At 34.8% G+C, this 128,302-nt stretch overlaps 6 protein-coding genes, 1 non-coding gene and 3 pseudogenes across 7 annotated transcripts; 5 read left to right on the forward strand and 5 right to left on the reverse strand.

The window, feature by feature from the left end:
- The first annotated feature begins 10,799 nt into the window (after positions 1-10,799).
- On the forward strand, positions 10,800-10,917 carry LOC120219036. Its single transcript, XR_005525278.1, has one exon. It is a non-coding gene; the product is annotated as a U5 spliceosomal RNA (small nuclear RNA).
- Positions 10,918-20,225: 9,308 nt separating this feature from the next.
- Positions 20,226-24,271, forward strand: LOC120218941 (protein FAM133B-like). Its single transcript, XM_039215821.1, has 3 exons — positions 20,226-20,858; positions 22,369-22,621; positions 23,707-24,271. The coding sequence occupies exons 1-3, from the start codon at positions 20,535-20,537 to the stop codon at positions 24,078-24,080; spliced, it is 951 nt and encodes a 316-aa protein (XP_039071752.1). The 5' UTR covers positions 20,226-20,534; the 3' UTR covers positions 24,081-24,271.
- A 17,057-nt stretch (positions 24,272-41,328) lies between these two features.
- On the forward strand, positions 41,329-74,431 carry LOC120218953 (annotated as a pseudogene).
- A 2,232-nt stretch (positions 74,432-76,663) lies between these two features.
- On the reverse strand, positions 76,664-80,004 carry LOC120218954 (annotated as a pseudogene).
- Positions 80,005-83,052: 3,048 nt separating this feature from the next.
- Positions 83,053-84,663, reverse strand: LOC120219006. The gene is made up of 3 exons (XM_039215869.1): positions 84,576-84,663; positions 83,553-83,917; positions 83,053-83,510 (listed from the first exon to the last, which is right to left on the reverse strand). The coding sequence occupies exons 2-3, from the start codon at positions 83,845-83,847 to the stop codon at positions 83,317-83,319; spliced, it is 489 nt and encodes a 162-aa protein (XP_039071800.1). The 5' UTR covers positions 83,848-83,917; positions 84,576-84,663; the 3' UTR covers positions 83,053-83,316.
- Positions 84,664-86,535: 1,872 nt separating this feature from the next.
- On the reverse strand, positions 86,536-88,826 carry LOC120219005 (E3 ubiquitin-protein ligase At1g63170-like). Its single transcript, XM_039215868.1, has 4 exons — positions 87,947-88,826; positions 87,741-87,866; positions 87,370-87,658; positions 86,536-86,943 (listed from the first exon to the last, which is right to left on the reverse strand). The coding sequence occupies exons 1-4, from the start codon at positions 88,600-88,602 to the stop codon at positions 86,677-86,679; spliced, it is 1,338 nt and encodes a 445-aa protein (XP_039071799.1). The 5' UTR covers positions 88,603-88,826; the 3' UTR covers positions 86,536-86,676.
- A 5,587-nt stretch (positions 88,827-94,413) lies between these two features.
- LOC120218955 (protein TIFY 8-like) lies at positions 94,414-96,928 on the forward strand. The gene is made up of 6 exons (XM_039215826.1): positions 94,414-94,614; positions 94,730-95,166; positions 95,270-95,357; positions 96,240-96,465; positions 96,578-96,660; positions 96,818-96,928. Exons 1-6 carry the CDS (start codon positions 94,414-94,416, stop codon positions 96,878-96,880), a joined length of 1,098 nt encoding a protein of 365 aa, XP_039071757.1. The 3' UTR covers positions 96,881-96,928.
- Positions 96,929-105,811: 8,883 nt separating this feature from the next.
- LOC120218975 (probable indole-3-pyruvate monooxygenase YUCCA4) lies at positions 105,812-107,306 on the reverse strand. Its single transcript, XM_039215836.1, has 3 exons — positions 106,596-107,306; positions 106,133-106,504; positions 105,812-106,015 (listed from the first exon to the last, which is right to left on the reverse strand). The coding sequence occupies exons 1-3, from the start codon at positions 107,247-107,249 to the stop codon at positions 105,845-105,847; spliced, it is 1,197 nt and encodes a 398-aa protein (XP_039071767.1). The 5' UTR covers positions 107,250-107,306; the 3' UTR covers positions 105,812-105,844.
- Positions 107,307-117,647: 10,341 nt separating this feature from the next.
- LOC120219008 lies at positions 117,648-119,693 on the forward strand (annotated as a pseudogene).
- Positions 119,694-122,576: 2,883 nt separating this feature from the next.
- On the reverse strand, positions 122,577-123,450 carry LOC120219010 (EG45-like domain containing protein). The gene is made up of 3 exons (XM_039215871.1): positions 123,168-123,450; positions 122,790-123,090; positions 122,577-122,666 (listed from the first exon to the last, which is right to left on the reverse strand). The coding sequence occupies exons 1-3, from the start codon at positions 123,280-123,282 to the stop codon at positions 122,660-122,662; spliced, it is 423 nt and encodes a 140-aa protein (XP_039071802.1). The 5' UTR covers positions 123,283-123,450; the 3' UTR covers positions 122,577-122,659.
- Between the last annotated feature and the right edge of the window lie 4,852 nt (positions 123,451-128,302).

Consider the following 128,302-nt stretch of genomic DNA (forward strand, 5'->3'; position numbering starts at 1 on the left):
TATCGACTCGTTCATTTATGTTCATAACGAAACTTGTTTACCCAATTATCTTTTCTGTGAACCGCTCGTATAACATTCATTTATGTTCATTCGTTAAGCTAAATAAACGAGTATGAAAAAAAATATGTTCATTTAATAAACGAAAGAGGCTCGTGTATGTTCACGAACAAACTCGTTTATTGAATCGTTCATTTATGTTCATAACACTCGTTTACCCAATTATCTTTTTCCTTTTTTTACATTTTAAATATTGGTGAACGTAGAGATTAATTGAACACATGATAAAAGTTGAAATTTAAATTGTGAATTTTAAGGAGTTTAAGCACTAGTGGTATATTTTTATCATTTTTCTTTAGCTTACAGATAAAATGATAAAACTATAAATTGAATGTATAAACGAACGATAAACAAACAATAAAGAACATGTTCGTGAACTCTAAATGAACAGTTCGCGAACATTAAACGAACATGTTTGCGAACAATAAATAAACAAACATGAACATCTTCAAAAATAAATAAGCGAATACGAACACGATATTAAAAATTTAAACAAACATGAGCACCTTAAAAAATAAACAAACGAACACGAACATAACATTGTTCGTTTAAGGTTAGTTCATTTACACTCTTACTCAAAAGATAACAAAACAAATTTAATCACTATCTGGCTTAGTTTATGCAAGACAATAAGAACTTAAACATGAAGTTAGATAGGATTTTTAGAATAATATTAACAAATATATTATTCAATTTAAATTTGATTAATAAGTGTTTTGAAGGAAATATGAAAAATGAGATTTAAGGGATCAATGTGGGTCCCCAGCTGCATTCGATTGATCTTATTTCATATTTCTTTAAAAATCTTTATTAATCCCAGTTTAAATTAAATAATATATTTATTAATATTATTTCAAAAAATTAAACTTGACTTAGTGGTTAAAATCTTCTTATTTCAAATCACTTAAAGTTCGTTTTATTTCTTTTTTTTTTTTTAATTTTCAATAAGATGCTGACATATATTGTCGTATTATATAGGTGCTAAACTTTTTAAAATTATTTTAAATTAAAATGAAAATTAATTGACATTATTTTTAAATATTTAAAAAATTAATAAGTTATTTTAAATTAGAATCAAATTTATAAAATGTATAAGTTTTAGGCATTAAATTATTATTATACCGTACAACGATATCACGCATGTTAGATAAAAAAATTAAAGTTATTAAAGTTCGTTTATTTCTTTTTTTTTTTTTAATTTTCAATAAGATGCTGACATATATTGTCGTATTATATAGGTGCTAAACTTTTTAAATTATTTTAAATTAAAATGAAAATTAATTGACATTATTTTTAAATATTTAAAAATTAATAAGTTATTTAAATTAGATCAAATTTATAAAATGTATAAGTTTTAGGCATTAAATTATTATTATACCGTACAACGATATCACGCATGTTAGATAAAAAAATTAAAGTTATTAATGATTACCCCTTTCGGCCGCCCGGGGGGGGGGGCTGATAAAAGGAGGTGAAGAGAAAATGGACCTTTGATCGGGCCAATTTAGCACGATGCAAGTAGAAGGATATCTGACTAAGAAACCACCTTTTATATTTGAAATTTACAAAATATTTTTTATTTCTATTTTAAGTGGGGGATGACAATACTTATGTTTAATGGTATACATTCTAATATTTTTATCATCTAATCTAGATTGATTTTGATATAAAATATAAAGATTATATTGATTAAATCTTAATTCAATTGATATTTTTTAAGACTACAAATTTAAATACAATTAAAAAATTTAGGAAGAGAAATTCGTTGTTCAAAGCCCAATTAGTTAACTAATCCATTTACATGAAGTACACCATTAACAGTCGCTGAAGGAGATCTTCTTGTGTCTCAGCTCTGGACCTTGGTGAGCTTCTCATGGGAGATCAGATTGTCTTACAGGTTTAAGATGTACACTAATGAGACTGAGATGTTCCTGTGTCAAATCTGTTTTCGGCCGATGATCTTAAGTTGCTAACGGAGAGGATTGATGGGGTGTACCAAGTTAACCTGATTTTAGAAAATTTGCATGGACTAGGAAACAAATGTGGCACTTATGACGGGGACAGAGGATGCTGAAGTTATTCTTGGTAATGGCCATGGAGGATCAGCCGATCAGGTGTGCCTGGTATATGGTTGTTGATTTTGAGGTGGTTCCTGTTAAAAGTCAAGACAGGTGGCAACAATTGTTGAAATTTGAAGTATTTTTCGGTGGCTTTCGGTGGAGCATTTAATTTTATTGAAAATAAAAATAGGGTTAATTACATTTTAGTCTCTATACACTTTAGAGTATTTACAAGATTAGTCCTTAAGCTTCAACTATAAATACCCTAACTCATTTAGCTTCAAAATCATCCCAAATCATTTCTTTCTCCCAATACTAAAGAGTTTATAGAGTTTTCTTGTGCGTTGTGAGTGTTTTGCAAACACCTGTAAATTTTCTCTCTTTAGTAAAAGATCTGTAGCAGTCCGGAGACGTAGGCATAATTGGTTGAAATCTGTTATCAATTTCGGTTATTATTTTTCCGCTTTTATTTCGTATTTTCACTAATCTGGTTATAGAGAAATTACTCGTTTATTTCCCAATAACTGGCATCAGAGCTTTTGGTGGTTAATTTTGTCGATTTTTCTGCGAGGTTACTATTCATATGAATAGTGAATTTTTTGAATAGTAAAATTTTGTCGGCGATACGAATTTGTCGACAAAGGTGTTCTAAAACAAGGTGGTTCGCAGAAATTATCAGAAACGATCCAAGCGAAGACATATTCGAGTGGGAGCGATGGCTGCAGACGAAGGGAATGTGAAAATTGAGAAGTTCGATGGTGCGGACTTTGGCTTTTGGAAGTACAGATTGAAGATTTTTTGTACTAGAAAAATCTATATCAACCTCTCTCAAGAAAGCAACCAGAGGGCTCTTCTCGACAGACAAGCCCTCGGAGTTATCCGATTGACGTTATCCCGCAATGTTGCTTTCAACATAGCAAAGGAAAAGACCACGACGGGTCTTATGGAGACTCTCTCCAGTATGTATGAGAAGCCATCAGCCTCAAACAAAGTTCACTTGATGAGGCGATTATTCAATTTGCGGATGGCGGAATGGGCAACAGTGGCTCAACACCTAAATGAACTCAACATAATCACAACCCAGTTTATAATGCATTGTTGTTCATTTTATATTTATATGACATCTTTTCATACTACTTATGCACCGTTTATATCTAAATGCATTATAATTCCTTTATTCTTTTACCCAAAGGCATTTAACGTTTCATCTAACTTCCATGATTGACACTTTTCTGCGAAATGCACAGTTAGGCCATTTATCTTTAACTTAACGGTCTTTAATCGTTTATCTAACTGGCATAACCAACACCTTTCTGCCAAATGCACAGCTAGGCCATTTATCTTTTATTCAATGGTCTTTAATCGTTTATCTAACTGGCATAATCAACACCTTTATGCCAAATGCACAGCTAGGCCATTTATCTTTTATTCAATGGTCTTTAACCGTTCATTTAACTGGCATAATTAACATCTTTCTGTCAATACACAGTTAGGCCTCTAAGGCACTTAACTTTCATCTAACTAGCACAATTGACACATTTCTATCAATGCACATTTAGGCCTCAAAGGCACTTTACCTTTCATCTAACTCGCACAATTGACACCTTCCTATCAATGCACAGTTAGGCCTCAAAGGCACTTAGGCTTTTGACACCTTTCTGTCAATGCACAGTTAGGCCTCATAATCTTTTATTTTAGAACAGTTTATACTATAATATTATTCATAATATCAATTAACTCTTTCAAATCATTATACACTCTATGGTTTATACCTATAGTATCAATGCAATAATCCCACAATCTTACTATAATTTACGTAGATTACACAAATATATTTCCCATACAGAAATTCATACACTTAGTATGGATTTTTTAGTTCGCACAAATAGTGCCCATACGAAAATTCATACACTTGGTATGAATTTCTTAGTTTTACACACAAAGTACTCATATAGAAATTCATACACCTAGTATGGATTTCTTAAGTTTTTGCACACTTAGTGCCATTTGGTAATCACCTTATTTACCTTAAAAAATCATACAACTATGACTACCGTAACATATACGTACATCATTAAATGAACCCACCTAGATTGTCTCACTATTATATCCAAAATACAAAGTTGATTACTCCGGTACTTTGCCTTTACCTTTTGTTTTGCTTGACTCAGGAGCTTGATTTCGATCTACACAAACATCTAATAAAGACATATACAATATCAATTGTTAGTATATTTCCTAAAAATTATACTCAAACATTACTCAAGAGTATATATTATTAACTTTCTATAACAATATCAGCCTATATTTAACATTTCTAGCTAAATAGTATCGATACCCCCACCATGGTATCGATACTACTATACTATGGTATCGATACTCTATTATGGTACCGATACCATTTTTGCATTCTGTGCTCAATGGTATCGATACCATCCTCATGGTATCGATGCTCCCCTCTTGGTATATATATCACTTGAATCGGTATCGATATTACTCAATAGATTATACTGATTTTAAGTCTATAATATCGATATTGTTCTATCAGTGCCGATACCCGTGCCTAGAATTTCCAGTTTTCAACCTGATTATCACCCAAATGGGGTCAAATTTCGTTATGATTACACCATACAATACTATTAAACTCTTTTGTACCTATTCATACTAACTTTATTTCATTTAGTTTCTTAAAACATCTAAAATCTTCCAAGAACATTCAATTCTAAAAATCACACTACTTTTTCTAATATGTTCTTAATCCTATCCAATACTTCCAGTCTCTCATTTACCTCTTTGACAAGTCAAATCTACTAATAAAATCCATAAACACTCATATATTAACATATCATTTCAAAATCCATTTTCTTAAATCTATAATATTTCATCCATATATTTGTTTTAATCCTATTTAACCCTCCCTTTAGCTTACATATCACTTAAGGTTGTAAAAACAACCCATAATCGAAAGGAAAAACTGCTTAATTGAAGTTTACCTTTGGCTATGGAAGATGGTCCTTGTACGGGAAGAAGAAGAAGAGAAGAGATAACTCTTTTTTTTTCTACTTTCCTCTTTTCCTCCTAAAATCTCTAATAAGGATAAATTTTAAATAAATTTCTCCTTAAAGGACTGAAATACCCTCTATATTCATCTATTGCTATAATTTAATCCAAAACACTATTTTAAATCATTTTCTTATCTTTTATCGTTTATTCAAATAAGTCTTCAAATTTTAAATCTTTTCAATATAGTCATTGGCATGTTATTTGGGGTATTACAAAGCTAATAGTATGCATTCAATTTTGTCTGAGAATGCTAGTGCACCGGTACATCAGGGTATGTCAGTACCAAAGTTAGAACTTTTATGTAGGCTCTCGATGCAATCTTGACTAGATATTAACCTCCTCCACCTCCCCTACTCCTCCAGTACCACATATGTTAATCCCAAAAGAGCTGAAAAGTTTAAGAGCTCCTGAGTTTTGGGGAGAAGAGGATGCAGGTCCTATGGATTCTGATTTATGGTTAAACGATGTTATGATGATGCTGGAAAGTCTTCAATCCTCTGATTCTGAAAAGTTGGAAGGAGTTGTATCTTTACTTCGAGGATCAACTCGAGTGTGGTGGACAAATACTATGTTGTATGCACCATCTAAGCAAGTGACCTACCAATTCTTTCAGAATGAATTTAAGAACAAGTACATCGATTAGCAGTTTATGAGGGCGATGTTGCTGAAGTTTCTTAATCTGAAACAAAGTGATCGAGTAGTACATGAGTATGAGGCTGATTATAACAAGCTAAGTCGTTTTGCTATTGAGGTAGTTCCTAATAATAAGGATCGATGTGATTGGTTAATCGAGGGTTTGATGCCTAAGTTGAAAGAGATGATGTTGGCTTTAAACTTTCCTATAACTAAGCTAAGGTCATCGAAAGAGCTCAAGATAAGACTTTACCCACGGAGCAATGCATGGAGACGGTAAAAGAGTTGAAATGTCTTCTACTTCCTATCATACTAAGAGAGGTAAGGGTTTGAGTTCTTGATATAATAATAGAGATGGTTCTATTGCAGCTTCATAGAAAAATAATCAATCACAGTCGTACCAGACAGTTGGAATGCTACTGTTATAGCAGTCAACAGCTCGTCGAAAAACATCAAATTGAGATTCGATGATGTTCGGGATCTGGTATTGAGTAAAGAAATTTGACAGAGAGAATCGGGTGAAGCATCAAGCTCCTCAGCCTTGCACATAGAGTCTAGAGGGAGAACTTCAGAAAGACATTCAAATCGTGGTAAATCAAAATCCAAAAGGGAAATATCAAGAACGAGAAAGAAAGATTATAACTGTTATAATTGTGGCAATAAGGGTTACTTTAAAAGAGATTACCGAGCACCGAAGAAAGATACCGACGCACATGAATCTGCCAACATGATATAGAAGACAGGTGATGCCATGATTCTAAGCTTCAACAGTCTGATTGAATCATGGATCTTGGATTCAGGGCCATCTTTCCACTCCACCTCATGCCAAGAAATCATTGAGAACTATGTCAATGGTGATTTTGGGAAGGTTCATGTAGCTGATGATGAAGCCTTGAAGATCGTCGGAAAATGAGACATCCGATTAAACTTGCCAAACCAAACCACGTGGAAGCTGACAGGAGTGAGACATATTCCTGACCTCAAAAGAAATTTGATTTCTATAGGACAACTTAATAGAGAATGATATAGAACAATCTTTTCAGGTTGTGAATGGAAGATTACCAAAGGAGCACTCGGCATTGCTCGTGGTAAGAAGACTGTTACTCTCTATGTAACCTCAAACTTAGAGAATATCATTGCAGTAGCAGATGCTGATGGAAAATCAAACCTATGACACCAAATGCTTGGCCATATGAGCGAGAAAGGGATGAAAATACTTTTATCAAAAGGGAAGTTGTCGGATCTAAAGAATATAGATGTCGAACTATGTGACGATTGCATCTTTGGCAAATAAAAGAAAGTCAGTTTTGCAAAGATTGACAAGACACCCAAAGCAGAAAAGTTAGAGTTGGTTCATACTGATGTATGATGACTATCTCCAATTCAATATCTTGCAGGCTCACTATATTATGTCACCTTCATCAATGTTCTACAAGGTATGGGTTTATTTTCTGAAGAAGAAATCAGAAGCCTTTGATACATTCAGAAAATGGAAGGTCATGGTGGAAAATGAGACTGGTTTGAAAGTCAAGCAATTGAGGTCTGATAATGGAGGAGAGTACAGAAACAGTAGATTCAGAGATTTCTGCGCAAACAATAGGATCAAGATGAAGACAACAGTTCCCATGACACCACAGTAGAATGGCGTAGCAGAGCGCATGAACAGAACTCTGAATGAACGCGCCAGAAGCATGAGAATATATGTCGGATTATCCAAATTTCTATGGGCTGAAGCTATCAACACTGCATCTTACTTGATCAACCGTGGGCCCTCAGTTCCCTTGAATGGTAGAATACCAGAGGAAGTTTGGAGCAAGAAAGAAATAAACCTTTCACACTTAAGAATATTTGGTTGTATTTCTTGTGTACATATAAATTCTGCTGAAAGAAGTAAACTTGATGCCAAGTCCAACAAATGTGTCTTTGTTGGTTATGGTGGTGATGAGTTCGGTTACCGGTTTTGGGATTACGAAAATCGAAAGATCATCAGAAGCAGAGATGTCATTTTCAATGAGAATGTGATGTACAAAGATAGGTCAACCATAGAATCAAGTAGCTCCAATACCAAAGTTGAAACAAAGGAATTTGCTGAGTTCGAGGAGATATCTGGAAATGATGTTCATATCAGTCCTAAAGTAGTTCAAGAAGAACCAGACACACCAGAACTGAGACGCTCCTCCAGAATTCCTAAACCAACCCAGCGTTATTCGCCTTATTTGCATTACTTGTTGTTGACTGACAATGGTAAACCAGAGTGCTATGATGAAGCAATGCAGGTAGAGGATTCAGTCAAGTGGGAGTCTTCCATGAAAGATGAGATGAACTTGCTTATGTCAAATCAGATGTGGGAATTAGCTGAATTACCACTAGGCAAGAAAGTGTTCCATAACAAGTGGATTTACAGGATCAAAGAAGAGCACGATGGGAGCAAACACTACAAAGCAAGATTGGTTGTCAAAGGTTTTCAGCAAAAAGAAGGTATTGACTACAATGAAATTTTCTCTCTAGTCGTGAAACTGTATACAATCATACTGGTGTTGAAAATTGTAGTTGCAAAAAATCTACATCTTGAGCATTAGTTGTGAAGATAACTTTCCTTCACGGTGATTTGGAGGAAGAAATCTATATGAGGCAGTCAGAAGCCTTCATAGAGGCAGACAAGAAAAACATGGTATGCAGGTTGAAGAAGAACTTGTATGGGTTAAAACAAGCTCCTAGACAGTGGTACAAGAAGTTTGATTGCTTCATGGGTAGCAATGGTTTTACCAGATGCAAAGCAGATCATTGTTGCTATATCAAGAAGTTCGACAACAACTTCATTATTTTATTGTTGTATGTTGATGACATGCTTGTTGCAGGTTCAGACATGCAAGAAATTATAAACTTGAAGTAAAAATTATTGAAGCAGTTTGCAATGAAAGATATAGGCGTTGCAAATCAGATTCTTGGGATGAGGATCAAGAGAGACACAAACTCGAGGACTTTGATATTATCACAGGCTGAGTACATCAACAAAGTACTCTCCAGGTTCAATATGCAAGATGCTAAATCGGTAAGTACACCTTTAGGTGTTTATTTTAGACTCTCCAAAGAACATTCACCAAAGATGGAGAAAAAATGTGCACACATGGTGAAGGTGTCGTATGCCCCAGCAATTGGAAGTCTGATGTATGCCATGGTTTGTACTAGACCAGATATTGCTCATGCAGTGAGAGTTGTTAGCAGGTACATGAATAATCCAGGCAAAGTACACTGGGAAGCTATTAAATGGATCATTAGATATTTGCGGGGTACTATAAACAAAGCACTTTGTTTCAAAGGTAGAGATACTATACTGGCACGCTATGTAGATGCTGACTTAGCCAAAAATATTGACATCAGAAGGAGCACTACAGGGTATGTCTATACTCTATGAGGTACTGCAGTGAGTTGGGTTTCTCAACTACAGAAGATAGTTGCTCTCTCCACAACTGAAGCAGAATATGTCGCTGTTAGGAAAGCCAACAAGGAGATGGTTTGGCTCCAAATTTTCTTGGAAGAGTTAGGCAAGAAACAAGAAAACAATGTCTTGTATTGCGACAGTCAAAGTGTTATCCATCTAGCGAAGAATCTGTCTTTTCATTCCAGGACGAAACACATACAATTGCGATATCATTTTATCCAGTCTCTTTTGGAAGATGGGATTTTGAAACTTGAAAATATTAGTGGAGCTCAAAATCCGACAGACATGTTAACAAAGACGGTGACTACGGACAAACTGAAGTTGTGTTCAACTTCAGAAGCCCTGCTATAGTAATAAGACCAGAAATGTTACTGCATTGATCGAGGTGTGAAGACATATTAAAATCAGGCTTCAAGTGGGAGATTGTTAAAGTCAAGACAGGTGGCCAACCATTGTTGAAATTTGGGTGGTCAACAATTGTTGAAATTTGAAGCATTTTTCGGTGGCTTTCGGTAGAGCATTTAATTTTATTGAAAATAAAAATAGGGTTAATTACATTTTAGTCCCTACACACTTTAGGGTATTTACAAGATTAGTCCTTAAGCTTCAACTATAAATACCCTAACCCATTTAGCTTCAAAATCATCCCAAATCATTTCTTTCTCCCAATACTAAAGAGTTTAGAGAGTTTTCTTGTACACTTGTAAATTTTCTCTCTTTAGTAAAAGATCTGTAGCAGTCCGGAGACGTAGGCATAATTGGTTGAACTCCGTTATCAATTTCAGGTATTATTTTTCCGCTTTTATTTCGTATTCTCACTAATCTGGTTATAGGGAAATTACTCGTTTATTTCCCAACAGTTCCTTGCAATGTCATGCATAATGGTAACCTGGTTAAAAACTTGAAAATTTATGAATAGTAACCACCTCCAATTAAATATAACTCAACTAGTGTGTCAATGCCCAGCAAGGAAGGCATGCCAATTGTCTTCACCTATGAGGTTGCTTTTGTGGAGAGTGATGGTCTTTAAGATGATCGCAAGGACAATACCAGCAAGGAATATGTTCATTGATTTTCAATCTTGAGTTCTCTAATGGTGATCACTTTCCTTGCTGGTATTTTCCTTGTGATCTGACCCGTTATAAGGAGCTTGACAAGGAGGCCCAAGCACAAATGAGTGAGGAGTTATCTGGGTGGAAGCTAGTTGTCGGGGATGTTTTTCTTTCCCCATCCAATCCAAAGCTAGTTTTCGGGGATGTTTTTCTTTCCCCATCCAATCCAACTCTTTCTTGTGTTATGGTTGGGAATGGATTTCAGATAATTGGGATGGTTGTTGTGACAAAATTATTTGCTGCTTTTGGATTTATGCCACCAGCATCCCGTGGAACTCTTATTACTGGTATGTTTTTTTTCTACCTGATTCTTGGTATTGCAGATTTGCAGCTGGTTATGTACTATTAAGTCCCATAGTTAAATCCGGGAAAATGAGTAGTTGTTTTCTCTCATGTTTATAAAGCAACTTATAACAATCATTCTCTTTCACAGAGCATTGTGGTGAGCACAGAGCGAACTATTCTTTCGCCTTTTACTAAAGAATACCGTGTGCTCTCCACTCAAAGTGGCATACACCAATTTTTGGAAGGGTATTCCTCGTTGAATACCCCTACCAATTTAAGTTCCAAAATTTTGTACGATAATATAATATTTAGGAATAGTTGGTATTCAAGAAAATATACTTATAACCACATCAGAGTCTGGTGTTGTATGCATTGGGACAATAATCTGCTTCGATTGAGTTTTTTTAGGGCAAACTAATGACAGGGGAAGGGAACAAATGTCATTTGCTAGCAGGGTTATCCAAATACAAAACAATGGCTATTAATAAGAAAAATGAAGCAAAAGGAATTGTGTGCATATGAAGTATAAACTTAACAAACTCTATGAGTCCAGATTATGCCAATTGAATTGAAGATAATTTAATGGGTATAAATTTTGAGACACCAATGCATTCCCCATCAATTGTAAGTCTTGATTCTTCTAAAGTTTTATGTTTTGTCTTGTTAGGGAACTCTAGCTAAAGTAATAACAAAAATTTTGCACAGTTTTGCTTATTTCTTTATTAGATGGAGTATATATGATGCAATACAATGCGATATTAGATGATATTGCATTTTGATGTGTTGGTAACTTTCTTTGTGTAACTTTTTGACTTGATTAATGGGGGTTATGACACCATGAATGTAATTTCCTTGGTTACACCAAAGCTATAAGCATAATTGCCTTGGCAGTTATTGAAGCTGAAAAATAACTCTTAAGGTGCCATTTATCTGTAGTATTCTGATTGTTTGAAGGGAAAGTTGGAGGCTATCCCTTGTATTGCTTAATCATGGCTAATAAATTAAAAGGAAAAGAATCTATAACTTGTTTGAACAATACTGACTTCTGTTTCAAATTTAGATGGTTATAAATTAATTTATGCATGCAACAGGGTATCAAATAGCGTTCCGAAAACGCTATAGCGGCCGCGGTATTACGGTCGCGCTATCATCTAAAACCGTTATTCTTGGTTTTGCGGTGGGTCACGGATTCACACCGATCACGGTGGATTGCGCCCGCAATTTAATGAAAAATAGATGATTGCGCCGATAACGGGACGCAATCACCGATAACAGGACGCAATCACCGTTTTTCAACTGTGATTCTAAGACAAATACAAAAATCAACATTCATTGCAATCATCATATAGAAAACAAAAAAGAAAATTAAGAGAATATATTCCCTGCAACTTGTGAGCCCACAAGTATAGTGAAAAGTGAACTGAAAACTGGAAAGAAAGAAAAATTACTTGCAAGTTACAACTAGGATAGGGAGTGGGACAAAACAAAATAGGTTATTTAATCAACTGTGAACTTAAATACCCACACAATACACATCTTACTAAAAACCAATCGAGAAGGGGAAGAGCTAGAAAAACAAAGCCCAGTCAGTAGGAAGTCTTTTGTCCGTCGAGGTTCGCCGCCGGTGAAGGAGAAGATGAAGGCATCAAGCTTCCCGCTTCCATTTAAGAAGGTAATTTTTTTTGCTGCTTAGTTTAGGAAGATTGAAGATGCAATCTTCACTAGGGGATTTGAGGTTTTGATTTCGAATATGGAAGAGTTAAATAGGTGGGGTGAAAAATGAAAAAAATTTAACTGGGAATGAGAATAGGAAGAAACGAAGAAGATGGCTTTGACTTAAGAGAAGTGGGAACTGTGAGTAGGAAGAGCTGAGAAACTTCTGGGGACATCTCTTGGAAGTTGAGTTATTTGATTTGTTTTTCTTGATAATAGGATAATATGTAATTTTTTACACATTTGATTAGACAAAAATCATCCAAATATCTAATAAAAAATAGACCCTAAAATTACTGAATGATCCAATGCCTAATCACTACCAAACGAGCCTTAAAATTAGAATGTCTTAACTCTTAATGCTTGCAGATTTTATAATTGAATCCAGTGAGTTCTTTTTTTTAACCTTTTAAAATATTTATTTTTTAAGCTTTGAAATGACATATTAAGAATTTTTTTACTTTGTTCAAGCATATTTTGATAAATATATATATAATATAGATATATAATAAATTGTATAAAATCACAAAATTTTAAATTATTTTTTGTTAAATTAAAATTTATATTTAGATTTAGATATCCAATCCAAAAATTTGAATATTCGATTTTTTCAGATTAAATACGGATCACGTTTTTATAATCTGAATTTGAGAACTATATTATAAAAATCCACATATATTAAAAAAATTCATCATAATTTTTACATGTTCACTTGATCATGTGTGCACTCTACCTAGGGATGGGCATGAGTCGGATTGGGTCGGGTTTTTGAACCACCCGACCCGACCCGAGAAGAAAGGGTTCTCCACCCGTAACCCGACCTGACTAAATTATAATTTCACTCGACCCAACCCGACAGATAATTAAAAATATCCCGACTTGACCCGATTTAATTTTTTACTTATTAAAACCCACAATTTTTTAATTTAAAATATAAAAATACCTAAAATAATCGTTGGAAACACACCCTAATATCACGTTTGGTCCCGCATTTTGACTAAAATAAAAAAAGAATAAAAAAGCAGGAGTACGTGATGAAAAAACATTAAAATGAGTTAAAAAATAGATAAAATAATTGTTGGAAGCCACGCATGCTTGCCAATTGTATTCACCTCCCTTGGGAACCATGAAAGTTGCCGTGTGGAATTAGATTTCCTTTACAACATGTCATAAAAATATCAACAACAATAAAGTTGGGCTTGAAAATTCAAAAAGTAAACAGACAACAACTGAGTTGCTCCCCATTACGAAATTAAAGAAACTGAGTTGCAGTGCCAGTGCCATTCAGGTTTGGTAGTGGCATGATGCCCCCTGCCACAGCCACTATGGTTGGAATTTGGGCCATCACTTGCTTTTTATGACTTTGGTTGTAAAAACAAAAATGTTGGTCTTCAGAATTCCATAGTTACTTTTTATTATATAGTTTTGAAATTAAATGAAACAACTAACTCAATTCAATGAGTGTGAGTTATATTAAAAAAAGGAAAATATGTAAACTTATTTCATGCACCACCGAGGGAATTTCTTGTTATCTTACTGCCACTAACTTTATCTTCATTCAATATGTAAAAGCTATCAACATATGATAAGTGTTCAGAACTGTGCACATCGTGATATGAATATACAATTTTCTATATCTAAAATATTATCTACACGTATTCATATTTAAATGCTATTGAATATAAAGAATAAATTTTTATTAGAAAATTGCTTTTTATTTTCAATTAGTTAATAGAAGAGTATTTTAAACTTCTAATATTGTCATATTTAATTTAATTTCAGTTTAACTTATGTTTTTGTTTACAAGCTAGGAAAATTATATTTTTGTTTAACTTTACGTATATATTAATTTCAGATTTTATTGAAATTGAAGCATGCCACCACGTATTGAAAAGTTCTCGATTGAAGGATTAGAATGTGCACCAAGTAGAGATATAGGTTGGCACTTTGGAGATCCAGTTCCAAATACGAAAGGAAATGTTGTATGTAAACTTTGTGGCAAAGTTGTGAAAGAAGGAATAACATGGTTTAAAAAGCACATTGCTCATAAAATCGGTGAAGTCGTACCATGTCCTAATGTCACTGGTATGTGAATATGTGATAGTGATACTTTATAATTTCTTTAGAAAAAATATACTTTATAATTATTTTTAAATATTAATAATAAATATTATACATTATTAATAGTGTGAGTTATATTTATTTTATTACAGGTATCATTAGAGAAAGCATGATGAAATTACTTAAAGAAGCCAAGTAAAATAAAATGGAATAAAAAGGAGAACAGATGAATTCTTATCACAATTAAGGGAAGAAGAGGATGAATTCGTAGATGATGTTTCTGCTATGAGACAAGCCACTCAAGAAAGTATCCAATCCCAACACGAATGGCATAGAAGAGAAGAATTCAGACGAAGTACGGGTGGTTGGGATAACATTTATGAAGAAAGACGATCTTCTTCTCTTTGATCACGTAGAAGATATCATGAAGAAAGATCTGAATTTAGTTTAAGGGAAACTATACTTGAATTGGTTAAGAGCAAAAGCTCAAGACAACCAAAGGTTAGCGAGTCTATTTTAAAGACATTGCGTAAAAAAATGGGTGAAGCAGTCTCGAAATTTATAATATATGATCGCCTTCCTTTTCAATTAGCAAGCTTACCTTGGTTGTATAACTTAATTCAAGTATCAATGGAAGTTGGGAAAGCTCCTAACACCTTATGAGATTTCAGATGTGTATTTGACATTGGAGTATGCACAAGTTCGTGAATGGGTAAATGAACTGAAGACACATTGGAAACAACTGGATGCAACTCTGATGTGTGATGGTTGGACCTCAAATGCATATCATCAATTTTCTTGTTTATTGTAGTAAAGGAACTGTATTTTGGAAATCTGTGGATGTCTCGAGCATTCGTAGTAGAGATGTTGGATTCTACTATAATTTGTTAGAAAAAGTTGTTGAAGAAATTGGGGAATAATACAATATCCAAATAGTGACCGACAATGAGTCAGCAATGAAAGTCGCTGGGAAAAGATTAATGTTGAAAAGAAACCATCTTTATTGGACCTCATGTGCAGCTCACTGCTTAGATTTATGTCTTAAGGATATTGGGAAAAAGTCTAGTGTAGCAAAAGTGTTAGGGGAAGCGAAGAAAGTGACATGCTTCATATATAATCACATTTGGACTGTTGATTTGATGAAGAAGTGTACTCACGGTAAGCAAATTCTTCGCCCTGCTCTTACTCAATTCGCTACTCATTTCATACAGCTTGATGAGATAACAAGGCAAAAACAAGGTTTGAGAGAGATGTTTAAGTCAAAGGTCAGTATTTTATAATTATTTAATACAATTACTGATTACTCAAATATAACAATATTTAATGATTTTATTAGTTCCAATTTTTAAATAAGTTAAATTATGTTATTGATTTTTTTTCTTATTAAATATAGGAATTCAGAGAATCAAAATGGGGACAACAGAAATCAGGGCCTGCTTATTAAGCAAAAAAAATTGTTTTAGGAAAAGATTTTTGGAAAAAGCCGTTGATATCATAAAAGTTTACGAACCCCTAGTCAAAGTGCTAAGGCTTGTTGACGGTGATGAAAAACCAACAATTGGTTTTATTTATGAGGTCGTTGATAGAGCTAAATGAGCAATTAAGGAAAATTGTTGATATTCCATTGAGTATGAAAGAATTATTGACAATAGATGGAATTTTTATGCATTCCGACTTGCATTCAGCTGGTAAGATAAAATATATCATATCATTAAGAGTTATTTTTTTATTTTTTATTTTAAGTTTTATAATTTATATTATTATCATTTCAACATAAATTATGATTAGGTTATTTCCTCAATCCTCAATTTTAATTTGGGGTGGAGCATTCTGAGAATGTATTAGCAGAAACATTAGAAGGAACAAGATCAATGATTGAAAGATTAGAACCTTCTATTGATAATCAAATCAGAATGGTTAATCAGGTTAGATTCATTCAAGTAAAATATTATTTGTAACTTAGTTAAATAATTTGAAATTGAAATATTTTTCTCATTTTAACTTAAACTTTTATTTATGCAGTTGTTACTATTTCGAAGTAAACACGAGACATTTGGTACTCCACAGGCACAAAGAGCTTGGAATCAAATGAATCTAGGTAAATAGTTAATTATATTATTTACTTTATATTATTTAATTATATTTGTACATTTTGATGTTAGTTTGAAATTTAAATAATATTATGCAGGTGAGTGGTGGATGATATATGCACATGTACTCCTGAATTAGAACGATTAGCAATTAAAGTGCTTAGTCAAACAACTTCTGCATCAAATTGTGAACGAAATTGGAGCACATTCAACTATATTCACACCAAAGCAAGAAACAGGCTGAAGTACAAAAAACTTGAGAAACTAGTGTTTACCTATTATAATATGAGACTTAAAATGAGACATAAAAAAAGAATGAGCATTGATGATATAAACGCTAGTTACAATCCTATCAGCCTTGATAATATCTTTGAAGATGTTGATTCACTATCAGAATGGCTTCAAGAGAAAGAGAATCCATTATTAGATGGTGAAAATGTTGGTGGGTTGCCTGTGGATACCTTAGACGATGAAAATGAATGTTGATGATCAATCTCAATAACAAAATTTATCTCATTCAAGTTCTACTGCAACACCAAGTCAAAGTGGTGATGGGCCCGATGGTGGTGGTTTAAGTCCAATTGATGATGATGATAGACAGAGTGGTGATGGAGTTGAATTTAGATCTTCTTATCGGTATGGAGAACAATATGTTTATACAGGTAGTGGATATTTTCGTGCTTCATCTAGTAGAGAAAGAAGTGAACCAAGAGCTCGATCAAAAGGAAAAGGGAAAGACACCAGAAAACATACTTCTGAAGGTTCTTCTTCCGGCAGAAGATCGACTTCTAGTAACCCTGGGTATAACAATTCATCTACTAGCACTCATGATTTTTATCCACAGGGACAATATTCATATTTTCAACCTTCACATGGTTTTTATCCACAATTTCCTAATTATGGTGTGCCTTATCAGCCTCAAATGTATCCTCCGCTACCAATGTATCCTCCGCTACCAATATATCACCCACCTCCACCTCACATGTATCCTCATCCTCAAGTATATCCTCCATCTCAATTATTTGAAAATCAAGGTGAAAACGTTACACTTTTTGGATATATTTTTTGACAAAGACCACAGAGATCAAGTGGAGATCACTCTCAAAGTGAAGGTGAAGGATATGATTTTCCTCGTTATTCCACTAATTGGTGAAACTGCTACCACCCCATTTCCAAGGTATGTTTAACCTACCAAAAGAATCTATGTTTCTATGACATTTAATTAGTTATCATTTTTTTGGATTTTAATTTACATTGTTTGATTGGTTTTAGATTAAAAGAGAGACACCCATAATGAAGATTGTTGAACATCTTGACATAGTTAGGTTGCTTGCACGAGGTATGTGTTGTTTTAAGTATTGTACATCTTAACATAGTTATGTTACATGAGATATGTGTTATTTTAATTATTGTACATATTACTTTTATGCTCTTGCTTTAATAAAGATTGTTTTCTTACTTTAATTATCGCATGAGATATGTGTTGTTCTTTTTGCTTACATTTGAGATATATATATATATATATTATTCTTGAGTTTTTCAGTGAAAGATAACTCTTTGATAAAATAGTAAATAATTTCTTATAATTTATTAGATTTTTCCTATGTTGATAGTATTATTTCTTTTAAATAATAATGTATGCACAATGTCATCGTTAATTAATTATCTTATATTATCATCGGATTTTTAAAGTCTTCTATTTGGTTAACTATATTATATATATGTTAATTTCGCTTAGAAAACATTTTAAAAATCTTTATAAATGATTCTTTATAATTATAATTATTTTTATTATGTTTTAAGATAAGTTGTGCAAAATTTAAAAAAATTCACGACCGCGACACCCGCAGTGCACGCGATGATATCCGTTATGTCCGCAACAGCGATAAAAGCGACGCTACATAAAACGTGACCGCGAACGCTATTTAAAACCCTGGCATGCAATGCAATAGCTTAAGAGATCTTAACAAGAAATGTTCGGCATATTTGGATTCTAGAGGATGTTGATGTAGCAATAATCTTACAGGATTACAGTTATTATAAAATGGTGATTACTGCATATATACAAAGAAAAACCTAAAGAAAAAGGACAAGGGGATAAAACCAGGCAGGAGGAAAAGAATAGAAGTAATATATGCGGTAGTTTAGAGGGAGGAGTGGAGGACTCCATTGCCTTGAGCATATATGTACAGAATGGTGACTGTTCATGATTTTCTTTCAGATCATCTTTGATACTGTAGTTCTCTCTGTCAAAGATGAAAAATCAGGAGACATTATGTCCGTTGGTCAGTCATGCATCTTTCCCTTGACCAGAAACTTCGAATTCCCAAAAGGAAAAATGGGAGTATGACTGGGTATCTTTCTATTTTTTCTCCAAAAGGATTCGCCCCCATTGTAGGGAAAGAGTTTGGAGGATTAGATGCTGAATGTCAATCTGCAAGCATATGCATACATAGAGTTTAGCAAATTCCAAATGTCAAGCAATAATTAACATAAAAGGATCCTGAAGGGATGGCAAGCATGCACTAAACTTCTGACCCAACTGAATATAATCATCTCCTGTGGAAGGTCAGTTTTTCCACCAGACATTGTTTCTGCTGAAAGAGGCAGCACTCTTCCTTTAGAACTAGTTTCTTGACTTTCTTCAGCTGATTTTGAGATGGCTTCTGACAATTATTCAGTAGAAAAATTGGAAGATTGTTGTGCATTCTCCATCGGCAATGACATATCAGGTTTATCTAAGCATGAAGCAAAGTTCATATTTTCTCCATCAAATTAGGGTTCTTTCTATTAATCATTTCCTGTCAATATCTGCTATTCAAATCACTCCTGATTTTGAGAGGGATGAATATGAATATGCTTCACATTCACAATATTTACAATGTTCTTAGCCATGGAGCCAAACCAGACGGCAATTTTGACTCAACGCAAGCCTTGGTTCTGCACGGACTTTGGCCTGTGGCTCCATCAATCCGGGAGGTTTTGGTTGTGCTTCCGTGGACAGTGCAAGAACAATGCTATTGTATTTCATGTAGATGGCATACTTGTTGCTCCGTCGGACTATAAGCTTATTGAAAGTACTGGAAACTGGATTCTCTGCATGCAAACGGTGTTTAAATTAAAGAGTAAACCCAACTAAAATATTTTTCAAATACTAAAATGTTAACGCTGTAACTTCACAAACTAAAATATCATTTAACCTTTTTAATTCGATAATCTTCCCTTGTTGCATGAGTATTGTGTGTCAATCATAAGATTTTATATAAGATAATCTAAAACTTATTAAATAATAATTTTTACATCATTAATAATTATATAAATAATTAATCTTAAATTTTTTATTAATTTATAAGAAATACGACATTTTTCATTATCATCGTCTTAAAATTATTTATATTTTATTGACAATATACTGAATAATAATAATTTATTTTATCCAAACAAAATTTCCCCAATAGTTTTTTTATTTTCTATTTTTCATATTCTTTTTACGTTTTATATTTGTTTCAGTAATATTATATCTAAAGATGGTTTTGTTTTTTATACTTATAAAAAGAAATCTTATTTTTCATTTGTTACAACTTACAACCAAACAAGGTAAAATTAGATTCGTTTGTGCCATTTGTAATTTCCAGAAAAATACTTGTGATTTTGGGCACTCGGGGGGTTTAAAAAGACCACATTGTTTAGATTTCGCCCCCCTCATCCACGTTCCCAATTTCGTTACATATAAACACACTTTGCGTTTTCTCCTCCACTCCCGGCATAACCTAACCCTACACTCTGAAACAACCGCGCTTCATTTTTAACCCTAAACTTGTTTCCCGACAAACAAACGCTCCTCTCTTATATCAACTCATTTCCTACTTCGAAAACCCCTAAAGCATCACCCCGTCCTCTCACAGTATTTGTTTAAAAAAAAAAGAAAATCAAATCTCGCTTTTAGCATCTCGATCTCCTTTTTTTAGTACTTTTAAGAAGAAACAACCGAATATTTGTCGAATCGACTGTTTTTGTTATGGTGGGAGGGGGAAGCAGGAGAGACGAAGGATCTATGGTGATTAACAACACCAACGTGTTTGCTGCTCTCGAAACTCTAAGGAAGAAGAAAAAGTCTGACAAGGACCGAATTTCTAAAACATCTTCTTCCAAGTCTCAGCAACCGCAAAAAGAACCCGAGCAGCAGGTCTTTTGGGCACCGGCGCCGCTCACTGTCAAATCGTGGGCGGATGTCGATGATGAGGACGATGATGATTACTATGCTACTACTGCTCCTCCTCAGTCCATTTGGGGACCCTCCGAGTCGTCTCAGAGTCATGAAGATAAGACCGTCAACGTCGAGGTGAAATAACTTATTGTTTAAACGATCACTTTTCCCTTGTTTTCTTTTCTATTTGATTCCTATAGAATCAGTCGGTGTAAAATTTTAAAGTTATAGTTGGATTTTATCTTGTCGTTATTTGAGTGATTGTGGATGTTTATGTTATGGGAAATTGTGGAATGGATGCAGTGTGGTTGACGATTGGAAATAAACTTTTAAGCACCCAATTTGACCAATGGTTTTATAGCTGAACCTGATAGCATAATTTTCTATGGAATTTGGCCCGAGGTCCAGATGTTGGAGATCTTATATCTTGGATTGAATTATTGTATTCTTCAAGTTTGTTTCTATTTTTTGTGTTAAATTGTTAGTTATTTTTGGTAATAGCAGTTCATATGAGAATGCTTCTATGTATTTCTTCAGTGTTGCTGAAGTTCTTCATAGAAATTCCTTTAGAGGTTCTACTGAAGTTCACATGACGATGAATCGTGCTGAATGGTATTTATGGGAACTCCGAACATTTCCAAGAGGCTGGTAGAGAAATTTATTGATCTTTTTACCGGAAGTGAAATAAAATTATACAAGTGCATGATGAAGATTGCACATTCGTTTATCCTTAGAATGCTCTTTTTTTATTTTTTTTATCGGAGGATGCTAATTATTCTGATTTATGTATGAAGGAAGAATCGTGTTAGCATTACCCATTAAGGAACCTTACTCTGGAAAAGAAATAAAGGAACTTACATTTGATACATGGAACTAATGTCTGATGGAACCGAGGTGAAAAATGATTTTTTCGTATCTCTCCATTGATGGGTTGTTTCTCTTCCTTTTATTTTCTATGTTCTGTTATCCTATTATAGAAATTGTGGGCGGTGTATCCTAGCTTCATTTGTTTGTCTTTATATGTTGCTTCCAGCACTTGAGGATTACTTGGTTGTAAGCTTCCACAAATCTTGACATATATTTTATGTTGTTGACTTTCTCTCAAGGAAACACCACTCCTGCCGTATCATTTGATGTGGATTTTGCTAAATCTCTGTTTTTCTTTGTCGACAGATTATATTGTAATATTGGTATATTTTGCCATTATTGTAGTTTAATTTTGGAACTTTAAAGATTTCCCCGATCTCTTTTAACATAAATAGCTTAAATCTTTAAGGTGCCAGATTTTATATTTTTTTCTCTCTTGTGTAACTGGAAGTTTATCAAACGCTTCTTGCAATTTAAGGTTGAAGAAGGGAAGAAAAGGGGCATAGTTGTGTGAATAAGTGAACGGCATAAAAGATATAACATTGTGAGTGCTGTTATTAGCAGGGATCCAGCTCGGTTGTCTTGTGGCCCTCCCAAGTCTCAGGTCCATTAATGTGTTTGTTATTCTGCCAGTAGGACGAGTCCTTTGAGCACAAATTGTTTATCCTGTTAATTTGGATGCCTATAGTTGACATGGGATGAATGATGGAGATTTGTCTGCTTTTTTACAAGCCATCTCTTATTAGTCAATAACTTTTTATTTGATCTGCGATGACAGGATAGTGAGAGCGAAGAAGATATTTTAGATGAAGGTGATGATGAAATAGAGGAAGATCATGACCATGATCCAGAGGTTCAAGTACACCCAGAGCATTTACCGAAAACGGTTCCTGAAGTACCTGCACCATCTAAGGAGTCGGAAAGACAACTTTCAAAGAAAGAGAGGAAGAAAAAGGAACTTGCTGAGCTGGAGGCTCTTCTTGCTGATTTTGGAGTTACACAGGAGAGCAACAGCCAGGATGAATCACGAGGTAATTTAACCAACTTAGTGCTTCATTTACTTCCTTTTTACTCTCTAATTATTTGTTTCAAACATTGTTTCCGTAGTTTTGGTGGAAAGTTGATGTTTTTGTTTTTATTACTTTTGTTGAGCTTCGAAAACGGTAGAATCATAGCTCCTCCCTTGGGTTACGTTAAATTAAATGTTGATGGTGCGATGTCTAAGGAGTGGGATAAATGTTGGTGGATTATTAAGGGATGCTCAAGGGTTGCAGCAGGGTTCGTTTTCCGAAAGGATTGGGGGGGGGGGTCCTCCTATTCTTTCAGAGCTATTAGCTATAAAAAGAGGGCTGATGTATATTGAGGAGAAATCTTTGGTTTCATTTCCAAGGGTCATATTGGAATCAGATTCCCTTAATGCACTGAAATGGATTAAAAATCCGGGTGTATGTACTCCTATGTTCCAGCCGTTGGTGAAAGACATTGCTGCATTAGTGGAGAGTAGAGGGGTAATTGTTAGGCATGTTTTGAGAGCTGCTAATTGTGAAGCGGATAAACTAGCTAAAGAAGGAATAGGATGAATATTAGATTATTGGCTAGGTTGCACAATTATTGAGCTGGTTTTTATGTTCTGTGTTTGGTTTTTAAGTTTTATGTTGTAACAGAACTTCTTAGGATGGATATGTATTATTCTGGTATTAATGAATTTTTAGGCACTCTTTTCCTCCTTCCCATGCCCTTCATGTTATTGTTGTAACATGGAGGTCAAGAAGGGGGTTTTTAACGAGGCCTATCCAATTTCTATAAAAAAAAAAAGGTGTTGTTTTGACAAACAATATTTGATTATTCAAGTATTGTCTCTTGGGATATAGTGCATGACAACCTTAAAGTTGTTTGAGTCTAAGCTTGAAATTCTGAGAATTTCTCTCATGCGGATGCATGCAACCCTTTTTTATATCTACATGTTATCCTTTTTAAGGTTAATATGTTGTTTGCTTAGCTGTAAAGAAGTATTGTATCCGAAGATGGCTTTTCTAGTCCAGAACAATTCCTTTGCTAAAATATCTGTAAATTGGAAGCCTCTTCTGAGCTAGGTTGTTATCTCTTATGTCTGCAGTTGTTGCACAAGAAAAGAAAAATGGAGAGGGGGAAAAAAAGGAAAATCCTCCAGGAGAGTCTAAAAGTTCCAAGAAGAAGAAAAAGAAGGATAAATCAAAGGATGGTAAAGAATCACAGGATCAGTCAACAAGTACAGATGCCACTAACGGGCCAGATGAAGCTGCTGGAAATGAACAGACTGAGGAGGATGCATCAGCTGTTGATGTGAAAGAGCGGCTAAAGAAGATGGCATCTACGAAGAAGAAAAAATCTAGTAAAGAGATGGATGCTGCTGCAAAAGCTGCTGCACAAGAGGCTGCTGCGAGGAGTGCAAAGCTTGCTGCTGCAAAGAAGAAAGAGAAGAACCACTACAACCAGCAGCCTGTGCGGTAAAGTCCCCCTTTTTGGTCTACATTACATATACATATGAACATGTATTTCTCGTTCGTACGACAATGTGAAATAAACGGTGGGCTAAAGGATGACTGTGTCACTTTTATTTGGATGGACCAGACGAAAGTTTCATCTGTTTTTGCTTTTTGGATCTTATTGTTGCTCAGTTATCATGGATTTGGGACAAATTATTATGGCTAAAAATTCTTCATTGGACTAAATTTGAAAATGTTTGTGTATTGCATTTTCTTGCTGATAAGTTTTGGTGCATGGGACAATTATATGTGTGATATGGCGAAACAAATCCTGCTATTAGTTATTATTAAGTGAGAACCAGTACTTCTCTCTTGTCACTACTCAGTCAACTGGATACTCTCATTTCCACGTGCGGTGCCATGTGGCTCATAAGCTGATGTTCTCTTAGGTTGATCAACCGGGTACTCTCATTTCCGCATGCAGCGTCATGTGGCTCAAAAGCTGATATTGTTCCCTTTAGGTGTGGGTATTGTTGTCTTTGGGTGTCTTCCGGCCCCTCAAGTCTTTGCCAAAAATGCACCTAACCTGTTCCGAACATCATCAGACTTCTTACGTATTGGAAGTCCTTGTCGAGGACCATGCTGCGGGATGTAGTGTGCAAAAACGACAGCACCTGATGGGTCAGTTATTCGCGGCAACTTCTAGGAGGTCAATTGGCGCCTAGCCCCAATGAGAGGTCTAGGCATTTGCTGTTGAGTTGGATTCACCGGGTAAGGTAAAGAAGATGGGTGCAGTCGATACTTGGGTAGTTGGGTTTGATACAGGTAGAGGTGCACAAAAAATCCGAATATCCGATTTTACGTAAAAAAATATCCGAAACCGGATTTGGGAAAAACCGTTTTTTTTTAAACCGGATCGGATATTTTAAAATCGGATAGTATAACCGGTTTGGGAAAAAATTGGACAACCGGATTTTTTACCGGATTAAAAACCGGTGTGAAAAAAATCGGATAAAAAATTGGTTTTTTATTCGGAAAAAAATCCGGTCTGGGGTTTAAAAAATTGGATGACCGGATTTTTTACCGGATTAAAAATCGGGTTTTTTAAAAAACTGGATTTTTTCAAACCGAAATCGGTTACATCATCCGGCCCTTCAAACCGGTTATGATTCGAACCGATTTTTTTATAAACCAATTTTTTGACTTGGTGAAAAAATCGGATCGGTTTTTATCTGATCTAGATCAGATTTAAATCCGGCTATGTGCATTCCTAGATACAGGACGTGATTTGAGGTCTCGGGATGCTAAGAAAAATTGTATCGTAATAGAGCTTGACTATCGGTCGGTGAGGAGGTGGCACATTCATGTGTCATGACGATGCCAAGGTTTCTCTTACTCACAGGCCACATTAAAAACTAGGTTTAACTGAAAAATGTTTGTCTAAACGGTAGTTTTTTTTGTTTCAAGTATCTAACCTTATTTTAATAGATAGGCGCTTAAATTTTCATTTTCTTATTATTTTAATGTCAATTTGCTAATGTTTGTAAAAAGATTCATTGTCAAATGAATGTATGACACTTGCCACAAATTCTAGTTAATTTTTATTTTTTAAGTGTTTAATTTCCCAAAAATCTAACTCTTGAAATTCTCGATCTTTCAAAAAAAAAATCTCCTCGCAATCTCTAACTTTTTGACTCCTACTCCATCTGGCATTGCTGCTTGTAGTAATGAAGTATAATTCTTAGTCAACGTTGGAATGAAGGTGAACAATTTGACCGTTCGGAAGAGAATGGAATAATAGATAGTGGAAGAAAAAGATGGAAGGGGTGAGTACTGATGATTTCAACGATGATGGTGGCCTTGCTTAGAAGAAGGATTTTATGGATTTAGTTTCTGTTTTGAGAAATTAAAGATTTTAAGATTCCTTTTGAAAAATAAAATCAATTAAGAATCAAATCATCTGTTATGTTTTTATTGACTAATGTTATTTTGAATGATATTAACATCTTAATCTTAAAGTGATAATAAAATAATATACATATACATATATATATATATATATATATATATATATATATATATATATTAAAATAAACATTTAAAATAAAAAATATATAATCTTAAATATTTATTATTCAATTAAATCTAAGAATATATACTAAAATAATCTATCCACCACATTATTTACTAAATATTCTAAATGTTATAATCTGATTTTCTCAAAAACTAGATTTATGCCTTTTTTAAAACTGTATTTTCGGAATCTTATGGTAGTGATAGAAAATGTTGCGTAGGATGTGAAGGATTGAATAAAAAATAGTAATTATATTGCATATTTAGGACCTGACTTTTATTTTTTTAATAGTCTAATTAATTATAAGTTAATATTTATTTAGAATTTTTCTTGACCAACACATACAAATGTAATTATTTAAATCTAGAACTTCTAAAGAGAATAATACTCTATTTAATTACTAATACCGCTCGATATTTAGAATATAACCTCTATATGCTCTAATTGTTTGGCTTTTTATTCTCTTCGATCTTTCCCTCGGATAGTATATAAATCCTACAATTTTAGGTTGTTTAACTAGGGTCATACTCATCAAGGAATCTTAAACGTGATTAGTACAGATGAATAAATTACTTCACTAAGTTATTCTCTCTTTATTTATACAAATAAATAACTAGCACTAGATATGACCATTTTTTTTTCAAATAATATTTTCTAAAAATGTAATTACTTTTAATAAATACAATTATTTTTTTTACCAATTGTTCTAAGAGAAAATCGCCTCAGTGACAAAAAATGTCTTATAATATACGATTTTAACAAACTTTTTTTGGATTTGCCAAAATGACCAACAAAATCGCAATGCGAAATAAAAATCGCAACGCGATCTCCGGAATCGCAAATTAGTTCCCAGAATCGCAATGCGATAGTACAAATTCGCATTGCGATTTTCCATAATCGCAACGGGAACATATAAATCGCAACGCGATTCTGACTATCGCAACTAGGGGTGTGCATTATCGGATATCGGATATTATCCGATCCGAAATTTCAGATATCCGAAAATTTCGGATACTTAAAGTAATGATCCGTATCCGATCCGAAAAATTCGGATATCCGAAATTTCGGATATCCTAAATTTTGGATCGGATATCCGAATATCCGGATCCGAATCCGATTTTTTTTTTGCAAAAAATTCAAAAAAAAAATCAACATAATAAAAGCATTAATTAACATAAAATTAAAAGTTTAAGTACTAAAACTAATAATTTAGATACTAAACGCGTAAATTATCCCATTGTTATTCACAATCTTCCGACAGAACTGGGGAGATACTTTACAACACAGCAGATTTGCAAATGATATCACACTAATAATTTAATCATAACAATTTCTCAATTGAGAACTGAAAATAATGGCATTTCTTTGTTCCAACATGCTAAAGGATACGGAAGCCATAAACTTTAGATATTCACAAGGCTGAAAACTCAATTTCCTGGTTGCAAGGCCTATATGCAACAAATGTGTTATCGTCTTAGAAGGAAGCTGGATTAAAGCAAGCAATTCCAGTATATTTGAATGCCTTCTGCTCAGTTCTATCGCCTAGCCCATTTAACAATGAGGACTCGATGCATATTAAAATAATAATATTTGTGAACCATGAAATTAAAAGGAGTTGGAACATTCTGTGTAAACTATGAAATTAAATAGCTCCACTTCAAACGTATTTGTGAACCATGTAAAATATAAGCTAGAATCCAAAAATCTATACATGTTGCATATTAAAATAATAATATTTGATTAATGCCATAAAAAATCAACATAAATTAAAATACATATAACGGGTTTTTCTAAAAAATATAGTAAAAGCAGAAAAATAATAGGACCGATCTTCACAAGATGTTCATATTAAAAATATCACACAAGAGTATCAAATCTCAACAACACAATCAAATCAACACAAGATGTTCAAAATAAAATACCACACAAGAGTATCAAGTCTTAATAACATAAAGAAAGAGATAGTAGGATCACTAAGTACTTCAAAGTTTCAAAGTACAAATTTTACAAATCATCCAAAGTATCAATTGTCTCGTCAATTATGATCTCCGGTTGCTCTAAAGTTAGATCCTTCATGGCTACATCACACGAAATAAAATAAAAAAGATTAAAATATAAATTTATGTTTAAACTTTAAATATTGAATAAACAAAAAAAAAGAAGCAATCAAACATAAAAATAAACTTACCTTCCTCCAACTCTTCCAATGCAACTAAACTTTCTTCTATTATAATAGGTGATCGAGAGGTGCGTAACCAATCTTGAGTGCAAACAAGTGCTTCAACCATTTTTGGAGTCAATGAAGTGCGAAAAGAATCAAGGACACGACCCCCCGTACTAAAAGCCGACTCAGAAGCTACAGTCGAGATAGGTATGGCAAGTACATCTTTAGCCATCCTATGAAGAATCGGGTATCTTTTTGGTTGATCTTTCCACCATTGTAGGATATCAAAATTTGAAACATGAGACTCACAAGCATCTTCTAAATACTTCTCCAACTTATTTTTATTGGCACTAGTTAACAAACAACCCGTATCCCTTTGAAATTTTGAAGCCATAAGTTGTTGAAGATCAATCTTACCCCCACGTTGAGTCCCACCTTGAGTGAAATTAGATAAAGAAGTAGAAGTGGAGGAAGACATATCACTTGTCTTTGGAGGAGGCATTGAAGAAGCATACGAGTCAAATAAAGATTGCAAAACCATCTTAATTTTGAGGAACAAAAGAGTGGTTTGCGTTTCATCATAAGAATCATGCACAATCCAATTAACATAATTCAATTTGTGCCTAGGGTCAAGGATCATACCCACAAACATCATAATATTGATATTATCAATGTTCCCATAATACTTATCATACTTAGACATCATTTGGGCTGCCATTTTCTTAATACCCTCATCATCATCACTTATGTTGGAAATCATTAATCTAGTCCCGTAAATCTTGTGTGCATAATGGTTACAAGTAACATAACGAGAACCAGATAACCTCAATGTTGCGTCATAAAAAATGCTCAAGAAATGTAAAAAGCTACTCACCCTCTTCCAATCATCTTCAATGGGACCACCACCAACCTTTCTAAGCTCCTTGAAACAAGAGGAGTCTTTCATGTATAAACTAGCAAATGCCTTTTTAAACTTGATAGCAGATTCGAGCATTAGGAAAGTTGAATTCCATCTAGTTTCAACATCTAAAGTAACAAGACTTTTGTTATCCTCTTTATCCTCTTCTATGCAAGTTTTAAATTTTTGAAGTCTAGCGGGAGAAGATCTAACATATCTCACAAGAGTTCGAACTTTCATAATGGAAAAATCAAGTTCTTTCAAACCCTTTTTCACAATCAAATTCAAAATATGGGACGCACATTTCATATGTAAATATCGACCCTCCAATAAACTAGACTCCCAAATGGTAAGTCTTATTCTCAAGTATTCAATTGCTAAATCATTTGAGCTAGCATTGTCTACAGTTATAGTCATAATATTTTTCAAACCCCATTCAATCAAGCATTTTTCAACAGCTCTGCAAATAAGTTGTCCGGAATGACCAGCAATTGGACAAAAATTAATTATCCTCTTATGCAAATTCCATTCATCATCAATAAAATGGGCTGTCAAACACATGTAGCTTAAATTTTGACCCGATGTCCAAGTGTCTGTGGTTAGACAAACCCTAGAATGTAAGTTCTTAAAAGTATTTTTCAACTCATTTCTTTGTTCAATAAAAAGAGCATAACATTCTCTAGTGGCAGTTGTACGAGAAGGAAGCTTAAAGAGAGGATTTAAAGCCTTGCAGAATTCAATGAAACCTTCACGTTCAACAAAAGCAAAAGGCAATTCATCCACAATAAGCATTTTAGCAAGCTTCTTTCTACACAAATCATGATCAAATTTCCAGCATTTTGGAACGCTAACTATTTCAGTACTTCCATCTTCATTTACCAACGTTTCGCTTTCAAAATCAATCAATTTTTGTTTCTTATCCAAATTTGGAGGATATTTTTTGCACCTAGTAATGTGATTTGCTAAAGGTGTAGTGCCATTTTTGGTTTTACAACCAATAAGTTTCTGACAATACTTACAGGAAGCAAAAGTGGGATTCTCCTCGTCAACTGAAAAATGACTCCCCCACTTGGACTTTCTCTTCCTATTTCCGGTATTTTTATCGAGAGAAGCTTTTTTTGCTGCTGAATTTTGTCTTCCCTCCTCATCAGATTCCATCATCGAGTCAACAAATACGGAATTAAAATCTCCATTCTCATCAAAAGATGACATATTCTGTAAACAAGCAATAAAATATATTACAAAAATGTAATATAAAATATTTCTAACACAATTAGTTAAACTGAAACCAAATTAAGATTTGTTGCAAGTTGCAACCTCCACCGACAGTATATTAGCACATGTTGCTACTAATCGAAAGTCAAAACACTTCGCTAAACCTGAATAAAATCCTGCTCGTAATTACTAAAAAAGTGAAGCACGTTTCATGTTAAATTAAACGATGCGCATAAACATATTAGGAAAAGCTTGATTTCATTCAAACAACAATAGAAAGAAGAAGAAAAGTGAAGAAAGAAGGTGACACACAGTTTTTCACAACAGTGTGAGCAAATAGAAATACATGATGGGATACCTTTGATAGCTAATAACAAGTCGCCTTTAACTATTTAGGGAACAAAAATAACATTTGAGAGCCTATAAAATTAACCGATAATTCAATGGTTCCAAGCAATAAAAAAACTGAAATTGAAAAATAAGCTAAATTCAAAGGGTAAATTCGAAGGGTACTAGATAAGTTGCTTCATTAATTGACCGTATTTGAGGAATCTGAGAGAGGAGACTCGCAACTCTTTTGAGAAATAATCATTTTGGAAACAAGTATTTTAAGGAAATAGTTTGGATCGGGAAACGAACCTTTATGAATTGGTAGCAGGCAGCAACAAAAATGAGAAATAAACAGGGGTAGGGCGGTATGGGACGACGAGAAACACAGAAATGAAACTAGGGTTTGAATTCCTTTAAAACAATAAGCGAAATTCTGGACGATAAGTAAAAGGAAATGGCAGAACAAGCCCAAACAGCTCTGGGCTAATAATATAGCCCAATTTTTTTCGGGTTTTCGGATAATCCGAAATTTGATTTTGACTGATCCGTATCCGATCCGAAAATCTGAAAAAAAATTCGGATACCCGATCCGAACTATCCGAAAATTGAAAAACGGATCGGATATCCGAATTTTCGGATCGGATCAACGGATCAACGGATCGGATCGGTCGGATCGGGTTTTTTTGCACACCCCTAATCGCAACGAGTATCCGTAAAATTGCAACGCGTATCCGTAAATCGTAACGACAATACGTAAAATCATAACGCGTATCCGTAAATCGTAACGAGAATACGTAAATCGCAACTCGTATATGTAAATCGCAACGAGAATACGTAAATCTCAATGCGTATCCGTAAATCGCAATGCGAATACGTAAATCGCAATGCGAATACGTAAATCGCAATGCGAATCTGTAAATCGCAACGAGATTCTGACTATCGCAATACTGAATTTCAAATTCGCAACTCGATTTCTGAATTCGCAACAAGTTTTAATTTTTCAACACATGTTTTGCGTATATAACTACGCAGCAGCAACAACAACTCATAACCTAAATCCCTAAATCGCAACTCATTCCATCTCTATCTATCACTCTCTCCGGCGACATCCGTTCCTATATCCAACGACATCCTTCCCCATCCGGCAACAGGTTTTAGTTTCGCAGCTCGTTTGTTTAGTAAATTAATTTACAATAATGAAATCATCTAATGTTGATCATGTTTGGATAGATTTGTGTTTTGGAGGGTCATGGGAGAATGTTCATAGTGTTTTACAATATCTGCCTTTACCCATGAATCTTCAACTAAAACTGTCATTAAAAAAGTTAACTTATGAAACTATAATGTTACGTGTTGCAAATAAATTGAATTTAGAGCCCTAAGTGGATTTAGGCTATCTTATCAGAGAAATGGTAAAGTTTATTTGTTAACCGACAATGAAGATGTTGAACGATTCATTGCTTACATTAGTGTTTCAAGTGATGATGTTACATTGTATGTTGTTAAACCTAGAAGTAGTGAAGTTGGGTCAGTAGCGGGTAGTAATCAACTAAGTTCTTCAACCCAAAATTTAATGGTTCCACCACAATTTCATCACCAAGCAAATTTTTTTCACCACATTTCCAATACCAAACACAATATCAAACACAAACTCAAAACCCACAACATTTTCCTAATCCAAATCCCAATCAACTTTTAGCACCAAATTCCGGTTTTCGTATTGACCAGTTAGACGATTATGAGCCAACAGAAAAAATTGTGAGTACTAGTCAGTATTCGAAATTTGATCTTGGTCAATACCCGGACTTTGATCTTGGTCAATACTCGAATTTTGATGATTTTTCAGAAGAAGAAACAGACCCTGCGTGTAATGATTTTGATATTGGTCAATACCCGAATTTTGATGATGAAACAGCTGTTGCTGAGGAAGATGTTGTTGATGATAATGAGGAGGAAGTTACGACTGTAAATGAACATGTTGAACATCCATTCTGTAATTCATATAACACTGAAGAAGAAAAAGAAGAAGAAGAAATCCCCAAAGAAAAGTCCCCGAGGAAAATGCCACGGGAGTATAACTGGAATATGCCAGAATTACTTCAGATACCGGAAGAAGAGTTGGTAAATATATCAGTTGATTGTTACACAAAATTTATTTGTATCAAGAAAGATGAATGTTTTGATACAAAGGAAGACTTGAAGATAGCTTTGTATACGAAATGTGTGGAAGATGGCTATCAACTAAAAGTTAACAAATCAAGCAAAGATCGTTTCGAAACAAGGTGTATGATTGACAAAAACTGTATGTGGCGTATGATTGCAAAGAGGATAAAAGATTGTGAAATGTTTCAAGTTAGGACTTTTATTAATAAACATATATGTTCAAGAACCCAAGTTTTTCCTCACCATAGACAGGCAAACAAAAAGGTGTTGGGTGGTTTTCTAGCTGAGTTAATGTTTTTGAATTGTAGGGTATATCGGGGACATGAAATTATGACTGACATGAATGCTCGGTTCAAGATTAGTATCTCATATTCTCAAGCTTGGAGAGCCAAATGTTATGCCTTGGAATTGTTGAGGGGGTCGCCAGAAGCATCGTTTGCCCAACTGCCGGCTTATTGTCACAATTTAAAGCTGAAAAATCCTGGGTCAGTAACTCATATCAAAACAGATAGAGATGGACGCTTTGAGTTGCTGTTTATCGCCATTGGTGCTGCGGTTAGTAAATCAATATAATTTTGTTGACTCATTTTTGTTAGTTACATGCATTTCACATTTAAATGATTATATTTCTTGTGTATATGATTTTATAGATTCGTTAGTTTATTAATTGCATGCACCCAATTATTATAGTTGACGGAGCACATTTAAAAGGTCGATACCTTGGAGTAAACTTATTAGCAGTAGCCATGGATGCTAACAATGGGATACTGCCAATAGCTTACGGGGTTGGCAAATCTGAAACCTCTGATTCATGGACATGGTTTATGGGGCATCTTAGGGATTGCATAGGTCCTATTAACAATCTGACAATCATATCCGATAGGGCAAACTCAATTGACAATGCTGTTAGAAGGTGTTTCCCAGATGCTTTTCATGGACTTTGTGGTGTTCATTTGTATAGAAATCTAAAATCAAGGTCTGCTGGTATAAAAAATCACAAATGGACATACTGGAAGGCTGTAAAAGCTTATCGGGAAGTGGATTTTAATAAGCATGTAAACTGTTTAAGACGTGTTTTGCCTCAGTGTGCTCAAACACTAGAAGATGTCGGGTTTGAAAGATGGTCAAGAGTACATCAACTTGGAGCAAGATATGGTTTCATGACGTCTAATAGTGCATAATCAATCAACGCTCTAAGTCGTCATTCCCGAAAATTACCCATTACTATGTTAATGGAGTTTTTTCGAGCCTCTATTCAACAGTGGTACTACAAGAAAAGAAACCATGCAGGTATTATTTCTTTAAATTCGTAACTTATCATATATTTTACTAAGTATTATTTTTTTAAATTTACAGGAACATTGGAACATCGTGTTACACCATGGACAGAAAAAAAGATAACGAAACGTGTTGTGAAGTCAACGTCATGGAGAGTTGAACCATGTTCAAACACTTTGTTTGAAGTACTGGATAATAACTTAAATGGGCTTGTCGATCTAAATGCAAAGACGTGTAGTTGTATGAAATGGCAAACATCTGGTTATCCGTGTGGCCATGTTATAAAAGTTTCTCTTCATCTAAACCAAGATGATTCAAGCGCATACGCTATGGATTGCTACACTACAGAAGTATATCGACAGACTTATGGCGAGATTATCTACCCTATTCCACATCCTTCTGAGTGTGACATACCAGATGACTTACAAACAGTTTTGCCACCAGCCATGGACAGAAGGCTACCTGGCCGACCAAAAAGTCACGATCGTATACCGTCTAAGGGTGAAGAGAAGAAGAGATCGACATGTAGTCAGTACAAGGAAAGTGGTCATAAAAGGTTGACATGTGGATCACCAGTGCCATCACAATCATCTTTTCCTCTATCAACATATGGATCCTCATCAAAATCCCAATCACAACCGGCTTCACCTTTTGGGACTGTTAACTTAGGTGATTTTTAAATGCAAACGTTGTATTATGTGTATATTATGTGTGAACTTTTAACATTTTCAGTTAGGCATGTATTAGTAACTTGAGTTTGAACATTGCTATGATAAGTTCAGTTGTTATCACTTATTAGACATTCATTTGACTATCGCAATGCGGAATTGACTATCGCAACGCGGAAATGACTATCGCAACGAGAGAATCGCAATGCGAAATGAAAATCGCAATGCGAAATGAAAATCGCAATGCGAAATGAAAATCGCAATGCGAAATGAAAATCGTAATGTGAAATGAAAATCGCAATGCGAAATGAATATCGCAATACGAAATTAGTTTCGCGTTGCGATTTTCATTTTCGCATTGCGATTCACTCGTTGCGATTTTCATTTCGCATTGCGATTTTCATTTCCGCGTTGCGATAGTCTGTTTTTCATTCAACATAATGCAGATTGAAATCAACAAATCAACTATTACATTTCAATCAATTAAACAAGCACAAATATTATGTACACATCAATTAAACAAATCAACATTTACAAATCATCTTTTACAAATCAATTAAACAATTAAAAAATAATAATGAAATCAACTTTTGCACCCATACATCCATTTCACGCAGCTCACTTCAGGATTAACCTGCAGAAACCAAAAATTGAATCAACAACACTTTCTACACATCTAAAACCTACAAACAACAAATTATTGAATTCTAGCTACTTAACCAAACATTTTCAAACCAAAAAGAGTAAATATGTTAAACAACACTTGCATTTGACTTACAAATTATTTATGGACACTTTCATAACGCGGATGTAGGTAGGCAGCGTCTCGCATATATCGCTCTAGCCATAAAATACTGAAACCACAAGCCTACTGCACCTTTATCTCTATCAGTGGGAGGTAGAAAATGTGTACTTCATGTCGTCAAACGCTCCAAGAACATGCATACGAGAGGACCACAATCCCCTCTGGCTTCCTTCGTTTGTTGTGGTGCGGTCTCGTCTCTGCTAACTGTAATATTGAGCTTCTTTGGCTTCTTGTTTCCAGAACGAGTCCAATAATTTATCGCATCCAAGAATTTAGCCAAATGAGAGCTCCATCCCTTAATAATATCTCTTAAATTAGCCAATGATATGTAATTTATCATGTTGTCATATACTATTGCCTTAAGGGATGGGAGCTGAAGCTCGACGAGAAGCCAATGTTTACTTTCCAAAACAGGGATAAACACCTGCAATCATAAGTAATAATTCATTCATTTGCGCACTTAGGTATGAATACCTTTAAACTCAATCTAAAATAAATACTAACCTTATCGACCTCCCACCATGCAGGATAAAGTTTAGCTTGTCCATTGCCCAACGCAAATAATTCATCTCATTGATTATTCAAGTGAACGGCGTTAAAAGACGTCGGCATAATTGTATATCGTGTATTTCTTTTATTTTTCTTAAGTTTCCTAATTATTAGAAGACGTGACACCCACGCATCGATATGATGTTTTACAAAAAAAGACATATATTAGTGACTTACATAAATTTAAAAAAAATAATCAAATTGAAATATAAGAAAATATAAGACTTACCCTCCATCGAAATAGCCATTGTCTTCGACCCCTAATACGCCCCACCAAGACCGATCAAGCAACAAATAGATATCATCGTTGAGCTTGCATATGTCAGTGAAACACCCCTGGCTCCGCTCATGTAGATAAAAATCAACTGCGGTCTTAGCCCAAAGGGTGTTATCCAGAATTGTGTCTGGTAGTTGTCTCCTCTCCACTTCAGATACCATAATGGTACTGGCTGGTAACTCATACGAGAGCCAACTCTCATCCATCATGTCCGGCACGTCAGAGGGTTTCTCAAGAATCTTACATATGACGCCATGTGAATCGGGCTCTTGAATGGTGGAAGGGACCTCTTCAACGATGACAGTGGCCTCTTGAACGGTGGGAGGGGACTCTCGAGGAATGATAGGGGCCTCTTCAACGTTAGGAGTGGACTCTTGAAGGATGACAAGCGAGTCGGGCTTCTTCTTGCGGTGTCTTCGCACTATTGGGGTGTACGGAGACTTAATAGCACGTGCACGCCGTCTGATGCGTGAACTCCGTCGTGCAAGAAAAACCCGACGTAAAGCATCCACCTTATCGGGCCGCTAAATAATTAAATACAAAAATCAGGAAATAAACATACATTATATTTAAACAGTGAAAACAAAGACAAATACTAACTTCACAGTGTTAAAGAATAAACAGTTTAGCAGTATTGGCAGCAACCGAATAAATTTACTAAGCAATCTAAGTGAAATGGTTAATCTAAGTGAAATTACGAGTAAATTTATCATCAAGTTAAATATGGAAAATCTTAAACTTACCTCGTTGCGTAGAGTATGAACCTCATTCTGCAACGATACTACCATCTCACGTAGAGCGGCAACCTCACCACGTAAAGTAGACACCTCCACACGCCATGCACTATCGTTATCGCGTAGAGTACCGATCTCCTCACGCAAGGCATTGACCTCATCACGTAACTCCCTTGACTCATCCTGTGGAGGTGGAGAACAGAGAGATAGAAGTCGTGGCATCTTTGCCGGTCGCCTATCATGAGGTGATGGTGGAGAAGAGGCTCGATGATGTGACGGGATAGGTGATGGCTCTCGTTGTAGAGGTGTATAGTCGGGTCGATCAGGTGATGGATCTGGGTGAGGTGATGGCTCTCGAAGTGGAGGAAGTGGAGGCTGCTCATCATTCGTGCCATCAAAAAACGCTGACTAGCTTACCACCAATCAGTGGCAAGCTCAGCCTCCGTGGGTGTCAGTCTCTGTAATGGAGTGTTGGCCTCCTAAAAATATAAAAACTCAAACAAAGTTAAACGTCTACTATTAATAACTGTTTTATATGATAGTTTTGTGTTAACTTACATTATTTATTGTCGCATATGGTATTAAGTCTTCCCAATCCAACAGACGTTTCTCTTCCAGGAAATAGCCCTAGAATATCATTTGAAGTTTTTAATGCATATGTCCGCATGCTGGGAAAGCCTCGAATATCCAAATCTACAAATATATAATAACAAACATTAGTAATTGTTAAATAATTAATTATAATTTTGAAAACATTATATAGAAATTCTTACCTTAAAGGCCCAAACAAAGCCTGACAAAGTGTATTTCGACCCATCGCCACGCAAACTTTTGCGGTCATCAAAGGCAGACGACAACTTAGTCCAGGTAGCTTTCCATATATACGAACCCCACGGAAACAGATTCCATGCATTTAGGTCCTCTACCAATAATATTAGCTCCTGAGGAATAGGTTGTCTGGCCTCTCTGCCTAAAAAGCCGACAACCAAAAGTACTAGAAGGCATACTCGTACAACATCGACATCATTCATCCGAGTAAAACCATCTTTCTTATTAAACAATTTCTTCAGGTCTTCGACGTGTAAGTTCGGCTTCTCTATTGACTCATCAGGAAAAACCCGGGATAACCATAATGGGCGGGTGATATGACGAGTGTACCAACCTACATCATCGTGTCCGAATCGTAGACCAGTGATTAAGCAGAACTCCTTCCGCCCAAAACAAGTATACGCCGGTGGAAAATGAAACCATATCTCTTTCTCACCACGTTGTATACTGTCGGGTAGATCGCTAGTCATGGTCTGAAGCCACAAATGGGTCAAATTAGCATCTCCACCCGGATGATGTACTCTCAGCCATGGCCCGAAGCAGGTTTCCTCAAACAATTTTCTTTGTGCAGGTGAAAGCTTCGAAGCAATTGTAGTGGCTAGGCTAACTTTATTCCTTAATGTCAATGAAGTCGAAAAAAATTTCTACAAAAACAATAAACATACCAAGTTAGATATACCAAAAACTATACTGTGAAGATATACCAAAAACAATAAACATAAAGAGTAGTAGTTTATTCTTGAAACTAAAATTTGCAACACTGTTTTGTCTTTTGGTTGAAATGAAAATCGCAACGCGAAATGAAAATCACAATGCGATTTTGGTTTCGCGTTGCGATTATCTCGTTGCGATTTTCATTTCGCGTTGCGATTCTCTCGTTACGATTTTCATTTCTCTCGTTGCGATAGTCAATTTCGTGTTGCGATTTCATTTTCATGTTGCGATTTTAAGTTTAGAAACTATTCTTCTTCTGCAAATTAAAACTTTAATGGATTGCATTACTTCAACCAAAAGATAAACCAAAGACAAATACTAACTTCACAGGGTTAAAGACTAAACAGTTTAGCAGTATTGGCAGCAATTAAATGAATTTAATAAGAAGTCTAAGTGAAATGGTTAATCTATTATTGAAATTACCAGTAAACTTATCATCAATTTCAATATGAAAAACCTAAAATAATGCAAAAATTTCAAAATAAAAATAATTAAAAAAACTAACCCTCAGAGGTTGATTTTACATTTCTGAATGATTGTGAGGGATTTTTGACCGTGAATGGTTGTGAGGGATTTCGTCGGAGATGGGGACGAAAATCTTCGGAGATGGGGACGGATTTCGCCGTAGAGAGTGAGAGATGGAGATGTGACTGAGTTGTGATTTTTTTTAGGTTTTAGGTTATGAGTTGAGATTACGGGATATACTATGGACGGTTCAGTGTTCCGATAATTAATATTCGTATTTAGAATTTGAAAATAAAATACGCGTAGCGATTATAATGGCGCTTTAAAAATCGTGTTGCGATTTACGGATACGCGTTGCGATTTTACGTATTCGCATTGAGATTTACGGATACACATTGCGATTTACGTATTCTCGTTGCGATTTACAGATACGCGTTGCGATTTACGTATTCTCATTGTGATTTACGGATACGCGTTGCGATTTTACGTATTGTCGTTGCGATTTACGGATACGCGTTGCGATTTTACGGATACTCGTTGCGATAGTCAGAATCGCGTTGCGATTTATATGTTCGCGTTGCGATACGCGATTATGGAAAATCGCAATGCGAATTTGTACTATCGCATTGCGATTCTTCATAATCGCGTTGCGATTATGGGAACTGATTTGCGATTCTGGAGATCGTGTTGCGATTTTTATTTCGCATTACGATTTTGTTGGTCATTTTGGCAAATCCAAAAAAAGTTGGTTAAAATCGTATATTATAAGGCATTTTTAATCACTGAGGCGATTTTCTCTTGTTCTAATATAGTTATCTACATATATTCTATAACTATCGATAAACAATTTAATTGAATTACTGCTACTAGCTAATCAAATCAAATTCTATTAATAAATGATTTTTAGTTTTAATATAATGCTATCTTTTATCCTTTTCATATTTTTAAATATAATTAAAATTATTAATTATATATAAAAGGAATACTTAATCTAGATACAATTCTCTTGTAATTTTCACCTAAGAGATGGATGGAAGGGTGTTGGAGATGTCACCTAATAATTTCAAATTATCTTATAATTTAAATATTTTATTTATATTTTCTATTGATGATCTAATTTCACACCCTATAAAATTTTATAATTCACATCTCTTAACTTTTTAATATAAATTCTTAAATCTATTCTCTATAGAATCCTATGTTAGTGTCTATACATATTTATTAAATAATATTTTATTTTATACATACACACATATATATTCATGTAAAAGATTTACGTGCAGTACTAATAAATGTGATAACATTTAGGGTAAACTATATAAGTACCTAACTATTACTTTTATTTCATTTTGGTAGTCAAATTTATTTTATTCATAATCATATCTAACCTTTAATTTATGTTTCGTAGTTTATCCTAAAATTTATAAATTTAATATAAATATACGTGCATAGATAAATTTATAAAAACTCAAAATTTCATAAGTTAATAATTAAAAATGAACATTTATAAAACGAAATAGACAGTTTCGATAATTATCCAAAAAAATTATTCTGTAAATTTTTTATGTATTATATATTTAAAATATTTTATAATGTATAGATAAAAAAATTAATATATTTTATTATTTAAGAATAGATGAACAACCCAAATTATTATTAACCTATTTTAGGTGAATATCGCTATCTGTTAACCTCGTTACGTTTTCGTCAACAAACCTTCCACAAATTCGGAATTCAAAAGCAAAGCCAAATGAGCAACCCATTAGCCATTGCCGATTCTTTCTGTTAAAATGAGAAAGAAAGGGAGGAAAACTTCAAAGAAGAATCAAGAACAACGGAGTCGCTAGCATTCTCAAATTTCATGCATTACTTTTTCCAGGTTGCATTCATTTTTTTCTCTACCTAAAAACCTGATTTTTTTTTTTTGTAAAAACATATTTGAAGAATATTTGGATGCTTTAGGGTTGTTTTGGAATGTTTGGAAACTTAAGATACTTTAAATTGAAAGGGACTAAGAACAAAGAGGTCTTGGTCCCCAACAGAAATGAGTGTATGAGTTGAAGACGAGAATGAGCTTCAAACTCACTTCCCCGTTTCTTGGATTGCATCTTTTTGATAGAGGGAAGCTCTTTAGAAGAACAACACGCAAACGTGTATCATCTGAGAAGCAGAATGATTGGATCGCGCGAGCAACCAGATTTCCCTTTTTTGTGGGAAAAACATTGAGTTGTTTAGGAAAACTATTGGATTGAGAAATTGGTTTGTCTTCAAAGGTCTTAAGAAGCCTTTTGCTGGGATTAAGGTTCTAGTGAGTTCATTGTCCCATGGTGGAAAGAGGGTTTACTGTTGGTTAGATGCTCGTTCTCACTGCCGTTTTTCTGGTGTGTGTTTATTGGTTTGGTATGGAAAGAAGAAAGCTAAGGTTTGCGGAAGCAAAACTTTTGCCTTCAGTTTGTTCTGTCTTAGCGAATACATACAGCGTGAGATTGATTTTGGTAAGGTTAGGGGAGTTTCTCCATTAAGTATCACATTGGAAGCATGCACTATTGGACCTCACAGTGAAGAGTTTTCTTGTGGTGAGATTCCCAGCATAAAAATTCGTGTTCGGCCTTTTGCAAGTTTGAGGAGAGGCAAGATTGTAATAGATGCAGTTTGTCTCATCCAAGTGTTTATTGCTCAAAAGAAGGATTATAGTTGGCTTGGGATACCCATTTCTGAAAATGGTCTACGGAAGCATTTATCTACAGAGGAAGGGATTGATTATCGTACTAAAAGCAGGAGATTGCCAGAGAGGAATCAGCCATTCTCTGGGTTAGAGAGAGGGATTATGATGCTAGGAAAGCAGCAGAGATGGGATACATTGTTTCGGAGGTAAGTTCAGATAGATCTGAAGATGACACAGTTAAAGAGATAGGCCCCTCAGCTGAAATGACAAGCTCGAAGTCACTTTCATGCATGGATGAGAAGATGCATTGGAGGGATCATCATTGTGTAGACGCCAGTGTGATTATGACACAAAGCATGCAGAATGGAGAAATCATTTGGTGTAAAAATTACAGGTTCAGGGCTTACATTGTGGTCAAAAGTTATACAAGAACTAAAAAGGAGTCGACTTAAGAAAAAGTTAATAGGAGTGACACTTCTGCTGGTGTTGCTGCCAAGAGACATATCCTTGAGCGTAGTGCATCAGCAGCGGTGGCATTTCCAGGGTCTGTCCCTAAAGGACTCTGTTGATTATTCAGGGGCATCTGGAACTTATGATTTATCAGTTCTTAATACCTCTTGGTAAAAAATGGGGATGATTCTAGTGCTGGAACTTCTGTAGACATTAGTACTGCTGAAGGAAGTTTACTCAATTATAACCAGTATGGAGAACAATGTGAAAATACAGAAAACCAATGTATTAACGATGATGGAACTTTGGAAATTTCAATTTCTTACATGATCCATTTGTCATGACTGTTGAAAGACTTATTGGATTCACAAAGTTTGCAAAAATTTTCCATATGATGGAAATACTACCGGAGATGCTAAAACCATGGGTTCTAAAGTAGGCGGGGGGGACTTGTTTTATGATGTTGTAAATATGAATATGAGAAAGCATCCGAGGGTGAAAGGAGTCATGCATCTCCTTCTACTTTCATTAAGTCTGACCACACTCCTTTAGCATACCATTCAGTCACATTTTGGCCATTAGGCTTGAAATTTAGATTGCCTTCTTTTCCTGAATACATAAGGAAAAAGGTCTCCCATTTTTATCCGGATCCTTTCAAAAGCTTAAATTTGTTGTGGCCCCAAAGGTTGAAAATATTATTGCAGAGCTTGCTGGTGGGGTAGATGTAATGCAAACCGAGGGCATCTTGAGGACTTCCAGTTACTGTGGATTCCGTCCATTTTAATGGTGGAACGCTGATGCTGCTAGCATTTGGTGACAGAGAGCCCAGGTGCGAATTCCTGCTACCCTTTTGCTTCATGCATATGTACATTATATTTTATGATTTCTTACTTATGTACCTTGGACCAGCGATACAATTTTTCGTAATTATTAATAGTAATCCATTAAACTTTTGGACTCTTAATCCTACGTGGAATGCTAATATATGTATGTATATATATATATAAGCTCGAATGATTTTCACTGGGTAATTGATACAGGAGAAGAAACAAACCCAAAATGATTGGCCTTTAGGCGAGGGAGCTTTGCTCTCTTGTGGCATTTGGTCTCTTTCACAAGTACTTAATTAGTTTAGCTACATTTGGAAACTTCTTGTGGTTCAGTTTAATGCATGTTGTTGGTTCCCTCCAAATACAGGCCTAGAGTCAGTCAGATTTGCTTAATTCATTCTTGTGGTTATCCAAACGAAGTATTGAAACGTTTTGAAATTGGAGATTCACTCTTATAAAATCCTTCCTTGAAATAATCCGTTATTTCTATCTTTTAAAATGGTTGATATTGTTTGTAGAAAGATGGAGCATGTCAGTGGATATGTGAAGTTCCAAAATCATTATGGTCATGTGCATGTACAACTCAGTGGCAACTGCAAAACTTGGAGATCAGGATTGGTGTCTGAAGACGGTGGTTGGTTGTCTACAGATGTTTTTGTTAATATTTTAGATCAGAAATGGCATGCAAAATTAAATATTTCCAACCTCTTTGTTCCGGTAAGATATAAAAACGATGCGATGATTAACTTCTCTGTCTGCATTTGGTTAAGCACGAGCTTGATATATATGGTTTCATGATTGTCTTTTCCAACAGCTTTTTGAAAGAATTTTAGAAATTCCAATCACATGGCTTAAAGGAAGAGTCACTGGTGAGGTGCTTTTGATTTCACCTTTTTTTTATATAATAATAATAATAATAACAATTGTGTCTTTTATGGTATTAGATAAAACTACATTTAACATTGTGTTCTACTGGCTTGAATATGGTTAATCAAGTCATTTTATACGCATTCTGATACCACGTTCAAAGTTGCCTATCCGAGTGGCGAGTAGTATACCTATTTGTTGTTTATGATCTCTTTTGTCTGTTTGCTATTGACTTTTGTGTACTTAAAATTCATTGTTGACTTCATATAAGTTCTGAACAACTTCCATGTTTTACTTTTAATATCATGACTCGTGACAGATGAAGGATGGAGTAGATGTATTAGCATCGCAACTCTGATGTTAGCTTAAATAATAGTTGATTTCATTTTAATATTTGAGCTTGCCAGGGTTTGAACCTGACAACTAAGAGTCCAGCACTCTATGAATAGATCAGATGACTGTTGGCTCATAGAATGGTTGATATTTATGAGTTTAGCAGCATGATTTGAGTCCACCCTTCCCTGCCTTTAAAGGGGCAAGTTTTATGAATTGACACCATGGTATCGGATGATATCGTTTTAAGCTTTAAAGCTTATGTTTCCTGCCTTAATAAGTTGCAAACTTTCTTCCAAGTTTTGTGACTGTTTTTTCAATAGAAGGAAAACAAACCTTATATAAGTGAACTAAACAAATAAAGTTTAAAGATATTTTTAGAATTTAATTCTGATTGGTTTAGTTTCAAGGGAACTTGGTTCGATTTCTAAAAACTCAGTATATTGTCTATCAACGGATAGTTCTCGTTTCCGCAAACTGAAGTGAACCAAATTGTCATCGCAAACTCAGTTATTGATCATCAACCAATGGTTATCTTCTCCCAAAATTGAACTGAATGATACTGTTATCACTTCTATCTAATTTTCATACTATAAGGACTTACTGCTTGATATCTATATACTGGTCAACTTTGTTGAGGACTTTATTCTGCTATGGATGGAAAAGAATTGAATACTGTAGTTTCTGTGAAGAATAATGATTGACTGATATGTATCCTGGTCAACTTTGTAATTGCAGGTTCACTTGTGCATGTCAAGAGGGGAGACATTTCCTAATCTTCATGGACAGCTTGATGCGACAGGGTTGGCCTTTCAAGTATATGATTCTCCATCATGCTTTTCTGTATGTCCTCTTTCATCTTCCCTATACCATTACCTGCTTCCATATCAAATATTTCTTTAGCACACCAATGAACTTAGCAGTATCTAGTTGTAGTTAATACTTCAAGACAATATTTATATATGAATATGCAACTCATTTTTGTATATTGTTGCATTGTTTTTAATTTACCATGTTCTGTATACTTGATGCCCATATGATGCATGATTAATTTTTGATAATGTGGTACCAGCACTGGAAAAACATTATTTTTTCCAGGTTGCTAGTTCGATATCTGAAAATTTTATGGATTTTTTTCATGGTTCAGACTTGTCTATGTTTTCTACAGTTACCGTGAACATGATGCAAAAGTAATTTGTTTCTGTTCTGATGTTTTGTGGAGATACTCTTGAATGTTTTAGTTTTTTTAGGTGCTTACAGGTATGCTCCAGCCTTTATGATTAGGGCATTAAATGATGCATACCTTCATGGAGGTGTTATAATTCAATCAACTTACCATAACTGAAGTAGGTAGGTGTTCCATGTTTGTAGTTTTTATGGATTAAAGAGTGGGATAAAGAAAAGAATTTGGTTCCTGTATTCGTCTTACTAGGATGTTGAAGAGCAGAAGTGGGTGCAGTTGATAATTTTCTCAATAGTGAATTCTTATTTTTTTTCCCTTTTCTTTCTCAATTGCTGACAAAAGTTGCCTAACTTTGTAGTTTAGAGGGCTCACCTCTTGTTCAGGTGCCCTATTATTCTCAAACTTTAGCAATCCAATTCTAGTGTAGGAAAAAAAACTATCTGGCTTGGGTCTTGACTTTTTGTAATATGCAAATTGCAAGAATGTCCTTACATATGTCTACATCTTTGTTACTGGGGCAAAATGAGCTTACTTTTTTAGTCTGGGTGGTATTATGGAGATATGGTTTTGTTTAACTTTAATGTTTCGCTTCTCCTGCCATCTTACAACCGGAATTGGTTGAAGTACAGTTAGTTGAAAGGTTTTTCTTGCAGCAATTATGTTCAAAGCATCTGATAAATATGGTCTTATACCACAAAATGAACTTAGATGAGTTTTGCACCTAAGAATTTTATCCAGCAAAGGAATGGCTGGTTTTCACGAGGACATGGTTTTTTTCTTTTACAGGACCTTTCGGCAAGTTTATGTTTCCGAGGTCAGCGAATATTCCTGCATAATACAAGTGGCTGGTTTGGCAGTGTTCCTTTAGAAGCTTCTGGATATTTTGGCATCCATCCTGAGGAAGGAGAGTTCCATCTGATGTGTCAGGTATGCCTTCACTTATATTCTGGCCAGATTTTATTCAATGTTTTGAGAACATGATTTCTGAATTGAACTGTGTTATTACACTGAAAGAACTCATATTTTTTATTGTACTTTTTTTTTGATAAAAAGGAAGACCTCATTAAAAACCCTCTTCATATCCGTCAAGCAACAAAGACTCAATAGACATTGGAAGGAGGAAAAGAGTGCCTTAGAAGTTTTATTGCATAAGTACCAAGTACAATAAGAACACACTACCACCAAAAAACCTTTGGCAGCCCACTCAACACTGCAAAACTGCACTACAAACACGCATATGTTATTACCCTACACAACAACTACTTCCTAGATTACTCAACCAGAGGCAAACATATACAATGTCCAAAGCTTCCACCTAAACCTAATAAAACAAAATCAGCAACACAAACTAATATACATTGCTAAAATGAATATGGATTTGAACGGTTATGCAGTTGAACTATTGGATATTTTTCATGTAATTGAAAAGGGGGAAATCCCTTAGTTTGATGCATGGTCAAGTTATTCTGTGTCTTGAGCATACTATTTATTAAGTAATGTTATCCATATCAGTCAAGTCTGGGATAAGGAACATTTTTTAGGTTGGGCTTCCTCTCACTTCTGATTTTGTTTCGAGTAGGATACTCAACTTAGCATGAGAGCCCAAGCTGTTTGTTGCCAAATTCTTTTGTTATTTATTTCATATTTACTTCTTTTTTTTGTAAAAGAGGTAGGCTCGTTCTATTTATTTCAGTAGTTAATATTGTGCCTGTATGCTAGTGGGACTGTTGTGGTGTTTTATTCAGATTGATCGATCACCTACTGCTAATTGATTTATTTATGATGTTTGGCATGATCCTCACGTTCAAAAAAAAATTATCTTCCCATGAGTTTTCTCTCCTTGTAGTTGAAATCATATATTTTTTTATAAAAAGGGAGGCATCGTTAAACCCCCTTCATAACCGTCAAATTACAAGAGTGGCTCAATGGACATTGGAAGGAGGAAAAGAGTGCCTCAAAATTTTATTGCATAGATACCAAGTACAAGAAGAGTACAATACCACCAAACACAACCTGACTACCACCTCAACAATGAACAATATTAAACTACAGAAACAGCAATAACCAAACCCAACTCAATAAACTATATCCTAAAAACAATCAACCAAACGCAAGCATAACACAATTGACAAATATAACCAAAACTTCCCCAAATACAACAAACTCAATGCAACAATATATCCCAACCAATTAGCCTATCCCTAGCTTAGCAAATTCATCCGCTTCCCAGTTAGCTGCTCTCAACACATGCCTAACAATAACACCTTTATCAACCACAATCGAGACTATATCTTTAACTATGGACAAGAACAACGGGGTGGTGGCAGCAACACTATCTGATTCTAAAATCATATTGAAGATATCTTGAATCAAAGTTCCTTCCACTCCACAAGAAGATGAAGTTATACTATAAACTGTTAGCCCTGATTTATTACCCTTTAAACTTTTCATTTTTGCTGAGTTTGTGGTAAGGGTGTTACCATCTCTTATAAAAACTTAGTATTCTTTAAAATTATAAAGTTCCTTTATCTTTTCTGACAACTTAGTATTCTTCCCCAGTTTTCTGATTGTGTCACCATCACTTTATTTCCAGGTTCCGAGTGTGGAAGTAAATGCTCTGATGAGAACTTTCAAAATGAAGCCTTTGTCGTTTCCGGTATGCATGTTATCATCATTGTAACTTTTCTATGACTGCTACCATCACCATTCTTAGTTATTTGGATGACATGTTTTGTAGGAGTTTTTCATTCTTATCAAGTAATGCCTCAATTGTTATTATGATCATTGTCTTTATCATCATCTTCCTCTTTAATTAGATCTAATTAGTGTAGTATATTTTATTTCCTCCTACACTTCTATTTCTATTCTGTTTGACTTCTTGAGGACTTTAGTAATATGGTTCTCTTATTTTTCAATTTACTGTATCTGTTTTCTATCCTAATTGCAGTTAGCTGGTTCTGTGACGGCTGTGTTCAACTGTCAAGGGCCACTGACTGCTCCTACTTTTGTGGGGAGTGGAATGGTGTCTAGAAAGATATCTTACTCCGATTTTGACGTCCCTTCATCCTCTGCATCTGAAGCAATATTGAAAAACAAGGAGGCTGGTGCAGTGGCAGCATTTGACTGTATTCCATTATCATATCTGTCTGCTAATTTTACCTTTAACAGTGATAACTGTGTACGTTGTTTTAAATAGAAGATATTGTGTGTTAATATGAACTTCTCTTTGAATGTCAATGCAATAGACAACTTTTTTCTAAATTTCGTGTCACATGTGATAGGTTGTTGACTTGTATGGCATCAGAGCTAGTCTGGCAGATGGTGGGGAAATTCGAGGGGCAGGAAACATATGGATTTGTCCAGAGGTATTTTTGTAATTTTCTTTTCTTGCCCAATTGGCTAGGCTAAGAAAACACTTGATTGTCATTGGATTAGTCCATGTTGAATGTATCTCAATCCGCTTCATTCCTTTTGTCTTGATCTCTTTATTGGCTATGATATCTGAAATTTGAGCTTGTCTGACAATTTTATATATTGAAGCTCTTATTGTTAGGACTTCCATGGTTGCTTCTTCGATTCTTCTAATTGTTGGTCTTACTATAATGACTTTTATTTACTTTTATGTATTCTAATCCAATTGTTTGTAATTTGTTTCGTACGGATGGATCGACATTTTTAAATATCTTAAATAGGAAAGTGGAAATACAAATATACTAATAATATATTTAAAAGTTATTTCTGATGTACAATTACTTAAATCCCACAGGGTGAGGAAGATAATACAGCAATGGATGTAAATTTCTCAGGAAATTTGTCCATTGACAAGATTATGCAACGATATATACCAGGTTACGTTCATCTTATGCCACTCAAATTAGGGGATTTAAGTGGAGAGACAAAACTTTCTGGATCACTTTTGAAACCGTAAGCCAATTGACTTGCCTCCTTTATTTGGGTTGATTGACGAGGACAAATAGTTTTATTTCCTTTATATTCTTTTTTGTCTCCTCATTGGAGTTGCTTATGATTTAATTTGGTTAATTCACACTCCTTTTGAAACTAGGAGGTTTGATATCAAGTGGACTGCACCAAAAGCTGAAGGGTCATTAAGTGATGCTCGGGGAGATGTAATGATTTCACCTGATTGTATTACTGTTAATTCTTCATCTGCTGCTTTTGACTTATCTACAAAAGTTCAAACTTCATATCCTGAGGAATACTGGCGGAACATAAAAGAGATCAATGAGAAGATTTCTGTGCCATTTATTATTGAAGGAGTGGAGTTAGACTTGCGAATGCGTGGTTTTGAGTTTTTCAATCTGGTCTCTTCTTATACTTTTGATCCTCCAAGGTCTACTCATTTGAAAGCAACTGGAAAAATAAAATTTCATGGCAAGGTTCTGAAGCCTTCTATTATCTGTGAGAAAGAGCTTTGTCCTGATAGGCAACCTGAGAAAGTGATGGATAACAGAAGCAAACATAGTCTTGTTGGTGAATTGTCAGTCTCAGGTCTCAGACTAAATCAGTTAATGCTGGCACCTCAGTTGGTTGGACAATTGAGCATATCTCGAGACTCTATCAAGGTATTGTCGATAAACTTTCTACGTAAGATACTACAGAACTTTTTTGTATTTGTGTCATGGTCTTGTTAAACTGATTATAGTTTTCCGTCATGAGGAACTTAAAACTTCAGTATGCTCTATTAACATGGTTGTTCTAGTTCCTGCAATATGGGCAATTAGCATAGAGTTTTTTTTGTTCCTTAACAGTCTCAAGGGGAGGGAAAGGCCAAAGAAGACATGAGTTCAAACTATGGATGGATGTTACTTTTATTGAGAATACTTGCGATAAGGATCAAATAGGTGATTGCCTAGTGTGGACCTTATAGCTGGGTTAGTAAGGAAGGCCTTAGTTGTTTTTGTAGCTTCCAGGTGTCTATTGTCGTCTGTTGGTGAGCTTTTTTGGACACTAATTGTAATCTTATCTCTGTTTTTTTTGTCAGCCGAATTGTAACCCTTATCAGATAGTGATGCAATTTGCTAGCCTTTTCAACCTTCTGTAATTCTATAATCAGTTTTGAAGCAGGAAAAGTTTTAGACTTAAACTGAAATAACACAATCTTGAATGTTGCCTCCTTCAATTAATCCGTAATTCCTTATAGCATGTTGCATTCAAAAGTTGTCAGTATTGAAAATATTTCTGGAGAAAAAAGATGTGTGAGAAAGGTAGAGAGAGGAAAAGAGTGAGCGTGTCAGGTCCTTCTTCCTCTGATGAGGAATAGATTGTCTTTGTTGATAATCTTAGTAAGAGAGTTACTAGAGGTGAATTAAGAGAGATTTTTAACCATTATGGATGAGTAGTGAGGGTCTTTATTACAAATCTTCTGAATAAACCAAATTATAAGTCCTCCACGTTTGCATTTGTTCAATATGCGAAAGATAAATGTAGAAGAAGAGCTATTCAAAATATCAATTGAATGTTGATTGATGGGAAGAGAGTATCGGTGGGGGTTGCAAAATATAAGAATTCAATGAAACGAGAAGCAGATGATAGACGATTATGGATGGAAGTTAACAAGCCACTTAGAGGGGATAAAGGAGGTTATGAGGAGGAGATTGAGCTATCGAGAAGTCTGAGGGATGGAAGAACATATAAGGATGTTTTAAATGAGGGTAACAGCTTCAGATTGGAACAAGAAATAGGGGAAAATAGGGGAGGTATAAAATATACTTCAAAGGGATTAAAGAATGTATGGGAAATGCATATCCCTAAAGAAGATTATGGCTGGGCGAAATGTTCTTTAACAGGGGTTATTAAATACTCTTTTGAGCCAGAAGAGGTTAAGAAAGCTCTGGGAAAGGAAGGATTCGATGTAAAAGTAGTAAGATGGGGATATGTAAGGAATTCATGTATTATCATGTTCAAATCTAAAGAAGAGTATTCAAACGCGCGGATGAAGTTCTAAGAGGAGCTTTTCTTCTGGTTTGGCTGGTTGACTCCTTTGTTGAATGAAGAATGTGTGCCTTTGGCGTATTGCTTGGTTGAGTTAGATGGATTACCACTTCTATGCTGGAGTGAACCTTTTTTGGAGAAACTTGCAACCAGGTGGGGGAGTTTATATGTATCCCGGATGAGACAAGAAATAGGGAGGATCTCACTTCGGCGAGAATATTCATAAGGGTGGTGAGTCCTTTTGATGTACCGGATTTTATTAATATAGGATCATATGGAAGGTCTTTTAAAGTTAAAATAAAATTAGGATCGAAATGCAAAAACGTCCCTGTTGTAATCGGAGATGAGCTACAGACGAATTCTGATGAGTTCTACAGTGATGACTTTTCGAAGGAGGAAGATGGAGGAAATTCAAAAACTAATAATGATCATTGTGGGACGTCAACAGAGGTAGTAAGGTCAAAGGTGATCACGTGGTTAGAGCAAGGAAAAGAAAGTGGGTTACATGAAGTAGGTGGGAGACAGTTTCTGAAAAATAAGTCCTACAAGGAACTTTTCATTAATGGGGGGAAGATAAATTTGACTTAGAGACAAATCACGAGAGGGATTATGCGGGTCTTGGACTGAGACAGGATGTGGACTCGAACAAGTCAGCCCAATCGGATTCTAAATGGGATTTTTCTTCTTCGGAGCAAAAAACAATCCCTGCTGGCCCAACTTTTAATCTCAAGTGGGATGGGTCAAAGAATAAGAATAAGTTTCGGTTGGTTTCTAATAGAAATGAAGATGAAAGAGGTATTACAACAGAGGAAAAAACTGAGGGATACAATCAATTAGAAGCCTACTCTTTTGATATGAAACCAAATTCAAAACTGCAGAAGGAGGAAAACATTGAAGTTAATTTGACGATCCCTCAACAGTGGAACTCAGTATATCCAATATCTAGTTGTCTGTCTATTAAAAGTGCCCGTGACGGAAGGAGGAAAAGAGGACGTTTTGCTAGAGTTTACAGAAGGTCAAGTGATAGACGAGTATGGCTTTGTTCGGGCATTGAACAAATTAATATGCACTTAGAGGTAAATCCGATCCAGGACAAGAAGAAAACAGATGCTGGAAACTTTCAGCAGTTATCTATAACTAATGGGGGTAGAGAACATGAATTGATCAACAAAGTCATAGGAAAAGATCACAGGAAGAGAAGAACTTTAATAAATGAAGCTCTAGATTTAGTAACTAATTCAACTGTTTCGTCGACCATTTTTTCGATGTTGTTGGAGGAAGCTATGGCTACTTTGGATGTCTGTCAGATGTTAGGAATTTCCTTCAAGGACGGGAAATAGGCTTTTATCGACAAAATTCTAAATCTGGAAAAAGATTCGGAGGCAGTAAGGAATTGTTGAGATTGGGGAGACTATTTGTTAGCAGCAGTAAATGGTGTTTTGGGTTTTTGGTAGTAATATTTTCATATGTTTAAATTAAGCATTCTTTCGTGGAACATAAGAGGTTTAGGGAGGAAAGAAAAACCTGTAGCAGTGGCAAGAAATATTAAGAAGATCAAACCGGTCTTTTTTTATTCAAGAATCAAAGCTCGAGCAATGTCATATGAGGATTACAAGGAGGATTGGGGGAAATTTGTTAAGGGGTTTGTTGTTGTCTCCATCGGAGGGGTCTGCGGGTGGGCTGATTACTATATGGAATGAAAATGTGTTTGAAGTCACAAGACATCATGTTCACAGCAGGTTTCTTGTATTAGTTAGGAATTTTAAAGAAGGCAAAAGGGAGTGTGCGCTTATAAATATTTATGGCCCTTCTGTCGAATCTGAAAAGAAAGAGTTTTATAGGGAATTGTTGGATTTTGTAATTACTTTGAATCTGCCATTGTGCATTGGGGGTGATTTTAATGCGTATCTTGATCCGAAAGAAAAGATAGGGTGTTCACAAAACTGGCATGCTATAGACATTATTCGATCCTTTGTACAACAAACTAATCTCATAGATTTGCCAATTTCAAGAGGATCTTTCACTTGGAGTAATAACAGAGAAACACCTACGTGGGTTAGATTAGACTGGTTCTTAGTTTGTAGCAGATTCCTAAGTAGTTTTCCTAATATTTCATAAAGTCTCCTGACGAAATCCATTTTCGATCATAATCTGATTCTGTTGGAGGATGCTAGTCTAAATTGGGGTCCCAAACAATTTAGATTTTTTAACTACCTATTAGAGGAGAAAGGTTTTGATGAAGTGGTTGAAGAATCTCTAGCAGTGGAGAAAAAGAAGAGTATTAGAGGCGGAATTTTCAGAATTTTACAGGCTACCAAAAAGAATATCAGAAAGTGGCATGGCAGTTGTCATCTAGGGCTAGCAGACTCTATTTCCTTGCTGGAAACAAAAATAAATGAAATAGAGTTAAAGTCACAAAGAAGAATTCTAAATACAGGAGATTAGGATGAGTTGATAGATTCCAAAAAGGAATTATGGAGATTGCTTAGAATCGAGGAGAGTATTTGGTTTCAAAAAACAAGATCGAGATGGATCAAAGATGGAGATAAAAATACGAAGTTCTTTCACATTACTACTATGAAAAGGAATGGAGTAAATTCTATTCAATTCCTTGAAATTCGAAGGGAAAGTATTTTTGAATCCAGCAAAGATTTAAGCCATTGTGTTTAAGTACTTCAAGGACGCTTATACTAAAAAATCAACGATGGAAGTAGAGGGTATCAATCTTATTTTTACACAATTGACAGTATCTCAAAGTGCTTTCCTTGAGGAGGAATTTTCTGAGCAAGAAGTGTGGCAAGCAATTTCAATTTTTGAAAGTTCAAAAGCTCTGAGTCCGGATGGTTTTACTATGGGCTTCTACAAAAAATACTGGAAGAGCTTGAAGGAGCAGACTATGAATTTTTTTTTCAGAATTTTATAATGGAAAGGAGTGGGATCATGGGGTTAATCACGCCTTTATTACCCTTATTCCAAAGAAAGGTAATTCAGAGAGACTTGAAGATTATAGACCCATTAGTCTTGTTGGCAGCCTTTATAAAATTTTGTCTAAAGTTCTTTCAAAGAGATTGGTTTCTTGTGTCAAAGATATTATTAGTCCAAATTAGTTTGCTTTTATCCCGGGAAGACAATTGTTGAATTGTGCATGCTTAGCTAACGAAGGCATTGATTTTTGGAGGAGAAGTAGAAAAGTTGAAAAATCTTCTAGAATATTTAGAGAAACCATCCTCTAAAGGTACATGCAATCTGGTCTTCTCAGGTATATCCTCTTCCTCTTCTCAGAATTCTGATGCCTTCACCCACATATCTACCCTAAACTCCTGGGTAATAGACTCAGGAGTCACTGATTATATGACCAATTCTTCTCTAAATTTCATCACCTATACACCCTGTACTAGTAACAAGAAAATTACAGTTGCATATGGTACTATGGTAACAGTTGCTGGCCAAGGAGATATTGTCATTAGTAAAACTCTTCTACTTAAAAATGTTCTACATGTGCCAAAGTTGTTTACTATCCTTATCTCTATACCAAAACTTGTTAAAAAATATACTAATTGCATTGTTTTGTTATATCCAACACAATGTATTTTTCAGGAGCAAGAAACGAAGAGGATAATTGGGCGTGCTAGGGAAATAAAAGGCCTATACTACCTTGAGGTCCTTGGTGGACCAACTAGTGTTTTGAATACTCAACCTTTGTCTTTTTTGTCTAATTCTACAGCCAATAAAGACCATTTATGGCTACATTATTTTTGCCTTGGTCACCCACCTTTTAGACTTTTAAAAACTATGTTTCCTTCTTTATGTAAAACCATAAATATTGATGAATTTCATTGTGAAGTTTGTGAACTTGCAAAACATAAACGTTTCTTTTTTCCAGCAAATAATAAAAGAACCAATCATCCCTTCAATCTTATTCATAGTGATGTTTGGGGGCCCTCTACCATTCCAAACATAACTGGGGCTAGGTGGTTTGTATCTTATAGATGATTGCAGCAAAGTTACTTGGATTTATCTTCTGAAACAAAAGTCAGATGTTACCTCTACCTTTTAAAACTTTTTACACCATGATTAAGACTCAGTTTGGGGCTGAAATTAAGAAAGTAAGATCTGACAATGCCAAGGATTACTTTAATCAATTCCTATCTCTTATTTCTTAGACAAAGGTATTATACATGAGTTATCTTGTGTTAATACTCCCCAACAGAATAGGGTAGCAGAAAGAAAAAATGAACACCTCATTGCTATAACTAGAGCCCTTTTGTTTCAAAATAATGTCCTTAAAAAATATTGCCGGAAGCTGCATTGACTGCTACTTCTCTGATAAACAGAGTACCCTCTAAAATCCTTTCATCCCAAAGTCCTCTTCAAACCCTTGTCAAATTCTTTCCCAACTCCAGTCCATCTCTTCGTCTACAACCAAGAGTATTCAGGTGTGCTGCTTTTGTTCACATCCACTCTCAAAACCGAGGTAAACTTGACCTAAGGGCTTTGAAATGCATATTCATTGGTTATTCCCCCTCTCAAAAAAGCTATAAGTTTTATCACCCACCTACTAGAAAATTCTATACTTTTTCTGATGTTACTTTTGTTGAAAAGTAGAGTTATTTTATTATTCCTTATCTTCAGAGGGAGATATCTTTTAGGAAAGATAAGGTAGCATAAACAAACCTTTTTTACAGCCCCTTATTGATCAACCTCCTATTACTCCTACTGCAAAAATACATTCTGGTCAGTTGTCCTCTCCTATTCCTACTCCATCTTCTCCTCAAACTCCTCAACCAGTCATTAACATATCACATCCTAATATTCAAGATACTACTTGTCCCCTAAGGTCATATTCGAAGAGGAAGACACCTATGCAGATTCAATCATTCCCTTTTCCTGCTCCTACTCCTACTCCTGCTCCTATTCCTACTCCTGCTCCTATTCCTATACAGCTTGAGGTACATCCTGAAACTTTTTCTGAACATAATGATAATGACAATTTTATATCTGCTTCTGAACATAATGACACTGCTTCTGATTTTGAATTTTCCACTGCCATTAGAAAGGAAAAAGAACATGCACCACTAAACATCCCTCCTATTTATTTATGACTTATAAAAACCTTTCACTCAGCCACAGAGCATTTCTTACTAGCTTGAATGATATCACTATTCCTAAAACAAGTAAACAACATTAGAGGCATTAGAAAATGAGAACTGGAAAAAGGCTATGAAAGAATAAATGGAGGCACTAGAAAAAAAAGACTTGGGACTTAGTAAAGCTGCCAAAAATAAAGAATACAGTGGATGCAAGTGGGTATTTATTGTAAAATACAAGTCAGATGGCTCTTTGGAAAGGTACAAAGCAAGATTGGTGGCAAAAGGGTACTCTCAAACTTATGAGATTGACTATCTTGAAACATTTGCACCTGTTGTAAATATGAACACAGTGAGAGTCCTACTTTCTTTATCGGCTATTCAGAGATGAAATCTGCAGCAATTTGACATCAAAAATACCTTTTTACATGGAGACCTTGAGGAAGAAGTGTACATGGATATTCCACCTGGATTTGCTTCGACTACTGGACAAAATGTTTGCAGATTAAGGAAAGCTCTATATGGACTAAAACAATCCCCAAGAGCTTGGTTTGAGAGATTTACCAAATTAATGCTGGGACAAGGCTTCAAACAGATCCAAGGTGATCATACTCTTTTTGTGAAACACTCTTCATCAGGGGGAGCAACTATATTGTTGGTGTATGTAGATGATATTATTGTTACAGGTAATGATTCAAAAGGAATTGATAACTTAAATAAGTGCATTGTAAAAAAGTTTGAAGTGAAAGAACTTGGAAGATTAAAGAACTTTCTTGGTATTGAGGTGGCATACTCAGCAAAGGATTTTTATATCTCAACAGAAGTATACTTCGGATTTGTTGAAAGAAACCGGAAAACTGGGATGTAAACCAGCAACAACACCCATAGAAATCAATCACAAGCTTGGAGACTCAAAGGAGGGTGATATGGAAGTTAACAGAAATTCATTTCAGAGACTGGTGGGAAGACTCATCTATTTCTCACACACCAGACCAAACATAGCATATGTTGTTGGGGTTGTGAGTCAATTAATGCACAACCCTAAGGAATCACACCTAAGGGTTGTAGTTCAAATCTTACAGTACTTGAAGGGCACACCAGGCAAAGGAATTATGTTTAAAAGAGAGTAGAAATTGATTCTGGAACCATACACAGATGCAGACTATGCAGGATCAATAGTTGATAGAAGATCAACCTCAGGCTATTGCACCTTTCTTAGGGGAAACTTAGTTACTTGGAGAAGTAAAAAACAAAATGTGGTGGCTAGATCCAGTGCATAAGCTGAGTTTCGAGACGCGACACTAGGAATTTGTGAGTTATTATGGCTAAAAATTATTTTAGAAGACTTAAAAGTGAAATGGGATGGACCAATGAAGCTATATTGTGATAACAAGTCTGCAATCAACATAGCTCATAATCCAGTTCAACATGACAGAACAAAACATGTTGAAGTGGATAGACATTTCATAAAAGAGAAACTTGACAGTGGTTTAATCTGTACTCCCTATGTAACCATTGGAAATCAAGTTGCAGACATATTTACCAAGGACTACCTGGTAAAGACTTTCAGAAGTTAACAGGCAAGCTGAGAATGGAAGACATCCATGCCCCAACTTGAGGGGGAGTGTCAAAGATTAGTTTCCTTAATTGAAGGATTTGTAAATATTTTATTTGATTAGGATCCCTTAATCTAAGGGTCTGTATTCTATTACTAGAAGTAGTTTATTACCTAGTTTAGAAGTTACCTAAGATAGGCCCTAGATTTGTGTGTTTATTTGTAAGTTTTTTCACTGGTGAAATATAAGAAAGTCTTTTCTAAAAGAATGTCTGATTTGTAACTGGTCTATTGTTTTTTTTTTAAAGTTGCTTTTTGTAGCTCCTTGATGCCTACTTTCAATTTGGAAGTGACTTCTTATGCACCATTGGATGTCAGCTGAAGGTGATGATGAAGTTTACTAACCTTTTTTCTTGTAATCTTTCACTCAGTTCTGAATCAGGAAAACTTTTAGACTTAACATGATATATAATTTGCTGACCCTATTCCCATATGTAATAAGGTAAGGGGGAGGTAGGGTAGTAGACTGCCCCCAACGCCAGGTTGAGAGCAGCTTCCATGGAAGACCTCCGGCAGTCAGAATTATGAATTGCTCACCGTGGGACTCGATCCCACGACCACAAGGTTAAGAGCCTTGTGCTCTACCAACTGAGATATAAATCATTTTCAAATGGTTTGCCTACTTGGTTTGCATAGCAATATATGAGAAACTAGGCCTCGTTAAAAAACTCCTTCATACCCGCCGCTGTACAAAAGTACCTCAGCGAACATTGGAATGAGGAAAAGAGTGCCTCAAATATTTTTTTCAAAAAGAAATTACACCACATACAACAGTAGGCTATTACAAACATCACCCGCCAACTTAACCTCAACCCACCCTACAAACACATCATCCAAACAAAAATTACTAAACAATTACCCTATACCCGACTTAGCCAAACTGTCAGCCTCCCAATTCACAACCCTAAACTGTCACTGTTAAAAAGTATTTCTGACAACTCCTTTAGTATAGCAATTTCTTATGTATTTTTTTTATAGGAATAGTCGGCATCATTAAAAACCTCCCTCTTAGATTACTCCGAAAAGGAGTATCTAGCGGAAGGAGGAAAAGAGTGCCTAATTTTATTGAATAGAATAACTATTACAATAACATATACCAAAACATTAAGAACATCTGAATAAAAAACTATAATCCTTAACACTCCCTATTAAAAAAGTTTGATAGTCAGCAGATCCCCTCCTTAGCTAATTTATCTGCCTCACAATTACAACCCCTTGGGATAAATCTAATAATAACCGCCCTGTCGAAAACTAAGGACTCAATATCCAAAACAAGAGATCTGAAGAAATAAGGAGCCGAGTTAGGTGACAAAATCCAGTCCACAGCAGATTTGCAGTCACTTTCCAAGATCAACCTTCCCTTCCCAGCCCACTCTGAAGATAGAAAGAAGTCAATTCCTTTCTTTATAGCTTTTAACTCAGCCAAAGGAGGAGGTCTTGGACCAATACTATCGAAAAGGTTGATAAAATACTACTGTTACAGTCTCTCAAAATACCTCCAATTCCACCTGCCAACCCATCATACCTGACAGCCCCATCCACATTGAATTTATAGAAATCTGCTGGGGGAGGAAGCCAACGTTGTATCAAACTAGTTTTAACAGTCTTAGTGAAAACAGTGTCTGCAAGAAAGGGATCCCCTACCAACAAATCAGCTTGAATATGGACATATGGAAACTTAGCCAAAAACCATTTAGCTAACCTAAATCTCATTAGGAAAAAGAGAGAGGTTATATCTAGGCTCATATTATCAAACACAATTGAATTCCTTATTTTCCAAAATAGACCAAAGGACTACCCCAGGGATGAATTTCCAAATGTGCGAATTAACCTTTAAGTCAGGCCAAGAGATTAACAAACCCATTAGATCATGAGGCAAAGCTGTATAAATATCCCACATCTTCAAAAATCTGTTCCAAAGGTCCCCTGCAACTGTACAAGAGAAAAATAGTCGTTGGATTGTTTCCTCTTCCTTTCGACAAAGTAGACATAGGACATCCTCTAAAAGAACCCCATTTTTATCAACTCCGATTTAACTGCCAATTTTTGGTGTGAAATTTGCCATAGAAATGTTTCTACTCTCGGAGGAGCCAAACCTAACCAAACCCACTTTTTCCATGAAAATCAAACTCCCGGACTACTTGATAATGCCAACCTGCAGGATTTCATCGAGAACAAACCATTCCCCTCCCCTGACCAAGAGAGAAAATCCTCCATTGTTTCAGACAACTGAAAACGATTAATTGTTAACATTAATTCGACCCATTGGTTCAATTCCCAATCACATAAGTTTCTTTTACTTTGAACATTCCACACCCAGCCATGAACATCAAAGCTTCCAAAATCTGCCACTTTCCCCCTTTTATTACTTGATAAAGCAAAGATCCTGGGGAATTGAGTCTTCAAGGGTGAGTCATTGACCCAAACATCATTCCAGAACGAAATAGACTTTCCATTTCCCAATTGAGTTTTAGTATGAGACCTCAAGCAACCTCCAATGTCATCATTTCTCAAATAGTTGTTCACAATCCCTTTCCAAATCCAAGAATCTTGAGGTGTAACTACATTGCTAATAGACAGTGATAATGTACTAGCATTGTGTTTACTGCATATCATTTTTTTCCATAAGGATTCTTTTTCATTTGCAAATTTCCACACCCATTTACCCAACAAGGCTCTGTTTGTGATATTCAAATCTAAAATTCCCAAACCACCATCTTCCAATGGTTTGCAAACTGACTGCCAATTTACCCAGTGAATACGGTTTTTATTTGATCCTTGGCCCCAAAGAAAATTTGCCATCAAAGAGTTACCTTTCTGTTAGATCCTCGTAATTGGACATATTATGGATAAGATGGCTGCTACTTGGTGCATAAGCGGCAAATAACATGTATATAAATAAAAATTTAGAGAGTGCTTTAAGTTGCTTAAATTTCAGTGTGGGTCTAAACAGTCTTAGTCATTCTCAACACTTGTGGCTAACTTATTTTTTCTGTTATTTTACTGCTTCACTCATTCTTCCTCTTTTCTTTTTAATTGGAATATGCATTGCTATCTGTATATGCTAACTAGTTAAGTGCCTCTTTTCAGAGATCTAGTGTCTCAATTTGACACAGAAACATCAGTGTCATACTTATCTACCATGTTGTAGTTCTTTTAGGTCTTTCATAGTGTATGATATAATTTCTGAAAAGATACTAAGCCATCATACAGTTGTTTCATATAAATAGTAATATATGTCACACCATCGAGAGCCCTTATTTTCTCACGAGGTCTGTTTATAATGGGCTAAATAGAATACAAGTAAATGTTTCCTTCAGAATGTCAAGTATTTCATTGTCAAATATAATATCTGTGGTAGAGGTCCATAGCATATTCTTACTGTATACAAGTATATCTTTTTCTCATTATTTTTTGTGCAGTTATTTATTATAAAATTTTTGTTCTCCCTGGTTGTGCAGTTAGATGCCACAGGTAGGCCAGATGAAAGTTTTGCGGTTGAGGTTGTGCAGCCTCTACAATCTGGCTCTGAGGAAAACTTGCAAAATGGAAAACTATTCTTTTTCTCTCTTCAAAGGGGGCAACTAAAAGCTAATATTTGTTTACGCCCTCTGCATTCTGCTACCTTGGAGGTATTTTCAGATCTTTCCAGTTTAATTTGTTAGCATTAGTCTTGTCCACTGTTCTTAATAAGAAAGCAGAAGGACTAATGAAGTTGAAACTTTCATGCCCATGTGTATGTTGTTTGCAGATACGCCACTTGCCACTTGATGAGTTGGAGCTTGCTTCACTTCGTGGAACGATACAACGTGTAAGTTTTGATGTGGGCCTTCTTGTCAAGACTTAACTAAATCTAATAGCTTATTAATTTGAAAAGAAAGGATCTAAAAGCTAGTCTGTCCTATATCTAAAATATTGTTGATGGTCATAAGCTGTATCTGGTCTCCATCCGAAACATTGCGTTCCAAGTCAAGCTAGATGGGATCTTTTTGGAGTTTGATGATGACGATCACTGATATTTCAGTTTTTATTGGCGATTTTGACCTAAAATTGGTTGTTGATTCTGCTTTGCTTTCAATTTCAGGCAGAAATACAGCTTAATTTCCTGAAAAGAAGAGGGCATGGCATTTTATCTGTGCTTCGGCCTAAATTCAGCGGTGTGCTTGGTGAAGCCCTAGATGTAACTGCTAGATGGAGTGGTGATGTTGTAAGTATATGTAGATTCATGTGTTCCTTTTTTTTTAATTATGGTTTATTGGGATATTTTATGTGAAATTTTTGTGTGATTATATATGCATTTTTATGGTTACTTGATTGGGAATTTCTTTGACCAAGTCTATTTTAAGTTCGGCTTTTTACTAGTCGTGGTTGCTACGCAATTATGTAGATTGTAGATAAGATTTGTGATACTGATTGTAAATAATTAGTTAGTTGGTTAGGATAAGTCTCTAGTTTATTTTTAATTTAAATTTTAAATAAACTTTTACTTTGGTTAGACTTCTTGTACAAGAGGTCCTTTAAAGGGATAGGACTCTCCTTTTGTAACCGAGTTAAGAAATAGAAAACAGAAAATTCTATTTCTCTTAAACTTACAAATTATATATCTTCTTGCCAATTCCATGTGCAAACTTTGATGCTTTGTTGTTATAAGTTACTGGTGATATCAGGATTGAAGTTCTCTCTCTCTTCTATTTAAAGTTTAAACTCCACCTGTCTTCTAAAACTTTTCCTTTAAAGAACTTGTAATTTTTTTCTTAAACTTACCTCTAACCTTGTTCTGATTTGTACTATAGTTACCATTTTAGATTGTGTAACTAAATTATATTTGACTGGTCTGAACCGTAACATATAAAAATAATGTTGGTTATTTATCTTGCTGGTCTTGTGATTGGAATCTGTGAGTTTTAGATAATCTGGAAATTCTCTCTAAGACTTTTGATTTCCTTCTCACTTGACTTACAAATTAGAGAAATTCCCTAACTTATAAAACCTTAGAAAACAAGCTCTGCAACAGACTAGAGATAAGTCTAACAAACTAATTTAAAATTCAATTTGAAACTTGAACTAATTGCCTAATGTTTAGGGATCTATAACCAACAGAATTTATCGTTCATATTAGCAATTCCTTTATTACTTTAATTCCCAAGAAGGTGAATCCACAGGGAATTGAGGATTTCAGACCTATTAGTCTTGTTGGCAGTCTTTACAAGATTATTTCTAAAGTACACTCGAAAAGGCTTGTCTCTGTTATTAATGGTTTAGTAAGCCCTTCACAGTTCACATTTATTCCGGGTAGACAATTGCTAGATTGTGCTCTTTTGGCAAATGAAGGTATTGAATATTGGAGAAAACTAGGGAGAAAAGAAGTTGTCTTTAAAGCTGATTTTCGTAGGGCCTATGATTCGGTTGAGTGACCTATCTTATTTAGAATTTTGAAGGTTATGGGTTTTGGGGAAAAATGGATCTCATGGATTAAATGTTGTGTTTCTTCTGCCTCTATTTCGGTGTTAGTTAATGGTTCCCCTACTGAGGAATTCAATATTAGTAAAAGGTTGAGACAAGGATGCAATTTATCCCCTCTCCTGTTCAATTTAGTGGGGGAATTATTAAATCTTATGTTGATTAAGGCTGCTGATATAGGTCTGTTTCAAGGGTTCAGCATTGGTAGGGTTGGTAATTCCTTTTAGTTGACACACCTACAGTTTGCAGATGATTTAATCTTTTTTTGCAGAGATTCTCCAATGCAAATTCTAAATATTAGGAGAGTATTGAGGGTTTTCGGTGTTATGTCTGGGTTACACTTAAACTTGTCTAGGTGTTCATTATTTGGGGTTAATATAGAAGCTGACAAGGTTAAAGATTGGGCTATGAAAGCGAGTTGTGGAGTGGGGTCTTTTCCAATGTCTTATCTTGGTTTACCGATTGGAACTAGGAAAAATTCAGAGGGTATGTAGGAACCAGTTGTCCAAAATTTTAATAAGAGATTAGCTGGGTGGAAAGCTAAATTGTTTTCGCTGGCAGGCAGACTTGTTTTGGTTAAATCCGTATTATCATCCTTGTCGATCTTTTTCCTATCTATTTTCAAGCTCCCTCTCAAAGTGACTCAGAAGTTGAACTCGTTGATGGCTAACTTCCTTTAGGGTGAAGATTTTGATAAAAAAATGAATTCACTGGGTGAATTGGAAATCGGTTAGTCAACCAATCGAAGAGGGTGGTCTGGGAATACTTGACTTAAGGTTGATTAATAGGGTCCTACTTGGGAAATGGGTTTGGAAATTTGCTAATGAAAAATATAGTCTGTGGAAGAATCTGATTTGTTGCAAAAACAACGTTAGCATTATGTCTCTTTCAATTTCAAATGCGGCTTCACCTTTAGATTCCTGGATATGGAGAGGTATCCTCAGTAACTATACTAAGAATGATCAGATTGGTGATTGTTTGAGACAAAATTCAAAGATGAATGTGGGAAATGGTCGGTCGATTGCTTTCTGGATTGATGTTTGGATTACTAATCTGCCTTTAAAAAACCATTTCCCCATAATATTTGCTTTGTCGACGAACAAATAGGGGATGATTTCTGAGTTTGGTGAGTATGAAGATGATGTCTGGGTTTGGAACATTCAACTTAGAAGAAATTTGTATGATTGGGAATTGGACCAGTGGATCGCTTTAATGTCATTGATTGACAATATTTCGCTGTCACGATCTGTGGATGACTTCATGGGATGGTCAGGAAAGGGGGATGGCATGTTCTCGGTCAAATCTTGTAGATTGTCGTTACATGGTAGGTCTGAAGAGAGTTTTGAGTGGAAGAAGTGGGTTTGGGATGGATTGGCTCCTCCTAGAGTACAATCTTTTTTATGGCAGATCTGTCATCAGAAATTAACAGTTAGAGTGGAATTGAAGAGAAGAGGGATTCAGATTTCGGATGTTCTGTGTCCATTATGTCTTTCTCAGGATGAATCTATTGCACACCTGTTCCTATCGTGCACTATTACCTCGGATTTGTGGAGCAAATTTCTAAGGTTATGGAATATCTCTTCGGTGTTGCCTCATGACCCTTCTTCTATTTTGTGCTCGTGGTCGAACCTAAGGCATAATTATCTTATTTGGAGGTTTATTCCGACTGTCATCTTCTGGTCTATTTGGAAGGCAAGAAATCTGGTTGTTTTTGAAAACGGCAAGTGTGACTCTACTGTTCTGTTCTTTATCACTAGATTTAGATTGGCAAAATGGTTCTTAGCTAAATACCCTGGGGTTCGGATTCAGACTGACCTTCTAGTAGGGGATCCTACGCGGGCTGATAAACTTCTCTCTAGTACGAGTACTAAGAAGGTTATTGGCTGGACTCCTCCACCATCGGATATGTTCAAACTCAATGTTGATGGGGCAGTGACTGGAGATGGGATGCAGGGTGGTATTGGTGGTGTTTTGAGAGACTCCTTCAGTTGCTCTTTAGCTAATTTTTCTTCTGCAGTAGGGCCTGGTCTCCCTATATTGACTGAACTGAAAGCTATTAAGAATGGATTGGTCTTTTTCTTTTCGTCCGATTGGGCTAACAAGGGTAGACTTATTTTGGAAAGTGATAGCAATTGTGCAGTGGATTGGATTTTAAAGCTGCAACCTGCTCCTACTTTTTTTCAGTGATTTGGTGGAGGAAATTGGAGTTCTTGTTACTGCTAAGGGCGTCGTTCTTAGATGGGTTCCTAGGAGTTGCAATATGGAGGCCTACAAGTTAGCTAAGTAGGGGATCGGTTGAGTGTTGCAGGCTTTCTGTTGAGTCAGATGAACTAGCTGAGGATGGGTTAGGCTGATGGGTCATTGTTTCCCAACGCTATTTGTATTAATGTTCTGTTTTATTATCGAGGGTTAGAGTGTTATGTCTATCTTATGTTATTCAAGGTTAGAATGTAATGTGTATCTTATGTAATTCTGGTCTATTAATAAATTGAGGTACTCTTTTCCTCCCTCAATTAGTTGCCACTTATCAAGAGTCAACTATGAGGGAGGTTTTTAATGAGACCTCCTATTCCTATAAATAAAAGGGGTAAATTGCCGAGACACCTTACCTATTCTTCTCTAGTATTGCAAGATATAGACACTGCAAACAATGTGACTGATGATACTGGTTGACATGAATTTTGTAGATCACCCTTGAAAAAACTGTTTTAGAACAAATTAGTAGCCGTTATGAGCTTCAAGGTGAATATGTGTTGCCTGGCAGCCGGGATAGAAACCTTTCTGAAAAGGGAAGGGGTGGCTTGTTTAAAAGAGCAATGTCCGGCCATCTTGGAAGTGTCATATCATCTATGGGTAGGTGGAGAATTAGACTGGAAGTTCCTCGAGCTGAGGTTGCTGAGATGCTTCCACTTGCAAGACTCTTGTCTCGAAGTACAGATCCTGCTGTTCGTATTAGATCAAAGGTTGTTTTTGGATTTATTTACTGAAATGGATTATATTCAGTTTTGTCATTGCATCATAGCCACTCATGATAACTCACCACAACTATCTTGCACAAAGTATTTTGCTAGTTGCATGATAGAAATTTTATAAATACTTCTTCCTTGCCAAGTTTTTCCAAACTGAGAATATCAAATGGTCTCAAACATTATTGAAATGCTTACTGAAAAATCAGTGTTCAATTGGGCTATATTATATGCTATAACTTAGTATTCAATTTATGTCTAAGATGAAAAAGAGTAGATTTGGTATTGATGTCTGTACATGAAAGTATAATGTTATTCACATTTTACTATTTCTGAGTTGTAGAATAATATCCTTGCAAAAAAAAAATAATGGAACTTAACATCTAAGGAGGTTTATGAAGTTTTTGATGGTTTCTTAAGTAACTGCATTGCATATTAGTAGAAATTTTCAACTGCCCATGCAAAATGATGGAACTTAACAAGTAAGGAGGATTATAAAGTATCTGATGGTTTCTTAAGTAGATAGATACACTGCATACGAGTAGAAATTTTCAACTGTTTCCCCCACCCAATGATGACCTATTGCAATCAGGCTTCTTGCATATAAAATGGCAATTTTCTTTTCCTTTTATTCGTTATGGACATTCCATACGATTAGAGTGAGGGAGTGCTCTATGTTGAAAGTTCTGTGTTTCTAGAACTATAGTTATTTTCTTTGTATTACGTTTCAATTAAAATCTTTATGACCGTGCATGTTTCTCCATGCCACCTGCAGGATTTTTTCATTCAAAGTTTGCAATCGGTGGGAGTATATACTGAGAGTCTTCAAGACTTACTCGAGGTACTTGGTCAATTCCTGATCTCTGGTGACTTCTTTGTCATGAACTGCATTTGAAACACACCACAATTCAGTTCTTATACTTCTCTCCTCTCTGAACTTTTAGGTAATTCATGGTCATTATACTGCATCAGATGATGTCATTCTTGAAGACTTAAGTCTCCCAGGTTTAGCAGAACTTAAGGGTCGTTGGCATGGTTCTCTTGGTGCAAGTGGTGGAGGCGATGGAGACACAAAGGTATGGTTTTCCTTATGTGCATAAGATGAATAAGCTTTAAAAAAAATATTGTTCATCAATCATTTGCGTGATTGATAGGGGTACAAAAATCAGTGTGTAACAGGTCAAGAATTCTTGTTGTGGTGCATAAACTGGATCAGTCATACGTAAAGTATTTATTATATATTTATTTCGTAGTTCTTCAAATGGGAAAAGCAAGTTTATATTTGTTCATTATCATTTACTAAAAGTCTAAAATCTGGAGTTAAAGCCTGTTTTTATCTCCATCTTAGTAACTATAAGATGTGAACATTTTCAGTGTATTTGTTAATGTTTTGCCATCACTCCTAAGGTAACTATAAGATGTGAACATTTCCAGTGTACTTGTTCATTGGCTCTGTTTTGAAAACCGGACCGGCCGGTTCAACCGGGAACCGTTGCTTAGTCCGGTTCAATCTAAACCGGTTGAACCGCTATTAGTGAACCGGTCAGAACCGCTGAACCGTTCGAACCGGACCGGCTGAAAACCGGAAAAAACCGAAAAAAACCGGGAAAACCCGGGATTTTTGTTTTTAAAAAAAAAATAAACTAAACAACGTCGCTTGTTAAACGAGCCAAGTCGAACTCGAGTATTGCTGAGCTCGACTCGAACTTGAAAACTTTAAAAGTAAGCTCAACTCAACTCAAACTCACAAGCTAAAAATTATCAAGTTCAACTCAAACTCGAAATATAATATTGAAACTTGAACTCAAAAAGGCTTGAACTAAAAAAAAATTAGAAGCTCGATTGAAGCCTAAAATTCGAGCTTGATTGAAGTGAAAGAATAGTTCACTCAATGCTCACCAAAAGACTCTATGATTTTGAATGTCAAATTACCTCTATTATTTATAGAAGTTAGTTGTGATGCGCTTCTATGTTTCTTAGCAATGTGAGATTGTTTTGTTCTTATATTTTTACTCTTTAGACTTTTGGGATGCTCTTCTATGTTTCTTAGTCATGTGAGATTGTTTTTAAAAAAAATTAAACCAAACAATATCATTTTGTTATGATTTTTTAACCCCAAATTTATTTTTTAATTATAGTTATATAATTATATTTATTATTTAATATGTTTTACCTTAAATATTATGTTGTAGTTAATTTGAATCATTTTGTTTCACTTGATTTTATGGTTTTTAACTTATATATGTTATGACTTGCTTTGAATATGACTTGTGATATAAAAAATTATTTTTTATTAAATATTTTTGGTATTTTTATTTAATTTTTTAAATAATTATGACGTCGTCCGGTTCTTCCGATCGGTCGGACCGGTTCGACCGGTTGAACCAGTGAACCGGTAGCATGACCGGTTCGCTAACCGGTCCGGTTCTGAAAACCATGAATCATTGGTGATTAAATTTTTTAAGTTATGCTGCTGGTTTTGGAGATCTAGGCTCCAACAAGGTCCTTCTCATTTTGTCCCCTGAACTTCATAGTTCATACAGGGGCTTGTAAATTTTAATTCCATTTGCATTTATTTGGAAGAAAAAGATTGTCAATTTATCATTTCAAGTAACATTTGGCCTTGCAGTATACTTCCTTTTATATATTGGTTCTTGTAAATAATTTTCAGGCGGACTTTGACTTTCATGGAAAGGATTGGGAGTGGGGAAGCTATAAAATTCAACATGTTGTGCCTAGGGGTGTATACAGTAACGATGATGGTTTACGACTTAATAAAAGTTTTATCCGAACGGATGCTGCAACAATCCATGCTGATGGGACTTTGTTGGGGCCAAAAACCAATCTCGAATTTGCTGTTCTAAATTTCCCAGTTAGTCTTGTTCCTACTCTAAAGCAGATTATTGAGCCATCTGCCACTGAAGCTGTTCATTCTTTGCAACAATTGCTGGCTCCTATTAAGGGCGTATTACATATGGAAGGAGACCTCAGAGGAAGTCTTGCAAGACCAGAATGTGATGTGAAAATCAGGCTCCTGGATGGTACTGTTGGAGGCACTGATCTTGGGCGAGCTGAAGTTGTTGCTTCGCTAACCTCAAGTAGCCGTTTTCTGTTCAATGCTAAATTTGAACCAATCATCCAGAATGGTCATGTACACATACAGGGAAGTATTCCTGTTACTTTTGTCCAAAATAGCATGTCTGTGGAAGAGAAAACAGAAACAGAACAAAGCAGGAGATCGTTGGTCCCTGGATGGGTGAAAGAAAGGGACAAGGAGTCAACTGATAAAGCCAATGAGAAAAAAACCTTTCGAGAGAGAACAGAAGGAGGTTGGGATGCTCAGTTAGCAGAAAGCCTTAAAGGTTTAAACTGGAACATCTTAGATGTAGGAGAAGTTAGAATTGACGCTGATATAAAGGATGAGGGCATGATGTTGTTGACAGGATTATCTCCTTACACAGACTGGATTAGTGGCAATGCTGATATCACGCTGCAGGTGAGCTAGCTGAAGAAATACCTAATCATTTATGAAAAATTTGCATAAATAAGCTAGATTTGTTTAGTATTAACTATCAACTTTTTATGTCTTTTAATGCCCAGGTTAGAGGCACAGTTGAACAACCTATGCTTGATGGATCTGCATCATTCCACAGGGCATCTATATATTCGCCAGCACTCAGAGAACCACTTACAAACATTGGTGGCACTGTAAATGTGGTAGCAAATAAGTTATGCATTGCATCCTTGGAGAGTAGGGTTGGCAGAAAGGGAAAGCTGCTTGTAAAAGGGAATTTGCCACTTAGAACAAGTGAGGTATCCCTGGGTGATAAAATTGACCTGAAATGTGAATTTCTCGAAGTACAATCAAAGAACATCCTGAGGTAAATCTTTCTTTGGAACATTTTTACGCTCTATCATTTTCTCTCAAAATAAATAATGAAGACCTATATCTGTCTCATTTTGTGTAGTGGTTCAATTTCATATCCGTTTTCCTTTTTCTTGGTTCTTTGCAATCTAACCAATGAGCAAGATTGCATTGACAAAGATGAGGTTCTTTATCCCCGGGTGTTGTTTTATGGTCTACTTGGATAGCTAGGAATTCGGTGGTGTTCGAAAACGGTAAACTTGACTTGGCTTTACTGTTTTTCATCTCCAAATTCAGGCTGGCGAACTGGTTTTTAGCAAAATATCCTAAGGCAAATATCCAGGTCGACTTATTGGTAGGGGATCCAAGGCTTGCTGACACTATTGGAGTGTGCCCTCCTAAGCTGAGGAAGGATACGTGTTGGCACCCCCCTCCACCAGATTTCTTTAAGTTCAATGTGGATGGGGCGGTAAGGTCTGATGGTTTACAAGGAGGAATAGGGGGAATTCTGAGAGACTCGAACGGCTCTAAGCTTATCTCCTTCTCTACTGCTGTGGGTCCTGGTCCGCCCTTGTTTGCTGAGTTGAAAGCAATCAAAGAGGGAATTGTTGTTTTTCTTTCATCTCATTGGGCGGGGAAAGGTAGATTAGTGATAGAGAGTGATTGTTCTAAGGTAGTGGATTGGATCTTGAGGCCTATTTTGACCCCCTCTTTTTTCAGAACTTTGGTCGGGGACATTGCTGCCCTAGTTTCTGCTAAGGACATTTTGGTTAGATGGGTCCCTAGGAGCTGTAATTGTGAGGCGGACAAGCTAGCTAAGGAGGGGATAGGTTGAACGTTTTGAGTGTCATCGTTGGTATGTTGTGTTTCTGTTAGGATTTGTCAGTGTAAAGTGTATCTTATGTAATTCGGTTTATTAATAAAATTGAGGTACTCTTTTCCTCCTTCAGGTTGTTGCCTTTTTTTTAAGAGGCAACGATGACGGAGGTTTTTAACGAGACCTCCTATTCCTATCAGAAAAAAGGTTCTTTATCCACAGTACACCCTCTGAACCTTAGAATGATTTTTCGCCTTCATGGTTTAACTTAGTTTGAAGGTTAAACTAAATTATTTTGGGTTGGGTTGGTTTGGTTCCTAATGTAATTTGTGCTTGGACTCCAATCCAAACCAGTCCATACTCATGATTTGGCATTTGCCTACTCTTACCATTAGATCTCTCTCCCCCCACCCCCCCAAAAAAAAAACCCACCCACCCAACACACACACACCAGACAGAGGGAAAATTAGGGTTTTTATTATCTATCATTGGTTTAACTTTTGTTGCATGTTCATTGCCGAAAACTGACATCTTGCTGAAATCAGTGGTCAGGTTGACACCCAGTTGCAGATAACTGGTTCCATATTGCAGCCAAACATCTCGGGGAATATTAAATTGAGCCATGGAGAGTCATATTTGTCTCATGATAAGGGTAGTGGACCTGCACCTTTTAATAGGTTGGCATCAAACCAGTCCGGGCTTCCAGGTGCTGGATTCAATCAAGCAGTTGCTTCTCGACATGCCTCACGGTTTTCCTGTTCTGAACCTGCTTTTTCAAGGACCAAACTCCCACAACTCTCTGGTAGTATACGATATTCCATATTTTCATTCTGATGCCATCTTGTTTCCTCTTGCACTCACTGGAAACTTAAATAAAAACCGTCTACTTTTAATATGATTTTAAAATTCTGGACTTTTTCTGTAGATATTGTTGAAATGTTTCTTTTTCAAGAACTGGATAAGACCTCAAGGGTAATATAGAAAAAGAATCTTATTTAATGCAGTGCCTTATAACAGATCCTTTTAAATATTCCAATCCTAAGCAAATAAATAAATCTTTAAAATTAGAATAAAAAGTCGGTGATTTAAGAATTTGTCTATTGGTGAAATTTTGTATTACAAAATAAGTTATTGTTTTGTGCAGATAAATCGGCTGAAGTGGAGAAGGAGATAGACCAAGTGAACATTAAACCAAGTCTTGATGTCTGCCTTAGTGATTTAAGGCTTGTTTTAGGACCAGAATTGAGGATTGTTTATCCTTTATTTCTTAACTTTTCTGTTAGTGGGGAACTCGAGTTGAATGGCCAGGCTCATCCAAAATGGATTAAACCCAAGGGCATTTTAACATTTGAGAATGGTGATGTGAATCTTGTTGCAACTCAAGTGAGATCTTATCTCTTATGCATGCTACGTTATTCTAGTTTAAATCTCTTTCGTCTCCAAATTTGTTTCTCATGGGTTGGTTTTATTAGTGAATTTGAAATGTTGATGTTGAATTCTGCAATTGCAGGTGAGGCTTAAGAGGGAACATCTAAACCTCGCTAAATTTGAACCTGAGCATGGTCTAGATCCAATGCTGGACTTAGCTTTGGTTGGGTCGGAATGGCAATTCAGGATTCAAAGTCGAGCCAGCAATTGGCAGGACAAGTTGGTGGTGACCTCAACTCATTCTGTGGAGCAGGATGTTCTCTCATCCACCGAGGTAACATATAACAGATACTCTTTGACAGTGTGTCATTTTTGTGTTTCTACTGGGTCCCCTGAAATGATCTATTTCTTCTATAACATGATCCGTAAGCCTTTGTCCCTCTTTTAACCTTAAAGAGGTTATAACCTGTTGTACCAGGGTTGCATCCTATCGTATCATTTAATGAATTATCATTCGTAAACTATGATCAACAAGGTGAATTAGCTTTTTTGTAAGGGAAGGATTATGTCAAACCATTCTGGAACTGGAGTATCTTTCTTTGCCATGCTGTGCAAATTTTCTCAGGAGATAATGAATTGAATATCATATGGTTTGTTTTGCATAATTTCATTCTTGTTGAATGCATGTGTCTGATCTCTGTCTGTGTCAATGGGGTTCTGTTGGTCTAACAAGATAGTTGTGCTATGCAGCAGGGATTATATAAGGTTAGCTTGGATATGTCTAGAGCTTTTGCCCTAGATTTCAGTGTAGTTAATCATCCTGTTTGCAGTTGCCAAATTCATTTTTTTTAAATCTCATGCAATATAGTTGTTTGTTGTAAATTTCCCTTGAGCACAGGCTGCTAGAGTATTTGAGAGTCAATTGGCTGAGTCCATATTGGAAGGTGATGGGCAACTAGCGTTTAAAAAGCTTGCAACTGCAACACTTGAGACGCTGATGCCAAGAATTGAAGGGAAGGGAGAGTTTGGTCAGGCCAGGTGGAGGCTAGTGTATGCGCCACAAATCCCTAATTTGCTCTCGGTTGATCCTACGGCTGATCCTCTTAAATCTTTGGCCAGTAATATATCCTTTGGTACAGAAGTTGAAGTCCAGCTGGGGAAACGTCTACAGGTGAATACAGTAGGAGCTTTGTTTGATTGTTGAATTTTCTTACATCTCTTTCTAATGGTGAATCTAAAATTCTTATAAAAAAATGGTGAATCTAAAATTCAGGCATTCATAAAACCATTGTTGAATTTTGTTTTATCACTTCCGAATGGTTTCATCTCTTTCTCTTAGGCCTATCACTTCCTAATGGTTTCATCTCTTTCTCTTAGGCCTCCATAGTTAGGCAGCTAAAAGATTCCGAGATGGCAATGCAGTGGACCTTGATCTACAAGCTTACAAGCCGCCTACGATTGCTCCTACAATCTGCACCTTCCAAACGCCTTCTTTTCGAGTATTCTGCTACCTCGCAAGACTAGCCCGTTCTCGATTTTCCCTCCATATTTTGCCAAAGCTGCTGCCTGCTAAAATTGGGCTTGCATGGGTAAAAGTTGGAAGTGAAAGGAGAGCAATAAGAGAGAGGTGTAAGGAAGGGGCAGTAGTTTTTGTTATGAAAATGTAAAGGAAGGTTTTTTGGTTGCATATTCTTTGCTCGAAGAAGCGATGAAGTTGCTTATTTCATCTTTCTTCTTTGTACAAATCCAAAATAATGGTTTTCACAACAACAACAAAACTCTATTTTTATATATAATGGAATAAGAGGAGGTAAGATAATAAGTTATCTCTAATGTCAGATTAAGAGTAATTTTTGTGGAAGATCTCCGATAGTTAGAAAATAAAAATTAAAAATAAAATACAATACATGTATAAATAAATAAATACATAATTAAACAATCTTCATATATAGAAAAAAATATACAAAAATCAACGATAACGAGAATAAATAAAATCAAATGAATTAAAACTTAAACTAAATCAAAACAATGGTTTTCCTTCTTCTTTTTTTATATCAAATCAATCCCATCATATTTAACTTTTATATATTTAATATAAAATATGCCTTGTCAGTTTTTGTTGTTTTTTACTTCGATTCTCGTTAATACAGTAAATGCATACTACATAAATATTAAAACTTAAATTAAAATAACAATAATTTAATAAATTAAAGCTATTTATATCTTTCTATTTAAAAAAAAACAATTCCCTTGTCTAAAAACTTACGCTAATTTATTTAACCGACTTGTTTTTCTTCTCACTTTAATAATCTTCTTAATGTTATTAATAGTAAAACTAAAAAAATATAAGTTCATCTTTTTATATAAATCAAAACTCTCTATTATTTAATATTGAATGGTTGTACCTTTGCATACATGATAAAGGATAATAATAAATTAATTTTAAATAAGATAAATTATAATTTCAAAAAAATTGTTAAATTTTAATTACTGAGCTGTTAATTCTAGTTGTCCTGGTTGATGTATGAGATTAAAAAATAATTAATTTTTAATTATTGATTGAACTTTCATATTAATAAGTTTGTATTCGAACTGGTGAAATTCTTTCTACATATCTAGTTCCCGTAAGTTGACAGTCAAAATATGCATTTTCGTTAACGACGGAATTAGTTTATTTCTTGAATGCTTTTGACATTTTCTTTTCTATCTGCATTTCGTTTTCTTGCCGAAAAACTACTGATTAAACCTTCAAAAGAAAGAACTAGTACTTGAATTTGAATACCTCAGCGTCGATTAACTAGTTGTCTTTGCATTCTAGTAGTCATGGCATCGTTACTTTATTACTAATGCTTGAAATTCAATCTTTAATTTAAGATTATACAGGCGGCAAGTTCAGGAATCAGAAATATTAAGCATTGATGTGAAGAAAGGGTGGAAGAAAGGAACCAAAGATTACATTCCCGGATAAAGGAAACGAGCAGGAAATCCAGCTTGCAGCAGACCTTGTATTTGTAATCGATGAGAAGCCTCATGCATGACTTTTACAAAAGAGATAGCAACCACCTCATTGTTAACCGTAAGAGTATCACTAGCACAGGCACTTGGAGGTACAACAATAAACCTGGTTACTCCTGATGGCGTAGTTGCCTGTAACCGATATTATCAACCCGGGTTACGAGCTTGTCGTCGCTAGTTAAGGGATGCCAATCGCAAAGGAGCTTGGTAATAGGGGTGATCTTAACATCAAATTTGAGGTGAAGTTCCCTACAAAGTTGACACCAGAGCAAAGAGGGGACTGAAACGAGCTCTCATATGCACCACCCAACCCATTGTTCAGGCTGAACTGAAACACCAAAGCTGTAACTTTGGCCTAATATCGGGTTTTATTTATTTATTTTCTTTCTCTTTTGTATTGTGTAATTCATATATTCTTGAGGGACACGAGTTCAAACTGTATACGCAATGTATAATCGTATTTCTATATTTGTAATTGTAAACTATTAGACTCGGGGACGAAGCTATATGGCGGCTTGCTGCTCCTGCTCCTCCAAAAAAAAATTATATATAGCATTCTAGGTCTTTTTTAATTTGAATATTATTCTTTGTCCTTGTAATTTTTAAATTTAAATAGTATGTAAATTCTTATTCTTTTGATATAAAATAACTTCGTCTCCCTCGACATTTAAAACTAGCTCCCACCCTGATTTGAGCCGGTAAAATATGGATTTATACATGGATCATTATGAATCCCGTGTTTGAACATTAGTTGCATTAAGCTTTTATGGGAGTTGAACATCCTCGAACGACCAATATCAATAACGAGAAATCACAGGTTTATCTGCATGAATAACTGATATCGAGAATTTTATTATCATTCTTATTTAAATAAAGAAGCTATGTTATGAAAAAAGAAATTCATAAAAGATTAGATGAGAACTCAGCTAAATAAAACGGCTACATAAACGCTGGATTTACAAGAAGATGTAAACTAAAAGCCTCTACTGTGGGGAGCATCTTTTCGCCAGGCAGGTTGCCCAGTTCCTACAGTAGTTTCGTAAAATTGCGGTCCACTAACAAATGGTTGGCCTGGGGAAGGTGAACTAGGCTGAGGAACCCACCAATGGCGGTGTTGACCTTGAACATGCATGGCTTGTAATGTCTGGTGGGGTAACTGACGAGGCATCAGCTGTTGAAATCTACGAACCTTGCTTTGTGGGGGTTGCCATTCAGGTATATCATCCTCCTCGTCATTCCACCATTGCATCGAAGCCCCTATAGGTCCATTATTGCCATTTGGTTGTCCATACTTCACTATCAGTTCCCTCATTTGATCAACAGGGCGAGATGATGTTTGACTATGTAAATAAGAGGCCATCCCTACTCGCTGAGATTGGTAACCAGTGGAGTATTTTGGGCCCGATGGGTTTGAATCACCCAAGAAATTGAACTCGGGCAGGTCATCTTCACAACGGGATGCAGCGGGGCCGAATCCTGGGGGTGCATCATCATCGTTGTCGTCATCAGGAGGAGGTATGGAATGTAATGGAGGTCCAACATGGGTAACAGTAACAGAAGTAGGTTTTGATGTGGAATTAGTATTTATGTTAGTAATAGCATCATCCTTTTCATGAGGTCTCCTAGGAGTAGAAGTGAAGTGTTGCTTCTTGGAGGTGTATTTATGGTGTGAAGTTGAGTTGGGTGAAATTAATTGAGCTCTTCTCCATACAACACCACCAATTAGACAATTATCAATAACGTTAAGAGCCTGAAGTTGGTCCTTGGGGAGAATGTTGGTCAGCCTTTCAGGAGTTTTAGCGTATGGAGGACAGAAATAAATTTCAACTCTAGAGCTAGCCTCAGCGAAACCCACTCTCCCGTCCAAAATATATGAATCAGCCGCCTGCATGATGCCATCATTTTAAGTTCACTAATTAAATCACATGACAACAGTACAAATAATAAGAAGATCTTCATTTCCATGATCTTATGTTCTTTACCTCAAGAAGGCTCCCAGCCTCGCTCTCGGTCGATCCCTCCTTGCAAACAACATGAACCACCTGCAAAACATAAGAGTTGCATTACTTTAACGAGTTTACTTACCAGTTATAAAAGCACGTTTTTACCCAAAAAAATACAAATCTAAGCAAAGCAAATTTAATTACTCCTTACTAGATTGGGTTATTATTTTGCTTCCGGGGTCTCAAATATTTAGACTGATTATTTTTATTTATGTTTCGAGTTTAAACGACATTTGAGCTGCCAAGGGAGATTAATTTGATCAATATTGGCAACATTTTGAGCCTTGAATCAATTTCCTGTGTTCGTTTGTACTAAAGCGATGTTCATAGTTTTCCAGATATTCATCGTTCAACTAAGATTTTTGTACGAAATGCCAATCAGATGAATCCCTTCCTTTCAAATGACGTGATCGATCTTTTCACTAATATATCTGGTTCCTCATGTTTCTTGCTCAAACCAAACAGGAATATTGTTCAAGTTCCATCTCTTTCGTCTTTTCAATTTTTACCTTAAGGCTTAATAAGTTCCCAGTGATTCATAGATTATCAATGTTCCATAAATGAGATTTAACCCTATACTGAGCAAAAATAAACAAACGGAAGACAAAAACTGGGTAAAAGAAGATTTTATTATCCCAATTTTCTTTTGGTAAACAATTCGGCAGTATAGGAATTCACTACAATTCAAATGAACTTGATATACCATAACAGCACGACTCCGGGACATAGGAAGCTCTTGGAGGAACTTCTCAAACGCATCAAGTCTAACTCGGCCCTTAATATCAAGAAGGCTAGGCCAGTCCTTTGTAGTAGTTTTTTCACCACTGCACCATGAAAAATTAAATAGTTAATATGCGCAACCAAACTTAATATGATATTTGTAATTTCCTCCTAAATGACGTTAAAATTCAAGGACAATTACTGAGCAAGTAAAAAAAAAAGAGTGCATGTATATGATCACATAAGCCAAAAAGATATTGGGTGTCTTCCATCAATTTATTTCAAATTCCCACCTAGAAGTGATCGTGCCTCTTTACGCAACACATTATAATCTAATTTCATCTAGTTCATTTGTGACATAGCTAAGATGTTTTCACAAAAAAAAAACCTAGATTTGTGTCGTAACTACATAAAAACAGGAGTCACGTTATAAGTAAACACTCGTCTGCGCACCCATACGACTATACAGATGAGATGAACTCAGTATTGTGATATGTAGCTTAACAGAAGCATATACAAACAGATACAGGAAGGAAAGAATCATAACAAATTATGATCAGGAAAAAAGGGAGCTACAAACAACCTAGCCTTGCCTAACATGCTGCTTGCACAACTTACCTCTTAAAAATACAAATGAAGGATGTCATGGATGAGAATATATTCAGCTGAAGCATCCCTTCCCTGACATGTTAACCCTTCAACGGGGCCACTGAAACTGCAGTTTCTTTTTTTGTAGGATTGTCATTCAGCTTAAAATCTGAATCAGATTTCAGATTACTTGAATCAGTGTTGCCATGTTTATTAGTCATTGTATCCAAAATATCTTGTGAAGCTCGACCAGAAGACTTTGAGTCAGGCCCAGCTTATGAGTCATCCTTATCAGAAGTGGATGCTGCTTTTCCAGCATCTCCAGGTATGTTCTCAAATGGAGGTTCCGAATCAAGAGATTTCATGAACTCGTCAAGGGAAACAATTGGAGGAAGAATATCTGCATCCTTCAATTCATCCTCTCCCATCAATCCTTGCATTGGATCAGGTCCTTCACTAGAAGGAATGGTAATGGTAAGATTTGGGACTTCTGGATTATTCTTTTTACCTGCATCATCTGATTCATCTTTCTTCCCAACAGTATTATCATTCTTAGAAGCTTGTTTTGAATCAGGTTTAGGTCGCTGGGTGACTGAAATTCCAGCAGAAATCTCCACCGCAGAACTGTCAGTTTGTTCCACCTCTACTTGAACTTCACCCTTATGTGTTTTCCTCACTAGGCGTCTAATATCAACTTGTACATCAGGCAAAACTACCATTTGAGCAAGCTCTTCAGCTTTAGCTTGTCGCCACTGAGAAAGCTCTTTAGAAGCCAGCTCCTCAGCACTCATAGAACATAATCGTTCTGGGGGAATATCGCCAGACACAACACTTTCTCTGAGTTCAGGGTTTTACGATCCTTTAAGTTAAACAACATAGATCTACCCTTCTCCTTGTACTTTTTATTCCCACCTCCAAATAATTTAAAGAGTTCTGCTTCAATTTGATATGCCAACTCTTGTGGAGATGGTAATGATTGCTCTAAATCATCCTTCCCTTTATCTCATCAGCTGGGATCTGATTTCCATCAATTTCAAATTCCTTTTTCTTTTCCATATCTATTTCAGGGTCTAATACCCAAGGCCATTTCCCTGCAAAATTTCAACTCTAGTTTATGAATCAATTGAGGTGGGGATGAGTATAATTTTAGTGGGTAGTGGGCGGGCGTAAATTTAGAAAGTGGTACCCGTTACGGGTAGCGGGCGGGTGATGGGTTTAAGACCTTACCCGCCTCACATCTGTCTGCCCACTAAATATCCATTAAATTTTGGATCATTATGAATTTAGGTATAATTTTAGAGACTAATTTATAAATCTTAATATTGTATAAGATATAACTTATAATTTAACAAAATATTAGGGATAAGTTTATGAATCAATTTTTTTCTTTTAAACCTCTCGTGCTTTGCTTGTTGGTTGTTGTGTTGATATTCTGATAGTTCTTCTTCTCCGAGTTTCAAACTCTAGTCTCTAGCTCATTCAAGTACGCTTTCTTCCTCTTCTTTACTCTGGTCTCCTCTGCGAGTAGTAGAGTTGTATGTCACCTTATTCACAGATCCAAAACCACCTTCCCCAATCTTGTTTGTTGCATCGAAGTTGTTTGTGGCCGTTTTAATTTGTCGTAAGGTGAGTACTCCGGTTTTCAAATCTAATCCTCTTACTTCTTAGTTTTGTTCAAGATACAAGGCCAATAGTTAATACTCCGTTATTTGATTTTGATATTCTGTTGAATCTAAGAACATTCATATATTGATTTTGATTTTTAAGAAACACATTATATGTACGTATATTGAATTATCGATTTTGGTATTCTTCTGAATTTAAGTGTATTTACACATTCTGCTGATTTTGAAAATTATGAATAATTCATGTATTATAATTTGTATATTCATGCATTGAAAAACAAAAATATCTTGAAAAAAATCCCAAAATCAATACAACTTTATTATAATTAGAAACAAGTGCAACAACAAACAAAGAGTCACTAATTAAATAACTCAGAGAAAGTTGTGTCTATAATATTTTTACAACTCAAATAATCGATTTGTTTAAGTGTCTATCCAGCATTTGTAATTCTTATCGCCTTAAACTCTCTTTTTAAGATAAGAATGAGTCAATAGAGTCTTTCAACTGTCATTAAACTCCTTTTTCCGTGTAAATTTGTAACCCTAATTTAGAGTTGTACGAATTGGTAAGGCGTACTTAAGTGCGGACTTCTTCTACGATAGCTCAGGATGAATAAGCCATGCCCACGCGTTATGCGAAAACCTCTTCTGGTGTTCGAATATAGCCCAAATTTTTTTTGGGTTTTCGGATAATCCGAACATAGTTTTTTATCGATCCGTATCTGATCCAATAATCCGGAAAAAAAATTGGATACCCAATTTGAACTATCCGAAAATTGAAAAACGAATCAGATATCTGAATTTTTGGATCGAATCAATGGATCAACGGATCGGATCAGATTTTTTTGCACACCCCTAGCTGTCAGGCGGGTCTAGCCGAGTACGTCTCCAGTTGGATAGTGGGTGTGGGGATGGATTTGAGAATGTATCCGCGTGGGCGGGTGTGGATTTGAAATTTTTTACCCATCGTAGGTGGTGGGCGGGTGGTTGATTGGAAAATATTAGGTGGGTATAGGTATGGGGATGGGGGAGAGGGTGTCCGCACCCGACCCGCCCATTTACCATCCTAGCCTTGAGTAGTTTGTTTGCTTTGTTGCGAAGAAATTTGTGAACCCTAAACAAAAAAGATAAATAAAACTAAGGGTAAATTATATTTCATCCTTCAACTTTTTATCACTCCTATTCTGATCACAAAAAATTAAGAGTTTCAAATTTATTCAACAAATTTTAATTTACTCTTATTTTTAAACATTTTATCATTAAATTTTTAATAACATTAAGATTAAATTTTTTTCTTTAAAAATCATAAAATTATCTTAAATTTTTAATTTTTATAAAAGAAAATTAGTTTTAAATTATTTTTAATTCTTCAATAATGATGCACGTATCTTATTTTAAATCTCAACGGTAAAAAATAGAGAAAAACAAAGTAAATTATATATCTTGATTCAATATTAATTGAATAGTACATACCATAAATCATAGTGATTTAGGATTCTACTAGTTTTAGATTTATAATGGAAGTTTTAAGTGATTAGGTCAAATATAAACTAACAAAGTGATAGCAAACAATGAGAGAATTTGTCGTTATCTTTAGTAATTGAAAAAAAATCGAAAAATGATGATTACATCTTTGACGTGAGATAACGATAAAACTATAAGAAAAAAAATTATCTTTCAAAGAATAAAATAAAAAAATAACGTAGATACGTAAATTTCATATCAATTAAAATAATACATAATAATAAATGTGATTATTAAATTATAATTTTATTTATGATTTGACACTTGAATAATCGTTCTGGGGGAATTTCGCCAGACAACACTTTCTCTGAGTTCAGGGTTTTACGATCCTTGAGGGTTATCTCAGAAAATACAGGTTAATATACGACGTTACCATATACATTAAAAGATATTTAATAAATTCTTTTTTCTTTTCCATATCTATTTCAGGTTCTAATACCCAAGGCCATTTCCCTGCAAAAATGTTGTCACTAAATGGAACACCCTCATCAGGTAAACTAATGCTTTTATGAAGTTGCTGCCCATCATATTGCAAAGTTTGAGTAGCATTGTTATTATTTCCATCAGCAGAACCACCACGATTGGAAAGCAATGTCCCCTGCGGTTCTGCAGGTATAGAGCAACATCTGAATTTCCATAACTCAAATTAGCAGTGTGAGAAACATCTTCTCTAATCCCAGGGGAACCTACAGCTTCACCATTTGATTTCTTCTCCACCGTTGCATTTTCACCTTGCTTCTGAGAAACCAGGGCTGGTGCACCAGCTAAATTCTCCCTCATCTTGGACTTCACAGATTCAAATGACTCCTTTTGAACCTTTGGTGGCGGGCACTTTGTGCAGACTGATTTCTTGAAGCTGATGACCCAGACTTATTTGGAACTGCCTTCTTATTTGATGCTGAGGAAGGCTGTGATCCGGGTGAATTGGAAACTGTCTGCATCTAAACAGGTCTTTTACTAGGTGCAGACATTGGTTGCAACCAAGGCCTGTGTTCCATTTGTGCCACTCTTTTGTTTGGCAAAGATAACATTTGAGGAATAGAAATAGGAGAAATTGGTTCTGATGGTGCTTTGCGCTTGTTCAATGGTGGCAACAGGTGTTGTCTCCGGCTATTCAACATGGTGGGAACTATTTCTCCTACATGCTTATTAGACATTAAGAGATGTTATGGTAGCTGAGTATATGTTTGGGAACCAATGTTTCTACCTTGCTGTTGTTGTGGTAGTTGAGTAAATGTTTGGGAATCAATGTTTCCACCTTGTTGCTGTTGTGGTAGTTGAGTAAATGTTTGGGATCCAATGTTTCCACCTAGCTGCTGTTGTGGTAGCTGAGTATATGTTTGGGATCCAATGTTTCCACCTTGCTGATGTTGATTATATGTTTGGGATCCAATGTTTCCACCTTGCTGCTGTTGTGGCAGCTGATTATATGTTTGGGACTCTGTGTTTCCACCTTGTTGCTGTTGTGGGAGCCGAGAAAATATCAGGGACTTTGTGTTTCCACCTTGCTGAGTTGGTACCAAGGAAAACTGTGACCCAAGATCATTTGACACAAATCCCATCTGTTCAATAGGCATATCGATAGGTATCTGGTGCTGTAAAGATTCATACGTACCAAATCCCATCAATCCGATGGACATCAGGGCATCCAATTTGCTAGCAATTGGTTCCAGCCGAGCCATTTGGCTACTAGACATTGACAACTGCTGAGATACAAGATCGTTGGGCAAGATGGACCATCAACACAGAAAACGTATACAGATACAACTGCATGGTAAATTAGTAAACATATCATCAATCAAGCATTACACTATTAAATCGTGTTCACAAGCTCAGATGTTCAATTCATCAATGAAACAAAAGAACAAACATGCAGATCAAGCTCCAAAATTAAGGAACATGTCAAACAGTGATTAAAACTTTTCCACACTACTAAAATCATTCAAAGTTAAAATAATCTTCTTCTTTTTTAAAAAAAAACAGAGAAAAGATGGCTGCATATGCATATAAATTTAAAAATAAAAGATGGCTGGATATACATATAATTTTAACTGACGAAAATTCTCAGATCGATTTTTATCCACGTCCAAAAATGAAAAAGAGGGATATACGAGACAGAAAGTTAATAGAATCAAAATCAAATCAAAGTAGTTTAAATCATGAAATTAAAGTAACCGACCAACATTTGTTTCAAATAAAAACGAGATTCAACGAAATAATGACAACAATTCGAGTGATAACTAATAGATGGGGGAAATCATGCAAAGTCCAGAAACATTAAATAAAAGAAAGAAAAACGCAAAAATTCCAAGCACAGGAACGAATTCAAGTCACAAACCCTAAATAAACAAGTAACTAAAATTTTTAGGGGGTACACTAAACTAATCAAAGAGATGATCTAGAATTTTGAAGTTAGGTAGCTAACCTGAATCGAGAGAGCAGAACTGAAATTAGAGAGAGAAAAAGAGGGTAAAAGTTGATGAAATCTCGTTGGATGCCTTGAGTAGTTTGTTTGTTTTGTTGCGAAGAAATTATGAACCCTAAACAAAAAAGATAAATAAAACTAAGGGTAAATTATATTTCATCCTTCAACTTTTTGTCACTCCTACTCTGATCACAAAAAATTAAGAGTTTCCAATTTATTCAATAAATTTTTAATTTACTCTTATTTTTAATCATTTTATCGTTAAATATTTAATAACATTAAGATTAAATTTTTATTTAAAAATCATAAAATCATCTTAAAATTTTAATTTTTATAAAAGAAAATTAGTTTTGAATTATTTTTAATTCTTTAATAATGATGCATGTATCTTATTTTAAATCTCAACGGTAAAAAAATAGAGAAAAAGAAAGTAAATTACATATCTTGATTCAATATTAATTGAATAGTACATATCATAAATCATATTGATTTAGGGTTCTACAAGTTTTAGATTTATAATGGAAGTTTTAAGTGATTAGGTCAAATATAAACTAACAAAGTGATAGAAAACAACGAAGAGAATTTGTTTATATCTTTAGTGATTGGAAAAAACATCGAAAAATGATGATTACATCGTTGACGTGAGATAACGATAAAACTGCAAGACAAAAATTATCTTTCAAAGAATAAAATTAAAAATATAACGTAGATGATACGTAAATTTCATATCAATAAAATTAATACATAATAATAAATGTGATTATTAAATTATAATTTTATTTATGCTTTGACTCTTGAATAATTGATAAATGGGCAAATTAAAATTCGATTGAGTTAATTAAAAAATTAATAATTAAAATAAAAATGAAAAAAAGATTAAGTAATGAAATTAATGTTTTAATAAAAATTAAAATAATAGAGAAAGTATTATCTCAAAAGAAAAATAGAGAAAGTAATACATATATTTCTTCGTATACTGACAGAAGTTTAGGCCTTTTATTTATTTATTTAAAGATGAAATTGTAGTAGAGATGACAGTATGACCCGAACTCGACGGGGAAACCCGAAATCCGGTCAAGTTCGGGTCGGGTTGGGTTGGGTTGAATGATATCGGGTCGGATATCGAGGATTTTTTTCGAGGATTTTTTCGGGTCAGGTTCGGGTTCAAGGCAAGGTATCCCCGCCCCGATTATATATATATATATATATATATATATATATATATATATATAATATTTTATATTAATTATATATAATATTTTATATATTTTATATTAATTATATATAAAATATTTTCGGGTTCGGGTATAATATTTCAGGTCGGGGACGAGGACGGGGTAAAAAAAATCTCCGACGAGGCGTCTCGATAAAAAATCCGTCAGGGATCGAGTCGAGGACGGGAATTCATTTCGGGTTCCGGGACGGGCGAGCAAAACCCGCCCCGAACCCGAACCTTTGCCATTCCTAAACTGAAGTGCTACTACATTATGGAGACGTATTAATAGATTGACACGTGTACCATTTGCTATTTTGGGCCGAATGAGCTTTTCAGTCCAACTGTAATGGTTGCTGGTCTTACCTAACAATTACTTAACCCAGTTCGTGAATGGATCTCATTTTAAAACACAAATCCACCCTCAAATTGGTAAAAACTTGCATTTTAATGCACCCGGTAGTTTTCCTTAACGTATTTTTATTTGGATTATATATTTAACTATTGTCACTTTTCTGTAATTTAAAATCAAATGATATTTTTATATATAACAGGACTACTTTTTTCTACAAAAAATCTTATTAACAGAAGCCTTTATTTCTTAATTTGTTTTTTAATCCATTAGTTCATTAAATTGAATTGAATCGAAACCCGTAAATCAATTGAATATCTCATCAAATTTATAAAATTTTCATTGCTTTGAAATCAAACATCAAATATCTGAAAATTCTTGCAAACTCTGCAAAATATTATATATCTATATCATTTAAGCCACTAATCAAATTTCATTTCGATTCATGCAATCACCCTTAACAGATGACAGATATCCTGCACTTCAGAGGATCAATATATTATACTACCCTATTTTCATTACACTACATTATTGAACTAAAACCCGGAATTGGTAGAACTGTTACTGCTCCTTCTCTCACCTTGTCGCTGGTTATCGTTTGCTCCAGAGAGCGAACTCAAGATGGTGGCACTTGTACCCGAGATTGTGTCCTGTAAGTTCTCGCCAACCTCGCTCTTGCAAAGAGGGCAGGAAGCGTTGATCTTAAGCCACTTGTCGACACATTCCTTGTGCATAAAATGAGAACATGGCAACTCCCTCAGCTCATCATTGTTTGCATATTTCGCCAAACAAATGCAGCAGATCTACACAAAATCTCAGCGGTGCCATTGTATCAGTATGTATCGGATTACAAAAGCACTCACAAAAAACAAACCAGCAGACTACAATGTTTCATGAATAATTCCCAAGTAAATTTACCGGTGCCAAATATTCATCACAACTTATGGTAATCACAGAAACCGAGTGCATGATCTTATTGGTCATCCGGGAGCTCATATAGTTAAGTGACAACGGCAACTTACAAAGCTGAGCAGTTTCACAACCCAAATAATATGATGGGCAGAAAATAGTTGAAGAATGTACGAAGAAAACATGCTCGATAAAACTTAATATGTTAAAATATCGTTTATGAGATCCTCAATCATGAATTCCAACTGAAAATATGTAACGGAGAGATCTGTGAGACATACAACTGAATTCTGTAAACAATAATCAAAAGAAAGACTCACTGCATCTTCTCCGGAGATGATGCGCTCCTTTTCAGTTCCAGCAGCCACAACTCCACCCTCACCGGCACCCGAGTTTATTTCCCTACCATCACTTTTACTTTTCTTTGCCTTGAACTTGTAAGTGGGTAAAGCATTTATGGATTCGGATGTGGCACCTCTGGTCTGCGATAGATCCTCTCTAAATCCAAGGACTGAGATTATACAAGGCAGGCAACAGCAGATTGTGGCACATATAATGAAGGGCATTGCGTATCCAATACAGCTAAACGTAAGAAAAACTATACATAACCTGCAAAGCAGAAAAAGGTAAACTCTTGGAAAAAGTACAAATTATAAGATGAATGCAAAAAAAATGCCACTAGGCCCACTACCTGTACATATTAGGAGCCTCATTGGCAGAAGAATGCCCACCAAAGATCCAGACATTGCCAACCACAAACCATACAGCAAAGAAGCAATCTAAAGCCATTTTGAAGTATTCCACTAGCGCTTTAATTCTACAGGATAAAAACAGTTGGTCGGCAACTAAACTGAACTTTGCATGTCTCATTTCAAATTAACAATAAGAAAAGTGTACCTTGCACTTGTTACTACTGCATTTTGACCACCCCTAGGAGATGTAGTTCCAGTATGCTGATCACCCCCATCAGAAGTCCTGGTAACGGAGAGAGAAAAGGGTCCGGCAGGGACATTAATACGTGAAGTGTTGCGATGTTGAGCTGAGTCTTGCTCAGAAACCTGGTTACGGTGCCAGTAACGCCAATACAGAAGTGGAAGGGTTGTTACACATCCAGATGCATAACCCACAATCCACACAAACAACGGCGTACGGGGATGCTCATTCCTTGACAAAGCCAGGACAATAATAGATGCCACAATTTGGCTCACTGTAAGAACTAGTTCAATAGAAATCCACAGACCAGAATTCAAAGGACTCCGACGACGACGGGCATCCCCTCTCCTTACGACAGATGAGGTTCTTGAGTTTGTAACATTGGAAGAAGATGTTGGAGGTTGAGAAACTAGCGCTCTTGTACTACTAGACGGTCTGTCTTCACGCTGCAAGACATCCAAACCATTCGAAGTTGTTTCATGAGACAAGTTTGATGAGGAAGCATCGCCATTCCTTGGTATGTCAATAACATGTTCACTTAAGTTGTCTGATCGCTCCATTAACAATTGACAGGTATCAGCTATATTTTCAGAATGCAGTTCCAATGAGGAAACACCCATCTAAGTTCACCAACACGGCTGGAAATGACGTAAGCATGGAAACCTAAAACAAGGTTACCAGCTTTATGTACCACTTCTTAACAGCACTGAAACAATGGGCACTTTTGTGCCTTGTATTTGTCAAGTTTCGATTATCAACTTAAATTATTTGCCACCATAAATGCATATATTACCAATTCCTGTTCCCTTGAGAATGAAAAAGCAACTAAATCAGAAAATATATTGTGATCTCTTACTCCTTCTGGACCTGAATATAAATGAAAAGAGAAAGATATATGATAAAAGTATAATTCTATTTATGAAATACAAAGGGACTATAACAACCAACATCCACAAAAATTACAGACTTCCATTCACACAACCAATTTAAAAGAAAGAATCGAAAAATAATTGCTAGCACAATATAACTGATAACCAAGACTGTTTAGATGCATTATGGCCAATATCTGGAATAAATTGCACTCTCTTATTATAACCCTCAAACTGCACATCAGTGCAACAAGGTTAAATGCGGAATTTTCCTAGCTCATTGCATCTATTTTCTTTCTGATTTGCTAACGAATTGAACACTCAGGCCTCAACCAAACAAAGGCCATGAACACTAAATCATATTCAGTTTAAACAATATATAGTCATTGCACATTTGAAATTTTAGCTCAGGAAAAGAGGATATGGGGAAATCCAAATCGAAATTCCTCAATAATCTTGACTAATGTGACATTAGTATCGGCTTCAGTATTGCAAGAAAAGGAAATTAACTTTGTTTCAACAACTAATTTTTTTCACTGCAGTGAACACCCCACCTCCGCCTACCTCAAATCCCCACCCCAGCGGCACCCACCCACCCCTACAAAAAAGGACGGTGAACATTTCAATGAAAACCCCCTATAAAATGAAAGAACAGTGACAAATCGGAGGGTGACTATTACAGTGCCTTTAGCTGCACAATTTTTTCTAGACCGTATTAGCTGTCTATCTTGATTTCTTCTTCAATGAAATTTGAAGAGGGGGAAACCCCATTTGTAAAACACTCAAATATATATAATCTTTAAAAAATCTATCGAAATCGCCGCACTTGAGATCAAATCAGTACCCTGACCCTTAGGCAAATACACTCAGTTCCTAGACCAACACGAAATTCTATACCCCTGAGCCGCACAAGTGGAATCGTTGACTAATATTCAAAAATTATCAAAGTGAAACCTGGGAAACACAAAGCCACCCATCCTCACTCAACGAACCCCCCAAAAATACAAAATTCAATCTAAAAACAACAAATAAAAAAACGATAAGGATATACACGAATGAATAGGCAAACACAGAAGAGAGAAAGAAGATCGTACCAGAAAGGACTGAACCGGGGAGAACCGAATTGAGATTGTCAGAAGCTAAGGAGTGGAACAGAGAAGACCAAAAGGGGAGTCGACGTTGAGTTCGTAAATGAACTGCGCTGTTTCTGCTTCCTTTTTCAGCTTTGGAAAGGGTGCGCGAAGTGAAAGCGCGTGAGGAGGGTTTCGTTTGTACAGCGAGATAATAACAACAATAATAAAGTGCTGTAAGGATTGGACCTCCTTCGTTTGCTTGGATAGATTTCTTAGGAATAATAATAATATGCCCTTTTTGTTTTTTGTTTTTTTCGATTTTGATCTTTCTCATTTTTTTAATTAATTTTTAACGCAATAAAATCATGGATCATAAATATAATAAAACAAATTAAACATTATATATCAAATTATATATTAAGATCAATTTTAATTAATTTTTTAGATAAATCGAATTTATATATCTAAAGAAAAACAGTAATATGCTACAGTATATTGATTAAGAAGTGAAAGTTTACATAACCTTAAACAACATGAGAGCAGACCATGGTTTGATCATTTATTAATGTATAAACTTCAAGTTGATGGTTTAATGGTTGATGCCAAGTCACAGGTTATAAAGGTCTAACATGACAACCGGTAAACGTAGCTATGAGTCAGCAGTGTCTATCTACATTATGCAAGCAACCGAACAATAAATGACGATAAGTTTATCCATCAACTAACCATCTAAATGAAAGGAACCATTAAATCAATAGTTAAAAAAATAAATGCTAGTCTTTCTAAAAGATCTGAGTTTCTTTAATAAGTTATACTTTAGAAGAGTCAGCTCTGCTAAATACTTAGCTAAGAAGTCTAGTTCTTGTACACAAAATATGTAGACAGTGATTTCCCAGGTTTTTTCTATTGTACTAGGAGAAACATGCTTTCACATCTTTGATTCAAGCAGAGGAGATGCAAGTAAACAGTTGCCGTAGCAGGTGATCCTCTCCCCATCAATCCACCATCTTTCTTCTTCAAACTCTTTGATAGAAATCAAAGCTGCTTTAGCTTTATGCGCTGCACACATGGGACGCAAAGGATACAATGATTGAAAGTAATTAAGGTGCGATCTGGAGGGTGATAAGTGGATGCACAGAGAGCTCTTTCCTTTGTCAGTTTCACTGTTTCATTGTCAAAGATGGAGTCCCACGTCTATAATCTTGGATTTCACTCAACAGTGGCTTGGCAAAAAGGTTAAAAAATGGTGTTGAATAATCACACTAATGTTTCTTATTCGGCCGGTTTGATTCACAACATCAGACACTCTCTTTCGGTTTGTAAAACTTTGGGCCCATTCCATGCTCAAAGCAGTCCATTTTCTTTTCAACATTTTTGCCATATAAGGCCTGCACACTTAGACTTGTAAGTATTTGTATATTTTCACGTATTATAATAAATAATAATGTTTAAGATATGTTATATTTATATAAGTTTCGTGTTGATGTTATATACAGCATGAGTGCATGACCAGGTGTCCTTGACATCCTCAAATTGATGAGTCCTATTATACCGTGTGTACCAACCCTTTGAGCAGGAAAGGTTATTTGATAAGCGGATTTGTTCCTTTCTTTATCGAACTTTGGGCCAACAAAAGGACAACCTGTCCTGACTATACAGTTCTTTGATAGGGATTTTTACCCTTGCATTCTCAAGTGATTTTAGCCACATATATTAAGTAAAGCTGCCAGAATATTGAGCATATGAAGCTTGTTTTTGCTTTGACGTATTACATGTTTTTGTATTGCTTCAAATGTCTCTAGGGTGTAAATGAGTTGAGTTGAGTATTATTGAGTTCGATTCGATTTGAAAATTTTGAAATAGAGTTCGACTCGACTTGAAAATTCTGAAATAGAGTTTGACTCGACTTGAAAACTCGCGAGTTTAAAATTTTCAAGCTCGAACTCGAAATCCTAAACTGAAGCTCGTGAACAGCTCGAAAAGGTTTGAAATGAAAAAAAATCTTAAACTTAACCAGATTGAAGCTTCAAACTCGAACATGAACCATAAACACATAAAAATCTTACTGTATTTAAAAAAAATCAATGCAGAAATATTAATATTATTAATAATTTATTTTCTAAAAAAATAAAATCTTAATATATTATATTTTTGAGTTGCTCACGAGCTTTTCGAGTCGAATATCGAGTAGCTCGTTTCGGCTCGTTAAGAACTCGAGTCGAGCTCGAGTCGAATCCATTCGATCTGAGTATTTATCGAGCCTTAATCGAATTGATCTCGAGTAACTCGCGATCTGTCTCGTCTCACTTACAACCCTAAATATCGATGTCTTTCTTTTTAAAAGAAAATAAAGTATTCGAGTTAGTAGCTTAAATAGATTGTATTAGCTAGTAATAATTATTGAAAGATACGAACATTTCCTTGATATTAGTGGTAGTCGTTTTCCTAGATGAGTTGCCCTAGTCAGTTAATACTGATGGGTTCCCTTCGTAGTAAAACCATCGTATTTAGAATTGATTTCAAATCATTGATATATTTTTAATAACAATGTTTATGAAAAATGAAATAGGTATGGTAGTTTGAACTATTAGGCCACAACATGACTTCAAAGTTCCAAGACATTAATGAAACGGACATTCCTCAAATTATTTAAAGCTCTAGCTATGACGTTTTCAAGAGATGAAATTCCCCATTAATATTTGAAGTAACTAAGCAGATTTATTTCAAACATTTACACACGCTGACAACTGACATTTATTATCTAACTTTGTACAATTTTTTTATTAATTATAGCTTAATTAATTATATAATCTTATTAACAGTTTAGTATTTAATATTTAAAATAATAATTTAATTATTTAAAATACTTTTAAATCATTCAATTAAAAAAATGCATATATATATGACTTTTAAAAGATTTATTTTTATTTTAAAGCTGAATTATTTTAATTCGTACAATTCTTGTTACAAAAAATCTTATAGTGGTATTTATTTATTTTATTAATATAAAATTATTAAAAAATAATATTTTTTTAAAAAAATTCAATCTTTTGACAATAGATTCTCAAACACTTCTATGAATGACGTACTCAAACTCAGATTCGAGAAATTGTTTAATTCATAATATTATTAATTTAATAATTAAATATTAATCTTATTTTTATTACCATTTATATTAAGAAAAAATTACATCATCCCAATTCTAACGATGCATTTTAAAAACTTTCTTTTTAATATAAATATCCCAACATTCAGACACAGATCAAACAGAGGACATAAAGAATCCCCCAACAAATTTGAGAGGGAAAAAAAGAACAAAAAACTTTTGCTTTTTTAATGCTCCCTTTCTCTGTCTTCATTCCTCAAAAAAGGACTTTGACTCTGAGTGTCTGACACTTCATTTCCCTTTTTAATTATTTTTTTCTTTCAAAAGCCGAGCTTCTTTTGACGAAAAAGAGAGAGATGATTGAGAAGCTAGGCTATGGATTGGTGGAGGAGCAGCAACTGCAGATGAATGATGATGATGATGTGGAGTCTATATTGGTTATGATGATGAAATGGCCGTTCTGAAAATGGCACAACAAAGCAAAACTACCAACACCAACAATGCCAACACTCCAATTCGTTTGCAACACCAGCAACAAGTAAAGCCAACGATGTTTCATGACTTACTGGGAACCAAAGCTGCAAATTCCTCTGTCGTTTTAACCCCTAAGGCTAGTGATTCAAGGTTTCCAGATGCTTCCCCGTCTCCTTCAGTCTCCGTCGGTGCTTCTTCTGGTCGTGGTGGCGGTGCTGGCCGTGCACCCATCTCTTCGACCTCTGATCTGTGTTCTGCTTAGTTTCTCTATCTTTCCCTTAAAAGATTCTTCTTTTATTATTTTTGCTTCATTTTCTTCTATGCTAAAGTTTTAATGGGGTTGTTTTGCTTTAAGCTTTGAGTAATCTTGGGTTTTTAGACTAGTTTCTCTTCATTCTTTTTTGCTGTTTTTCTTCTTCTTTTTTAATGTGAAAACTTGGACTATATTAGCTCATTAGTGAATGATGGAATGGGGAAAGTATGATTCTTGCCGTATAGTTTGATGAGTAGTTTTGATTTTGGGTTCCGGACTCTGCTTGAGGCTTGATGGATTAGTTTTGGTGAGCTCAGCAGCCAATGGGGGTGGTTGCTCCTCCCATAGGTCATCCCTACTATCCCATGATATATTTTCTCTAATTATTTTACTTTCAGTGGTGAATTTTAGTTCTGCTTTTTGAAGGTAGGTTAAGCCATTATGGTGTTTGATTTTAATGCTGCTGCGTGATGCGTCTATGTAATGAATTTTTTTTTTGCCCCCATAAAGTTTCTCTTTGCAAAATAGCAGTCTTTAGCTAAGCATTATGTGTATATTATCTCAGTATGCCGACATTCCTAATCTTCTAGCTTGTCAAATTTGCTCATAATAATACGGAATTGTACTGCTGAGGTGGCTAGATTTTTGAAATACCTATGTTTTCCGAATTGGGATTCTACCTATCACGATTAAAGTTTGATACATTTACTCATCATTTAGTAGAAAGACATATCGGAAATCATCTCGAGGGGATTCCATACTATGGTAAAAGCAACAGTTTGGCAGGAAATAAGAGAAATAATTCGGATTCAGCCTTTATGGCTCATGAATCTCTTGAGATCTTGCATTTGATGAAGGTATTAGTTGATATTGTATCTTATCATGTTTTATGTTTTACTTCGAAAGAGAAACATTCCTTCTTTTGTTAGTCATTCATATGTACTAAATATTTTTCTTTATGTTTGTGTTCAGATGCTTCACAATGGTTCCGGAGGAGATCGACCTAGAAGGTCCAATGAGGACGATGTATTCCTTGGTATGAAGTCAATGAGGCATTCTTCTACGTCTCTTATATTGCATCCTCCCACTGTTAGCAGTCTCGAAGGTGATGCTACCAAATGGGAGCGGTCTGTACCCTCTGCAGTTCAGTATGCTTCACGTGGTGGTCACTTTGCGCCTTTTGTGCATCAAGCTTCAAACAGGTTCAAGGATTCAAATGTTGGTCCATCTGTTATATCTCAGGCTGCTGCCGATGAAGGATCTAGAACCGGAATTAAATGCCCTGGAATTTTGAGTTTTATTACTGCTAGCAGTGTGCCCACTGAAAAGGGTTCATCTGGGATAGTGCCAAGTGGAGAAAGGACCAAGTCTGCTCATATTTCAGAAACAGAGTCTTTAGTTCCTCCAAGGTGAATATAATATGGCCTTTGTTTCTTGTTTTTTATTGTTGAGATCTGCAAAGAAAAGAAATTTAGAGATAATAAATGCAATGTTTTTTTTATTTTGCTACAGTGAACAGAGGTTAACAACTTCCAGCCAACAAATGACTATATTTTATGCTGGTCGGGCTCATGTCTTTGATGATGTGCATCCGAAGAAGGTCAGTTTCTTATCACCTGCTAATGGAACTCAAAGTGATTTAATTTCAATCGTCTTCTATTAGATTTGCATATAAACTTCTATCGATTCGAGTATTTCATCTAATTGAACATTCCGGTGTGCATCAGCTACGCTAAGTTGATATCATAGTTACTTTATATAGTCCATGAATTGCTTGCTGATGCAATTAGGTTTCAAATTTCTATGTTGCTGGTTGAATCAATGTCATTCACAAGAGGACAGCTGCGCTTAACACCATATTTTACGTATATCCCGGGATTGGATCAACATCCTTATCTATGTTTATTGGACTTGGAAGTTCTCATAAGATTTGCTATGTCAACATGTTTTCTGAAACATCAGATGAGATAACTCTGATGATTATTCTGATCTCCATGATGGCTGGGAGAATAGGAGGATTGAACCTGTGATATGTTCCATAGAGTATGTTGTCGATTCATGTAGTTGGGTTAGTGGGACAGGCAGCTTGTGGTCGACTTGTTCAAATAATAACATAATGCTGTTTTTTCACCAACATAAGAGGACTAATGGAACACGGGTTCCAAATAAAGGCATTTAATCGCACAGTTCGCACTGTGCCACAGGGACCATTGGCTTCCAGACGAAGCCTTTGAAAGTAGGGATTTGTGATAATTCTATACATGCGAATTTAAAGATTGAACAAAAGATTAACGGATTTTTTATAACTCAAAGAGGGTTGGTTGGTTTGCTGTTACACTTCTGTTAACTTATACAAACATGATATAGAATGGCTGCATAATCTTAAAAGATGTCCTTCGAGGGTTTCTTTTTAATGTCAGGTATTTTGTTTCTTAATATATAGTTCCGATAATGACCACTGTATGCTGCATGGTCATTTCAGGCAGACGTAATATTGGCATTGGCTGGATCAAACGGAGGATCTTGGTCGACAACTTACTCTCCTAAATCTGCTGCGAGGACAGTTGGTGAAAATTATGTACCCGATGGGGAACCTGAAGCAGTTGGTAACATGGCATTCTCACGGGAACTTCGGGGAAAGACAACCCTTTCTGGTAATGTAAATCAAGCAACTGGTTCCTGCAATCGAATTCCAATACAAACAGGTGAACCATCTAAATCAGTATCCATTTTTGTTGCTATAGTTACTTGTTTCCGGATCGAGCTAGAATGGTTATGCAACTGATATGAAGTATGCTCATGGCGTTCATTACTTTATAAATCCTCAAGGAACAGTTGTTATGGCGAGAGAGGGAAGAAATCTGGTTCAAGCAGAAGAAGCTGGTACTGAAGATAAAAGAGAGGTATAAGGTTTAATCGAATTTCAAATCCGGATATTACAGAAATTGCAGATATGGACCTGTAGCGATCCCTACTTACTAGGAAGAGCCGTCCATTTCATGTCTGTCATTGATGCTTAAAACTTTTTCGAATTTTTAACTTAATTTCCTGGTAAGGCAGCATATAAGAACAGCTTCTTATCCGAGTCGATTAGCAATGAACCCTCTGCGTTTGCTTAATTGACCAAGTCCATGAAATCGAAATCCTTGTAAACTCGAGGGTGTTCCTCATTGACCATCTCTTTCGCTGCTTTAACGATCGTACCCTGAACCACAAATGTTCCCAAACAACACTGATCTTTGTCTCCACTCAACATCATCCTATGATTCACCGCAAGCATTCTTCCGTTACTCCATGCGTGCAATTTTAATTTGGAAATTTAGTGCTTGTTTAATTCAACATCCATCGGTCGTATAATTTTATGTCATGAATCAATATAACTGGCTCTATTAAATTTAGGATTTTTCAAACTAAATATGATAAATTTTAGAAAGAAAAGAAAAGATGACGAGATTTATAAAAAAAAAGTTGAAACATAAAGTAGCGTTTGATGTTATTGCCGTAAAATCTCCAACGATGAAGACGAGGGAGGCAGAGCCACGGTCGTGTACTCTCCCGCCGGAGGGGCTTAATATTTCATCACTCTCAGCAGCCGGTAATCTTCCATCAACGTCGCATATTTCTCTCCCAAACCGTAACCATCAACGATCATCAAACCAATCATTACGGCTCAGCCCCTCCATTTCCTTCATCAAATTGTTAATTGTTTCGCTAATGAATAAAAAAATCAGATTTGATCATGCTTGGTTTTCTTATCATATTGAAGAAGAGGGAAGTTTTTGATTTAATTACCAGAAGCGATGATGATTATGAATCTGCACAAGTTGGCCGAAGCTTTCAACGGAGTGCAATCCGAGGCATCTTCCAGTCGGAAACTCTAGTATAAAAGATGATGGTCATTAATTTTTTATTAATGTAAAATAATAGTTTAATCTGATTTTTTATTTAAATTAATAATTATTTTTCTTTGACTAATTTGAATGATACGTCAACTTCGAGTATCAAAATATATATATTTATGTGGATAATATTATTATTTGTTTCGAGTTCTTACTGGTTGTGTTGAGAGGCATTTCTTCTTTCATCTGCTGTCAGCTAAGGCAATGCCGAAGCAGCTGTATAAGCAAGCAACACGGCACTGAGACGAAGTGGGCCCAATATCAAATATTATCACCAAAAACAAAATCTTTCAGTACTGAGCCATGGAGAAGCAGAATATTATTTCATCATCATCTCATCAAGATCCAAAGAAAGATCATAAAACTGTTATATCCAGTAAATGAATATTGTGCTCTGCAAAATCTGCACATATTTTCATTTTATATAAAAAATGAAAATAAGTGTTCAAGAGAATGCCAGTTTGGCATGCATGCACAACCATCAGTCTTGAATCGGTACATATGCATGCCATGTCATGCCAATAAATACTTGCATCGGCTAGATACGCCTCTGTTTGTTTTATCATAAAACAATGCAATCTGCCTCCTCTCAGTGGAAAAAAAAAGGAGTGACGTGAGAGACTGATCACCGTAACGCACGCTTTTTGAAATCGTGCGATAGTGATATTGGAATTCAATGCTCCTCTTCCCAGAATCCAAATGCCCACCTTCCATTTTAACTCACCTTTTCGACCTTTTCACATCTCACCACTTCCTATACACCTCGGTTCCTTCACTTCTCTCTCACTGTACAATTGTGTTATGACGGCAGAGAGAAAAAAAGGGATTTGTTTGCATCAGCAATTACGTGCAGAGCAATGAGAGGAAGGAACCAGAGCTGTCAATCCGTTTTACGAAGAAAAACAAAGTCGTACAAGTCGTCAGTGGAAGGGAAGGAAAGGCGTCAGATCGGGCCATCATCGTCTCAATTATCAGCGTGAAGGAGAGAGAGAAAAAAAAGGGCTTTGTATATATCATTCATTATATGTATTAGTAAATGCAAATTTCAGAAAAGACTGTAGAGCGAAGAGAGATTTTAGATGCAAACAAAGTTGTGTGTTATGATATAGTTTACTTGGCGTCATGCTCAGGAATGCCACACACAGTATTCAAGTGTTCAGTAATACCAATTGCCTTCTCACTGCTGCTCTGTCCTCATTTCTCTATTTCTATAAAATCCCTTAATTGTTTCGTATTCCTATTTGAATTCAGACACTGTATTGTCCATTTCTATAAAAACCTATATTGATATATATATATAATATCTAAAGTATATATAATTCTATCTTGTTTGTAGTGTATAAATATATATATTATATCAAAGATAAAAATTTACATACAATTATATGCGAACAAGAATTTTTCTTTTAATAAGTATTAAACTCATAATTTAAGGTAGAGAAGAAATGTTAACTGAAAATTTTTAATCACTTACTATAAAGATTATTGATAATTTATGTTGAAGACTTTAATTTGATATATCTGAATAACCAATATAAAATACTAATTTATTAAACTCATAATTTAAGGTAGAGAAGAAATGTCAACTGAAAATTTTTAATCACTTACTATAAAGATTATTGATAATTTATGTTGAAGACTTTAATTTGATATATCTGAATAACCAATATAAAATACTAATAATGATGGGAACGTCTAAGAAATAGACAATTAATGCGTGATAAAAGTTAATTGCAAAAACGTCGGGCTGTCCGTTTTTATAAGGATTTGGGTTCTATAATGATAATAAGGATAAATTACACGTTTATTATCTAAACAATTAGTTTTATTTTTTTTAGTATTTGAACTTTCATTTGTTTCAAAATCATACTTAACTTTTATTTTTGCTTCATTTTGGCTTTGGTACATCGCTATTAAAAACTTAGCGCAACAGGTAAAACATTTATTTTTGTACGGATAAATTACATCATTAATTACTCAACTATCTTCTTATTCATATTTTGGTCATTAAAGTTTATTTTTTAATTTAATTACTTAAATTTCAAATTACTTCTAATTTAATCACTCTAACTTTTAAACTTTTTTAATTTAATTATATATTAATAAAATAATAATAAAATTTTTCATGTCATACAAATTATTAATAAAATAAATTAGAGTGATTAAAACATGAGCAATTAGAAAGTTGAGTAATTAAATTGAACATTTTTAAACTTTAGTGACCAAAATAGGAGTGAAAAGATAGTTAAGTGATAAATGATATAATTTATCTATAAAAACGCCACAAGCTGTTGTTGAATTTTTTACGTCGATGTACTAAAATAAAACAACAAATTAATGTTTTTTATGATTTTAAAACAAATGAAAGTTTAGGTACTAAAACAAAACAAAACTGATAGCTTAGGTACCAAATGTTTAGTTTTCCCTAAAAATAGTATTAACAATATGTTTGGAGATAGCTTTGCGTGCCTCGTACTTTCTTGGCATGCTTATTTGAACTTTTATTCTTAGGTTTAAAGAGACCTCATATTTGTTTTAATTCATCCTTAGGTTCAATTTTAAAATGCTAATATTGTTAGTTTTCTCATATAATATCTTAACCATTCATATTGATGTATTTCTGGAAGACAATAATCAAACCCAATACCCTCTATCTTAACCATTCATATTGATGTATTTAGCATGGGTCAACTGTTAGTTTGGAGCTAGATGAGCTAAATAATCATTGCAAATTGTTTCGTTGAGAAGTATGGTCTAGCCTCTGGAGATGGAGATATAGAGTGTGAAGAAAGAGCATTCGGAACTCCAGGAGAAGGAAAGAGAAGAGTCCATTGCTGGGGAATCTAAACCTTCAGCTGAACCAACATAAACTCACATTCGTCAAAGCCAATAAGCAGCTGAGAAGCGCTCTTGAAAGAGTAGAATTTGTAAAAGAAGTTGAGCCAACAAAAATCACACTCGAAAATTGGTGACTCGTAATGAGAGCCACTATCATCAACAACGAGAAGAAAGCCAAAGAACCCAACTACGACACAAGCAATTAAAAGACTAAGGGGGAATAATACCTACTCAGTTAAGTAAGAATTTTTGCCGCGTCGCTCGAATTCTGGGTTCACGTTAGCAGGGCTAATAGAACCTGGGTTCTCCGCCGTGTTCTCCGGTGCCTTCTGTCTTCTTTCGGTGCTCTTCCTTTGTCCTGAAAGCTCAAATATTATCCTTTGCACAACACACAAAAAACCCATGGAATGGAGAAAGCTATTTTGGTGTTCTGAAGGCCAATATTTGGAATTTCACCCACCTAGGGTTAGCGATGGAACAAAAATGGTTCATCCCCCTCAAGAAGTGCTAGAAGCTGGAATCAAGGAGTGGAATCTTTCACTGGTCGGCCAATTCATTGGTCCTGCTCTGAGTTTTGCTTCAATGCACAGAATTGTAAACAACCTGTGGAAGAAAGCTATGGAGAGTGCACAAATCTAGGTAAGTATTACTAGAAATAACTTATATGTTTTCTCGTTCCCCTCTTCTATTGCTCGTGACTGGGTCCTTGAAAATGGCCCTTGGCATATCTTGAACAAGCCGATTATCTTAAGGACATAGGAGTCCAACCTTCAAAAACTGAACTTTGATCTTTCAAGCTTGCCTATTTAGGTCCATTTACATAATATTCCCCTAGAGTTGTACTCTCGTTCAGGCCTTAGTTACATAGGTAGTGCAATAGGAATTCCACTCACTATGGATTCAGTAACTGCAACGAAAAATCATCTTCAATATGCTAAGCTCTGCATTGAAATAAGAGCAATAGACCCTATTCCTAAATACATTAAAGTGGAACTAAAAGATGGGGCAAAGGTCTCAATCATGGTTGAAGTCCCTTGGATGCCAGTTCGATGTAATCACTGTAAACTCTTAGGCCACAACGAAAAATGCTGCATACAGTCTAAAAATCATGTTACTGCAAAAACTCAAGTTTAGAGGAAAAAAGAGAATTTCTCTAAAGCATGTGAGCCAACTCCCTCAGTCGGAGGTATCGAGTTTTTGCAAGAGAAAGAGGGCTCCTCCTTGGAGGAAATAAAAGAAACCAGTACTGCAGGTGATGAACATGCCAATGGTATTAATGAACAAAATGAAGAATAGCAAGATAAGCTTGGTACTGGTGAAAAAGAAATTCTAGTAAACGTTGATGTTCAAGTACAGGAAAATAAAGAATAAAAAGAAGTTCATCAAGACCTTTATATTTTGGAGAATAATTGTACATACCCAAGCTCAAACAACGGTGATCTTTCCTCAAATGTCCCTAAAAGAGGACGACGGAGGCCTGCCATAGAAAAACCAAAAGTGGACATAATTGGATCCACAAACAGGTTCTAAGTTCTCAATGATTCGGAGGAAATTCCTCCTGCTCCAATGGATGTCCAACGTAAACCACGTGCATCTTCGCAAGGAGTGGCTGCCATAGTAAAGGAACTTAAGTCGAAAAAGAGAGAAATACTTGAAAAACCAAAGCGGGTTGAAGTTGATGGTGGAGGGGAAAATGTACTTACTCCCTCACAATGATCCTAGCTTTTTGGAATGTAAGAGGACTAAACAGTCCTCAAAAGTAAGAGAAAATAATTATAAGAGCTTGCCAAAATAAAGTGGATGTGTTTTGTTTGTTGGAGACAAGAGTAAAAGAAGAAAAGTCTGTAGCTATCCTTGGAAGCAAATTTTCTAGCTGGAATGCATTTACCAACTACGACTATGCCTTAAATGGTAGGATATGGATCCTCTAGAGAAAAGACTTGGACTTCTCAGTTATTCAATCTTCAAACCAGTGAATGAAAATTAAGGGATTATACCAGAATGATCAACTCGTCATCACTGCAGTTTATGGAAGCAATGATGGTATCGCAAGAAGACTCCTCTGCAGCAACTACGAGACCTCGAAGCTTCTGTAGGCCGTTCACCATGGATAATTGGAGGAGATTTCAACATAATTCTTCACTCAAAAGAAAGTTCTGACTATGACCTTATTGAACCTCTATCTTCTTCTGACATGAGAGACTTCCAAGAAGCTCTCTCTGACCTTGATCTTTTTTATCACCATTTCTTTGGCCCTCTATTCACATGGAGCAACAAACAATAGAGTTCTTACCTTGCAAGAAAACTCAACAAAGTTTTAGTTAATCCTAAATGGGTGACCACTCACAAGAACTCGCATGTCGAATTCCAAGCCCCTGGCATATCTGATCACTGTTTTGCTCAAGTATGGCTCAATAAAGAAGCTCAAGTTGATCGACCAAAACATATTAAATTCTTCAATTATTGGACTCAACACCCTAGCTTTATGGAAATGGTTAAACAGTCCTGGTTTAGACCAGTTCATGGGCACTCAATGCATATACTTTTCACAAAGTTAAAGAGACTAAAAAACAACCTTAAAAATTTAAATCAGACTTGGTACAGTAACCTTCCTGCAAGGGTTAAACGGAAGAAATCTGATTTAGAGCAGCAGCAACTTTAAAATTTAAAAGGAGAGGGTGGCATAGAACAGGAACTACTCTTTCGAAATGAGTTAAAAACTCTAGAGGAAGCCGAAGCTTTATTCTACAGAAAAAAAGCACGAGTTCAGTGGATGCAAGAGGGAGATAAATGCACCAGATTTTTTCATTCTTCAGTTGCTCTTAAAAACAAAAAAGATACTATTCGCATCCTCATAGATGAATATGGAAATAGACTGGAAACCTATGATCAAATGTCTGCAGAGGTGATAAAATTCTTCACAAACTTGATTGGCACTGCTGATCCTGTAGTAAAGGACACAAATCCTAACCTGTTAAAGGATTTAATCCAGTTTTCCTTGCCTGCTGAAAAGGCTGATGCTCTTGTGCAAGATGTTACCAAGGAGGAAATCAAAGAGGCTTTTTTCAGTCAAGGGAATGAAAAAGCTCCGGGACCTGATGGGTATTCACCATTCTTTTTCAAAAAATCATGGTCTATTATTGAGAAAGATGTTGTTGCAGCCATATCACAATTTTTTCAAGATTCTTATCTCTTCCCTGCTTTCAATGCTACTATAATTGCATTGGTTCCAAAGATTCCTAACCCTAACAAGGTAAAGGACTTTAGGCCAATTTCTTGTTGTTCAGTGATCTATAAAGCCATTACAAAGATTATTGTTAGAAGACAAACTACTTTGTTGCCTGATTTGGTTACACTTAACCAAATTGCTTTTGTTAAAGGAAGAAGCATCATTGACAACACACTACTTGCTCAAGAACTAGTCAGAGGCTATAATAGAAAGAACTTATCTCCTAGATGCTCTCTGAAAGTTGACCTCCACAAAGCCTTTGATTCTCTTAATTGGAACTTCATCTCTGCTATTTTAAAGGCCATTGGACTTCCAAGGATTTTTGTCTGGTTTCTTTAAGGGTGCCAAGGGCCTAAGGCAAGGAGACCCCCTGTCTCCATTACTCTTTGTCCTATCCATGAATATCCTTTCCAGACTTCTTAACTTGGCAGCCTCAAGAGGTATGTTCGACTATCACCCTAAATGCAAAAGGATAGGTCTAACTCACCTATCCTTTACTGATGATCTTCTTATCTTTTGCAAAGGAACTGTGGAATCTGTTATTGGAGTCACTAGTGTCCTAGATTTATTCTATGACATGTCAGGCCTCAAACTTAATGCCTTCAAAAGTGAGTTTTTTTGTTGTTGGTGTGCCTACTGGTGCAATTGAAAATATTAAAAAAATCATAGGCTTCAATCTTGGCTCTCTGCCTGTAAGATATTTAGGCATCCCACTTCTCACAAGGAAATTTTCAGAAAAAGATTGTGTGACCCTCATAGATAACATCAAATCCAGATTACTCCACTGGTCCACTAAAAATCTTAGCTACGTAGGAAGATTGGAACTAATTAAATCTGTGCTGTCCAGTGTAACCAACTTCTGGTGTAGACAACTTTTCCTGCCAAATTCTGTTTTGAAGAAGATTGAGCAACTTTGCTCTCGGTTTTTCTGGAAAGGAACTGACAAAGCTGCTACGGGAGCTCGAGTGAGCTGGAAAAATATATGTTTCTTGAAATCCGAAGGAGGGCTCGGGGGTTAAGGATATGAAATCCTGGAACAAAGCATGCATGATCTCGTTAATTAAAAACATCCTCGCAGGAGACGGGTCTCTATGGGTAGCTTGGCTCAAAAACTATGTTCTTAAGGAGAAAGATTTCTGGTATGTACGAATTAGCTCCACTACTAGCTGGAGTTTCAAGAAACTTTTGAAACTCAGACCTGAGGCTCACTAGATTCTGACTTCAGGTAATACAAAAGTTACTAAAATCTTGTATTCAATTAGGGAGAAGAAGGCTAAGGTCCCTTGGCAGAAACTGTTATGGTTTCCCCTGCACATCCCTAAGCACAGTGTGATAGCTTGGATGTCTTTCCTTGATAAACTTCCAGCAAAGGATAGACTACAACGAATGGGGCTCATCAACAAAAGCATATGTGCTCTCTGCAATTCAGATTCGGAAACGAGTGAACATTTATATCTAAAATGCCATACTGTTGTTACCACTTGGAAAGTTGTCTTCTCACTTTCTGGTTTACATTTTCCAGCTTGTTCATGGGAAGCATTTATAGCATGGGCAAGTTCTACATGGAAAGGCAAATCATTGCTTACAATGATTATGAAGATAGCTCTCAATGCTCTCATTTACACAATATGGGAAGAGAGAAACAGAAGGGTGTTTCAAAGCCGAACAAGGTCTGCAGAAGAAATTCTAAAGATTATTAAAGATATTGTAGGATTAAAACTAAGGGATATGAATATTAACAGAGTAGATAGAGTTAATATTAATTTATGCAACCATTGGAGCTTAGCTGTTCACTGATTCATTTAGTATGAAGTTTGTTTTTTGATTCGAACATTGATGTATATGTGCAGTTTCTGCTTTGGATAATAAAATCATATTTATCCAAAAAATAAAATAGAAGTACATTCTATTCTATTAATAATTTATTCTGTACAAACATACGTAGTCATGTTAACCTCGAAACAGGTAAAAAAAAGATGGATTCAAACCCCCACCCCACCACCAACAAAATTGGTGCATTTACAATGTTAAACAAAAGGGATTACATTCGCAAAAAGACCAAACAAAAAAAAAATCACCGTCTTTATTTTTTTACATTTAACTTTATTGTTTGTTACAGTCTTAGATTGTCCTCCATTGTTCACCAATGTCTGTAGCAATCTTAACGGCGTCAGAAGCCGTTCCTAAAAGCCCTCTTCTTGTAAACCCGACTGTGTACAATCCTTTCTCCGCTTTCCATCCGTTAGGAAACGGCGTTTTTGGCATGCCATCTTTGGTGAAAAAATCACATCCCTATATTTCCATTCAAGGCAAAAAGTTACTGCCATGGAAAATCTAAGTTAACAAGTATTTCGTGTTTTGAATTAATACGTTATCTTTTATATTGTAGAAAGGGTCATTAATATTTACCTTGAGCCAACTAGGCACATTGCTTTTGTATCCAGTTGCCAATATTATCGAATCGATCTCCTTTTCTTGCCCATTCATGAACTTTGCTCCATTTCTTGTTATCTCTTTCACACCTTCCATTACCTTAATTTTTCCTGATTTTATTTGTGCAAGTGCACCGACATCGAGCACTGGAGTCTTTCCGGTGACATTCTTGAGCTCGATTGGACCCGTTTTCGGCCGCCGGAGACCTATTTCGTCCGTGTTACCCAAGGTGAAGTTTGATATCAGCAAAAGCAATTTATCTACTAGCTTTAAAGGGAGCCATTTGAGAAGCGCCATCGCTATACCAAATGTTGAGAAACCCAACATTTCCCTCGGTAATACATGCACCTATGCAAGAAAAAAAATCAAACGGAAAACAACATGAGCAGCAATGAAAACATATCTAAAGTGTTCAAGTTTATATGCTAAATGAACTTACTGTGTTTTTAACAACCATATGAGGAATTGCATTGTATCGACAAAGGTCCAAGCAGACTTCCATGCCGGAGTTACCACATCCTATAACCAAAACCCTTTGGTTTTTAAACTCAGAACCAGACTTGTATAAACTTGTATGAACGACCGGACCACCAAATGTATGAATCCCAGGAATGTATGGTACTACAGGCTCAGCATTTTCACCAGTGGCAACAATGAGCCACCTTGATATGTATTCAGAATCTTGAGCTTTAACCCTCCATAACCCCATAACATGATCAAACTCGGCGCTTGTCACCGCTTGGTTGAACCTAGGTTGGATTGAGAAGTGTGAAGCGTAGGACTCCATGTAAGAGATGAACTGGTGTTTAGTCGGGTACTTTGGGAAATTTTGCGGGAACCCAAGGAGTGGGAGTTGGCAAAACTGTTTGGGAAGATGGAGTTTGAGACGATCATAGGTCCGATGTTGCCATAAAGAGGCAATGCAAACACTTTTCTCAAGGATAAGAGAAGGTACACCTTGTTGTTTAAGGCAAGCCGAGGTTGCTAGACCAGAAGGTCCTGCACCTACGATGATAGGCCCCTGAACCAAAACACAGTTAGCTTCGCTGTGACGATGTTGTTGTTGCTGTTCTTCGCCTTTACAAGAACCCATGTCGTGAAACAATCCCAAGAAAAAAGGAATGATGTTGGAAGAACAAGATAGTGAAAGAAACCTCTGTAGTTATCCTTTTTTTTTCTTTTGCTTCCTCTGTTCTTTTCACTCTGTAAAGCTCTGTTTTCTCAATTCATAAAAGTTCCATGCAGATGAGGTGGGGTTTTAAAAGGGAGTTGAAAGGCACTCAGGAGAGAGAGAGAAACCAAAGAGTCAATGGAGGGAGAAAAGTGGGGGATCATAAATGCATGAAAAAAGAGAGCAAATAATAGGGAGAATTCACTTTATGATTGTAAATGGTAATTAATTTTAGCACTGAGGAAGGAGAAAGGGAGGTAATAGGTATTAATGGAGGCGTGAAGGTTAAGGAAAAGGATATGTTCTGTTTCTCAAGGTTGTTTTCTTCTCAGTTTTTGAGTTCTCTCTGCAGATTTTACTTTTACTTCTTTTGCTGCAATTCAAAGTAAGGCAAACTGAGCAGTAATCCACTTGTTACATTGCTTGTTCATGTGAATGACAAATTCAATGCTTTTCGGACTATACTGTCTTTCTTATCTTTCATGTGTATACCACCTTTCTAATATTAAACCCAAATTTATTTTCTACACGTGTATAATATAGTTTTTCTCCCTCGTTAACTTAATGTGTATATATATATTTTATTAAAATCTGTGATATAATAATAAAATAACTTTATTAAAACATGTTTTATTAATAATATGGTTTTGAACAACTCTATTTCTTAAAATTATAACTTGTAAACATAAGGTTAAAAATCGGGCAGAAGTTAATTACAATCGAAAATTTTATTAAAAATATAATTTTTTAAGTTAGATATGTTATAATTGAAAATGTTATTTTCTTTATAATATTTTCAATTGCAACCGAAAATATTAATTTTTTCAAAAAAAATTCAATTATAAGCGCTAAACATTCCCATAATATAATTTTTCGATTATAACAAAAAATGTTAGTCTTCTATAACTTTTTAAATGGAATATAATAAACTTTAAATTAAAATTATTTTAAATTAATTTAAATTAAATTATCGCACCGCATAGATATCCTATTTCTTATTCTCTTACAAATGAATACTTCGATATCAGTATATAGACTTGAATTCAAACAAACACTTGATACTGAATAGGTAATTAGGTATATATATATATATATTCGAACGAGAGTGTATTTCACTAGCGCATTGCAACGTCGGGCTAGAAAGAGCTAAAAATGTACACAGCAGCCGTTGGCTTAAGGCATGCCGCCACGTGGAAAGTTTCTGTACACTGTGTGAGGTGTTGCATGTTTAGAAATCGAGTGGATTAACCGTGCGAAGGTGAGAGGTTGTCAATGAAGGGAGTATTTTACTTGTAACTAGATTTTTAAATATTATATTAATTTATTTATTAAGTTTATCTTTAAAATATAATATTACAATAAAAATAAAATAAATTTTAATCTATAAATTTCATATTATTTTTTAATTTTATTCTTAAAATTTTTATATTGATTAATTACGCGCACAAACACGATGACATAAATCAAATCATAATTGAATAAAGATCAACATTAATAGAATAATTGGAAGATATAATAGTGATTTAATGTGGTAGGAGGCATTCTTCAGAATTATCAAGGCAATTGGATCTTTGAGTTTACCAGAAGTTTGGAGAGTTGCTCAGTTCTTCTTGCTCAATTGTAGGTATTATATAATATATTAATACAATACACAAATGCTAAAATTTAAAAGAACAGAGCTTAAATTAGATAATTTATAAGTAATTCCCACTCTTAATAAGACATGTAAATGCAAAATAATAAGATTAAATAAAAGATAAAAAGAGGTTATTTGGAGACGTGAAGATACGTTCCATTAAATTAGTCACCGAATAAACTATTGAAGTGAGTTCCATACCTATTATCAACAAACTTGACGAACGTGCAAAGTGGCTGGTGAGTGATGATGTGCGGCTACCTATCTACTTCCATTTCCTTCTTCTTTTTTGGCTATAATGGCAGTTCATGACTGAATTATAAATATTGTATCTGGTTTCTTTTTCTAGTGCAATTAATCTCGAGTTAGAGCTGATATCATTTCAGTTCTGATCTTATCCTCATTATATTTAAAGCTTTAAGTATTACACTTCTAAAAGCTTCCATTTTTTTTACTATATTGAGTGGATACAAATCACTGTATTTAATTATCAATTACAATTACACTAAGTAATAATTTCATCGTGAGTAAATGGAATTTAATGCAAGTTTTATTTGAATACAAACGTCTAATTCAGTTCCACCCTTCCAAGAAAATACATCGCGCGGAGTTGTCGAAAGTTGAAGAAACAAGTAGAGAGAAGAGTTTACTATCAATGATTCAGGTATATGCATATTGTATTTAGGTTTCTAAAAATACATCAAATTTAAAATAAAAAATATTATATCATATATTTAAAGTGCAAAAATATGTTATTCCTGAGATTTACATATTAAAAAAAGATTTATAATTTATGACCATTTAATTATGTTATATGATTTTCAAATCAATATGCGCATTGAGTATTTTTTTACTGTTAATTATGGAATAATAATCCTTTAAGATATTATATATTAATAATTGAGTTATACTTAATACACGACTTGTGAATAAAAAGTAATTTTACAAGCAGTTTTTCACATAATATCAAATGTTTTATTATTTATTTTTAAAATTCTTAAATATATTTATAAATACATTTGATATTATCTGAATATTGTTTATAAAATATTTTTTATTAATGATGTATCGAATAATATTATTTTAATAATTTATGATATATAAAACTAAAATATTTTTATCTATGATACGTCTATGTTAATTTTTTAAATTACATTATATTTTTCTTATTACATTACGTAGTTACGTACGAGCGATTTGTTGGGTGCAGAAATAAATATGATTGCAACAGCGATGAATAATGTTTGGATACGAAGGGATCTAAAGGGGCTTACAAAGATCTTTCAGATACATATATATATCATAGCTGGAGCCCACATTACTGCTGTGCTATATACGACTATGATCCTACATGTACTTTTATTTCCATAGCAAATATTAAAAAGGTTTAAAGTAATGCCTAAATTAATCATGTTAGTATTATTATTATATTGATAATTCTGGAATGAATATAAAATATTATTTGTTTAAAGACTTTTAATTATTAGATAATAAATGTTTATACTTTTACATATGTCTTGTTCGAACTTAAAATTTTAAGGGATAATAACAAATTTCCTTAACCTTTGATGTCGCTTGATTCGTACAAATTAATTATGTTATTAAAAGTAACATGGTTTGATTATGGGCCTAACTTTTAAGGCTATGACTTATAAGTTAAAATATTTTTTTAAAAGATTTTATTGATAAAAGAAAATATTATTTTTTAGAAAATTTAATTTGAGTAGTTGTATTTGTAGTCATGTAGGTATATACATTATCAATAGTTTAAGAAAATTTCAAACAGACACTATTTCAATAGGTCGTCTGGGTTGAATTTATATAGTTTTTTTTTTCTTTTGATATAAAAAAAAAATTTAGGTTAGGAGTGACTCCTTCAATCTAGGGTAAGGGCATACCTAAGACCCAATTGAGATTTACATAGGACTTTACAGATTATCCACCAAGAGTGATGGTGATGAGATTCGAATTTGACCTTACAAACTCAAATTCCTCCACTTATACCAACATTCGTCGACTGAATTTATATAGGTTTCATCAAACCTTATCAACACCTTTTAAGGTATATAATATAAATTCTTATTTAATAATCGTTACTTTCGTTTCATCTCTTTTGGTAATAAATATTGATGATTTTTTGTTTACTTTGTCTATTGTACTTCAGAATTGAGTTCTTTTTTTTTTTCTCTTATATTTTTTCCCTTTAAACCGACTCGTTCCGCTGCATGCTTGAAGTAGTTAAAATCAAATATTGGACCGACCAAAACCTAGCCCCATCCAGTCCACTCAATTGCCCCTACTTTTCCCTCTCTTGATTCCTCTTTATGGATTTATTTAAATTGGTTTCCAACCATAGAATCCATCAGTATATTATATTAGGAAGGTGTGTACTTTTGTTACCACTTTTCTCAGTGACTACAAATTTTATTACATGGGCTGCAATGATGTTCTCAAGAATGTTGGTAGTTAGTCGGGATTAATTAAGATTTAAGCATATGATTTCCCTTAGTTGGACCTAATTAATTAATAGAATTGATTTAGGTTCATGTGATAGTACTTGAAACACCAAAGCTTATTAATAATTTATGTTTAATCTAGGTGATTATGATCTAGTAATAAAAGCCTACAAGACCTAAAACCAATTGTTTTTTGGATTAATACCGATGGATTTACCGACAACACAAGAATTGTTGAATATACGTGCAGCACAGGAGAATTGTGCAGCAGACGATGGGATTTGCAAATTCTCATATATTTCAAGAGGGAATTGCCCGTCTAGCTTAGTTGGTAGAGTGCAAGGCTCTTAACCTTGTGGTTGTGGGATCGAGCCCCAACGTGGACAATTCATAATTCTAACTGTCGGAGGTCTTTCACGGAAATTGCTCTCAATCTGGCGTTGGGGACAGCCTACTACCTACATCCCCATTACATATGGGAATATAGGTTTGACATTTTTTCATATATTATATCAAGAGGCCAATAAAGCAGCTGATTTCATGGGTAGAAAGGTGTTCAATATTACATCAGTTCATCAATCCTCAACCCCCGGGTGGAGTCTGGAAACATCTTGCATGGGTTTTAACACAAGGAAAATTTAATTAATGATCAAAATAAAATTAACCACTCACCGATAATCAATTGGTATAATTAGATAAGATATTAATTTTTTAAAATAAAATTAGGAGATCTTATTTTAAAGTTTGTGAATGAGGTAAATTGAATTTAAATGATTATCTCTAATATGAACCTATATAAAATTAATTGATGAATAGATCAAACTTAATTAAAACGAATAATATTTCCCAAATATTTATTGGATCAACTGTTTATCCGGCTAAAGCTATCATGCAATCAGGGCGAAGGCATGTACGGATTACTCAATGTGCATAAAACACAGAATACAATTACGCCATGAGGCAGAGGCAGGCTCTTCCCCGGAGTCCGGACGATGATATTGATATAGCGTGACATAACACGACGTCACCACTGCCTATCACGTGGTACAACAGACTTTCTGTTTCCGCGTCACATGAAATGTCGAGGTGCGTTGCACGCGCGTGAATTTTTTGAAATGACTGTACAACCCTGAGACGTTTTGACTGTGATTGGCATTGCCGAAATGTAAAACCCGTTAGCAGGGTTGACGCCGTTGAAATGACGGCCACAAGGATTAGTGCATTTTGATTTGACGGTGAGGGGATTTTTCGGTATTTAAACACGTGTCGCTCACATGATTTTCCCATTCATTGATAAAGCGTCATCAACCAGATTTTCCCGTTAGGAAAAGATTGACTGCAAGTTTTTAACAGCATCGAATTTGGTGCGTTCGATTTGAAGATAGTGGTTGGCTTTAATCTTGGTGGTACATCAAACGTACAGCGAAATTAATCTGACGGCTGGGGATTGGCGCAAGATGTTGGATAAGTACAATTTTTGAGCTGTTTTACTAGTTAGTAAAAGCTTCCCATATTTCGAAAACAAATAAATAAAAGCTTCCCCTTATTGGGCCCACGCAACTCTGCATTAAGGCCCGTTTCAGAATGGTAAAATTCACATCCAACCTCCCAACAAATAAGATCTTGGTTATATCAACTATGATTAGACTAAAAAAGAATTTCAGACAAACGCAGAGAAGATGAATAAAAAAATAAACTCATCTAAGTTATCGTTATTAAAAAGTTTGAAGTTAAACGAGAAAAGTATTTTTATCAGAACTACATTACAAGGAAAACCAATAATTACATTCATTATTTTATACTAACCAAACATAGGAAAGGAAAAATATTTTTTAAAATATGTTTTACATGACACAAACACTGCCTTAATGCAAAAGGGTGAGAAGCGCATTAAGCATTTACATTCAGGTGATCAGAAAAAGGTGATGTTTTTCAACCAACACCGCAAACACCATGGTGAAGTAAGTGGTGATAAATTTTGGAGTTTGGATTTGAACCAAAACTAAGCAAACAACACAAGCATAGAGGCAAACCATATATTCAAGTTGACTGGCATTTTTCTTCCAACTCGTACATCCTTATCTTTCGTAACACTCTGTCTTCCCAGAACTACAACTAAAGAGGAAAAAGTTTTCATTATTGCCTCAAAGGCAACACAGGAAACTGAGAGATTAAAAGTCTTTTCTGCTTTACTATATAGTGTTTGTTGTATTTCCCTACAATCTTACAATCAAGCGTTGTCAGTGCTTTGGAGCTATCAGGAGTATACTTCTCCATGAGGCGTATAGAAATTAAATATCTCTTGACTGACATAAATAAGAGGATCTAGCAAAGTTTTAGTTTGTTTTTCATTCACTTGCAAATGGAAATTCACAATAGTATAGAAATTATGTACCTGCGTCTGTATTCCTCTATATTTGAAGGACTAGGGGTAGATTGCTTGACGAACTTCTCACGCTGTTGCTGCTGCAGCTTCTCAAAATCCTCTTCCTTCTCATTCCTTGCTTCCTGAATAAATTTGATTTGGTCCTTGAAGAATTGTTCTTGGTAATCCCTCTGGGAAGAGAAATACACAAAAATAAGTTAAAATGAAACACAGAATAAAAAGTTCCAAGGATATTCTAAACTGCAAGCCTAGCAAAGAGCATGATCAAGCATAGAAATATGGATAAATAACCAACCCTCGTCCTGATGTCACAAACTAGTAGGTTAGTAATATGTAATTTCGTACTATAGAATAAAATTACTAACTAATACCTCATTGACCAAATATTGTGAGGAATGCCACGTACTTGCACTCAACATAGACCTAAATTATCAAGAAAATAACGATTACCTCTTCCTTATTCTGTTCTTGCTGCATTTTGGTTCTGTCTTACAATCCTGTTCTCTTCCATTGTCTTACGGGGTTTCTCACTCACGATACCGAAAGACTCTTCAAGAATTTTTTTGAACCTTTGCTCTTCAGCAACCTTGATCTTGTAAAAAATAAGTATGCGCTTGAATTAATTGCAAATGCTGGTGTAGGGGGAGCAAAGTCTAATTTAACACCGTTAGAGCAGAATTGTAAATTGACATCAGTAGAATATGACCAAGGTACGCAGCAGGGTGGTACTATGGTTCAATTGCATGCTGGTGAAGTGTTACTTGATGATATAGGAATGTTCCAAAGGCTTATTGGGAGGCTGCTTTAGCTGATGCATACTAAGCATGACATTTTTTTTTGCCATACAACATTTGAGTCAGTTCATGCAAAAAGTCATAAACCTAAGTTATCACACTTGGAGGCTGCTATGAGAGTCGTGAGATACATTAAAAGGAGTCTAGGCCAATACATTTTGTTGAAGGCCTCGAGTGACAATCGGTTGGTTATATTGTGCGATGCGGATTGGGAAACTTGTCCTAAGATTAGGAAATTTGTTAGTGTTCCTTGTGTTAAGCTCGGAGACTCATTGGAACCATTAAATTCAAAGAAACAATCGACAATAGCATGATTCACGGCTGAGACAAAATATAAGAGAATGGCTACAACGACAACAGAGATCGTTTGGTTGCAAGGTCTTCTCGCTGAACTTGGCATTAAGGAGATGGTGCCAGTCACGTTGTAGAGTAATAGTAAAGCAGTCTTACAAATTGCAGTCGATCCTCTTTTTCATTAACGCACCAAATACATTGAGATCGACAGTCATTTTATTAGGGGAAAAATACGTGGTGGACAAATAGCTACAAAACATGTTTCGACATCAGAGTAGCAAGCAAACATATTCACCAAAGCTATGAGAGTACATCAATATCACTACTTATTATTCAAGTTGGGGTAAAGGATATTTTTTACCCATCAACTTGAGAGGGAGTGTTGAGGAAGTTAGATGTTTGTTACAATAATTTGCTTGTTAGTTGGTTAATTAGTTATATTATGAGTGTATATAAAAGGATGTATTTGCATCAGTGTGATGATATATGAGATTAGCACAATTTCTAAGTTGTCTTTTTCTTCGTTTTCACAAATTCAACAGTACTAAATGTAAAATACGTTTAGAGTCAATATTGACTCTTCTCTTCAAAGGATTGAGGACCTCAGACATCATTAAGCATTTTTCTAATCAAAATAATATTTAAATTAAATTAATATTTCATTTTTAAAAAAAACAAATAATAATTTTTAAAAATTAACTTGAAAAAAAATAATAAGAAAACAAACCTGTTCAGCCATTTTATGCTTGAGAATCATTTCTTTATCAAGAATTTTATGTGACACCGACTTCCCTGTTTCAGAATTTCTTGCAATTGCTCACTCACTTCCCACCTCGTATTTACTCTCACGATACTTGTTTTTAGGTTGATTTGTGTCTCGTATTTTACTCCAGCTTTCTTCTACCAAGTTTTGGCAAGTTTTAAAATCTTTTATTGAAAAAAAAATTCAAAACATTAACTGCATAATTATTCTGTTTTGATGGTTATTTTATAATAATTTAATAAAACTTGATGATATTTTATAATTATATAATAAATAAAATTAATAATTATGTTATAATTATTTAAAAGAATATATAATAAACATAGTTCATAATCCATTAATATACTTTATTCTAAAAAATAAAATTTTAATTGAAAAATAGTAGAAGACATATCAATATAAGCCTAAATATCAAATTCTATTTTTTTTAATGATGACAACTTGATTTGATTAAACAAAAGAATGAAATGAATTAAAATTATAACACACAAGCTTAGAGAGAAAAATGGTCGGTAATCACTAAAATTCTCATACATAAATAAAAATATTAAACTCAAAAATACAAGGAAAATGAAAATTTTCCTTGAGAAAGATGTCTAATATCAAAAGAATTCAATAACATTTATAAATATTTATTGTCTTTGTTGAATGAAATGTTTTATGAAGTAATAATAGAGTGGTGAGCGGACCAAACTATCTAACAGACTGCTTTGCTATACAATTTTGATTTTATCAGCAAACAACATTTTTTCAAAGAAGGGATCTGATTATACGTTACCGCCGATAAACTAATCATTAAAACAAATATCGTGAGAGTTTTCGTGCTAATACCGAAACAATCGTAAAAGTATGCAAAAAAAAGTACTACAACCCATAAAGAATGTGCTACAATAACAGATAAAATATATGTCACAAGAATATAAATTTTTATTCAAAATTTTATAAAACTTAAGAAAAATAAATAAAGTATACTTCAAATGAAAATATGATAACTTGCTTCTAATTTTGAATAAGGGATCTCCTTTGCTTGAATTACTGGAAAAATAATAAAGAAGTGTTTCCATTTTCCAAAGCATATTATAAAATTGGCATGTGGTAACACATGCAAGTCAAGCTGGAACTTTTTGATTTATAATTTACAAGTATCTCAACCGATGGTATTAATTTTTTTCTCAACAATACGAGAGAATTATACGATGGTATTTATTTATGATATTTTTTAATTATTGATAATATATATTTTTTATAAATATATTTATTTGAATTTTAAACCTCTAATCAAAATTAATTAAACATATGTTGTATGATAAAATATTTTATTACTATAAGAGTTTCATAATAATTATATTAAAGACGGTATTTTCAAATTAATTAAAATACTAGTCAAAGTAATGTTTTGTAATTAAATAATTATTTTTCGTAATAATAATTAAATAGTTAATTAATTAGAAATGGGAAGGTACTTCTAGTGGCAGCATTTTTACCTAAAAATCACTATGACATGAATTAATTACATGTCAAGCACTGATTTAGAAGATTTTACCGATTTAACATATTTTTTTGACAAGTCGTGGATGATGATTCACGCCTTTCGCTGACATGCTCGGGTAAGACGCGGATGATAATTCGCGTATTTCTGGGATAGGTGTTAGATCCATAAATTTTTTTTGAAACGGTATCAGATGGATAATTAATTTCTATTAGGGCAATTTTTGTGTAAAAATGCCACGAATTAACTGTGTTTGGCCATGTTTAGAAATTTGTTTTGAGAATTCTAGATGTTTCGTTGGATGAAATGTCTGCACGTGCTGTCTTTCATGAAAATCATTTTTTTGTTTTGTATTATAATTTTAGCAGGTGGAGTCAAAGGCATTGGATATTGCTATTGGAAGTGGACATGAGGTGGAAAACCATGGTGCTAAGTTCATCCCTATTGTCCGTTCTGCAGCATGGGCTGGCATAGGGTTCAGAACAAGCATGGAATATGTATATGTGTGTGTTGATGATTTTATGCATGATTACGGTCTCAAGAATTTTGCTGATGAGCCCAGTGCCTTTTACGGGGTGTGTACCTTACCTAATTATGTTAGTCCTCTAGTGTGCTTATTTTGTTTTTAACTATAATCTTGATAAAGTACGTTTTAGATCGACATTTCTTTAGAGTAGTTTTCCTCTTCAAGTGCATATTTCTACTCAGTAGTTTTCATCTATGATGTTCTTTTAGATCTCAACTGTTTAGTGCATTCACAAAGCATTGAAAGCTATTTACTCTATTAGCTTTTCAGAAGGTTTGGTGCTTCCTTACATGATCTTACCTGCAAAAGGAAAGAAAAGTACCTGGGAGATGACCTTGGATTGTATAAGGTTTTATAAACCATAGGGACACAACCAATTTTGATTGGGATGGTTGATTGATTACTTTGCATCTGATTTTCAACTTTTTTTGGTGGTCAGGTGTTCGATGGACATGGTGGGAAGCATGCTGCTAACTTTGCTTGCAATCATTTGCCAAGGTTCATTGTTGAGGATGAAGACTTTCCTGGAGAGATTGAGAGGGTTGTTGCTTCAGCATTTCTTCAAATTGATACTGCTTTTGCAGAAGCTTGTTCATCGGATTCAACCCTTGCTTCTGGTGCCCCTGCTTTGGTAGCTCTTGTTCTTGGGAGGTTAGAATTGTCTGCTAACAGAAATTATTTTTGTTTGAAATATACTTTTATTTGGCTTAACGTGTGATGCAATAGAATCACCACATGCCTTTAGTTCGGAGGCATTGTCAATTAATTACATGGTTTGCTAATGTGTATTAACTGCTAAGATAACGGATGGCTATCCAATTTCACTCTTCCTTTTTCCAGTGATAAAAATGATCTCTATGGTCACGCTGTAAACTAATTCAGTATTCAAACAAAGTCAACAACAATGGTTTCAGTTGAAGATTGCAAGTTGTATTCCGAATTACTTCTTTTTATATTCCATTATTATTTTTGCATTTTCTTCCTATTATAGTGACAATTTTAATATACCTATGAACTTAGAGGAGTAATAACACCAGTGCATTGTTTCTGTGATGGTATATGGTGGTAAGTGAGCATTAAAACTTGTTGGCAAAGATTATTGGGTATGTATAAATAAGCTTAAACAATATGAAAAAGAGTGGTTTAAATTCTGTTGCAAGGCAGCGCTTATAAATCTAAGAGATGGATATGAATTTATTATATTTGCTATTTCTTTTATGTTTGATTCCCTCTCCTTGGGTATCATGAGTCTTCTGTCAGATATTAATTTTACTATCCAGGTTAACTAATGATGATATGATCCCATCACTTATTCGTTGACTTACTTTCTGACTACAGAATGTTGGTTGTGGCAAATGCGGGAGATTGTCGAGCAGTTCTATGTCGTCGTGGAAAAGCAATTGAAATGTCAAGAGATCACAAACCCATGTGTAATAGAGAGAGAAGGCGCATTGAGGCGTGTGGAGGTTCTGTTTATGATGGTTATCTTAATGGGCAGCTAAATGTGGCTCGTGCATTAGGGGATTGGCACATGGAAGGAAATAAAGGTGCAGACGTGGACCGCTAAGTGCAGAGCGTGAGCTTATGACTGCAGATCTAACTGAGGAGGATGAATTTCTTATCATAGGATGTGATGGGCTTTGGGATGTTTTCCTAAGCCAGGATGCAGTTGATTTTGCTAGGCGGAGGCTTCAGGAGCATAATGATCCTGCCATGTGCAGCAAGGATCTGGTGGATGAAGCTTTGAAGAGGAGAAGTGTGGATAACTTGATTGTTGTCGTAGTATGCTTGGAATCTAATCCACCGCCAAACTTGATCCTTCCTCGTGCGAGAGTGCAGAGGAGCTTTTCTGCTGAGGGTTTAAGGGAGTTGCAAAGCTTCTTGGATAGTTTGGGAAACTGAGATGGTGATGACTAAAGCTTGCTCTATATTTACGTTCGGTAGTAGTTTTAGGTACGGAGAGAAGTGAGTTTCAACTGTAACATACGCGGCGGAGTCATTCCATCGTTTCCAAAGTAGGAGCTTATATTAATTCAACACCTTCATTTTGGCCATTTGTTAAGGCATTTGGAGTTATTTTTATGCTAAAATGCACGTCTTTAGGTGCAATTGGATGCTTCATTCATTGTTTATTTTTACTCCCGTTTGGTTTGAGAAGAGCAAAAACATTGTTTGATATGCTTTTGCGTGACGGCTTGACCAGCTTTCCTTCATTTATAATAATGCTTTTGTATTCATACCCATGTTTTTTTATTGATTTTTTCAGTCCTTTAATTGTATAAAAATTAAGTAAAATTTTGTTTTTAGCCATGTATTCAGAGACATAGTTAATTATTTTCTTATTTATTTACTGATCAAAATACTATAAAACGATAACATAAATAGTAAGTAATTAAAATGTTTTTTTATGTTAACATTTATAAAATGGTTGGTTGTCCCTTGTTTCCATATGTAATGAGATAAGGGGAGGTAAGATAGTAGGTTGCCCCAACACTATGTTGAGAGCAACTTCCGTAGGAAACCTCCAAATTATGAAATACCCTCCATGTGACTCGATCACACGACCTCAAGATTAAGAACCTTGTGCTCTACCAACTGAGCTGGATGGTCATTTCTTAACATTTATAAAATAAAAGGGATAATTAACTTATATACCCAATTATATAGGAATCAAATATAAGACATTTATCTCTCTCTCATTGAAGAGAGAGAGAGAGAGACTTTTGTATTCCATTGATAAAACAACCCACTTCCCTTGTCTCCAGGATTACACTGTGCGACTCTGTCATCTACCCTCCTCCATCGTATCAACATATGAATCGTTCTAATCTGACTTTTGTACCTCTATTATCACCTGATGACGGAGAAATAGGCGTGTGAAAATGGAGGCCTGCTTCATGCGACTGTGGGGGAAGATTTTCAACTGCTTTTTGGAAGCTTCGCATAGGTCAAAAGGAAAGAGCTTGGTTTTGGTAAGATGAGGTCACAATGTAACCTAAATTAACCTAAACAAAGCATATCTCCTTTTATGGTCAAAAACATAATTTTATATGTCAACCTATATTAATGCTTTTCGAAGATTATTGTTTATATTGTTTTTCGTTCATATATTCATAGCTTGTTTTGAATCTAAAAAAGTACCACATCTATTAGTAAAATTAGTTACTCGTATGCTTTCAAAATTTTGTTTACTACAACACAATCTTTGAGCTTCTAAACATTTTTTTGTTTTGCATAGAACAAATAACTAAATGTACTCGAAATTTGACATAGATTGTATGTGAACAGAGTATTGACTACAAAGATTGGATTAATATAAATATAGATTATGATATTTAAAAATAATATTAAAATTGGTTTTTATTCTCACCGTGTGAGAAACGGCGATATGTATTTGACGATTCGTGATAGACGGCCATTTCGGCTAACCACTACGTTACATCTTCTAATGGCACCGAAAATGATAGATTCCAGAAAAAGAAGAAAAGTGGCCAATCTTTGACAGTAATTTAAGTATGGGTAGTTAATGGGTTGGGGATCAAGTTAAGATGCAGAGGTTAAAATATTTTATTTACATTTAGGGTAAATTACACAGATCCCCCAACTATAGAATACTGTTTTGTTGAGTCTTTCAATTATTAAAAGTTACAAAATAGTCACTCAATTATTCATTTTATTCCAAACTCGTCTTTTTCGTTAAAAATAACGGTCATTTGAGTCGGACACTAACACGGTGACTGATATATGATAGTCTTTTGAGATTATGAGATCATATTTTATCATATCTCAACCAATAAGTTAACGTCCAACTCAGATCATCGTTAAATTTTTAATGAAAAATGACGAGTTTGGAATATAATAAATTGTCGAGTGATCATTTTGTTACTTTTAATAGTCGAGGAACTCAACAAAGCAACTCTCTACAGTCGATATACCATTTTATAACTTTTAATAGTTAGAGATTCAATAAAACAATATAATTAAAAATATTTAAAAATATTTTTTTATTTCATTAAAGAGTTTATTATCTATCTAATTCAACTTATTTTCATATTTAAATTAATACATGATTATAATAAATAAATAAATAATAACTATAATTTCTTATTCTACATCTAACAAAAAATAAAAGCATTTATTCATTTTCTCTCTTTTATACTTTTTTTTATTGGTTCTACTTTACAATCAGTTTTGTGTTCGTTTTATCATTTTATTTTTGGGGACAAGATAATACTATTCATGTTCTATATTTTTATTTTAGGTAAGGAAAAGGATACTATCATAGGTCTCGTTAAAATATTATATATTTTTATTAGATGTATAAATATTAAAAATTATGTATTATTAGTATAATTTTTATTACGATTATATAAAATAAATCAAAATCACTTCTAAAATAATAATTATAATTCTCTCGTTCCAAATTTGTAATGCGTTAAAAGTATAAAAGTTTTAAAATATAAAATTTAAATAAGATAATATTAGAGTATAAAACTTTTAAACTTCTAGAACCTCATCCACATAAAAATGTAATAGAACATGGAGCATTCGCCTCCACTTGATTAAATGGAGTAATTGCAATTGTAATCTCTATCAATTGTCAATATTATATATAAGTCCTTTTGAAGCAACTTTTTTTTACTTTGACCCATACAACTTTATAATTTTATTTTTGCCTCCCCAATAATACGAATTCCCTGGCTTCACCTTGCGTACATATATTTTTTAAGATCCTCACACTCTAATCCTATGTAAAATGTCAAACTCATTTTTCTATTAATATTTTTTAAAAAAATATATAGAAAAGATTAAAGATAAAAAGTACCATGAATTAAACCAGATATAATTCATGGTGAAAAATACAAATATTTTTATAAGGGGGAAAATCCAGATAGAAACCCTTTTGACTTTAATAGATTAATGGTGTTGTCTAGGAGGCAGAAGAATGAGATCCATAAAACGAGTACAGTACGGCAATCTTCAAAACTTTAGACCCTGGCACGGAAAAGTATAGCAGTACATGAGTTTCAAAGCAATTATTGATTTACATATGCACACGAATGCAGAATAGTTTTGTCAAGGGAAACTTAATAAAGGGTCATATAGTAGTGTTCATACTGTTGGAATTCGATGTTAATGGATGCAGCAGAGGGGTTTGCAATGGCGCCGAAAGCAGTGGTGGAAAGAACAATTGTAGCACCGCTAGCAGAAGGCCTAGACACCGATGTGTCAGCTCGATCCACAATCTTAATTTGTATAGTTTCACTTGGATTGCAAGTTCCGGGGATAGCCGCACTGATGCACCTAACCAAGTATTGTCGCCCACATGAAGCACCGTTGTCCCATATCCCATCACCAGCAGCCGCAAACAAGTTGTTCGTCGGAAACATGGAGGTGTCGCCCCCGAAGCAGGCGGTGGCTGCACCCAAGACAATTAAAAACCTCGTAAACACTTCATTGTACTACGTATATACCTCGTAAATAATGATCACTTACGAAGATATGGAGGGCTGTAATGAGCAGCCGTGCCGACATCGGCGAAAGACGGATGGAAGAACGTTGTTACCAAGAAGAAGATGGTGAAGAGCCATGGATGTATCTGCTTCGACATTTCTCCTGCAGAATTCGAAGAAACTGCGTGGGTTTCTTATGAAGAAGTTGTAGGCGTAGGGAATTCTTATAAATAAGCATGGTGATGCTGATTTTGTAGATTTGTTACCTTTTTTCTACGACCGTTATCTATCATAAAAAGTAAATAAATTAGTGCTATGTACGTTTGAACATATCAAGACTGGGTGTAAATATAGAACATTCCATAATAAATAAGCTATTGAAGGAAATTATTTAATGTAAAATAAATAAATATAATTCATCTTTTAGTTGTGTGTTATGATTATATTTGTTCATAATCTTATTTAACCGTTAAAATACATATTTTATAGACGCAATCACTAGAATCTAAGACCTCAAGTAAGAATAACATTCACTTCAACCACTAAAGTCACTCGATAGATTCATATAAATAATCTTCTTACACTATATTTTTATACAAAAGGCTTTCATGCATGGATCGAGTTGGAGGTGAGAAAGCCGTCGCTTTGAAATTTTAAAATTCTCCTATATATAAGTCAATTCTTTAAATTTTATTATTAATTTAATTTTTATTAAAATCTCATTGAGTGATCTCAATAATAATAAAATATTAATTTCCTTAAAAAAATAAATCCAAATAATTATATCTATAATATAAATACATATTATCAATATATTTTAAAGAAAATTTCGGAAATATAATACTTTGTCTCGCAATAATTTAACAGGACCAGTACTACTAGAGCTTTCCGCTCTAATACAAATCGAGTGTGGATCTTTCTTGCAACAACTTGCGGAGAAATCTCTCCGCAACATGTGGGATTATATAGCTTGGCTTATGCGTCTTTTGTGGCGTTTATGTTGTGGTGATATTGAGTATTGCAGCTGTACTTTACATTAATGATTTATCCTTACTGGAGACGAGCATGGTTCTATATTATACAGGGAAATGTTGCTACTATTTTTTGGGAGACCATGTTCTGCCTGAGAGATTGTACTGTACAAGTTAATATGTAAGCCAATGTTTATTTACTCATAGTACTCGATCTAAGATCTTTTAAAAAAAACACAAATCAAGATATCTCAATAGTAAATGAATTGTTGTTATTCTTTGAGATATCAGATTCAAGCAATATGAATGCTAGGGGGTTGTGAGTGTTGAATGTCAAATGGTTGAAAATTATCTTTAAACATATACTACCTTATACTTAGCCTAGATTAATAAAAAAAATCCTTTAATAAAAAACCAAAGTACGAATTTCCTTTGAATTTGTGCATTATCCAATTATCGTCAAAATCAAAGATTAGCTATATATTTTTGTTCAAGTAATCCAATTTCACTATTTAAATTATATCCAATTTCACTATTTAAATTATATCTATGCGTTATTCATTTAAAATTTATATTTACGAAGAAATTCATTTGAATTTTTTGTATTTACTAACTTTTTAAAGGAAAATTTTAATCAATTAATTTAATTCGTAATTTGATCTAGTATATTAGATGATAATAACATTGTGTAATGTCCACAAATTACTCTGGAAAGAAAAAATAAAGAAAAAGAATACTCGCTAAAACATACAGTCTGTTGGACAATTTAAAGCAAGAAAAAAAAAGTTAAAACGAGAATTACTTTTGTATAGGTAAAATATTCCTTTTTGTCTTCGTTTGGGTCATGGGATTAGATTACTGCTAGTTGATTCATACGACACTTAGATATATTTTTAATCGAAAGGGAACTTAAGTCAGCCTCAACTACGTTGTTGTGAGAACTCAAGGTTAAACACCAATGTGGTTAACCAAGCCACCAAGGTTAAGCGGAAATGTAAACAGTCAGAACTTTTTAAGCCACCATGAGAGGCAATGAAGCACAAAGGCTAAGAACAAAGAGAAATAAGCTAAGAAACTCATTTTACGAAGAAATAATGGAATTATCACAAATGAGGAGATAAACTTCTATTTATAGTTAAGCCCCTTAAAATCCAACAGCTTAGATCAATTACATCACGACTTACATTGAATCATACCTTATCAAGATCTCTATCTTTATCTTTATCTTATCTAAGGTATTCAAATTCAAGTCAACATTATCTATATTATCCCTTTTAATTTAAGTAATTATCTCTTATTAATTAAAAGGGATAATCTTATCCTTTATGGAATCTTCTCAAGACAGGGCCAAGTCTGGTTCTTTAGACAAGCCCACTACTCCACACACTCCTGTTTGCGAATATTTACGTACATATGTCGGTTTTAAATCCACATGCCTCAGCATTTATTTCCACCGAACCTAGTAGCGTCTTTGTTGCTCCTCTCAAACGGACTCAAACTTGATCCTTCACAGAATCATCGACATTCTCCAAGGTCTGGGTCAAGCCCAAGTATGTACAAGAAACCCTTAGTACTTGCACATACTCGAACTCAAATAAGCGGACCGTGATATCTGCAACAACCTTCTTTCCTGGGTCAACTATTGGACTCCTCTAATGGGCCGACTGCATCTTCAACAGCCCGGGCTGCTCGGTCTTAATCCAAACGCTGTCGTTCCCTCTTCCCACCTGAGTCCGCAAAGTTTGCTTCTTTTGTTTTAAGTAGTAAATGAGTAAAGCGATGTGAAGAAAGGCATTTGGGAATTTTCAACTTTAAACATTGGAGGATAAAAAGTACTAAATAAAAGAGAAAATGAAGCTAACTTTTAGCATTATAATACCACGTCATGCATTCTCGTCTATAAAACTGCTCACGTGCATGCAACCCAAATTTCCACATTTCTTAAATCTTTCCCTATTTCATGCCAATACACTCTTTCCTTTCCCATTCATTAATTCAATATTTCATTAGATTCAATAGGAATATTGATTAGTATATCGAGGTCGAAATTTTTTAACTTCACGAGTTAAAATTTAGTATTCACGTAATTTTTTTATTTAAATATTAATTAAAGAATTATAATAGTTTTTGTTTTTATTTGATAACTATATGCAATTCTTTTAAAATGTTTATTGTGTTAAAATAAATATAATCAAAATTATAAATATAACACATAATGTCTCATATTAATTATATTAATCTTGTTTTATATTTAATAATCATTTTTCAAATTAATGCCAACCTGGTTATTTTAAAAAAACTATTTTATTTTTCATTTATTAAAGTCTAAAATTATTATTAGACACGCAATCGATTTTTTTTTAATATGGTTTGGTTTGGAGTATTGGTCGTTCATGCATGGAAGTATTTCCCAAAGCAATTCTTTTTCCTCTTTACAGCTTTTCTTTACTCATTCCCCAATAAAATTGTGGGAATTAATTTAACTTTCTCTCTCCCCCCCTTCCTATTTTTATTTTTGATTTTAGGAGTTAATTTGTGTTTGGACGATGGGAAAAGAAAAGAAAAGAAAAGTGAAAAAGCCATTTGCAGGGAAGAAAAAATATGGTAAAAAAATTTGAACCTCGAAGACTCCTTTTCTCATCATTCGGTTTCCAACTCTTTTTTATCGAAACCATACCATTTCCTCCCCTTTCTTTAATTTTTCTTTAATTTTGAACATATCTATTCTCCTCAATATTCTTTCCTTCAAAACATACTTCTAAATATTAAATTCAAAATTTAAATTAATAACTTCATAAAATATTAATCCGATGACAAAGTTGAAGTATGAGAATATTAATAGTTAATGTTCGAGTCTTATTATGTATAAATACTACGTATTAATTTAATTTTATTCTGATTTAATTTTATAATGAACGAATTCTGCCCAGTTTTATAAATTTTATTCAGACCTGAACAGAAATCAATTAGTTCATAAAATTATATTTAAAATATATAAAATATTAAACAAATCTGGTGGCGAACTCTTTTAATTTACTTTTCCCGAAACTTAAAAGATGGGATTCTTCTTTGATTTTTTCAATCGAGAGGTACAATAAATTAATGGAAGTTAGGTTATAACGTACCTTGTGGCCATGCAATAACTTTTGCTTTAACCTCGCTGCATCTTTTGGACTACGTCTCCATGGAAATGATCAAAACTTGACAAACACGGGGGGCATCAACATATTTTATGTACAATTTATAATCTCTATGCTTCTTCACTTCTACGATGTATTAGGTTTGCTCAATGATAATTCTTTGATTTATCGAAACGTATAATAATATTTATAGAATTCAAACGCTGCCCAAGACTTGGAACCAGTTTTTTCAGTACATGGTTTATGTCCAAAATAGCAGTTTAGTCCCTTGTATTAGTTTCAATACATAATCATTTGATATATAAGTTATAGAATGTGAGAGTCCTACATATTTACCTAGAAGACAAATAATTGTGTTATTAGAAGCACTAATTCCATGAATCTTCCAATGACATTACTGAAACTACTTGACAATTATTTAAAGAGATTAAGAGTTTCTCAACTTTTAGGTGTAATTTACCTTAATTTTCTCCTTTTAACTTGAAAACACACACAAAGGAATATTCATAAAAAATGGAAAAGCAACCTTATTTTTTTTGGTATATAGCAACCGTTAAGGGATGGGCATGCTTCAAAGTAATATTATTAAAAGGAGAGAGGAACCCCTCCTTGGGTCATTCTAAGATAAGAATAAGTCGGCTCGGGGTCCCTTTTTTTTCTCTGAGGTTCTTTTAAAGATTTGTGGGATATTCATGTTGTCTGGTTAGAAATACTGAGTTTGTTCCTCCTTAACCAAATCCTCTGATTACTTAAAAGGAAGAAGAAAAACTTCATGGCCATACCTTCACTGCTTGAATATGATAGGAGTGAGGACCCTAATATGGCCGAGTCAAGAGCTGCTCTTGTTATTATGAGATCGAACTAGAATTGGCATTTTCATGTATTTGTGTTTTTATTTATATTTTGTTATGATTATTTGTTTTCATGATGGAGAAATTCAATATCAGGAGGGTGTTGAGAGTATAAAGGGAAAAAACATGCAGAAAGAAGGGCAAATGAGGAAGTAAATAAAATGATGAAATTATTAATTAGCATGTGCTCATGCTCTTGCCATCATTTACATGCAA

Source organism: Hibiscus syriacus, unplaced genomic scaffold (genome assembly GCF_006381635.1).
Source record: "Hibiscus syriacus cultivar Baekdansim isolate YM2019G1 unplaced genomic scaffold, ASM638163v2 tig00110202_pilon, whole genome shotgun sequence".
NCBI lineage: Eukaryota > Viridiplantae > Streptophyta > Magnoliopsida > Malvales > Malvaceae > Hibiscus > Hibiscus syriacus.

Excerpts from the sequence above, each read along its gene's own strand:
- LOC120218941 (XM_039215821.1), top strand. The coding sequence starts at position 20,535 with ATGGTGGGAGGGGGAAGCAGGAGAGACGAAGGATCTATGGTGATTAAC. Across the intron at positions 20,859-22,368 it reads ATAAGACCGTCAACGTCGAG|GATAGTGAGAGCGAAGAAGA; the intron begins GTGAAATAACTT and ends CTGCGATGACAG. Across the intron at positions 22,622-23,706 it reads CAGCCAGGATGAATCACGAG|TTGTTGCACAAGAAAAGAAA; the intron begins GTAATTTAACCA and ends TTATGTCTGCAG.
- LOC120219006 (XM_039215869.1), bottom strand. The coding sequence starts at position 83,847 with ATGTCTAGTAGCCAAATGGCTCGGCTGGAACCAATTGCTAGCAAATTG. Across the intron at positions 83,511-83,552 it reads GCTGCCACAACAGCAGCAAG|GTGGAAACATTGGATCCCAA; the intron begins GTGGAAACATTG and ends AACATCAGCAAG.
- LOC120219005 (XM_039215868.1), bottom strand. The coding sequence starts at position 88,602 with ATGGGTGTTTCCTCATTGGAACTGCATTCTGAAAATATAGCTGATACC. Across the intron at positions 87,867-87,946 it reads GCAGTAGTAACAAGTGCAAG|AATTAAAGCGCTAGTGGAAT; the intron begins GTACACTTTTCT and ends TTTATCCTGTAG. Across the intron at positions 86,944-87,369 it reads TCATCTCCGGAGAAGATGCA|ATCTGCTGCATTTGTTTGGC; the intron begins GTGAGTCTTTCT and ends GATTTTGTGTAG.
- LOC120218955 (XM_039215826.1), top strand. The coding sequence starts at position 94,414 with ATGTTTTCCGAATTGGGATTCTACCTATCACGATTAAAGTTTGATACA. Across the intron at positions 95,167-95,269 it reads GAGTCTTTAGTTCCTCCAAG|TGAACAGAGGTTAACAACTT; the intron begins GTGAATATAATA and ends ATTTTGCTACAG. Across the intron at positions 95,358-96,239 it reads ATGATGTGCATCCGAAGAAG|GCAGACGTAATATTGGCATT; the intron begins GTCAGTTTCTTA and ends TGGTCATTTCAG.
- LOC120218975 (XM_039215836.1), bottom strand. The coding sequence starts at position 107,249 with ATGGGTTCTTGTAAAGGCGAAGAACAGCAACAACAACATCGTCACAGC. Across the intron at positions 106,505-106,595 it reads ATATGGTTGTTAAAAACACA|GTGCATGTATTACCGAGGGA; the intron begins GTAAGTTCATTT and ends TTTCTTGCATAG. Across the intron at positions 106,016-106,132 it reads ATGTGCCTAGTTGGCTCAAG|GGATGTGATTTTTTCACCAA; the intron begins GTAAATATTAAT and ends ATGGAAATATAG.
- LOC120219010 (XM_039215871.1), bottom strand. The coding sequence starts at position 123,282 with ATGTCGAAGCAGATACATCCATGGCTCTTCACCATCTTCTTCTTGGTA. Across the intron at positions 123,091-123,167 it reads TTACAGCCCTCCATATCTTC|CCACCGCCTGCTTCGGGGGC; the intron begins GTAAGTGATCAT and ends TCTTGGGTGCAG.